Source organism: Bombina bombina, chromosome 5 (assembly GCF_027579735.1).
Source record: "Bombina bombina isolate aBomBom1 chromosome 5, aBomBom1.pri, whole genome shotgun sequence".
NCBI classification, from domain to species: Eukaryota; Metazoa; Chordata; class Amphibia; order Anura; family Bombinatoridae; genus Bombina; species Bombina bombina.
Window position 1 is genome coordinate 58,941,441 of NC_069503.1, and position 144,179 is coordinate 59,085,619.

Here is a 144,179-nt window from a genome sequence, read left to right on the forward strand (position 1 = left end):
TCTGGTATGGGCTTAATTTCAAACAATGCATCAAGGCCCTAGCTACCAAACTACAGAGTTGGAGTAACCTCCCACTCTCACTTACAGCACGAATTATGCTTATTAAAGTAGTATTATTTCCCAAACTCCTATATTTTTTGCAGAATCTCCCACTGCTTTTATACAAGAAAGACTTGATCTTTCTCAACCAGTCTTTCAATCAATTTATTTGGCAACGTAAGAAACCTCGGATGTCCTTACTTAAGTTAACCCTACCAAAAGTTTTTGGAGGAATGGCCTGTCCCAATCTGAAGTTTTATAACTATGCAGCAGTAGCTAAGTTCGCTCTAGACTGGATCACTGAAAAGAATCTCGTCTCATTTTATGAGATGGAATCCTGCCTAATAAAACCCTTCACACTAAAGGCTATCATACATCATACAGCTAGCAAATTACCTGACAAAATTAAACAGTTAATTACCTTTAAATTTATTATACAAGCTTGGCAGAATATTTGTAAGGAGTTGGCAATAGAATATCGGAAATCAGAAGTTCTACCAATTTTAGGCAATCCAAGTTTTCCAGCGGCCTTGATTCCTTCGACATTTGGAGCATGGGCGGAAAGAGGAGTGATTTATGTATCACAGCTATGCGAAAATGATAATTTCAGGCTCCGTTCGTTTGAAAGTATCTCTCAACAGTTTGGACTCCCAAGGTCAAGCTTTTACGCATATTTGCAACTCAGGCATTGGCTTGAGGAATTGAGACAAGAAACAGGTCCTGAGATAAACAACAGCGAGGTTAAGCAAGCCATAACACATTATTGTGAGGGGGTGAACACTATCTCCCAATTCTATGATATGATCATGAAGTCTTTGGGTATTAAGAATATCGAGGCTCTGACGAATAAGTGGCTCAAAGCAAATCTGAGGGTAGAGAGTGAGACCTTAAAGCAAAGTATTAAACTTGTTACTGGAGCCACATGTATGACTGCATGGAAAGAATCGCATTTGAAAATATTAAATAGGGTTTATCTCACGCCAGCTAGGCTGGCAAAATGGAGTCAGGCTAAAAGTAAGTGCCCTAAGTGTTCCAAGGAAAAGGCAGATTTAACACATTGTTTCTGGGATTGCCCGAAAATAACCCAATTCTGGCAGAAGATTAATTTTTGGGCTAACAAGACAATGGGGGTAAAGTTTAAGCTGACTCTAAATCAGATATTCTTCCTATGTAACTATACTGTGGCTGTTCCCAACAATAGATTCATTAATTTGCTCATATTGACAGGTCGGAATTTAATATTGAAAAATTGGAGAAACCATAATCCCCCTAAATTTACAGACTTCCTGAAAGAAACACAACATCAAATGGTGATGGAACAATGTAACCTAAGAGCTACCAATCCGAAACAGATTATCAGATTCTATAACAAATGGAAGAACTATATTCTTGCTCTCCCCGTTGAGATGCAGAGACAGAGGTCCTCCAACATCAATCATCTAGTTGGGTACAACAGCAAATAGACCGTGGTATATTTCCTAGATTGTGGTTTAGGAACGAATAGGGGGAGTTGTCCTCCCCAACTCCTTCTATTCGTCTTATCTTTTTTTTTTTTTTTTTTTTCTTCCGCTCCGGCCCCCCCTCGCTTCCCACAAGTCGCCACCCAGATCGGATTTTTATTCCAAGTTTTCTATCCTCTAAGTTAGCGAACTCACCACACAATTTCTGGAGAAGAAAGAGACAAGGGGGTATATTAAGATAAGCAGAATCAAGGAAGGTGAGAAGAAGGGGAAAGGAAAAATTTCATGTATGCCAGAGTACCAATGGAGATTAGGTTTCTTATCTATTTTATTTTTACCTACTCTTTGGTGGCTGTTTCCTGTTCATCCTTTTTCTTTTTCTTTTTGTTTCGTCTTTTCTTTTTTTTTAAATACATATTCACCTTTTGTTGGTAGCATATGTTATGTATACTTGAGTTTGTATAGAAGACTTTAAGTAACCAATTAATATAACAAATTGCTAAGTAATTGCTGGTATTGTGCATTCTTGGTAGCTGTATGTTTTTCGATGAAAGAAGAACAAAAAGGAAGGGAAAAGAAGATAGAGAAAAAAGGGACAATATCTTACGAACACTAGACATATTGTTTAGCTAAAGCTATGTGTACATACTTAGTTTTTGACCAAAAAAACATGGAAACCATATTTGTTCATTTTTTATTGTTATTAGTTTTGTTTATTGTAAAAGAAAAAAAAATTTCTTTTCTGGAAATGGATGGTCCAGACTGTAAGGGACTTTACAATCTTACTGGAGGGTGAAGCCCTAAAACCAGTATTCTCTTGAATTTTCATATGGACTCAGACTTATATGCTGCAAATGGACTTTATATCCCCTATGTGAACAATAACCATGTTTCCAGATATGTTACTGTTTATTCCATTTCTGATTTATGTATGTTATAAACTGAAATAAAAAATTTAAAAAAATAAAAAATAATATGAAGTATATATGAGGGTAAGAAGGAAAAGAGAAGGAAAAGAGTTTATGAGAGGAGAGAAGAGGAGGAAAGAGAGTATAGGGGTTTGCTCCAATGCCTAATTCATTTCATGACGCATCCAGCCGTCGGGATCAAAGCTATATCTAAATACCCTAGTAATGGATTAGCTAGGTTATGGGTTGTCTCGCTTAATATAAGATTCCCAAGTGGCCATCATTTCCGCATACACATCCGTCTTATTATTTTTAATATAATAATATTCTTCCAGTTCCAAAAATTCTGAAACTTTGCGTGACCACATGTCAAGAGTTGGGGCCATTTTACTTTTCCAGTTCTTTACAATTAAGAACTTAACACTATTTGACAGTATATTGAATACATTTTTGTGAGGTTTATGTCTTATTTTGGAGGCTTTACACAAGAGCCAAATCAAGGGGTCTAAAGGAAATTGAATTTCTAGGATTGATTCTATTTCTGCTATGATTTCTCTCCAGAGAGTTTGGATAGAATTACACCACCATAACATGTGAGCTAGACCACTACCCCTATGTCCTCATCTCCAACAATGTTCAGATCGATGCTGAAATAACCTATGTATTTTCTTAGGTGTAAGATACCATCTGTGTAGAATTTTTAAATTAATTTCGACCATTGATAATGAGATTGATGTTCTAAGAATGTTCTGACAAATATCTATGCATGTTTGGGGGAGAATAATAACTCCCAAGTCATTTTCCCACCTTTCAAAGTATTCTGGAACATATCCAGGCGGTTTTGTAGTTAAGATTTTATAAATCATTGATAGAGTATGTGTGATTGACGGAGTGCGTGTGCATAGAGACTCAAAGTTTGTTAGGGGTCTGATCATGTTTCTACGTTGTGGATGTTGTGAGATAAATCTATAGACTCTGTGGTAATTGAACCAGTTGTGGAAGTGAGAATAGCCTCTGTCCAAAAGATCTGCTTGAGATAAGAGTTGTTCCCCAGAAGTCAGCATATGAATTGTTAGGTCTCGAATATTTGTGTCTATTGTGTTTATTAAGGGAATGCCTCCAATTGTAAATTGACCATTCTCTATAAGGGACATAAGGGGGGATGGTTTAGATGAGACCATCATGAATTTAGAGAGTATATGATCCCATACAGCAAACGTCTCAGTTGTCAGTGGAGAACTATTTGTTAATCTATACGTTAGTCTTTCTGAGCTCCAACACAGTCTGCCTAAGTGTGTGATATTTGCAATTGCATGTTCCAATTGCACCCATCTTTTATGGTTGTAGCGTATATGCCAATCAACAATTCTCTGTAAGAAAATTGCTTGTCGATATAAGGATATATTGGGGATACCCAGTCCTCCTTGTAGTTTAGGTGTTTGCATAATGTTGGCATTAATTCTTGGTGGTTTTCTACTCCACACAAAATCACTGAATGCTTTTTGTATATTTAGGATATAGGCTTTAGGTAGTGGGATTGGCAGTGCTTGCAAAATATATAGTAATTTGGGGAATATATTCATTTTAAGAACATTTATTTTACCCGACCATGATTTTTAGATAACCATGATGAGAGATCTCTTATGATAATTTTTCTAATTGTTTCATAATTACTATCAAATGTATCTTCTACCTTTAAAGCTAGATCAATTCCTAGGTACCGAAGTGTGTTTTTACGCCATGTAAAGGGGGTGATTCTTTTGACTTTGCGTAGGGCAGTATAATCCAGATTAATGTTAAGAACCTCAGATTTATCAGAGTTAATCTTAAAGTTAGATAGGGATTGGAATAACTGAAATTCTTGTAATAGTGGTGGGATTGAGGAGTCTGGACTTGTGAGTGAGAACAATATGTCATCTGCAAAAAGCGAGAGGATATAAGACTGAGAGCCAACTTGCAAGCCTTTAATAAGGGGATTTTGTCGGATTTTTGTTGCTATGGTTTCGATAAAGCATGCAAAGAGGAGGGGGGAAACTGGGCATCCCTGACGTGTGCCATTGGAAATTATAAAAGGGGCTGAGAGAGTTCCGTTTATCAATAGTTTAGCTGTAGGTTGGGAATAGAGGGCGGAAATTCGGGTTAGTAACTTAGAGCCGAAGCCCATATATTCAAGGGTAGAACGTAAAAATGTCCAGTCAACTCGGTCAAAGGCCTTTTCTGCGTCACTAGATAGACGAATGCATGGCACTCTTCTATCTTGTGAAAAGTGAATGAGGTTCAAGGCCCTCTCGTGTTGTCTTTAGCTTCTCTCTTAGGGATGAAACCCACCTGGTCTTGATGAATTATGTCTGGCAATATACTGCTCATACGGTTCACCAACACCTTCGCGTAGATTTTCATATCAGTATTTAAAAGAGATATTGGCCTATAGTGTGATGGATAGTCTAATGATTTACTGGGTTTTGGCAACAAGGTGATATGGGCATCTAATTATTCAGATGGAAGGGAGTTGGATTCTTCAATAAGGTTAAAAAATTTAGTTAGTTGGGGTATTAATACTTCTTGAAATTGTTTATAGTATCTGGTACCAAACCCGTCCGGGTCTGGAGCCTTACCAGATGGGAGATCTTTAATGACTAGTTTAATCTCCTCTGATATTATGGGTTTGTCAAGTCTTTCTTTTTGGTCTGAAGAAATTTGGGGGAGGCGGAGAGACTTAAGATATGAAGTTATTGCAATAGACTTAGCTTCTGGGTCTGATGTTATTTTGTTAGTTGAATTGTTAATGTTATATAGTTTTTGATAGCTATCTCTAAAGGCTTTTGTTATAGTGGTGGTGGAGAAATGGTTCTTGTTGTGTTCGTCTTTTAAGTGTAAGATGTATGATTTATATGTTTTTTGTTTTAGATATTGTGCTAGTGCTCTACCTGATTTATTATGCCCTTCATAGTGTGATTGTTGTAGGCGTAAGGTTTGTCTTTTATGTTCTGCATTGAAATAGGAAGCTAACTTACATCTTACATCTTTCTAATTGTAAGGGATAATCAGTTGGGGATGCTTTATGGTGTCCTAGTGCTGCAATAGATGCTACTAAAGAGGTTAAATATGTATGTTTTTTCTTTAGCATTGAGGCTTTTATACCCATCAATTCCCCCCTTATCACACATTTGTGCGCTGACCATATACTAGTGTAGTCTTGTGTGTCGTTTAGGATGAAGTATTCGGTTATAGAATTTGAGATTTGTTGGGATACTGACATATCTGAGAGCAACTGTTCATCCAACGTCCATATATAGTCTTGAATCGGTTTAGTTGGCCAGGTCATTGTGCCCAAAATTGATGCATGGTCAGACCAAGTTAGTGGGGTTATTTGTGTAGAGTGGAATAAGGATAGCCCTATAACATCTGTAAAAATATAGTCTATTCTGGTATAGAGTTTATGAGGATACGAGTAAAATGTATAATCTCTTTTCTCTGGATACGAAATTCTCCAGAGATCATGGACAACTAACTTTTGGAGATAGTTATTGGTATGGAGGAACAATCGAGTTGGGGGTTTAACAGCAAGTTCAAATCACCACAAAGAATCAAAATACCCTTTTGGTGTTCTAGTATTAGGTTAGTTACTTTTTTTAAACAAAAATGGCCTGGAATTCGGAGAATATATGGATACAAGAGTTATCGGTCGGCGGCCATAAAGAAGACCTACTAAAATAATATATCTGCCTTCCCTATCTCTAATGGTATTGAGCAGTGTAAATGGGGTATTTTTCCGAATTAAAATTCCTACCCCTTGTTTTTTAGTTTTTGAGTGAGAAGCGTAATAACTAGTCCCGAATTTAACTGCAAAGGTCATTGGTTCTCTACCTTTAATAAAATGGGTCTCCTATAGGAAGACTATGTCTGATTTATGTCTATTAAAGTCCCTTAGTGCTTGAGTTCTTTTGGCGGGGATATTAAGCACTTTAGCATTTATTGTTTGAATTCTGATGGTGTCTAATGATTTAGTGTGTTGTTGAAATTTAGCCATGGGTGAACAAGTATGTTAACTATAGCGAGAAAATTAGATACCCTAGGTGGACATATCAAGATAACTATTAATGTTGCAGTGATATTGAGCAAAAGAAAGTAAAGAGAGAAAGAAAGATAATATAAAGGAGAGTAAATAGTAAATAATAAAAAAATGAAAGTTGTCAAGATTGACATTTGTGAGGCTGCGTTTTTTACTCCATGGCCCATATTAAACAGTAGAAGGGTGTTTACCAAAGAAATAAACAGAATACACAACAATATCAAAAGTCATGTTCTAAGACTCTCAAGAATAACCTTTGATTGAATGAAGCAAACAAAACATTTTCAACAATTAATACATTTTCACATAACTAAAACAGTATTAAGCATAATTCACTTTTATAGGGGATTTTCTAAAATATATGTCCTCTAAAGCTCTATTCTGAACAAAACAAAGTCCCCACAAACAATCCTAAATGGGAGCATTAAGCTTAATGTAACAATAGAAACTCACAGTCCTTGAACCACCTATAACTCTGTCTAACATTTAACTATGATATAACAATCTTTTGCTCAGGAATTGGATATATCAACTTATCCTAGTAGTTATGACCAGTGAACATTTATCCTGAGTCTCTATAAACATTGAATACTAACTTTTCTGCATTAGGTCAAAACAACCTTAGCTAATGGAATTGTAGGTCAATTTTATAAACATACATTTGTAATATGTTAACATGGAATATACGACCTGTTCTTCACGTATGCCAATGTTAGTATAACATATTAAGCAAAGTAAGAGTCCCATCATTTATTTGGTGGATCTTTATTTCTTCGTCTAGAGACAAGAGACCAACTTGAATCTCGCTGTTGCCGAGGAGCTTTCACAGACTTGTCTTGCGTGCCTTGTGTTGGGTGCTGCGGTTGTGAAAAGTCTAAGTTGAGACTTTTGGACAAGGTTTCCAAATCATCTGCATTTTTGTATACCAGAGTCTTACCGTCCTTTAGAATTAGGAGACTAAATGGATATCCCCATCTATATCTTATTTTGTTCTCTTGCAGAGTGGTAGTTATAAATCTAAGAGAGCGTCTCTTCTCAATAGTAGTAGGGCATACATCTTGGAATATCTGGAGTGAATGTCCTTGAAAGTTTGCAGATCCCTGAGATCTTGCTTGTTTCCAAATGGATTCTTTGTGCTGGTACATCACAAATTTCAACATTTACATCCCTTCGTGGACTCTCTGGTTTAGGCCGTGGGCGTAAAGCTCTGTGAGCTCTCTCTAAGGAATTCTCTTTGAGATCCAGGGAGGGTTCCAAGTGCTTGAAGAGTTGCAAAAGATATGTGGTCAGTTGTTCTTGCGTAACATCTTCGGGGATTCCTCTGATTCGTAAATTACTCTACTTTCAGTTGTAAATCCTGAATCATAGAATCTTGGCAGTTGAGATATTGGGTGTTGTTGCTGACCATAGATTCCAGCTGTTCTTGACCTTCCTCCAGGAACTCAATCTTTGAGCCCAATTAATTAATGTCTTTTCTGATTGAGGATAACTCTGATTTGATAAAGGACTTTAAGTCAGCAATATCAGATTTGGATGGAAGCGTAGCAATTGTATTCTGGATTTGCGTTAATTGATCTAAGGAAGTTTGGGTTATAGTGGGTTAAGTCTGCCATGCTTTCAAATTGTGACTTATCAGGCTGTGTTGTACTCGAGTTTAGCTCATTTGGAGTAAAAAAAGTGCTTACTGATGGTCTTTGACGGTATTATCCTTGTAGATTTCCTATTAACCCTCCTAGCTGCCATATGCAGTGAGCAGAGTAAAGTATTACTTTAGTGTGTAAAGGTTTAGAGCCCACGTGGTTGAACAAGAAAAAGTGCAAACAATAAAAACAGACTGAGTGTAAAAGCTCTCCAATCACTCCCTTAAGGTATGCACAGCAATATATATGATTCCCATCAGTGAAGGCAAACAGAAAAAAACAGCTGTTTAACAATACATTTATCTTCTTTTGATGTCTCCACTACAGCTCTGATTATATGTTTGCTTGCTGAGAATGCAACATCCACCCTGTATATGCAGTCCTTGGTGTTATGTTAGCATGGTACTATATTGAAACATAAAAACAGAATTTATGTTTACCTGATAAATTTCTTTCTCCTACGGTGTGTCCGGTCCACGGCTTCATCCTTACTTGTGGGATATTCTCATTCCCTACAGGAAATGGCAAAGAGAGCACACAGCAAAGCTGTCCATATAGCCCCCCCTCTGGCTCCGCCCCCCAGTCATTCGACCGACGGTTAGGAGAAAAAGGAGAAACCATAAGGTGCCGTGGTGACTGTAGTGTACAGAAAAATAAAAATTTTAAACCTGACTAAAAGCCAGGGCGGGCCGTGGACCGGACACACCGTAGGAGAAAGAAATTTATCAGGTAAACATAAATTCTGTTTTCTCCTACATTGGTGTGTCCGGTCCACGGATTCATCCTTACTTGTGGGAACCAATACCAAAGCTTTAGGACACGGATGAAGGGAGGGAACAAGTCAGGTAACCTAAACGGAAGGCACCACAGCTTGCAAAACCTTTCTCCCAAAAATAGCCTCTGAAGAAGCATAAGTATCGAATTTGTAAAATTTGGCAAAAAGTATGCAGAGAAGACCAAGTCGCTGCCTTACAGATCTGTTCAACAGAAGCCTCATTCTTGAAGGCCCATGTGGAAGCCACAACTCTAGTAGAGTGAGCTGTAATTCGTTCAGGAGGCTGCTGGCCGGCAGTCCCATAAGCTAATCGGATGATGCTTTTTAGCCAAAAGGAAAGAGAGGTAGCAGTAGCTTTCTGCCCTCTCCTCTTACCAGAATAGACGACAAACAAAGAAGATGTCTGTCTGAAATCCTTTGTTGCTTCTAAATAGAATTTTAAAGCACGAACTACATCTAGGTTATGTAACAAACGTTCCTTCTTCGAAACTGGATTCGGACACAGAGAAGGAACAACTATTTCCTGGTTAATATTCCTGTTGGAAACCACCTTTGGAAGAAAACCAGGCTTGGTACGTAAAACTACCTTATCTGTATGGAATATCAGATATGGTGAAGAACACTGCAAAGCAGACAATTTAGAAACTCTTCTAGCAGAAGAAAAAGCAACCAAAAACAGAACTTTCCAAGATAGTAACTTAATATCTATGGAATGCAAAGGTTCAAACGGAACCCCTTGAAGAACTGAAAGAACTAAATTTAGACTCCATGGAGGAGTCATAGGCCTGTAGACAGGCTTGATTCTAACTAACGCCTATACAAACGCTTGTACATCTGGCACGGCTGCCAGACGTTTGTGCAACAAGACAGACAGAGCCGATATCTGTCCTTTTAGAGAACTAGCTGACAAACCTTTATCCAAACCCTCTTGGAGAAAAGAAAGTATCCTAGGAATCCTAACTTTACTCCATGAGTAACCCTTGGATCCGCACCAACAGATATATTTTTGCCATATCTTATGGTAAATTTTCTTAGTCACAGGTTTTCTGGCCTAAACCAGAGTATCTATAACAGATTCTGAAAACCCCCGATAGAATCAAGCGTTCAATTTCCAAGCAGTCAGTTGCAGAGAAACTAGATTTGGATGTTCGAATGGACCTTGTACTAGAAGGTCCTGCCTCAAAGGTAGCTTCCATGGTGGAGCCGATGACATATTCACCAGGTCTGCATACCAAGTCCTGCGTGGCCATGCAGGAGCTATTAGAATCACCAAAGCCTTCTCCTGTTTGATCCTGGCTACTAGCCTGGGAAGGAGAGGGAACGGTGGAAACACATAAGCTAGATTGAACGACCAAGGCGCCACTAATGCATCCACTAGTGTCGCCTTGGGATCCCTGGATCTGGACCCGTAGCGTAGAACCTTGGAGTTCTGACGAGACGCCATCAGATCCATATCTGGAATACCCCATAGTTGAGTTAACTGGGCAAAGACCTCCGGGTGAAGTTCCCACTTCCCCGGATGGAAAGTCTGGTGACTCAAATAATCCGCCTCCCAGTTGTCCACTCCTGGGATGTGAATTGCAGATAGATGGCAGGAGTGATCCTCCGCCCATTTGATGATCTTGGTTACCTCTCTCATTGCCAGGGAACTCTTTGCTCCTCCCTGATGATTGATGTACGCTACAGTCATCATGTTGTCCGACTGAAATCTTATGAATCTGGCCTTCGCTAGTTGAGGCCAAGCCAGGAGCGCATTGAATATCGCTCTCAGTTCCAAAATGTTTATCGGAAGGAGAGACTCTTCCCGAGACCATAGACCCTGAGCTTTCAGGGAGTCCCAGACCGCGCCCCAGCCTAAGAGACTGGCGTCGGTCGTGACAATGATCCACTCTGGTCTGCAGAAACTCATTCCCTGAGACAGGTGATCCTGAGCCAACCACCAGAGGAGTGAGTCTCTGGTTTTCTGGTCCATTTGAATCTGGGGAGACAAGTCTGCATAATCCCCATTCCACTGTTTGAGCATGCAATGGTCTTAAATGAATTCGAGCAAAAGGAACCACGTCCATTGCCGCAACCATTAGTCCTATTACCTCCATGCACTGAGCTATGGAGGGTTGAGGAATAGATTGAAGAACTCGACAAGCGTTTAGAAGCTTTAACTTCCTGACCTCTGTCAGAAAGATCTTCATTTCTACAGAGTCTATTATTGTTCCCAGAAAGGGAACCCTTGTGGACGGGGACAGGGAACCTTTTTCTACGTTCACCTTCCACCCGTGAGATCTGAGAAATGCTAAAACAATGTCTGTATGAGCCCTTGCTTTGGGAAGGGACGACGCTTGTATTAGAATGTCATCTAGGTAAGGTGCTACCGCAATGACCCTCGGCCTTAGCACCGCTAGAAGGGACCCTAGCACCTTTGTGAAAATTCTGGGAGCAGTGGCTAAACCGAATGGAAGAGCCACAAACTGGTAATGTTTGTCCAGGAAGGCGAAACTCAGGAACTGATGATGATCTTTGTGGATAGGAATATGCAGGTACGCCTCCTTTAGGTCCACGGTAGTCATGTATTGACCCTCCTGGATCTTTGGTAAAATCGTCCGAATGGTTTCCATCTTGAATGATGGAACTCTGAGGAATTTGTTTAGAATTTTTAAGTCCAGAATTGGCCTGAAAGTTCCTTCTTTTTTGGGAACTACAAACAGATTTGAGTAAAAACCCAGACCTTGTTCCGCTGTTGGAACTGGGTGTATCACTCCCATCTTTAATAGGTCTTCTACGCAACGTAAGAATGCCTGTCTCTTTATCTGGTCTAAAGATAAGCGAGACAAGTGGAACCTTCCCCTTGGAGGAAGTTCCTTGAACTCTAGAAGATACCCCTGAGAAACAATTTCTAGTGCCCAGGGGTCCGGAACATCTCTTGCCCAAGCCTGAGCAAAGAGAGAAAGTCTGCCCCCTACTAGATCCGGTCCCGGATCGGGGGCTACCCCTTCATGCTGTCTTGGTAGCAGCAGCAGGCTTTTTGGCCTGTTTTCCCTTGTTCCAGCCTTGCAAAGGTTTCCATGCTGGTTTAGGCTGGGAAGTGTTACCCTCTTGTCTAGAGGCTGCAGAGTTAGAAGCCGGTCCGTTCCTGAAATTGCGAAAGGAACGAAAATTAGACTTATTCTTTGCTTTGAAAGGCCTATCCTGTGGAAGGGCATGGCCCTTTCCCCCAGTGATGTCTGAAATAATCTCCTTCAATTCTGGCCCGAAAAGGGTCTTACCTTTGAAAGGAATATTAAGCAATTTTGTTTTGGACGACACATCCGCCGACCAAGATTTTAGCCAAAGCGCCCTGCGCGCCACTATTGCAAAACCTGAATTTTTCGCCGCTAATTTAGCCAATTGAAAAGCGGCATCCAAAATAAAGGAATTGCCAACTTTAGTGCGTGAATTCTGTCCACGACCTCATCATATGGAGTCTCCTTTTGGAGCGAAGTTTCTAGTTCATCGAACCAGAAAGACGCCGCCGTGGTGACAGGAATAATGCACGAAATTGGTTGAAGAAGGAAACCTTGCTGAACAAAAATCTTCTTAAGCAATCCTTCCAATTTTTTATCCATTGGATCTTTGAAAGCGCAACTGTCCTCTATAGGAATAGATGTGCGCTTAGCTAACGTTGAAACTGCCCCCTCTACCTTAGGGACCGTTTGCCATGCATCCCTTCTGGGGTCGACAATGGGGAACATTTTCTTAAATATAGGAGGGGGAACAAAAGGTACACCTGGCTTCTCCCACTCCTTAGTCACTATGTCTGCCACCCTCTTGGGTATCGGAAACGCATCAGCGTGCACTGGGACCTCTAAGAATTTGTCCATTTTGCATAACTTCTCTGGAATCACCAAAGTATCACAATCATCAAGTGTAGCTAGCACCTCCTTAAGCAGAGTGTGGAGATGTTCTAGCTTAAATTTAAACGCCACAATATCGGGTTCTGCCTGCTGAGAAATTTTTCCTGAGTCAGAAATTTCTCCCTCAGACAGACCCTCCCTCACTGCCAACTCAGATTGATGTGAGGGCATAACAGATAAATTATCTTCTGCGCCTACTTGCTCATCCTCTGTTTTTAAAACTGAGCAATCACGCTTTCTAGGAAATGCTGGCAGTTTGGATAAAAGAGCTGCTAGAGAATTATCCATTACTGCAGTTAATTGCTGCATAGTAACAAGCATTGGCGCGCTAGATGTACTAGGTATCGCCTGCGCGGGCAAAGCTGGTGTTGACACAGAAGGAGAGGATGATGAACTATCCCCACTACCTTCATTTAAAGAATCATCTTGGGCAACATTATTAAATGTGACAGTACTGTCCTTAATCTGTTTGGATGCCATGGCACAATTCGCACATACATGTAATGGGGGAACCACCTTGGCCTCTATACACACAGAACATAGGCTATCTGAAGGTACAGACATGTTAAACAGACTTAGGCAGACTTTTAATGCAATAAAAACAATTTTAAACAAAACCGTTACTGTCTCTTTAAATAATAAAAAAGGGCACACTTTATTTCTGAATGATCGAAAAAACATCAAAGAAATATCCGATCTTTACAAAATTTATACCCCAGTGTCTTAATGCTTTAAAAATATTGCACACCAAATTTCAAGCCCCATAACCCCTAAATGACCAAACCGGAGCTAAATTCACAATTGACCGGTTAAAACACACTACAGTCCCTGCCACAGACTTTGCTGCGGCTTTTACCTTCCTTAGGGGTTATTCACAACAGTAATAAGCCTCTCTGAAGTCCTTTTCTAAGCCTCTGGACCTTCTCACGTGAAGCTGCATGCACTGCCTAGTGAAAGTAACTGCGCAACTGAGGTGCGAAAAAGAGGCCTCCTCCCTCTGCATTCCAGAGTGAAGGGGCCTTTCTGACAAGATTAGGTGTCTAAATGGCTGCCAGGTGCAAATAAAGATCCCCAAAAGTGTTTCAAAGTTTGCAAAACACTCCAAATGTCACATAAACATGATAAAAACCAAACAACTTAGCCCACAATAGTGTCAACCAGCATAGAGTCCAAGTTATAAGCCGTAATTCTGTTACTGAGTCTAAGACAATGGCTTACCTATCCCAGAAGGGAAAACTGACAGTCTTCTAGCATTACTAGGTGTTGTTAGAAAAGTGACTGATCATACCTGAAGCAGATAAGCCTGCAAACTGTTCCCCCCAACTGAAGTTCTCTGGTTTCAACAGTCCTGCGTGGGAACAGCAATGGATTTTAGTTACTGGTGCTAAAATCATACTCCTCTTTTAACAGAAATCTTCATCACTTTCTGTTGTAGAGTAAATAGTACAAACCGGCACTATTTTAAAATAACAAACTCTTAATGGAAGAAATAAAACTACAACTAACACCACATACTCTTTACCATCCCCGTGGAGATGCTACTTGTTCAGAGCGGCAAAGAGAATGACTGGGGGGCGGAGCCAGAGGGGGGGCTATATGGACAGCTTTGCTGTGTGCTCTCTTTGCCATTTCCTGTAGGGAATGAGAATATCCCACAAGTAAGGATGAAGCCGTGGACCGGACACACCAATGTAGGAGAAAAGAACACTGAGTTTCACTGATAGTAAAGATCCCCAACTTCCTTATTATTTAATGCAGCAGGTTTAATGACCTTAAGTAAAGTATGCAGTATATTCACAGCAGCATATAGTTATTGAAAGCAATCATCCAGACTAATAGTTTTCTCAGCCTTTATGAGTCTCTATGATTATCTGTGAGAGGTGTTTCAGATAGCCATGTGGTTAGTGCTATGATATAACTGTCTATCATCATATTTGCTTCTCACTCCTAATACTGATGTGCAGTGTGTGTGTGTAACAATACCTCTTCATTTACTGTTGCTGGGCAATGCGGTGTGTAGATAAACCTTTTATGAGCCGGTTCATGTCTTTTGCAGCTGCATGTTTAAATCCAAGATGGTCACTGGAGTTATGTAAAACTCTGAATTTTCCTTGATCAAAGACAAAATCTTCAAGTTCAAGCCATTAAAGTTGTCCTGTTAGCGTTCTCCTGAGGTCATCCACAAGTATAATGTGGTTAAACACCCTGAGTAAACAATTTAGAGCCAAATGAGCAAAAAAGGCTACAGAGCTTCACAGCAGTGCATCCATCTCTCTGCACAGCTACGCCCGGCCCCCGCACAATGTATATTATTAATACATTGGGGCTAGAATCCTGTAAGCCACTGGAGTAACAGTGGCTGCTTGCAGCTTGGGATCGTGTGGTCCCGGGCGTGAAACATAACTCAGTGGATTTGAGAACGGCACGTGGAAACTCCGGTCGGGAGCAGGGTGCTGGAACTGCGCCCTAATAGTTTGGCTTTCATCGTTCCTTGGAGGGAAAGAAGCAAGCCACTTCCAAGCTCAGTAATCATAAGCCCCTGTCGGTCTGCTGCAGGGTGAAAGTAAGAGGGAAACAGGAACAGCTTTGTTTAAGCTATATTGGTTACCCTAATCTGGAAGTCTCACAAAACTCTGAGGCCATTTCTTATCTGTTTTGCCCCTCCACTTGGAACTGTGTTACTATATGCTCTTTTTGTACATAAGCCGGTGCTGGGATGTGTTTATTCGTTAAAATAAAAAGGAAAAAAAAGAGGAGGAGATTTGCAAGAGGGAACGAGGGGAGTGTGACACTTCAGTAAGATTTTCTCATAGAGTTTAAACCTACTCCCCTACCAAGCTTTGTCCTATCTGCCTGAAGGTTTTTTATGTGTGCAGGGCACTCTGATGTGCACTCCTAGAGGACTCTGTTCATGGACCTTTTTAGAAGAATCATTGGCCATCCGGTAAATTGGTTGTCCTGAACTTGGAAGTTTCACAAACTCTGAGGCCATGTCTTATCTTCTTGCCTTTGCATTTGAATTTGTGGGGAGGGAAGGGAAAGAGAAAAAAAGGGGGAGATTTGCAAGAGGACACAAGGGGACTCTGACACTTTAGCAAGAGTCTCTCATATAGTCCAAGCCTTCATCCCTATCAAGCTTTGCCTCACCCACTTGAGGTTTTTCCTTTTTGTGTGTGCAGGGTAGTTTGTTGTGCACTATTAGAGGGCTCTGCTGCTGTGCTTTTTTATAGGTACCATGAGCCTTCTGGTATATAACCCATGAACTCTCAGGTAACCTACAGTTGTTTCTTAACAAGTTGCCGTTAGGCATTTCATTTTATACTGCTCTACAGGTTGCTTATAGGGGCTGCCCTCTAAGGCTGTTACTTTGGGTTGGAATTAGCAAGACCTCTACACAATTGCCTTCAGTAACCTAGAGCCTTCCAATATTTGAAATCAGCTAATTGACATATACTGTTTATATATATTTGTGTATACTATACTGAGTTGAAAATTATGTGATAACTTGTTTTCCTCTCTTTCTTTTCTTTTTTTCCCTTTTTTTTTTGTTGGGGGGACCTGTTAACTTGCCGAGTAAGTTCTTTGTTGGATTTCTTAAAATATTCTGAGCTCTCTAACAAATAATAGACTAAGTATGTAGCACTATACTTACCTTTTTACTAAACTGAGGTCTGAGATATAGGGTGGAGCAGTGCAGTTGAGGGCTCTGTATGTCAGAGTGAGAATTTTGTGTTTGATCCTAGAGGCAAGAGGAAGCCAGTGAAGGGATTGGCAGAGAGGTGCAGCAGATGAAGAGCGACATGTAAGGAAGATGAGTCTGGCAGAGGCATTCATTATGGATTGTAAAGGAGCTTGGCGGCAGGTGGGGAGACCAGAGAGGACAGATTTGCAGTAATCAAGGTGGGAAAGAATGAGAGAGTAGATTAAAATCTTAGTTGTGTCTTGTGTAAGGAAGTGTCTAATTTTAGAGATGTTTTTAAGGTGGAAGCGGCAGGGTTTAGCCAAGGACTGAATGTGAGGAGTAAAAGAAAGATCTAAATCAAATGTGACCCTGAGACATCGGGCACGCGGATTATGGGCAATTATAGAGTTGTCGACAATTATAGAGAGATTGGGGGTGGAGATTTTGGAAGAAGGGGGAAAATGAGGAGCTCAGTTTTGGAGAGATTTAACTTGAGCTAGTGAGAGGACATCCAGGAAGAGATGTGAGAAAGACAGTTAGTGACATGGGTTAGCAAGGAAGGAGATAGGTCTGGCACAGAGAAGTAGATTTGGGTGTCGTCAGCATACAAATGATATTGGAAACTGTGGGACTTTATTAGGGAACCTAGTGATGATGTGTAGATTGAGAAGAGAAGGGGACCGAGGACAGAGCCTTGCAGTAATCCGACAGAAAGTAGTGATGGGGCAGAGGAGACCCCAGAGAAGGCTACACTAAAGGTACGGTTTGACAGGTAGGAAGAGAGCCACAAAAGGGCTGTGTCACAGATCATGAAGGATTGGAGGGTTTGGAGAAAAAGAGGGTGGTCAACAGTGTCAAAGGCTGCAGACAGATCAAGGAGGATAAGCAGAGAGAAGTGGCCTTTTGATTTTGCTGTATGTAGGTTGTTGATAACCTTAACTATTGCTGTCTATGTGGAATGATGGGGACGAAATCCAGATTGCAGTGGGTCAAGAAGGGAGTTTAATGTAAGGAAATGGGATAGGCATGCATATACAAGTTTTTCTAGAAGCTTTGAGGCAAGAGGGATGAGGGAAATAGGGAAGTAGTTGAATGGGGAGGTAGGATCAAGGGAAGGTTTTTTTGAGGATAGGTGTGCCAGTGCATGTTTCAGCGATGAGGGAAATATACTGGTGCTGAGGGAGAGGTTGAAAAATGTGTGTTAGTGTAGGGGTAAGGGTAGCAGATTGGGAGGGGAGTAGCTGTGAGGGGATAGGGTCAATGGGACAGGTAGTGACATGAGAACAGTACCCAAAAAAGACCTATTATGATCAAATACTTAAAGTTTCATGATAAAGTGAATATTTTGAGAGCATATAGTAAAATGTAAAAAGTAGAAGTTGACCATTATAAATTGCTGCTGTTTCAAGATTTTTCAGAATAGACAGCGGCAAAGCGTAAAAAAATGGCCCCATACTGTACCACAATGATTAACTTAGGACTCTCGGCAAGACTTATTTATCCAGTTAAAATTAATGTTTTTCTTGATAATTAAATAATCACTTTAGGAAATCCCCAGGAGGCTATAAAATTTATTGATAATCACAATTCTGACAGGGAATTGAATATGCCTCTTTCCCCCTACCAGTAATTTAAAATTTCTTGAGTATTTTATGTATATATAGATATGGCGAATACTATGTATGTTATTGGTTGTTTTTTTCTATTCCTTCTTTGCTCTTATTTTTTCTTGCAGTTTGTAGTCTGGGGGGTTTGCCCCCACCACTTTTTTTTCTCCCCTTCCCTCCTCCCCTCTCTCTCCGCTGTATCTTGGCGGATATTTTGGGTCAATTATGCATTATGACTAAATTTAAGAAGATCTAAAGAACAAAAGATAGAGGGCGCCACATGGTGCAGATCAGACTGATAAAACAGGCAATGAGAATATAGGTGATGCTAATCCTACTCACGTGATGTAGAGCACAATTGTGCTATATAAACAGGCCAAAACCAAAAAGTAGTCCGGCAGACTCTTGAACGCACCCGGAGTGGGAAATATCCTCGTACAACCAAAGGGAGTCCAGAGATAGTCCAGGGATGTGCAGGGGAAATCAGGCCACAGTCAGAGGTGGTGACCAAAACTCCAGTGTGACCAATACCAGTCAAAGTGATGGGATCCAAATGAAAGAAGTGCAGCAAAAAGAATATATAGGTTAAAAGTTTAATAAAAACATTAAAACAACAGCCACACATTTCTCAGTGACACAGCACTGTTTCCTCAGGCTATACAAACAAATTCACAGCTGCTACACTTACAGGTATACCTCACTTTACAGCGCTTCACTTTACAGCGTTTCGCTAATACAGCGCTTTGTGGAGCTGAAGTTCAACCTCCAAAAATTTGAAACAGTGCTGTAATCTTCGTGAGACTGCGAGAAAAGTGACTGGCACCATTTTGTTATGTGCAGTTCACTTTGTTTACAGCATTACACTGCAATCTGTGTCTCAGTATTATAGTCTGGCAAATTGTACTACAGTAATTGTCACTATTTTACAGGTACAGTATTTATTGAATACTGTGCTGAGCTAGTGTTAAACTAAACATAGCAATATTGCACCTCTAATATAAGTTAGTTTAAACATGTTTTTAAGCTTTTAAAACACACTGGCAAGTGAAAAGAAAGCTAAAACTGCCTTGTTTCACTTTAAGGCGGTTTTCACTTTACAGCGGGGCTCCGGTCCCTAACCCGCTGTATGAGCGGGGTATACCTGTATACCTAATGGCATCCAATAAAAAAAATCAGAATGAGTACACACCCACTAGATACAAATAAGAACGAACAAATATTATAATAGATCATAATAAATAATTTAATATAAAAAAAGATGAGACCCCAGCAGATATGATGTGTCACTGAGAAACGCGTTGCTGTTGTTTTAATGGACTATCTCTGGACTCCCTTTGGTGGGACGAGGATATCCCTCACTCCGGGTACGTTCAAACTTTTTGGTTTTGGCCTGTTTATATAGCACAATTGTGCTCTACATCACGTGAGTAGGACTAACATCACTTATATTCTTATCGCCTGTTTTATTTATTTATTTATAAAATATTTTACCAGGAAGGATACATTGAGATTTCTCTCGTTTTCAAGTATGTCCTGGGTCCACAATACATTGCATTGATAACATAGGGTACAATAAAATACAAAAAACAATAATACTACACAATATATGCAAAAAATTTAACATAGAACAGGTAATTAATCAACCATGACAGGTGCATTCTGTTTTGAGATATGTAGAGAGGGATCTCTTAAAGGATATTAGGCTTGGGGAAGGTTTGAAAGTGTGCGGGAGGTCGTTCCATAATTGTGGTGCTCTGTAGGAAAAGGAGGATCGAGCTGCTTTCTTTTTGTATTGAGGCAAGCTAAATAATGTGCTAGTACTGGATCGGAGGTTATAGGAGGTGGGAATAGCCGGGTAGAGCATTCTCCTCAGGTAGGGTGGGAGCTTCTCAGAAAGGCAGGAAAGATGGAGGGAGAGTCTGAATTCCAGCGACAGCCAGTTTAGTTCTTTTAGCATGTCACAATGGTGGGTCCTGTAGTTACATTGTAGCACAAAGCGGCAGAACGAGTTATACAATGTATTAAGTTTATTAAGGTGAGTTTGCAGTGCAGGTGCGTATACTACGTCCCCGTAATCCATGATAGGCATCAGCATTTGCTGTACAATCTTTTCCTTTACTGTAGGGCTGAGGCAGGATTTGTTTCTGTACAGGGCACCTAGTTTTGGGTAAAGTTTAGATGCAAGGTTTTCTATGTGGAGGCCCAAAGATAGATTGGGGTCTAACAACATACCCAAGTATTTGAAAGAGTGGACTGCGGTCAGCGTGCAATTGGATTTTTTTTTTGATGCGTAGATGGGAATTTTGTAATTTGTGTAATTTAGGTCCCGTTCCAAAGATCATTGTGACCGTTTTGTCAGTGTTTAGGAAGAGTTTTTTTTTTTGAGATCCATTTTTCTACCTCTGTGAATTGGTCTTGGAGCACTGCTTCAAGCTGCGGCAGATTGGAATTGTTTGCATAGATTACCGTGTCATCTGCGTACATGTGTACAGTTGAGGATTTGCAGACATTAGGCAGATCATTTATAAATAATGTGAATAGTAGGGGGCCGAGAATGGATCCTTGGGGAACACCACACGTGACCGGGAGAGGGAGGGAGTCACTGTCAGAAATGGAGACATATTGTGATCGATCCGATACATATGATCGAAACCAGGTTAGCGGACGATCACCAATACCTGAGTTTTTTAGTTTGAGCAGTAGTATGTCGTGGTCTACTGTGTCAAAGGCCTTTGCAAAGTCAAGGAAAATAGCTCCAGTTAGGTCTCCTTGTTCCATGCCAGTTTGGATGTCATTGCAAACTTTTAGGAGGGCAGTTGTAGTGGAGTGATTCGGGCGAAAACCTGATTGATCAGGGGTCAGATAGTTAGATTGTTGGTAATACTCATATAGTTGCGTATGGACGCATTTTTCTAAGATTTTTGACAATACTGGGAGCAAAGATATGGGACGATAATTAGAAACCAAGGTTAACTCCCCACTTTTATGGATAGGCACTACTCTTGCAGTTTTCCAAAGTTTGGGTATGTATCCAGACACCAAGGATTTGTTAATTAGGGTTGTGATGGGTTTAGCAATTGCCAGCGCACTGAGCTTCAACAGCATTGCTGGGATTTGATCAGGTCCAGACTGGTTTTTCATTTTTAGATTATCAAGGTGTTTCTTAACGACATTGATGGGTACAGGTCTAAAATTGAACTTTTGTATATTGGGTCTTTGCTGATTTAGTGGGGCCTGATCCACATTTGTAGTTTTAGGATGCGTGTCATTTATTAGTTTGTCAATCAGGGTGGTGGAGCATCCGACAAAATAACTATTAAAGGCATTTGCTACTTCTAAGGGGAGTTGCAGGGTTTGGTTGTTTATCAGTCTGATCTGCACCATGTGGCGCCCTCTATCTTTTGTTCTTTAGATCTTCTTATCCTGTGTTGTGGTGTGACACATTAGAGGAGCTGCCTGAAGTTGTGGAAGTCCTCCGTTATTGGATAAAACTCTACATTTGGGATTCTATTCCTTATCCTTTTACTCTATGACTTTTAGTATCTAAGGTTTGATATAAACTTAGATATATTATATATCTCTGTATCCATTTTTTATATTTTATCATTTTGTTTTATGCCATATTATTGCCATTATTTTTGCATCCCATACTAATTGTATTTGAACTTACCTTTGTACACTAGAATATACCATCTTATCGTTTACATTTTCTATTTTATGATTGGCGCCTCTTATAGATATTAGCTTGGCACTTAGTTGCTTTTGCGTATCTTATTTATGACTAAATTTAAGATTATTTCTTGGAATATAGGTGGTATCTCGAACCCTATGAAAAGGAAACAGGTTTTGTGCCAGCTTAACAAGAGTAGGGCTGATATAGCTTTCCTACATGAGCGCCACCTTTCTGAAGCTGAGCACAATAAACTTAGGATGCATTGGGTAGGGGAAGTCATTGCCATCCCGTGTACCTCACGTAAGCATGTTGTGGCCATTCTGTTTAGGCGGGGAATAGAATATCACATTACATATCAGGAATTAGATCATAAGGAGCAATTTATTATTTTAAATATAAGCATTGAAAATAGGTTACTTACCTTTTGTAATGTATATGGGCCCAATAATATGGATGAGCCCTTTTGGGGACATCTTAAAAATAAATTAGTACAACATGCTAATTCCAACTTAATTGTCCCTGGTGATTTTAATATGGTGTTTAATAGTATTGATAGATCTCGCAATGTGGGTGGTTGTTGGTCAAGGCTAAGTAAAAAAACTCTGAGACCTCTAAAAACTTTGGTGGGGAAAAACAAAGAGTACAGCTGTATACTCACAAGTGAAGATGCACATCCAGTGCAAAAATCAACAAACAAGACGTCGGATGAAGAGGATGCTCTGGGCCGGATGTCTTGAAGATGGAGCCGCTCCGCGTCAGATGAATGAAGATAGAAGATGCCGACTGGATGAAGACTTCTGCCCGTCTGGAGGACCACTTCGCCCGGTAAGATGATCTTCAGGGGGTTAGTGTTAGTTTTTTTTTAAGGGTTTATTGGGTGGGTTTTAGAGTAGGGTTGGTTGTGTGGGTGGTGGGTTTTAATGTTGTGGGGGTATTTGTAATTTTTTTTACAGGTAAAAGAGCTGATTTCTTTGGGGCAATGCCCCGCAAAAGGCCCTTTTAAGGGCTATTTGTACTTTAGTGTAGGCTAGGGGCTTTTTTTTATTTTGGGGGGGATTTTTTATTTTGATAGGAATTAGGTTAAGTGTAATTAGTTTAAAATTCTTGTAATTTGTTTATTATTGTTTGTAATTTAGTGGGTTTTTTTGTGCTTTAGCTTATTGAATTTAATTTAGGTAATTTATTTAATTGTAGTGTAAGGTTAGGTGATAGTGTAGAACAGGTTAGGTTTTATTTTACAGGTAAATTTGTATTTATTTTAGCTAGGTAGTTATTAAATAGTTAATAACTATTCTATATAGTTAAAATAAATACAAACTTGCCTGTAAAATAAACCCTAAGATAGATACAATGTAATTATTAGTTATATTGTAGCTATCTTAGGGTTTATTTTACAGGCATTTAGTTTCAAATAGGAATTATTTAGGTAATGATAGTAATATTTATTTAGATTAATTTAAATTATATTTAAGTTAGGGGGTGTTAGGGTTCGATTTAGGGTTAGGGGTTAATAAATTTATTCTAGTGGCAGCGATGTTGGGGGCGGCAGATTAGGGGTTAATAATTTTAATGTAGGTGTCAGCGATGTTAGGGATGGCAGATTAGGGGTTAATAAGTGTAAGATTAAGATTATGGGTGTTTAGACTCGGGGTTCATGTTAAGGTGTTGGGTGTAACATAACTTTTGTTTCCCAATAGGAATCAATAGGGCTGCGTTATTAACTTTAACGCTGCTTTTTTGCAGGTTTTAGTTTTTTTTCAGCCGGCTCTCCCCATTGATTCCTATGGGGAAATCGTGCACGAGCACACAAAACCATCTTACCGCTGATTTAAGCAGCGCTAATATTAAGTGTGGTAAGTTATGCAATGGAGCTTAACACTGCCATTGTTTCAGCTAACGCAAGCTATTTACAAACTTGTAATAGCGGCGTTAAAAAAAATGGTGCGGTGCAATAACTGGCAAGTTATTATTGCACCGCATTACCGCAAAAACTTGTAATCTAGCCGTAATTTACTTATATTATCAATTGTGCTTAGTTCTCTTGGAATCCTTTGTTAAAGAGTACTCCTAGGCTTACTCAGGAGTGTGCACATGTCTTTAGGCAGCAGAGATTGCAACAACATTTATAGCAATGTTATATATAGTTACAAGCACTGCTGCATAGAGTGCTAAATACACATCCTTAATGGAATATCTATCAGCCTCTGAGGTTTACTCTTTGACAAAGGATACCAAAAGAGCAAAGCAAATTAGAAAGTTAGGTAAAATTGCTGCTCTATATAAATTATTAGCGTTTAACTTTCTATGTCAGATTTGACTTCTGTTTTTGATGATGTTTTCCTAATTATTCTGTGATATTGTGTTTTTAATTAAACATAAAACACAAAATACTGTTCTGGATTCCAATCATTTTTATTTGCATGAAAAAACCATTACATATAATTATATAGTCAAAAGCAGCATTACATGATATATGCACACAATGGTATAAATATACCCTACACTTGTTCTTGATACAAAGGGATTTATCAGACATATAATGTTCCCTTTATATATATATATATATATATATATATATATATATATATATATATATATATATATATATATATATATATATATATATATACATACATACACAGTATGTGCAGGGCCGGACTGGGAAATCAGACCGGCCGTGGAAATTTATATAGAACGGCCCAGCCATGCCCCTTACAGCACAGCCACGCCCCCCTACTGCAGAACCACGCCCCTACTACACAGCCACGCCCCCTACTGCACAGCCAACTATGATCATTAAAAAAAAGAGAAATAGGTTTTTTTTCCTATAGACCAATCATTGCAATGAAATGGAGTAATAGAGAAAGTCATACTTGAAACTGTTTATAAGCAAACAACAAGGCAGTCTTTGAAATAAGTATTTTGTTTTAAAAATATTTAAATCACACCCTTTAGTTGCAAATCACAATTGACTACACAGCAATGCACCCAGCCTCAGTTATACATATCAGTAGTTTGCAATTGCTAAGGATTTATATGTTTACAAGACAGCTTTGCCCCCAGTTGTGTCACCCACCTACATTAGCCTAAAAAAAACCTTGTGCCCCTTCAGGCAAGACACTACCCCATGGTTCCTGCACTGGGCACACTTGGGAGTCCTGCAGAGCTTCCTCTGCTCCGCCTCCGTGCTGACTTTCTCTGCTGGCTTCTCTGCTCTCCACGTCTATCTCTGAGTCCCCGGCTAGAGAGGAGGAGTTAGGAGTAGGATGAAGTGGGGGAAGAGGATGGAAGGGCTGATGGGGCCCATGTGATCATGCCATGCACGCTTCTCTAGCCTGCAGCTACCAACACTGAGCTAGGAGAGAGGGGGCGGTCCCAATCCTACTGTAATCAATATGCAACAGCAGAGAGACACTCTAAGGCCTCTAGTTATCAAGCCGTCAACCTCAAATACGCTGGAATTCCACAGCGTATTTGTGGCGAGGCTGATTCGCTGTAGTTATCAAGCATTACAGACCGGCAAAAGTAGAATCTAGTGACGTAAGCATCGATCCGCCGGACTCAGTCTGACACAGATCGATTCTTACGTCACTCCAGATGTGCTGAACGCAAGTTCGGCACAATCTAACTACTTTTTGCTAGGTATCAAAAAACTAGCAGGTACGCTCGGCACTTTTATGGCCCAGCGTACCTGGTTTTCAATCCGCCGCCCTGGAGGAGGCGGATCCCATAGGAATCAATGGGAGTCTGACCATAGCTAAAGTTCATGTTCGCTGCTGCCCGACATCCCATTGATTCCTATGGGAAGTGTCTGCACCTAACACCCTAACATGTACCCCGAGTATAAACACCTCTACTCTGCCCCCCCTACACCGCCGCCACATATATTAAACATGCTAATCCCTAAACCGCCGCTCCCGGAGCCCACCGCCACTCTAATAAACTTATTAACCCCTAAACCGCCGCTCCCGGACCCCGCCGCAACTATAATAAATATGTTAACCCCTAAACCGCCGCTCCCGGACCCCGCCGCAACTATAATAAAGATGTTAACCCCTAAACCACCGCTCCCGGACCCTGCCGCCACCTACATAATACCTATTAACCCCTATCCTGCCCCCCCTACACCGCCGACCCCTATCCTGCCGATCCCGGACCCCGCCGCAACTAAATAAATAGTTTAACCCCTAAACCGCCGCTCACGGACCCCGCCGCCACCTATATTAAACTTATCAACCCCTATCCTGCCCCCCTACACCGCCGCAACTATAATAAAATTATTAACCCCTAAACCTAAGTCTAACCCTAACCCCCCCTAACTTAAATATTAATTAAATACATCTAAATAAATATTACTCTTATTAACTAAATTATTCCTATTTAAAACTAAATACTTACCTTTAAAATAACCCCTAATATAGCTACAATATAACTAATAATTATATTGTAGCTATTTTAGGATTTATTTTTATTTAAAAACTATTACAACAATTTTAAGCTACTTACACCTAATCTAAGCCCCCTAATAAAATAACAAACCCCCCAAAATAAAAAAATGCCCTACCCTATTCTAAATTACAATAGTTAACAGCTCTATTATCTTACCAGTCCTTAAAAGGGCCTTTTGCGGGGCATGCCCCAAAGTAAACAGCTCTTTTGCATCTACAAAAAAATACAACCCCCCCAACATTAAAACCCACCACCCACATACCCATACTCTAACCCACCCAAACCCCCCTTAAAAAAACCTAACACTAACCCCCTGAAGATCATCCTACCTTGAGTCGTCTTCAGCCAGCCGACCACCGATGGAACAGAAGAGGACATCCGCAGCGGAGAAGTCATCATCCAAGGGGCGCTGAAGAAATCTTCCATCCGATTGAAGTCTTCCATCCAAGGGGCGCTGAAGAGGTCTTCCATCCGATTGAAGTCTTCATCCAGGCGGCGTCTTCAATCTTCATCCATCCGGAGCGGAGCGGAGACATCTTCAGACGAGCCGACGCGGAGCCATCCTCTTCTTCCTGGCTATCTTAGGGTTTTTTTACAGGTAAGTATTTAGTTTTAAATAGGAATAATTTATTTAATGATAGTGTAGTGTTAGGTGTAATTGTAACTTAGGTTAGTTTTTATTTTACAGGTAAATTTCTCTTTATTTTAGCTAGGTAGCTATTAAATAGTTATTAACTATTTAATATCTATTGTACCTAGTTAAAATAAATTGAAATTTGCCTGTAAAATAAAAATAAATCCTAAATAAGCTACAATATAATTATTAGTTATATTGTAACTATATTAGGGTTTATTTTAAAGGTAAGTATTTAGTTTTAAATAGGATTCATTTATTTCATAAGAGTTATATTTATTTCGATGTATTTAATTAATATTTAAGTTAGGGTTAGACTTAGGTTTAGGGGTTAATAAGTTTATTATAGTGGCGGTGGTGTAGGGGGGGCAGGATAGGGGTTAATAAATTTAATAGAGGGGGGGGCAGATTAGGGGTTAATAAGTTTAATATAGGCGGCGGGGTCCGTGAGCGGCGGTTTAGGGGTTAAACAATTTATTTAGTTGCGGCGGGGTCCGGGAGCGGCGGTTTAGGGGTTAATAACTTTATTTAGTTGCGGGGGGCTCCGGGAGCGCCGGTATAGGGGGTAGAACAGTATAGTATAGTGTGAGTGCTTAGTGACAGGTTATCAATAAAGCTATCCAAAAGCCGAAGAGCAGCGAGATCGGATGTGTGATAACTATCACAGTCCGCTGCTCATCGCCCCGTACTTGGTGCGCGGCTTTTGGACAGCTTTGTTAATAACTTTGGCGAGCGTATTCAGGTCCACGGCGGCGATGTGAGGCAAGCTTAGGCTGGCGTATTGGGGCCGGCGAAGGCAGGTACGTCCGGAGCTTCATAACTAGAGGCCGAAATCTAAAGTGATAAAACTTTGCTGCAATCTGCTCTGACCGGCTATAACTTCACATTCACCCAATGAATGCCTTGTTCAACCCACATACAAACTCTACTGCATTTATTTTACCCAGCAAACAAACAAAACAAAATTACACTTTAAATGCCCTATACATTTAGTGTCTAAATCCACTGATATATACAACATACAAATGAAACTGTTTAAACAAAGTAAATAAAACTCACATCTCATAGTGTACTGCTAAATTGCACTAAATTTGTTTCCATTTAAATTGCAGAGAATTGTAGAGAATACCCCTTATCACAGTACAGGGATTGCAATGTTTTGGTTATTTTTGCATCCTCACAGACCTGTCTGCTAAATGGCCAAAACACCCACTGCCCTGAATTTCTGTGTTATTTTAACCTCCAAAGAGAAGTCAGCCTGTAAAAAAGATGTGACATTTTGTTAAAGGTCACAAATATTTAGTAAACCTGTGAACATTTTACAGTTCTTTGGTCTTATGAGAAGACTTCCTTTGATCCTTTCTAGTGTTCTATTCATCTGCCGCTCTGCTCCCGCCTCAGTTCTCCCGCCTCCCAGTCCCTCACCTGCAGTGCTCAAACTCGGTAGCTCGGCCACTGCGCTGCGCTCCCTGACTCATGTGTTGCGGCGCTTTTGCTGGCGCTGACTGTGCTCGTTGATCTCCTCATGTCACTCTGTGCAGCTTTCGGCAGCCAGCCCAGCCCAGGCCCGGCCCACCGAGATTTTTACCGGTATCCCGGCTGCCCAATCCGGCCCTGAGTATGTGCTATTATCAGTTCTTGTGGTTTCTAATTAACATGAAAACATCTAACAGACATAATATCAAGTTACAGAACATGGCACACATATTACATACCCAGTATACATGTAGGTTATAGTAGCCATTTAAATTAAACTGATTATGATCACATGACACACATATTACATACGCAGTATACATGTAGGTTATAGTAGCCATTTAAATTAAACTGATTATGATCACGTATGTACCGGTTACTGATATTGGGTCTGATTATAAATCGAACGCAAAATATCACTTTAGTTTAAGCAATATTTGAGCTCCTATTTGTAATAACAATGCACTCAAATGTGCGCTGGTATTACAGGGGAGGTGCAATGCTAACACGACCTCACATTCGTATTGCACTGAAGCATTGCACTCATGAAAGCATGCTCCAATAGGCTCCAATGAGCCTCGTTCTCATGAGGACTAGCGCAGCGCAGGGGGTTGGTCGCGCAGCGATGGCAGCAAATATAAATATATAAGCATATTTATTAGTTAATATGTGTATTTACACTGTGTATATATATATATATATATATATATATATAAGCATATTTATTAGTTAATATGTGTATTTACACTGTATATATAGATATATAAGCATATTTATTAGTTAATATGTGTATTTACACTGTATATATATATATATATATATATATATATATATATATATATATATATATATATATATATATATAAGCATATTTATTAGTTAATATGTGTATTTACACTGTGTATATATATATATATAAGCATATTTATTAGTTAATATGTGTATTTACACTGTGTATATATATATATATAAGCATATTTATTAGTTAATATGTGTATTTACACTGTGTATATATATATAAGCATATTTATTAGTTAATATGTGTATTTACACTGTGTGTATATATATATATATATATATATATATATATATATATATATATATATATAAAAGCATATTTATTAGTTAATATGTGTATTTACACTGTGTATATATATATATAAGCATATTTATTAGTTAATATGTGTATTTACACTGTGTATATATATATATATATATATATAAGCATATTTATTAGTTAATATGTGTATTTACACTGTGTATATATATATATAAGCATATTTATTAGTTAATATGTGTATTTACACTGTGTATATATATAAAAGCATATACAGTATATTTACAGGGAACACACAGTTCCCATTGACCGCAATATAAAGGCACTTTTCAGTGCTGTCTTTTTTAACACTGCACAGCCGGCAACTTTAACCCCCAAAAACTGCAGTTATTTTTGTTTTGTTTTTAAAAAATGCTATTTTTTTATTAAAGAAAAGTAACTCTTATATTTAGGGGCATTTGGTGGACATTTAGAAAATTAACCAGAGATCTTTTCTCTTGTTAATTTTATAAGCGTTAATTGTTACCATGAACTCGTGGTAGAACAAATCAGCCGCTTGTAATGGCTGATAACTTATGGGACCATTTGCACATTTTTGTGTGTGCAATAAATTAGCGCTCCACTTGTAGTCTAGCCCATTGTGTCTCATGAAATAAAATCAGTTTCCCCTCGGTAATTCCTCTGGTATATAACATGTACAATGCTAAGCATCTATTGCTATAAGAAAAGGTTTATCCACATGATGTGCACAATAAATATATCTCCCAGATGTCAATCATTTGAGACTGATGTTCTTGTTTATATAATTCTCTAACACTCTATTCATATAAAGACTCCTTTATTCTGTAAATGTAATTATTTCCTCTATTCATATAAAGACTCTTTATTCTGTAAATATAATTATTTCCTCTATTCATATAAAGACTCCTTTATTCTGTAAATATAATTATTTCCTCTATTCATATAAAGACCCCTTTATTCTGTAAATATAATTATTTCCTCTATTCATATAAAGACTCTTTATTCTGTAAATATAATTATTTCCTCCCCTATGTAAAACAAACGTACAACTCCTAACACTGGCATATTAATAAACACTGGGGGTGCTTTGGTGGTAAGTGGTTGTGTAAACTGGTCAGTATGAGGACAGATCTGTATATTCCTGTGTGGTGTTTGTATTCTATCACATTGATATGAGAGAAACTGAGGTGCACATATATAGAGGCACAAAGGACAGCAGGAGAGCACTTCCAATCTGGGGCTTTTATAACTGGGATTAGAAAGTATTATTTACAATAGGATCCTTTATGATGCTTCTATTTAGAAAGTAATCAGAAATACATCAAAGCGCCACCCAAAGGGAGGCTAGGCCTAAGTGGAACTAAATTTGGAGTGCCACATGCAACGGAAGTGAATTAGAATGACAATTTATTAACAAAATAAAAACAGTACATATACACATACATCATGGATCCATGAGATTAACAATACTAATAAAATGACTTGATTACACAAGTTGGTAAAACATAAAAAAAAATGGTATAAGTTGGAACAACCCTGATGAGTAAGGTTATACTCAACAGGTGAGCAAACAAGTACAACCAGATAAGTAGCACAGTTTAAACTCCTATAATCAACTCAGAAGAGATGTTCATGAACAAAGGTGAAAAAGAAAAACAAAGTGGAATCTTATGTGTCAAATTGATAATGTATATAATTGGTTGGGTTGGTGTACAAATGGTATAGATGACTCCAAAAGATGGTAAAAAATGAAGCTCACAGCGTGGCTTTAACTATGTGCTTAATTTTGCTCACAATGAAATTTCAACTATGTGCTTGATTAATACAAATAGTGCTTTTAAATAGCTAACTTGTAAGCAGAGGCCAGTGGACTGTGTGCTATGACAGAGTAGATAAACAATTCAGTGTTCAAAGTGCATGTGTCAAAGAAAAAAACAGAATTTATGCTTACCTGATAAATTCCTTTCTCTTGCGGTGTATCCAGTCCACGGATTCATCCTTACTTGTGGGATATTCTCCTTCCCTACAGGAAGTGGCAAAGAGGGCACACAGCAGAGCTGTCCATATAGCTACCCCTCTAGCTCCACCCCCCAGTCATTTGACCAAAGGTTAAGAAGCCAAAGGAGAAACCATAGTGTGCAGTGGTGACTGTAGTTTAAACAAAAAAATGTTTTACCTGACTTAATTGCCAGGGCGGGCCATGGACTGGATACACCGCAAGAGAAAGTAATTTATCAGGTAAGCATAAATTCTGTTTTCTCTTGCAAGGTGTATCCAGTCCACGGATTCATCCTTACTTGTTGGATACCAATACCAAAGCTTTAGGACACGGATGAAGGGAGGGAACAAGACAGGTACCTTAAACGGAAGGCACCACTGCTTGCAAAACCTTTCTCCCAAAAATAGCCTCTGAAGAAGCAAAAATATCGAATTTATAAAATTTGGCAAAAGTATGCAGTGAAGACCAAGTCGCTGCCTTACAAATCTGTTCAACAGAAGCCTCATTTTTGAAAGCCCATGTGGAAGCCACTGCTCTGGTAGAATGAGCAGTAATTCTTTCAGGAGGCTGCTGGCCAGCAGTCTCATAGGCCAAACGGATGATGCTTTCAGCCAAAAGGAAAGAGAGGTAGCAATTTGCTTTCTGACCTCTCCTCTTACCAAAATAGATAACAAACAAAGAAGATGTTTGTCTGAAATCCTTAGTTGCTTGTAAATAGAACTTTAAAGCACGAACTACATCAAGATTATGCAAAAGACGTTCCTTCTTCGAAGATGGGTTAGGACACAGAGAAGGAACAATTATTTCCTGGTTAATATTCTTGTTAGAAACAACTTTAGGAAGAAAACCAGGTTTGGTACGCAAAACTACCTTATCTGCGTGGAACACCAGATAAGGTGAATCACACTGTAAGGCAGATAATTCTGAAACTCTTCGAGCAGAAGAGATAGCTACCAAAAACTAAACTTTCCAAGATAACAACTTAATATCTATGGAATGTAAAGGTTCAAACGGAACCCCTTGAAGAACTGAAAGAACTAGATTTAGAATGCATGGCGGAGCCACAGGTTTATAGACAGGCTTGATTCTGACTAAAGCCTGTGCAAACGCTTGAACGTCCGGTACCTCTGCCAGACGCTTGTGTAAAAGGATAGACAGAGCAGATATCTGTCCCTTTAAAGAACTAGCCAACAATCCTGTCTCCAAACCGTCTTGGAGAAAAGACAATATCCTGGGAATCCTAATCTTACTCCATGAGTAACCCTTGGATTCACACCAACAAAGATATTTCCACCATATCTTATGGTAGATTTTCCTGGTGACAGGCTTTCTAGCCTGGATCAGAGTATCTATAACTGACTCAGAAAAACCACGCTTTGAAAGAATTAAGCGGTCAATCTCCAAGTAGTCAGACGTAGAGAAACTAGACTTGGATGTTTGAACGGACCCTGTATTAGAAGGTCCTGCCTCATTGGCAGTGTCCATGGTGGGACAGATGACATGTCCACTAGGTCTGCATACCAAGTCCTGCGTGGCCACGCAGGCGCTATCAAAATCACCGATGCCTTCTACTGCTTGATTCTGGCGATCAGACGAGGGAGAAGAGGAAACGGTGGGAAAACATAAGCCAGATTGAAGGACCAAGGCGCTACTAGAGCATCTATCAATGCCGCCTTGGGGTCCCGGGACCTGGATCCGTAGAGAGGAAGCTTGGTGTTCTGACGGGATGCCATCAGGTCCAACTCTGGAATGCCCCATAGCTGAGTCAGCTGGGCAAATACCTCCGGGTGGAGTTCCCACTCCCCCAGGTGAAAAGTCTGACGACCTAGAAAATCCGCCTCCCAGTTGTCTACACCTGGGATGTGAATTGCTGAGAGATGGCAGGAGTGGGCCTCCACCCACCTGATTATTTTGGTTACTTCCCTCATCGCTAGAGAACTCTTTGTTCCCCCCTGATGATTGATGTAAGCTACAGTCGTAATGTTGTCCGACTGGAATCATATGAATTTGGCCGCAGCTAGTTGAGGCCATGCCTGAAGCGCGTTGAATATCGCCCTCAGTTCCAGAATGTTTATCGGAAGAAGAGATTCTTCCCAAGACCATAAGCCTTCAGCTTTTAGGGAGTTCCAGACTGCACCCCAGCCAAACAGACTGGTGTCGGTCGTTGATCCTGAGACAACCACCAGAGAAGAGAAACTCTGGTTTCCTGGTCCAACTGTATTTGAGGAGACAAATCTGCATAATCCCCATTCCACTGATTGAGCATGCATAGTTGCAGTGGTCTGAGATGTATCCTAGCGAAAGGGACAATGTCCATTGCCGCTACCATTAATCCGATTGCCTCCATGCACTGAGCTACAAATGGCCGAGGAATGGAATTAAGAACTTGGCAAGTAGTTAAAAGTTTTAACTTTCTGACCTCCGTCAGAAATATTTTCATTTCTACCGAATCTATTGGTTTTCCTAGGAAGGGAACCCTTGTGAGTGGGGACAGGGAACTCTTTTTGATGTTCACCTTCTACCCGTGAGACCTTAGAAAGGCCAATACAATCTCCGTGTGAGCCTTGGCTCTGTGAAAAGACGGCGCCTGAATTAAAATGTCATCCAAATAAGGCGCCACTGCTATGCCCCGCAGTCTTAGAACCGCCAGAAGGGACCCTAGCACCTTTGTGAAAATTCTGGGAGCAGTGGCTAAACCGAATGGAAGAGCCACAAACTGGTAATGCTTGTCTAGGAAAGCGAACCGGAGGGATTGGGATATGCAGGTACGCATCCTTTAGATCCACGGTAGTCATATATTGACCTTCCTGGATCATAGGTAAGATTGTCCGAATGGTCTCCATCTTGAATGATGAGACTCTGAGGAATTTGTTTAGAATTTTGAGATCCAGGATTGGTCTGAAAGTTCCTTCTTTTTTGGGTACCACAAACAGGTTTGAGTAAAACCCCAGCCCTTTTTCCGCAATTGGAACTGGGTGGATCACTCCCATTGTATATAGGTCTTCTACACAGCGTAAGAACGCCTCTTTCTTTGTCGTGTCTGTAGACAGACGAGAAATATGGAACCTTCCCCTGGGAGGGGAGTCCTTGAATTCTAGAAGATATCCCTGGGTAACAATCTCTAAAGCCCAGGGATCGTGAACCTCTCTTGCCGAGGCCTGAGCGAAGAGAGAAAGTCTGCCCCCTACTAGATCCGGTCCCGGATCGGGGCTACCCCTTCATGCTGTCTTGGTAGCAGCTGCAGGCTTTTTGACCTGTTTACCCTTGTTCCAGCCCTGATAAGGCTTCCAGGTTGCCTTGGGCTGTGAAGCGTTACCCTCTTGCTTTGCAGCTGTAGAGGCTGAAGCGGGACCGCTTCTGAAATTACGAAAGGAACAAAAATTAGCTTTGTTTTTAGTCTTAAAAGGCTTGTCCTGGGGGAGAGCATGGCCCTTTCCCCCCGGTGATTTCTGAAATAATCTCTTTCATTTCTGGCCCGAAAAGGGTCTTTCCCTTGAAAGGGATATTTAACAATTTGGATTTTGACGACACATCGGCCGACCATGACTTAAGCCAAAGCGCTCTGCGCGCCATAATGGCGAAGCCTGAATTTTTTTGCCGCTAACTTAGCTAATTACAAAGCGGCATCTGTGATAAATGAATTAGCCAGCTTTAGAGCCTTAATTCTATCCATAATTTCGTCATATGAGGTCTCCGTCTGGAGCGACTCCTCCAGCGCCTCAAACCAGAAATCCGCTGCAGTAGTTACAGGAATAATGCAGGCAATAGGTTGGAGAAGAAAGCCTTGTTGAACAAAGATTTTCTTAAGTAAACCTAACTTTTTATCCTTAGGATCTTTAAAAACACAACTGTCTTCAATTGGTATGCTTGTGCATTTAGCAAGTGTCGAAACAGCCCCCTCTACCTTAGGGACCGTCTTGCCACGAGTCCCGCCTAGGGTCAGTTATGGGGAATATTTTCTTAAAAATAGGTGGGGGGACAAAAAGGGACACCTAATCTATCCCACTCCCTAGCAACACTATCCGCAACCCTCTTAGGGATCGGAAATGCACCAGTGTATACAGGAACCTCTAAGTACTTGTCCATTTTACACAACTTCTCTGGGACCACCATAGGGTCACAATCATCCAGAGTAGCTAATACCTCCCTGAGCAAAACGCGGAGGTGTTCCAATTTAAATTTAAATGCTAATGAATCTGACTCTGCCCGATGAGAAACCTTTCCTGAATCGGAAATTTCTCCCTCAGACATCAAATCCCTCACCTCCATTTCGTAGCGTTGTGAGGGTACATCAGATAAGGCTACCAAAGCTTCAGACTGCTCATAATCTGTTCTTAAAACAGAGCTATCACGCTTTGTAGGAAAAACTGGCAGTTTGGATAGAAAGGCCGCAAGGGAATTATCCATGACTGTCGCTAGTTGTTGCAATGTAATAAGCTCAGACGTACTAGGCATCGCTTGCGCGGGCGTAACTGGTTGTGACACATGGGGAGAGGTAGACGGACTATCCTTGTTACCTTCAGTCTGAGAATCATCTTGGGCCACATTTTTAAGTGCAACAATATGATCTTTAAAGTGTATAGACATATTAGTGCAATTGGGACACATTCTGAGAGGGGGTTCCATCATGGCTTCTAAACACAGTGAACAAGGATTTTCCTTAGTGTCAGACATGTTTAACAGACTAGTAGTATACACAAGCAGGCTTGGAAAACACTTTAATCAAATAAAAAACACAATTTGAAAAAAACGTTACTGTGCCTTTAAGAAATAAAAAGAGCACACAATTTTACAAAATGGTGAAAAATGCAGCAATCCTTTTGAAATTTTCACAGTATGTACCTAAGGCTCTAATATGATTGCACCACAATTTGCAGAACGATTAACCCCTTAATGCCCAAACCGGAGCAGTCTAAAGCCAGCAACCGGTTAACTAACTACAGCACCTTGCCACTGCTTACTGCTGTGGCCCTACCTGCCCTTAGGGATCAGATTTGGAGGAAAAAAAGCTTCTTTGAGGCCCTCAATCAGCAGCTGGACCTTCCATGTGAAGCAGCCTGAACTGTCTTTTCAATTCTAACTGCGCATCTGAGGCGCTAATTTAGGCCTCTCCCACTCCACTCCGGAGTTGTGAGGCCCACAAAAATCACTTCCAAGTGACTACATTTTTGCCATATGGATAATAACCCCAGAAAAACACTCCAAAGTGCATAAAAAAGTGTCTCTAACGAGTATTTCTTAAACAAATAATTGATTGCCCTGTAATAGTGTCAACCAGCCTAATTAGCCCTGTTATGTAAGCATTCAATTCTTTACTAAGTCTCAGAACATAGCTTACCCTCCCCACATGGGGATCTTGTCAGTCTTCTAGCATTATCTCAGTCTTGTCTAGAAATAAATGACTGAACATACCTCATTGCAGTCAAGCCTGCAAACTGTTCCCCTCAACTGAAGTTTTCTGGTACTCCTCAGTCCTGTGTGGGAACAGCAGTGGATTTTAGTTACAACATGCTAAAATCATTTTCCTCTCAGCAGAAATCTTCATCACTTTTCTGCTAGAGAGTAAATAGTACAAACCGGTACCATTTAAAAATAACAAACTTTTTATTGAAGATATAAAACTACAATTCTAACACCACATTCACTTTACCCTTCCGAGAGAGAAGCTAGTGCGTTAACGCGGCAAAGAGAATGACTGGGGGGTGGAGCTAGAGGGGGAGCTATATGGACAGCTCTGCTGTGTGCTCTCTTTGCCACTTCCAGTAGGAAAGGAGAATATCCCACAAGTAAGGATGAATCCGTGGACTGGATACACCTTGTAAGAGAAATCCAAATAAATAAACAAACAAAAGCAAAAGCAATAACAAATAGCGGTGGGTTAAATTAGTGAAGCAATTATCATATTCAATGCTATAAAATCACTACTAAAAAGTAAAATCAAAATTCAAATAGACAATTGGTTGTGACAAAATAAAAAATGTTGGTATTAAAAATCTTGAATTACAGCAAACAGATTTGTGTCTTTAAAAAGCTTGAATTTCAGCAAACAAGATTGTGCCTTTAAAAAGGGGGAAGTGTATAAACTTGAAGTGTCCCAAACGTAAATATAGTAAGCAATAATCCAAGGGTGGACATGAGATGTTATGTGAAGCTAGGTCTTAAAGATCCCAGCATCGAAGCTGTGTATCTGTGACAGCTCCTGGTTTCAGTGTAGAAGTGTTAGGACGAAAAAACGGATTTCAATCTTTGTCCTGAGTGTTCCTTCTGCCAAAGGAAAAATATACAATAGTGTAGACTGTATACAAATTATAAAGTGTATCAGAGTTATCCTTACCTAGTCAACGCGTTTCGGTCTCAATGACCTTTATCAAGAAAGCTTTGATATATTTCTGATTACTTGCTATCTTACCATTGACAACTAGGTGTCAAATATCAGAGCTAGAGGTCATTATTGAGTAGGCACTTAGTGTATTTTCCTTTGCTTCAATTTAGAAAGTTTGTCCTCATTAGGATAATTGTAAAAAGGTTTGTACACTGTGTAAATAAAGTTTGTGTGTAAATATTTGGTGTTTTGTGATACCCGATTTCAATAAAAACCTTTTCCCCACTTTCTAAACATGTGAAAGGTTTCTTGCCTTGTGAATCCTTTCATGACTTTTCAGATGACTCTTTCGTGTAAAACATTTTCCACACTCTGTACATGTGAACAGCTTTTCTCCTGTGTGAATCCTTTCATGAGTTTTCAGACTATTTATTTGTGTAAAACTTTTCCCACACTCTGTACATGTGAAACGTTTTTCTCCTGTGTGAATCCTTTCATGAGATTTCAGATGACTCATTTGTGTAAAACTTTTTCCACACTCTGTACATGTGATCAGCTTTTCTCCTGTGTGAATCATTTCATGAGTTTTCAGACTATTTATTTGTGTAAAACTTTTCCAACATTCTGTACATTTGAAAGGTTTTTCTCCTGTGTGAATCCTTTCATGAGTTTTCAGCTTACTAATGTACGTAAAACTTTTCCCACACTCTGTACATGTGAAAGGCTTTTCTCCGGTGTGAATCATTTCATGAGTTTTCAGATGATTTATTCGTGTAAAACTTTTCCCACACTCTGTACATTTGAAAGGTTTTTCTCCTGTGTGAATCCTTTCATGAGTTTTCAGCACACTAATGTACGTAAAACTTTTCCCACACTCTGTACATGTGAAAGGCTTTTCTCCTGTGTGAATCCTTTCATGAGTTTTCAGCTCACTAATGTACGTAAAACTTTCCCCACACTCTGTGCATGTGAAAGGCTTCTCTCCTGTGTGAATCCTTTCATGAGTTTTCAGATTATTTATTTGTGTAAAACTTTTTCCACACGCTGTACATGTGAAAGGCTTTTCTCCTGTGTGAATCATTTCATGAGTTTTCAGATGACACTTTACTGTAAAACTTTTCCCACACTCTGTACATGTGAAAGGCTTTTCTCCTGTGTGAATCCTTTCATGCTCTTTCAGATTACTCTTTTGTGTAAAACATTTTCCACACGCTGTACATGTGAAAGGCTTTTCTCCTGTGTGACTCCTTTTGTGAATATTCAGATTACTCTTTAATGTAAAACATTTTCCACACGCTGTACATGTGAAAGGCTTTTCTCCTGTGTGACTCCATGTATGATGTTTCAGAGTACTTTTTTCTGTAAAACATTTTCCGCACTCTGTACATGTGAAAGGCTTTTCTCCTGTGTGAATCCTTTCATGAGTTTTCAGACTACTCTTTATTGTAAAACATTTTCCACACTCTGTACATGTGAAAGGCTTTTCTCCTGTGTGAATCCATTCATGAGTTTTCAGCTCACTTTTTTTTGTAAAACATTTTCCACACTCTGTACATGTGAAAGGCTTTTCTCCTGTGTGACTCCATGTATGATGTTTCAGACTACTTTTTTCTGTAAAACATTTTCCACACTCTGTACATGTGAAAGGCTTTTCTCCTGTGTGAATCCTTTCATGGGTTTTCAGATCCCTCTTTTGTTTAAAACATTTTCCACACTCTGTACATGTGAAAGGCTTTTCTCCTGTGTGAATCATTTCATGAGTTTTCAGATTAATCTTATGTGTAAAACTTTTCCCACACTCTGTACATTTGAAATGCTTTTCTCCTATGTGACTCATTTCATGAGTTTTCAGTTTACTCTTTTGTGTAAAACTTTTCCCACACTCTGTACATGTGAAAGGCTTTTCTCCTGTGTGACTCCTTTCATGAATTTTCAGATTACTCTTTTGTGTAAAACATTTTCCACACTCTGTACATGTGAAAAGTTTCTCCCCTGTGTGGGTCTTTTTGTGACACTTAAGGCTTGCTTTAGATGTGAAACATCTCCCGCATTCTGTACATGTGTGAGGTTTCACAACTGTGTGGTGTTCAAGGAGATGCAAATTACATGTGAAGCTTTTCTCACATTCTGTACATTTGAATGGTTTCCTATTTGTATGAATAATTTGGCAAGACTTAAGACTTTCCCCTTCTTTCAAATGTTTTGAAAACTCAGTAAATGTGTGTGGTTTATCCTCTGGGATAATCATTTCACTAGAAAAGGCATAAATGTTGTCCTCTTGTTTGATGACTATATTACTCTCTGTACATAATGATTGCTGCCCAGTTCCTGCCAATTCTCCGTCTCCTTTAAATATCTGCTGTGAGTTCCCCAATGTTTGTGAATAGTCATTAGTGTCTAAGACTATTGGAGTTTGTGGTATCATTCTGATGCTTCCTGTAGTGAAGGATGGGTATGAACTATTCAAGTGATTATCTACATAAAAAGAAAAGGAATGAAGAAAATAAAGAAAGTTTATTCTTTAAAATGGATTCCAACGTCTTACACAAATTATATTATTTATTTACATTCCATAAAATGGCTTCTGTTTTGTATTTATTTTTATATTGATTAACCTGTAAATCACAAATTTAAACAAAGAAAGACAAATAATGTAAATATTTCTATATCATAATAAACTAAACCACTGATTACTGATTAAAACAATTTATAGCGCCCGATTAAATAACGTGCAGGTGGATAATGTTCTCAGCCAGGGAACAAGTACATATGTATTCTGGGCAAGATAGGTGGCATCTACCATCCTTATTTAACATTGCACAAGCAACTGCACATACAGCACTGCCCGGCTCATGCTCAACCAGTAGGGTGAGAATATGATGTCTTAATCATCACAGACTAATAATTAGTGTGAGATGTTTTGAAAGGCTAAAGGAGCAGTGATCTTATGATACTTCTTAGCTTGCAGTTGCAGTTGTTTAATTTATATAATCAGCCAAAAATGTATTAGTTTAATAAGACTCACTGTGGAATTAAGCACACAAATCAGTGGCGGTTCTGGGGTGGGGAACACTTACTGGTGGAGTTGTGGGTGTTCCACATATGGGAACAAGTACAGTTATGGGAGTTCTATGAGTTGGGTTAGGGCAGGGGAAGGTAGAGTTGCAGGTGATCTGAGAGCCGGTGTTGACAGAAATGTAATTAAAAGATGCAGATATAAATATAATAGTTTATACTTGTTTAATGAGGGATCTATTCTATTTTCCCAAAAATTAAAGCCAGCATAATATCTATGTTACTCACATAACACATATGAGTTCATGATGATAACAGGCTCCAATGTCTGTGCTCAGGAAGAAGGTTCCCTTATTTACTCCAGTTACATCAATACCTGATATCTCTCAGTGCTCTGGCCGTGTCTGTAAAGAGTATATTAAATGGTTTAGACAGATAATGATAAATAATGGTTCTGATTAAATGTACTTATGGTATAATTAAAGGCACACATAACAATTCATGTGATACAAATCAGCTGTTTAGGTTATTACATAAGTACTATTGATTCAGCACAAGCATTTAGCACAGTTAGCTCTGTGGATGTTACAGTTGCACATTAAATATTTAGCTTTCCAGAAATTTACAAGTACAGTATAAGCCCAGGAGTAGACAATCTATTTATGAGTGGGACAAACCACAACCTTACACATATATTATAATCATTTTTAATATCATTTATATCAAAGAGCAGCAGTTACACAAATGTTAAATAAGAGTTGTTTATATGTAATTTAAATCTAATACTACAGTATTGATATTGTACTTTCTACAGATCCTCACTGTCAGACATTTTGTATTTACTAAAAATAAAATGTGTAACAAAAACCACACACAAATAGTGATAATAATACAGACCAATATGTAGTACCGACCAATATGTAGTAATATATCCAACGTGAAAAGAGTCTTTAATGGAGACAGTACCACAAATACAAATAGTCCATATGATGTTCCTCAGAAGGAAGAGAAAGAAACACATCATAGCATAATACTGTGTAATCTTCACTCCCCAGATGTAAGGCAGACCCAGAATACTCACATTAGTTAGAGCTTCAACAGCTCAAGATAATCAGGTTTATTGTGCAGACCCCAGGCAGACTGGATACGGACACAGACAAATGCTTAAAGGGACACTGAACCCAACATTTTTCTTTCGTGATTCAGATAGAGCATGCAATTTTAAACACATTTCTAATTTACTCCTATTATGAAATTTTCTTCATTCTCTTGGTATCTTTAGTTGAAATGCAAGAATGTAAGTTTAGATGCCGGCCCATTTTTGGTGAACAACCAGGGTTGTTCTTGCTGATTGGTGGATAAATTCATCCACCAATAAAAAGGAAATTTATAATTACCTGATAAATGTATTTCTTTTTTGATACAATGAGTCCACGGAATTCATCCTTACTTGTGGGATTACGCCTCCTGGTCAGCAGGAGGAGGCAAAGAGCACAACAGCAGAGCTGTATAAATAGCTCCTCCATTCCCTCCCAACCCAGTCATTCGACCGAAGTTAGGAAGAGAAAGGAAAAGCCAAGGTGCAGAGGTGTCTGAAGTTTAACAAAAAAATGAATAACCTGTCTCATAGAACAGGGCGGGCCGTGGACTCATCGTATCGAAAAAGAAATACATTTATCAGGTAAGCATAAATTTCCTTTTCTTTTTCAAGATACAATGAGTTCACGGATTTCATCCTTACTTGTGGGATACAATACCAAAGCTATAGTACACAAATGAAACGTGAAGGACAAGACAGGATGGAAGGCACCACTGCTTGAAGAACATTTCTACCAAAAACAGGCTCAGCCGAAGCAAAGATATCACATTTGTAAAATTTAGAAAAAAATTGAAGAGAATACCAAGTCACAGCCTAGCAATCAGCTCAACTGAAATAATATGTTAGAATGTCCACAGGAAAGCAACAGCTCAACTGGAAGGAGCTGAAACTCTTTTAGGAGGCTGCTGTCCAGCAATCACATATGCAAAAACGGATAATACTCTTCAACCAAAAGGAAAGAAGAAGTCATAGCTTTCTGACCCTCACTTCTCTAGAAAAAATGTCAAACAGAAAGGACGATCGACGAAAGTCCGTAGTCGCTGAGAAAGAGAATCTATCTTTTTAAAAGACAGACTACGCCAAAACGTGTAGAAGACTTTCCTTCTGAGAGAAAAATTAGGACCCAAAGAAGGAACAACAAATTCCTAAATAAAAATGCTCATCTGAAACAAAGTTTAAGAAGAAAACCAAGATAAGCACATAACACAACCTTATCCAAATTAAAAATCAGGCAAGGCGAAGTAATGCTGAAATCTCAAACATTCTTCGAGCAGAAGAAATGGCAACAAGAAGTAAAACTTCCAAGATAACAACTTAATATCTATGGAATGCATAGGTTCAACAGAACCCCATGAAGAACTTTTAAAATCTAAATTCAAATTCCATGGAGGAGCAATTGGTTAAAACACAGGCCTGACTTGAATCAGAGCATTACAAAAGGATGGAACCTCTGGAACGTCTGCCAGACACTGGAGGAACAGATTAGAAAAAAGCAGAGATCTGACAATTAGGGAACTCACTGAAAAACCCTTTCCTAAAGAAAATACTAAATCCTGAGAATCCTAACTCTACTCCATGAGTAACCCTTGGATTCACACCAAGAAAGACATATATGCCCTATCTCATGGGCAATTTTCCTAGTCACAGGCTTACATGCCTGAAAAAAGGAACCTATGACCAAAACTAAGACACCTCACTGGCATAGGATCAAATGTCCAATCTCCAAGCAATCAGCCTCAAAGAAACTGGACTTGGATTGAAGAAGGGACCCTGATAAAAAGGCCTTCCTCAACAGAAACGTCCAAGATTGCCGAGATGACATGTTCACCAGATCGGCATACCAAATCCTGCAAGACCATGCGGAAGCGAGAAGAATCACTGACGCCTTCTTCCTATTTGATTCGAACAATCACCCGGCAAAAAAAATGCAAACGGGGGAAACAGACATTCTAGGCTGAAGGACCAAGAACTGCCAAGGCAGTTATCAGCTCAGACCGGAGGCCCTGGACCTGGGCCCATAGTTCAAAAAACTAGGCAGGCTGATAAGATGCCATGAGATCCAACTCCAGCCGACCCCATTTTAAAAACAGGTTGGAAAATACTCCCGGACAGAGTTCCCACTCTCCCGATGAAAAATATGACTACTCAGAAAATCCATTTTCCAGGTGTCCACCCCTGGGATATGGAACGCTGACAGATAGCAAGAAAGAACTGGGCCGAAGCCAACTGAGGCCAGACCAGAAGAGCCTTGAAGCTCGCTCTAAGTTGCATGAAGTCTATAAAAACAACAGACTCCGCTAGAGTCCACACTCTGGGAAGTCAAGTTCAAAATCATTGTCCCTGAGATAGGTGATCCAGAGACAATCATTATATAAAAAAGTCCCTTGTCTCCTGATCTAGAGTTATTGGAGAAGACAAGTTTGCATAACCTCCGTTCCATTGCCTGAATATGCTTAACTGCATAGGTCTGAGGTGGAACGAACAAACGGAAATTTAAGCGACACAAGGCGCTGCTCAATTAATCAACTTCAGAAGGATGAAAGGTTGAGTGGACCTCACCGGGGATTGACCCTGCAACCCTCAAATCGCTACAGAGCTCAGCCATAGTGCCTTATCATGCTGAGCCATCTGCCCGGCTAAGGTCCATTACCGTCACCATTAGCCCGAATACCTCAATGTACTGAGCCACTGAAGGCAAGAAATGGACTGAAGGGCTGGACCAGAAATGCCTAGATATCCTGATCTCAATCAGAAAAATCTTCATTGATATGGAATACATCATGATTCCCAAGAAAGCTAGCCTTCGGCTTGGGACTAAGGAACACTTCCAAAATCACCTTTCACCCGTGAGCTCATGGGAAGTATAACAACATTCGTGTAAATCTTGATTGCTGTAAGAATGACGCCTGGACTAGTGATATTAGCCAGATAGGGCGCCATTGCAATGCCCCGTAACTGAAGCACCGCCAACAGCGATCCCAGAGTCTCCAAAGAACTTGGAACTATGGCAAGACCAAATATGAGAACTGGAACAACCACTCCCAGGTCTAAGAGATTTCCTACGCAGAATAAAGACGACTCTCCGTTTGTTTGATTCTCAGACAATCTTGAAATCAGAAACTGCCTCTGAGAGGAAAACATTTGAGCTCGAAACCAGACTTGTACGAAAACAGAAAGTCAGTCCCCTACAAGATCCAATCCAGGACCGGGGCAGGTTCCCCATGCTGTCTTTGATTCAACAGCAGGTAATGTGTTTACCAAAATCTTGGTCTTAAAACATATTCCACAAAACAAGACTCTAACCATAAGAATAGAAAAAAAGCCGGAACAGAGTCACCTATGTTCCCAGTTTGATAACTGGAAGAGAAGAAACTGAGAAAAAAAGGAATTAGTCAATTGAAAGATTTATCTCGTCCTGGATTTTATCCAGGGAAAGTACTGACTAATAACATCATACAACACATCAAACCAATATGCTGTCACATCAGTGACGGTAAAAAAGTACACAGATGGTTGTCATAGAAAAAAAAAACCTGGATTGTGTCCCATTACTAAATGTTATCCCTAGGAGTATCGTCTAAGGGTATAGAAGTTTTCGTAGTAATAATTGAAACTACTCCTTCCCCCCTAAGGAATGTCGTCCAGCCTCCTAGCTGATACGTCTATAGGAAACAGTCTTTGAAGTAAACGCAGGGCACTGCATGTGGGCCAAAACATTTCTGTGAAAAATTTGTGGCCATCGTTAACAGACTCTCAGACAGCAATGGTCGTAGAGGGAGTTGGTTCAAGAATAAAAAATAAAATGGAGAAATCATTCCATAGGAAACGATACAGATCCTTAACCTGAAAAGTAACTTTATCCTTGTGTGTGTTTGTTTCATCTTCAGTCACAAGAGATGAACTAACAAAGGAACAGCTGAAAGTCATTTATTATAATGTACCCCGAACAAAACGTTACTGTCACTTTATAAATATGATAGTATGTATGTATATACTGGGCACCTGTAAAGCGCAGCCAAGCACCCGTAAGGGTCTCAAGGCGCTGCTAATATTATCGACCACTGAAATCGATCCTGCAACCCTTGGGTTGCTACAGAGTTAAGCCCCAGTGTCTTAGCATTTGTTGAGCTATCTGACCGGCTATACTCATTTATGTGTGTTTTTATACCATCCTAAGTCACAAAGGATGACATAACAAGAAACAGTTACAATTCTTTTAATAAAATTTTCACACAAAAAATTGTACTGTCTCTTTAAATTATAAAAGAGCATCTTATTTCTGTCATGCAGAAACAGACCAATATGAATAACAATATTGCTGTAACTAGACATTGCTAAGGACATCAAAGCAATGTCTATGCAAGAAACCGCAGAGCACTGCCTGTGGGTGAGCAATAATTGCGGACACTATAAGTAGAAAAATGCGGAAAGCATTGACCAGTGTCACCAGACTTCTAACAGTCACTTTAGAAGGAGTATATAAAATAAAAATCAACACAAGCAAATATGTTACTATCACTTTAAATTTTAAAAGTGTAACATTTTTCCTTTTTTTTTTTTAAATCAAAGTTTTTTATTGAGGCAATATCAAAGATACAAAACATCAAACAGTATACAATCAGCAGCTTGTTATAGAACATAACATATGTTATTAATAAGACATTGGCTGTAAATGCGAAGTACAACTTTTACATTCTGAATTTACCTCTTTTCTATTTCGTTTCCTATGTCATAACATAAAGATAATAATGAAAGAATGAAAGAATTTAAACAACCCTGGTAAGTTATACTTCCTATAGGATGATACGTTTATTATAATAGAGGTGTATTTATTTTTGAAGGATTGACAAATTATAGGGAATCAAAACAAGTTGCTCCTATTAAATACAAGACTAAGAGCAACTTATGACAAAATAATGTTTGTAGCGGATTAATACCGCTTATTTATCCACCTAATATAAGAGTGGATTATAGCTATGAGAGCGGGGGGGACGGAGTTATAGATTCAATTAGAGTTTACAAACTTTCCAGGCTGTCATCATTAAAGCTGAACTCTATATATACTCTTACGTAGAGACCTGTTCAAATATCCTGGGTTTTTGTGTATAATACGGGTCAGATTACACTCTGGAACAATTATTCTCATAGCAAAGTATCAGGATGTATGTAACATGAAATATGAGGTAGATAATATGAAACATAGTATAAAACGAGATATAAAGGGCTTCTAGAGGGACTCCTCTCCTGGGGAGGTGCCATCTACCGGCGACAAGGGAAAAGGGAGTAGGGGTATGACCCGTAGGCAACAAGTACCGACGGGAAAGGGAGGAGAGGAGTCACTTCTGTATTAGTTACGTATAATGCCAATTCCACTGGCCCGGCCGCAACCAGCAGAACAAGCCTAGATTGGTTTACCGAACCCTTCTAAGTAAACATACATTATCCATGTATACTGCTACATCCTGACTCACAATTAGGGTGTCTAAAGCAAACTTACCAACCTAGAATGTTTAGAAAGTATAACCCTGACAAATGTCAATGATATACTAAGAAAAGGTTACCTATCTGGAGCAAGCTTATGTTATGGAATAGTAGCCCTATTGAAGTGCATTTAAATGTAATCTTTAAATTAGGCTTATTGGGCATATTATGCTGACTCCCTGCGTAGGTTCTACATGACTTTAGTAAGCTGCAACTCTGCTAGTTAAAGTATGCAAGGTGTGCATCAGAGTCTAGTACATAACCCTTATTCCACTGTTAGAAGAGAGACTCATATAGGGGTGAAGTAAGAGTGTAAAGCAATTGTTTACTATATGGATTTGTGCATAAATACAAAGTATCAATTCTGCCATTAAGATAAGCATGTGAGACACATATAACATGCATATGGCTCAAATGCATGAAAATTGCACCTATCTTTCAACTCTGACTATACAATGCAGATAAATTTACCTCAGCTTATCTATGTGCTAATGTAATATCTGTAAACGTTAAACCTGATCTATAAGGGATAGAAACTCCTGATATTACAATAGTAAAATAAATGAATCTCAACCTTAGTTCATGAGACTGAAACATATCAAAAGAACAAACTATTTTCAATAAATCTTTAAATGGGGCTTATTAGGCATACTATATTGACTCCCTGCATAAGTGCTACATGACTTTAGTGAGCTGCAACTCTGCTAGTTAAAGTATGCAAGGTGTGCATCAGAGTCTAGTACATAACCCTTACTCAAGAGAGAATACTGTGCTGTATATATATATACCAATATATATATATATACATACCAATAAAACATTGCAAACATAAAGATAGAAATAGCATGGTATATGATACAGTAGACAGTATAAAAAAGCATTCCCCACTTAGCTAACAAACCAGTGTGTTTAGAGCAAGGGGTATATCTGTCATGAATCTCAACCAGCATAAACATACTTGTCAGTAAGACACTCTTAAAATAGATGAAAACATTAGGTTAGAAACATATTAAAAGTTCAATCAGAAGCAAAGGGATTACTAATCCAGAGGTGACACAACCTTACCAGTAATTCAAATATGGGTAACATGGGTAACAGAATATATGTATAAAAACATATGTACCAACCCGCTCATGTAGCTAGTTTGTAGGGAAAATTATAATTATTTACATCCCACATCACAATAAACAGTATATATGTTTGAATATGTCCCCTCCCATACTTTACCACCTTAGCTTGGAAACTATGTTATGTCTGTATTTTATGAAAAGGGACATATATAGTATCAACAATAAGATCAATGCAAATTTATGTATCACAAACCTTCTGACAGTAGTTAAAAAAATTGCAAATATATAGTTAAACTTCCTAAGCGAATAAACCCTAGAATAGTACCACTAGTTTCTTCCTTGTAATATCTGATATTCTAAACTGTGAGGTACTGCTTGTAAGGTATGTAATAGGGGGAGATACTAAACAGGGACTAGAAATGCAGAGGGAAAACCATTAAAAAAAAAAAAAAATTATAGAAGAAGGGATAAGTTATTATACAAATAAATGCTTCTAATTTGAAAAAAAAAACAATACCTGGTCAAAGGCATTAATATCTGATGGCACAGTAATATTATTAAAGCTAGTAGTTTCACATATATAATAGATCTTATATCCACATATACAGACCAGTTAACGCATTGCAGAACTAAAACCCCATTTTGAAAGGATCCCAACGATCCTATCTAAACCTGTGGACATTTTAGTGCCTTCATTTAGTCTAACTGACACGTTTGGGTATGAACAGCACCCTGAGTAATGCCAAACAAGCTAATAAAGTACAGTATTTGTAGATGTCCTGTGAACAATTTGCTAGAGAGTTTCACATCATCCCCACAAATCTAACCGGAGTGTAATATGCATCCATGCTCTACCAAGGTTCCTCAGCCACACCATGTAGATCAGCTAGCTGACGCTAAGAGCAGCCTCCCGGATCGAAAGGGCCCCAGAGCATGTAAATGCGACATGTGGGATTCGACCTGCAGGACCTAGAAGATGACGCTCCCTGTATAATCCACATTGATATGAAGGCACACATCCCCCATCCACCACTCCGCTGAGACAAGTGGCCAGACAGACCCCGGTTTCTCAGGGTAGGTAGTTCAGCGCTGAAGTCGTCAGGACATAGTGATCCATGCATACACGGCTCTCTCACGCTTCCTCCCGGCCTCTGCAGTGCTTCAAATGAAGGTTTGTGATACAAGAAAAGCGTAGTGTTCTCGGTAAGGGCAAGAAGAGATAAGGAATTGTGTAGTTGCGGCCCGGATCTCACCGGGTGCTGGGTATCACATCTAGGCAGATCTCCAATTAGCCCGGGTGTCGGCTGCTGTGTAATAGTAAATTGAGCTGACATAAGTGACCGCATAGTGCCCATCGGAGATATCAGCTTAGTCTGTGCCGCAGTAGGGACAATATTGCATTCTAGCTGAGTGGGATCTTGAGAGTTCAGGATACCGCTCTGGGTATACGGCTTAGTCTCCAGTTTCTCAGGGCTGATGTCAGCGCTTGTGTGCTCCGGGTGGAGTGAGAGTAGTAGGTCCCCAAAACATCTATCTATTTGCCGCTCGAAAGCTGCCAACAGATCAGCTACCGCTGTATGGAATGTGTGGCTGTTCATGTTGAAGGAGCCACTAAGTCCTCAGTGTTGCTGCGAGTTACTCACGGGAGAGATAATCCAGCATGGTCTGGTGCGCAAGATGGCGGCTTCAGCAAATTCACTGTGATTCTCTCAGTGGAGAAGTATCGTATCATGTACCATTGCTCAAGTCTCCTAAGCCGTCATAATTGATCCCAGTATTTTGCCTCTTAATCAGCCTCTATTCAGTATGAAGTTGCCTGTTCTGAGCGGTCAGAGAAATAAAAAGTCTGAAAAATACAGCCGGAGCTAATGTGAAGTGCGACCGCTCAGATACAGGGCTGACTCCGCCCCCACATTTTTCCTTTTTAAGAATTTGCAGTAAATAGGGCCAAAAACAGCGTAAAAAATGTTATACAGGAAAAAATAGACTATGTAAAAGAAGCATTACGTCTATTAGGAGATCAGACCACCTACACGAGAATCAAGGGAGACCCAACAAAAAGCTTTCTAAACGAATACCTAGAATTAATAGGTATGGCAAAAAATAATAATTGTATAAATGAGAATGAATTTTATTTTTAAAAAAATGAAAATCCAACTATAGCCATTTTTTATCACTTACCAAAAGTGCATAAAGACAGGGAGAACCCGCCTGGGCGACCCATTGTAATCAGGGATAAACTGTTTAACATCAAAATTGTCGGAATTTGTGGATACTTTTCTACAACCATTAGTCCCACACCTCAGGTCCTATTTGAAAGACTCAACAGACACTATAAACAAAATAACAAATATAAATTGGGAATCAAATTATCTATGGGCCACTTTAGATGTAAGTGCTTTGTATACAAGCATACCTCACCTTAAAGGTATGGAGGCTGTTAAATTTTGCTTTGGCAAACTAACAGACATTGATCTAGAAAAACAGATATTTTTAACCAATTCAATCAAATTCATTTTAGAAAAAAATTACTTTATGTTTAATGACCAATTTTTCTTACAAATAAGCGGTACCGCCATGGGCACCCGCTTTGCCCCCAGCTTCGTGAACTTGTATATGGAGGCATGGGAGGAAACCCAAATCTTGGAGAACAATCCTTTCCTTCCATATATCATCTATTGGGGTAGATTCATAGACAACATCATTTTAATTTGGTCTGGTACAAATGAAATCTTAGAAGATTTTATTGCTTTTATTAATGAAAATACTTTTAATTTAAATTTTACCAAAAAAATTGACAAAAATGAAATTGAGTTTTTAGATTTAGTATTTTATCATGAAGACCGTAAGATTTTATCAAAATTATACAAAAAGGACACTGATAGCAATCCCTATTTACATGCCAGCAGTGGTCACAATCCAAAATGGATTGAGAATATCCCTTTTGGACAGTTCCAGAGAATTCGTTGTAATTGCTCCAAAATGGAGGATTAGGAAAAAGAATCGAACTGTCTAAAGAAAAAGCTTCTAAAAAAGGGATACAATTATAACACATTAAAAAATGCAGATAATAAAACTAGAGAAATTCCAAGAAAGAATTTGTTAAAAGAATCAAACCATAAGAAAAAAGGTAATTATTCCACATGTAGTCTAGTTACAACATATAATGAGGGTGCCCAAGAAATAAATAAAATTTTAAATAAACACTGGCACATTTTGAAAAATGATGTTTTCTTGAAGGATATAACGAAAGAGAATCCTAAAGTAATTTACAAGAAAAATAAAAATTTAAAATCAGTTCTGGCACCGAGCCAGCTAAAAAATAGTAAGCTGACCCATTCAAATTGGCTGGGGAAACAAACAGTAGGTTTCTTCAAGTGCAACCGAAAAAGCTGTGAGGCATGCATTCATCATATGAATGGACATAAACCAACAAAAAAATTCAAATCCACAAACACTGGTAAAGAGTTTGATATTAGGTCTCTATGTAATTGTAAAACCGACTTTGTCGTATACATGCTGCAATGCAGCTGTAATCTACAATACATTGGTAGAACGACCAGACCCTATAAGAAGAGACTATTAGAACATCTGACAAATATCACCACAGGAGAGACATCACACAATCTATCTCTCCATTATAAAAATGTTCACAATAAAGATCCATCATGTCTAAAGGGCACCATTATTGAACACGTTAAAATTCATACACGTGGAGGTAATAGAACCATCGCCCTACGTAAGAAAGAAACATTTTGGATACACACTATGAACACACTAACACCAAACGGTCTGAATAAGGACATAGATCTTGCTGCCTTCTTAGAAACTTAAAAATGGTCAGGCCTCTATAGGCAGTATAAAGTTTTTCTTGAACTATACTAGAGTGACTATTTCAGTGGCAGTATTAGTATAATCTAGAGTCAGGTAGGCAATGTAGAAATCGAAATATCTAACAGAGTATATCAAATGAAATAATGGGTATGTTGAAATATTACAGAACAAAAATTTAAATATAAATGAATATATCTGATCTTAATTATACACCATTTTAATATTTTTAAAGAGTGTTTTAACTAGATTATATCTAAATACAAAATGATCTTAATCTCATTTTAAATAAATTAATTTATGATTATAATATAGCATTTTATCTAAGATATTTTAATTTATTAATCTTTGGTCACCTTCTCAATATACATATTGATTTTTTGCCCCTTAAAAATAGATCAGAGGTACCTGTGTGTACTGTCTCCTGGGATTGTATTCATTCTCCAATCCTCACAAGTACATATACTTAGACATGGTTTTCCCTCAAGATAAGAGAAACCGTCAGACTTTTTAGGGTATATATGTGTATATATATTTTTATATATACTTTTCAATAACTCAAAATCCAAGGGAGAATATATACGTTACTACTATATGTATCCCCAGTGGAGTGTTTATATATCCCTTATGTGAACATAATTTATTGAATAATGACATACTAAGATATCAATGTTTGTATTTATAATGTATCTACTTTCTCCTGTTGGGTGGAAAAGTTTCGCCCTGAGCTTTCTTTGAATTCTTATGAACTCTTTCTGGGTATAGATCCCAAATGCTTAACTTTTTGTAAAAATATGTGCATTAGGACTGTTTCTTTTTAAAAAACAATTTTAACATGTTTTAATATGCTGGTTTTAGCCAAGTGATTTATGGCATTTTAAACAAGCGGAATGTTCCGTTTTATGAATAATGTAAATATTACTAGTAGACCTCATTTAGGTATTTGCTAGGAAAACAAATTCTAAACATTAATTACCGGGACATACTAATACCGCTGATACAGTGGGTGTCAGGACTTTGCCAATATCGGCTTTTGTTTTCCATCTAATACACACACCTCTGTTTTAGACCAATGAGTACTGGTTTCACAAACGTCAGGAGAGGTGTGTGCACCTAGCCCAATGAGAAGTCAATTTAGAATCTTAACGGAAAACCCGCGAGTTTACTCAGAAATAAATGGATCATCCGTGCATATACAAATCAGTCTCTGAAGAAGAAAGAAGTATTTTATAGCCTTTGAAACGCGTTAGACCTAGAAACCTGAAACGGACTGATTCTACACCAGATACCCTGGTGTATCTTTACTTACCAAAGACTTTTACTAACCAAAGATTTTACTTGATTGTTGTTATTTACAACCAACTCATTGAACTATTGCAGAATAGGATTGCACCTTTTATGTGTGTTTAACCGCTGTGCTTATACCTCATATCTGTGAGGACATTTGATGTAAGCAGGCATTTTTAGGAGTGTATGTGTGTGAATAAAGTATTAAGATTTTTTAAACAATATCACACTATTGTGAGCCTCTTTTCTCCCCTCACATATGCGGCCGGAATGTCCACCCTATCCTGAGAGGAACCATACTTAAAGAGGCCGAGGGGAATCAGTGTGCTAATCTCCTGAAGTTTCACACATACCCAAGAAAGCAGAGGGAAACCGGTGAGCTAATCATCTGAAATTTCACCCATACCCAAGAAAGCAGAGGGAAACCGGTGAGCTAATCATCTGAAGTTTCACCAACATCCAAGGAAGCCAGTTGAAACCATTGAGAGGAATTTCCTGATGTGCTGATCACTTACCTCATATGATTGAGGTTCTTTCTTTTAAGTCTGTACTCCACATATATCCACAGTCTGCTTGTGGAACACTCAAACAGCTCATGTGTTCTATATAAGTGTAAATTATTATTGATGGTCATTTTCTTATATAGATAATCATAGTGCATAATCTCACATTTTTTTATGCTGTTGTCTTATGCTGTTTTTTATACATTATCACGTTGTCTATTACATCTCTATACAACCAGCGCTATTTAGTCCCTTTATACGTCCTCTTGTTCAATGTAATTAGATTATATCATAAGGCTCCCATATCTAATTACACTGATTTTTTTATATATATATATATATATATATATATATATATATATATAATAACAAAGGGAGAGAGCGCACAAGAAGACTCTAAGTGCAGAGTGTTTATTACAAAATGAAACAAATTATATATATATATATATATATATAATCAGTGTAATAAGATATGGAAGATATTACCAGTGTAATAAAAAAACTTTGTATATTTCATAATGATTTTATAGGTAGTTCATCCATATATATTGGAATAGGTCTGACCCATCTCTAATAATTGTCCTTACAGTGAGATAGAGTTGTGCATGGTGACTGATGATTAATTATGACTGCATTATTAACTACTTTAGTTCAAACAAAGTGTTCTTTTATTGTATCTAGCCTATATAGGTATTTGTAGTTTTGTTGGGTTTCAGGACTTAGTATTATGTTTGGGGAATTATTGTTTCAAGAAATCTGTTTTTTTTTATATATATATATGTACATACAATATATTGCAGCAATAGATACTAATATGTGTGTGTGAGAGTGTGTGCATGTGCGTTACCATGTGTATGTGCATAACTCTGTGTGTATATGTGTCTGTGTGTTTGTGTGTGCCAGTGTATTTGTGTGTGCAAGTTTTTTGCAAGCCCTGGTAAACATTTACTTTAGACATGCCATGCAAATAAGAAAAAAGTTCATCCCTGAGCAAAAAATATTATGGCCAAAAATTAACTAAATCGGGGGGGGGGGGGGGGGGGGGGGCAGCAGAATTCTGAGTGTCTAGGGCAGCACAAAACCTAAATACACCACTACCGAAAAAAATTTCAAATGTGTTGTTGTTGCATAATTAGACTATTTAATGAAAAGCCCATAATTTTATTGAAAGTAACGCACTAAAATTGGACAAAAATATCTTAAAACAATAAGGACTTCCGGTGGGCGTTCCAGCAAAGCAGACGTACTCAGACAGAGCTCCGCTGGTCGGAACGCATATACCAAAAAATATACTTTATTTCTGCTGGGCCCCGCATGACAGACTTATTGGGCTAACGCTGCATAGTGCCAGTTGTCTACCTAAGTGCGCGGAGCATCTGCCATCAGCTCCGGCAACCGGAGGACGCTATCTGTTGGAGCGGTTCCATACCGCCAGCGCCATCTTGGATCCTGCCTGTCCCTGAGGAGGAAAAAGAGAGGTGGGGGACCTCGACCTGCAAGGGCTGAAAAGGTGAAGGGAACATTGACTGCATGTCGCTGCATATCGCTAACCTGGGGGTATATAACCAGCACTCCATGGGCAGCTGTAAGTAATCTTTTTTGGAAAGGCTGGGAACGGTATCTGCAAGGGGACAGATCGCAGAGAAAAGCATAACTCAGGGAAAGAGGGGGGAAACACAGCAGGGGGAACCGCAACACAGAAAGGTCAATCAAGTACAACATAACTGTGCAGGCAGCCTGTCACTCCCTCTCTGGGAAAAGGTTTACAGAGACTATTATTGGGGAAGAGTGATGTGCAGCAACACATGTCTTTCTTTTCTTTTTCTGTGTGGCTTTCACTTTCAATAACAGTTCATTCTGACTGCACCACGCTGCCCTAGAGCGGGAAAAGTGTTACTTACATCCTAGCAAAAACCTGCAAATTCCATGTCCACATTCAAGGCCCCCTAAATCCCCCACAACTAACGACCTCAGGCGTCTCCCACACCGCACAAAATGCGCAACATAAAGACACAGCTGCGAGTATACCTGTGCCTGTACTGATTCTGGCTGTGTCTCCTCCATCTATGGCAGATTATAACGAGACAAGACATACCACTTAAATTGTCAGATAGAAACTGCATAACAACAGGGAGACTCTGATCGCACACCTTTGCCCATTACCACACATCCAGGGCACCCGCTTGTGCTGTTTACAGGTGACACCTGCCAAAATATCTGAGTATTCCACCATCTAACTTGATTGCTCTGCACTCAGAAGATTTTATACCCCACTCTAATGAAAGTGGATAAATACTTTCACAAACTGTCTCCCTCCACCAAACCAGATATGTCTCACAGATCAAAGACCAGTGAAAAGAGACTGAAACACCTGTCAGACGCTCATGCAGAGGGCTCAACTGTGCCTGACCCAGCAGGGGTCTCGGACCCAGTTTCACACTCTGCTCTTCTACAAGAACTAAAATCATTCTTTCTCCCAAGGATGGACTCCCTGCAAACAGGGGTGGACATGCTAACAAGCGAGGTGCGACAGTTCTCCACACGATTAAACGCAGCCGAAACCCGCATCTCAGAAGTAGGACAGGCAATTTGCCTCGGATACTACAGTCAAACAATTAGTGAAGAAAACTCAATTACTCCAAGACCGCATAGATGACCTGGAGAACAGGAGTCGCCGCAATAATTTGCGGATCGTAGGAGTGCCAGAGTCAATTAAGGGCAAAGATCTGCTCGAGTTTACAGCACTGAAACTCCCCAGGCTGCTGGGTATACATGCCGACATCCTACCCATCGACGTAGAGCGAGCACACCGGATAGGTCCGGAGAGGGCCTTGGACCAGATGGGAACTAAACCTAGACAGGTGATATTCAAATGCCTGAACTTCCAGGAAAAATTGAAAATTCTGAGAGCCTATAGATCGCATAAAGAGCTGATATATGAGGGCTCGAAGCTGCTCCTGTTTCAGGACTTCTCGCTGGAGGTCTCTAGACAAAGGAAGGAGTTTGCACCGCTCTGCTCCCAACTCCACGAACAAGGACGTCAAGTAGCACTCCTCTTTCCTGCGAAACTTTGTCTACAAACACCATATGGTGTTAAATTCTTCCACTCACCACAAGCGGTGAAAAGTTATCTGGCAACAGAAAACCAGCACCCCCCAACCTGAAGATCGTATGCTCAAATCGGGAGGTCCTCTCCCTTTGACTCCCTCTTTTGCTCTTTTAGGCCATAGTAGATAAAAGATGGCTGAATTTTTTTGTTACTTAACTTTTTTCAAGAATGGAACTAACCTGGTTCCCAAAGGTTTGATGGACTCCAAAGAGAGGCGGGACGTTGCCTCTAGGGTAATATTGAAATGTGATCTGTTTTTTATGTTTTACATGTTCTACTTGTTTTTCTTACTGTTCTGTTTGTTTTTAATTTGTTTACAGTTCTCAGTAGGTTTTAACATTGGGTCACTAATGCATTCACTCCCTCACGGGAGTGCTGGGTTGCTTAAGGGTCATGAAAATGTTGATTCACTTAACATAGGCCATAGTGTTTACACATATCTAAATGCTTGGATAACGTATGTTGACAGTTATACTGAGGCAAACACAGGGATAGACACAGACACCCCACGTAGGAAGGAAACCAAACAGGAAGATTCAAATCCCGAAAGGGAATCTGAGAGGCAATAGAGAAAATCTAGATTGTAATATATGACACCACAAACGTATTGCCTACAGAGACCTATACCGCCCTAACCTAATTTTGACCTCACCCTCCCCTGAAGGGAATGCTCCTTCCACCTACACCCCTATAACTGCCAATCCCGCAGAAGCCCCCACTGCTTATATGTATCTAACGAGCAAAAAGCACATCATTGAGGTACCCTGTTCGCCTATTGTCCAAAGGGCACCCTCTATATTCCAATCAGGGAATCAGGCAGGCTCAAACCCACCAGCAATAGTATCTATCTCTCCTAGGGGTAAGGGTGTGGAACAATTGTGCTTGGTTAAAGTTAGAACTGATAATGCCTATGTTGGGAATATACCGTATATATGGTTCAGCTGTGTACACGCTAAAGTTAATGAGTACTCATTGAATGTAAAGGACTCTGCTGAAGGCCCGGAATGTCTAGCATTTAATGTTAGTTGTATTAAAATAAATCAAGGAACTGTCTTAACCTTTCAGTGTCCCTTCCCGCTCCCTCTTCCCTTTCTTCCCCTCTCTCCCCCCCCCCCCTTTTTTCTCTCTCTTCCTTCTATATATCCTATGTAACTGGGAATGTCGCATAAGATAGTAACTTGGAACATGGGTCGAATACACTCGCCCATAAAACGTAAACTGATACTCACTCATCTTAGGAAACTGGGCACAGACATAGCTTTATTACAGGAAATGCATCTGACAGACCCAGAACACCAGAAACTGCAGAGGGATTGGGTGGGACAAGTGGTCTTTCTATCATATACAAGTGCCAGCCGGGGTTTAGCTATTATGTTCGGGAAAAGGTTAACAGCTAGGGTAGACACCACCTATCTAGACAAAGACGGACGGTTCATGATAGTCCAAGCTACGGTAAATTCTGTGAAATATGTGTTCTGCAACCTGTATGCCCCCAACCATAGAACAGCAGGTTTTTGGTCAGACTTGACCCGACATTTAGCTCCCCATATAGGCTCAAATTTAATAATTGGTGGAGATTTCAATATCTCACCCACACACATTCTGGATAGGCTCTGGTTGGCACCTCACTCTATATCAGGGACCCAAAGGGAAATTATAAAGCCAGATTTGAAACTAAAATCTTTAATATGCTGGAAGCAGATCTAGGGGTCTGTGATGTCTGGAGGTTGCTGAATCCGGAGGGGAAGGATTATACTTGCCTGTCCAAAGCCAAGCATACCCTCTCCAGAATTGATTTATTTATGATTGCTGGGGAATTAACCACGCAGGTACACCATTGTAGGATACACAATATTCTGATATCAGACCATGCACCAGTGGAACTGTCACTTGGGACTCAGAGAAGGTACACCAACAGAAATACCCTTAGATTTCCGACTTACCTGACCACCTCAGAGGCATTTACTAAATATCTACAGCACACTTGGATGGACTTTTTCACTGACAACGCAGTACATACTGAAAACACCCAACTCCTATGGGAGACGGCCAAGACAGTGTTTGCTGGCTCCATAATCTCATACATCTCTAAATTAAGACACAAGACACAATATAAATTAAAGAACTTACAAAAACAGCTGGGACTAACATACCAAAACTATCTACAGGCTAGGACGAAAACAAACTATGAGACATACTTAGCGGCAAAAGCGGAGCTTGAGGTTTTCATGAAGCAACAGGCGACTGCTGGGCTGTTAAAGACAGCAGGAAAATGTTATAGATTCGGTGGGAAGGCAGGCAGGATGTTGGCTGCCCTGTTGAAGCCCCAGACAGCAAGAGCCAACATAACAGCAATTAGAGCGCATGGCCTAACGTACACTAAACCAGAGGACATAGCACAGTGCTTTGCACAGTACTATGCGAAACTCTATACCCAACAGGACGTGGCTCCGGAAGGAACCCAGACGCAATTCTGGCACTCACTGCAGCCACCCCAACTAACACAGACTCAAATTGACAGCTTAAACGCCCCGGTGACACTCGAGGAGCTCACCTTCACCCTGGGGTCCTTGCCAGTAGGTAAGGCACCAGGGCCAGACGGTCTACCGGCTGAATTTTATAAATCCCTACAGGCCCAGATCACACCTACTTTGACCAAACTGTACAATACCTTCTTCAGACGGAGACCCCCCCCCCTCTAACAACTTTACTTCAGCGCACATTATGCTGATCCCCAAGCCGGGTAAAGACAGCTCAAAGTCTGAATCTTACAGACCGATATCTCTGTTAAATACAGATTACAAGTTGTTCATGAAGATTCTTGCTAACAGATTGAAGGTGATTCTCCCTGACCTAGTCCACCTGGACCAAACGGGCTTTGTCTTCAAACGTTCATCGGTGGTGAATCTTCGCAGGGTCATGCAGGTGATAGAGCATTACTGGGCGCGGGGGCAGGATAGGGATAGGAAAGACACACCGGAGGCCTTCTTGCTATCCTTGGATGCAGAGAAGGCCTTCGACCGGGTGGAATGGCCACATCTTTTAGATACTATGCGGAGGTTCGGTTTTACGGGTCCGTTCTTGGAGGTTATAGGCAAAATGTACCATCAGCCGGTGGCGCGGGTTATTGCAAATGGCCTCTTCTCCTCTGATTTCCAGCTACGTCGGGGCACCAGGCAGGGCTGCCCCCTCTCGCCGCTGCTGTTCAACCTAGCACTGGAACCCCTTGCGATGAAACTGCGACAGCTCTTTCCAGGGATCACGATAAGAGGGGTCCCTCTACATCTGGCGTTGTACGCCGATGACATGCTACTGTTTGTCGACACACCAGCCGTCCATATACTACACATATTACACATGATTGCGAACTTCGGTAACTTTTCGGGATATCAAATAAACACCTGTGGCTGCATAGACATACGACCTCTGCGCAAAGCTATCCCTTCATGGAAGTCTCGGAGGGGCTAACCTACCTTTGCAATAAACTCCACAGAGATCCCTCTAAGATGTATGATCTCAACATATCACATAAATGTTCAGAGTTGGCCTCTCAGCTAACGAACTGGGCTAACCTCCCTCTGGGCTTGTCGGGTCGTATTGGCTTGATCAAGATGACAATACTGCCCAAAATTTTATATCCACTGCTTATGCTACCGTTTCTGATGTCCAGAAGGGACCTGAAGATGCTCTTGCGTGCCATGTCGCAATTTATCTGGAAGGGAGGTAAATCCAGAATAGCAGCGGACAAATTACATCTCCCATACTTGGGAGGAGGTTTGGGTTTGCCAAATCTCAAGTTATACAACTGGGCGGCCTTAGTCAGATTGGTCACCGACTGGCAGATGAATACGAAACATTTCACTGACATGGCACTTGAAGAGGCGATCGTTGCGCCTCTGGCGCCAGCTTATCTCCCCTATGCAAGAATAGCATCCCTACCACCTATAATTACCAACAGTGTACTATACCGTGACCCACTGAAGGCGTGGCAGCTGATTCACAAATTCCTAAAAATAGATAGCCCCCCCCAAGGTATATACCTATCCGTGGGAACGCAGACTTCCCAGCAGGTGATGAGCATGCACCATTCCGCATATGGGAAACCCTTGGTATCAGGACAGTGGGGGACATCCTGGACCCATTGCTCCACACAATACGCTCTTTCCAGGAGCTAAAGACGAAATACCAGCTCCCGAATCAACATTTTTATGCTTACCTTCAGTTGAGGCATTATGTGATGTCTCTGCAAGCATCTCATGACAGCTTCTGGGACAAATCACCCTTCGCTATCGCCCAGACATTGTTTCTAGTGGGGCGGTTCTCTCTCACACATCTACACACGACTAATAAAACACACTGAGGCTACCATACCCAGAGGCAGAACTTCTTTTCACTTTCTGCAATGAGATTTTTTTCAGTGAAAATTTTTCTGCAGGTCATTTTTAAATCAAATTCAATTTTAAATTAGGCAGTTACACTAAAGCACCAGTTCAATTGCAACATGTTAGTTAAATGGAGAATAAAGCAATATTTAAAGTTGTATAATATAGTGCAGTAGTTGAAGATTGCATTGCAAATTAGCTGCAGACAGTCTAACATAGAAGTAGTAATAAAAAAGTTGCATTGCTCATACAAACGTCTTACATTAAGATATAAAAACAGCTTTGCAGACAGTTAAAGGCTAGGGGATGGGCTTGAAACAATCTGAGAGACAGGGAATCAATTCACTACTGCTTTGCAGCGCTCCTGCATATTTCACTGTTCACTTAAAACAGCACTTTGCTCTGGATGAACTGTGATAAGGAAAACTTACACAGACGGTGCAGTCAGAGAACAGCTCTGTTTGAAGAGAACAGCCTGATGTGGAGCAGCGCTGCAAGGTTAAAGCAGTAACAGTTCCTGCATGTATCCTGTTCTTTCTGCAGACATGCTGCATTTTCTGCGATGACATCTCAGATCACTGCATGTTCTGCCTTGGGGCTACCATACAAACTAACATGCTGACAAGACTAGCTACAGACATCCCTATTGAGGTGTCGGTACAAGATTTGAAAGACAGCCTAGACAGCACAAAACAAGCAACTCTCGCAATAACTTACAGGGAGGCCCAGACTAGACTATTGCACAAGGACTATATTACTCCCAATAGATTAGCAAAATGGAACAACTCACACCCCAACCAAAGTATTAAGTGCAGCAGTGCAGCCCCCTCTTTTCTGCACTACTTCTATGCCTGTCCAGCTGTCAGACGTTTTTGGGGACATTTCCAATACTGGGTAAAAATCACCCTTAAGGTTGAAATAGAGCTCACTACGGCCGAAATATATCTCTTCAAGTGGGGAGATACACACCAACGGCATCACAGGATACTTACGATGTGCACCATACTAGCAAGGCACTGTATCCTGACAAGATGGATATCTAAACATCCCCCAACAATAGCACAATTTAAACACTTACTGATTAAACAACTTTACATAGAACAATACGACGTGAGGTTGGATGTGACCCGACGATTGAGGCCCTTCTGGAAAAAATAGTGCCCTCTTATTAATACGTTCCACATAGATCTGAAACAGCAGATCATGAGACCATTTCTCCAGTCGGAGGTAATGCCCCAGCTTAATCTTAACTTTAATCTCAGTGAGACTGACCATTCTTTGGAAGACCAAAGGGATGCCCTTAATACTACCAAATACCCGACTGAGGAAATGCTTTTCTAGGCAACGGGATCCAACCTCCCCTTCCCCCTTTTTTTTTTTTTTTTCTTTTTTCTTTCTCTGTCTTTTCCCCCTTCCCTCCCCCCGCTTCCCTTCCCCGCCTCGAACCCCACCCTATTATTATAATGTTAGTATGTTACAGTTACTGTTATTGTTATATGTAATGTTAAAAAGTTATTTATAAAATGGAGACAGATGTGGCATACAAAGTTTGCTGGACGGACTCTACTGCACCACTGTATCACAGGTCACAACTTATAAGGACACTATTTAGCCCTCACTTTTCATGGACTAATCTGGGCACTTGGCACTGACAAGCCATCTGCAGAGTTGTAATCAATATGGGTGCATACTACTATTGCAATTTCTATGTTATCTATTGTAATGCCTGATTTTCTGTTGTGTCATATTTGTTTCCAGTAATAAAAAGGAATTAAAAAAAATTCTGTATTTTTTTTTTCAGGTAAAAGAGCTGATTACTTTGGGGCAATGCCCCGCAAAAAGCCCTTTTAAGGGCTGGTAAAAGAGCCGATTACTTTGTAATTTAGAATAAGGTAGGGATTTTTTTTTATTTTGGGGAGCTTTATTAAGGGGCTTAGATTAGGTGTAATTAGTTTAAACTTCTTGTAATATTTTTTTATTTTTTGTAATTTAGTGGGGGGGGGTTTGTACTATAGTTTAGTTTATTTAATTGTATTTTAGTTTAGATAATTGTAGTTTATTTAATTTATTTATTGATAGTGTAGTGTTAGGTGTATTTGTAACTTAGGTTAGGATTTATTTTACAGGTAAATTTGTAATTATTTTAAATAGGTAGCTATGAAATAGTTATTAACTATTTAATAGCTATTGTACCTAGTTAAAATAAATACAAAGTTACCTGTAAAATAAATATAAACCCTAAAATAGATACAATGTAATTATTAATTATATTGTAGCTATCTTAGGGTTTATTTTATAGGTAAGTATTTAGTTTTAAATAGGAATAATTTAGTAAATAATATTAATATTATTTAAATAATAATTAAGTTAGGGGATGTTAGGGTTAGACTTAGGTTTAGGGGGTAATATATTTAATGTAGGTGGCGGCTTTGTAGGGGGTTCAGATTAGGGGGTAATATATTTAATGTAGGTGGCGGCGGGGTACGGGAGTGGCGGTTTAGGGGTTAATACAATTTATTAGGTGCGGCGGGGGGGATTGCGGTTGACAGGTAGATAGACATTGCGCATGCATTAGGTGTTAGTTTTTATTTTGCAGGCATTTTAGAGAGTTACGGTGCTCCAATACTCAGCGCAAGGCCTGCTACGGCTGCATTTTGTGGCGAGGTGAAAATGGAGTAAGATTTCTCCATTTTTGCCACGTAAGGCCTTGCACTGGATATTGGATACCAAACTGCGCGGGTTTTCTATGTCAGCTTATGGGAGTAAATATTGCGGGCGACGGGTGATATATACAAGCGTAACTTCTATGTTATGTCGTATATAGGATACCAAACCTGCGCAAAAACCGGCGTTGCCGGCTTTTGCGGGCGATGCTGCATATCGGATGGGGCCCCTGATCTCTGTGCAGCTGGACAATGTATTAGCAATGAAAAATAATTCCTTGTGCTGCTCTCATATTTACTTAGGCTGGGTAACATAAAAGCTATTTTACAACCGATGATCTAGCAGTGTGTAGTGAAATCAGATGGATCCCTTACCCTGGTCACTGCTTGTGTGCTTCTGTCAGCGCTGTATGCTGCCTCATAAGTGTTTAAACTTTACAGCTGATTTCAGGTTGTGTGCTGGGGGAGGGGCTTACACGGAGGTGCTGGGCGCTCACATTGAATTATAGTAAGACCGTCAGTCAGAGAAATGTCAGAATCGTTCATGCTAAACACATGTAAGCAGATGCTCTGTAATATATAACACAACAGAGCTTAGCACCCACTCTGTTTCCTACACAAACAAACCCAAGCACTGTGCAATGTAAATAAATAATGTTGTCTTTGTCCCTCCCAAGTCCCAACGCTTTCTCCCCTAAACCCTCAGGAAGGAAATGATTTTTTTTACAACAGATAGAAAAGCAGCCAAATCCCCCGGAACTGATCTTCCCCCAGCAGTGCCAACACCGTTGCTAAAATAAAAAAGGAACAAAGTTCCGCTTGTACACGGTCTGCATCCTGTAATAACAGAGCAGCCTGTCACCCTGTATACACACAGCCTGAGCACTGTTAGGTTCCCGCTTATGCACCCAGCATGATCACCTAGGCTATAAACGATCTTATGATCTCATCTCACTATAACGGGACTCCTTTCTCTTGTTCCAGTCCACTGATCAACCTCCTCTCCACGCCTCCTTTTTTACTCAGTCTTCTACAGTACCACTGACTGATGTCACGTGACCGCTCAGCGGTAAGCCAGTGCAGTGGCCGAGACAAGTGCCGCCCCCCAAAACCTGCCTTAATACGCCCCTGTATGCTTCACAATAATTTTACAAAAAAAAAACAGACAAAAAAATGATAATGCCATTTTCTGCCAAAATGTTTCTGCAACCAAAATGTTGGTGCATCCCTACCTAAAGCAATATTAAATATCAATATACTGTATTATTCTTCATTTAGTTCTAAGTAACAGAATCAGATTTAACAGGTTGTGTTTTTTTACCAATTATCTAAAATAAATAGTCCTAGAAAACTCATTATATTGAAAACAGTAAGTCAAGTAATGAACTTAAGCAGCAGCTCTAGACTAGCATCAAATTTTAAACATTATACACAAAAAATTTACCAAAAATAACAGGCAAAAAACTCCGAAAACCGAAATAGCCAATCGTCATTTTCGGCCAAAACGTTTCTGCGGCCAAAATTTCAGTGCATCCCTAAATACAATGTAATAAAACGTACTATAAATTTCTAAAGAGCAGTAGATTTATTTCTGACATTTTGTTCTGCACCTGTATCATGTGACAGTGATCAGCCAATAACAGACATATCTGTATATAATATAAACTCGTGCACATGCTAAGTAGCAGCTGGTGCCTAATAACCTGTATTTTATAAACATTGTGTACAATTTGTTCTGCACCTGTGTCATGTGACAGTGATCAGCCAATAACAGACTCATATCTGTATATAATATAAACTCGTGCACATGCTAAGTAGCAGCTGGTGCCACATAACCTGTATCATGTGACAGCGATCAGCCAATAACAGACTCATATCTGTATATAATATAAACTCTTGCACATGCTAAGTAGCAGCTGGTGCCTAATAACCTGTATTTTATAAACATTGTGTACAATTTGCTCTGCACCTGTATCATGTGACAGTGATCAGCCAATAACAGACTCATATCTGTATATAATATAAACTCTTGCACACGCTAAGTAGCAGCTGGTGCCACATAACCTGTATCATGTGACAGTGATCAGCCAATAACAGACTCATATCTGTATATAATATAAACTCTTGCACATGCTAAGTAGCAGCTGGTGCCTAATAACCTGTATTTTATAAACATTGTGTACAATTTGTTCTGCACCTGTATCATGTGACAGCGATCAGCCAATAACAGACTCATATCTGTATATAATATAAACTTGTGCACATGCTAAGTAGCAGCTGGTGCCTAATAACCTGTATTTTATAAGCATTGTGTGCAATTTGTTCTGCACCTGTATCATGTGACAGCGATCAGCCAATAACAGACTCATATCTGTATATAATATAAACTCTTGCACATGCTAAATAGCAGCTGGCGCCTAATAATCTGTATTTTATAAACATTGTGTACAATTTGTTCTGCACCTGTGTCATGCGACCGTGATCAGCCAATAACAGACTCATATCTGTATATAATATAAACTCTTGCACATGCTAAGTAGCAGCTGGTGCCACATAACCTGTATCATGTGACAGCGATCAGCCAATAACAGACTCATATCTGTATATAATATAAACTCGTGCACATGCTAAGTAGCAGCTGGTGCCACATAACCTGTATTTTATAAACATTGTGTACAATTTGTTCTGCACCTGTATCATGTGACAGTGATCAGCCAATAACAGACTCATATCTGTATATAATATAAACTTGTGCACATGCTAAGTAGCAGCTGGTGCCACATAACCTGTATTTTATAAACATTGTGTACAATTTGTTCTGCACCTGTATCATGTGACAGTGATCAGCCAATAACAGACATATCTGTATATAATATAAACTCGTGCACATGCTAAGTAGCAGCTGGCGCCACATAACCTGTATTTTATAAACATTTTGTAAAATTTGTTCTGCACCTGTATCATGTGACAGTGATCAGCCAATAACAGACTCATATCTGTATATAATATAAACTCTTGCACATGCTAAGTAGCAGCTGGTGCCACATAACCTGTATTTTATAAACATTGTGTACAATTTGTTCTGCACCTGTATCATGTGACAGTGATCAGCCAATAACAGACATATCTGTATATAATATAAACTCGTGCACATGCTAAGTAGCAGCTGGCGCCACATAACCTGTATTTTATAAACATTGTGTACAATTTGTTCTGCACCTGTATCATGTGACAGTGATCAGCCAATAACAGACTCATATCTGTATATAATATAAACTCTTGCACATGCTAAGTAGCAGCTGGTGCCACATAACCTGTATCATGTGACAGTGATCAGCCAATAACAGACTCATATCTGTATATAATATAAACTCGTGCACATGCTAAGTAGCAGCTGGTGCCACATAACCTGTATCATGTGACAGCGATCAGCCAATAACAGACTCATGTCTGTATATAATATAAACTCGTGCACACGCTAAGTAGCAGCTGGCGCCACATAACCTGTATTTTATAAACATTGTGTACAATTTGTTCTGCACCTGTGTCATGTGACAGTGATCAGCCAATAACAGACTCATATCTGTATATAATATAAACTCGTGCACATGCTAAGTAGCAGCTGGTGCCTAATAACCTGTATTTTATAAACATTGTGTGCAATTTGTTCTGCACCTGTATCATGTGACAGCGATCAGCCAATAACAGACTCATATCTGTATATAATATAAACTCTTGCACATGCTAAGTAGCAGCTGGTGTCACATAACCTGTATCATGTGACAGCGATCAGCCAATAACAGACTCATATCTGTATATAATATAAACTCGTGCACATGCTAAGTAGCAGCTGGTGCCACATAACCTGTATTTTATAAACATTGTGTACAATTTGTTCTGCACCTGTATCATGTGACAGTGATCAGCCAATAACAGACTCATATCTGTATATAATATAAACTTGTGCACATGCTAAGTAGCAGCTGGTGCCACATAACCTGTATTTTATAAACATTGTGTACAATTTGTTCTGCACCTGTATCATGTGACAGTGATCAGCCAATAACAGACATATCTGTATATAATATAAACTCGTGCACATGCTAAGTAGCAGCTGGCGCCACATAACCTGTATTTTATAAACATTTTGTAAAATTTGTTCTGCACCTGTATCATGTGACAGTGATCAGCCAATAACAGACTCATATCTGTATATAATATAAACTCTTGCACATGCTAAGTAGCAGCTGGTGTCACATAACCTGTATCATGTGACAGTGATCAGCCAATAACAGACTCATATCTGTATATAATATAAACTCTTGCACATGCTAAGTAGCAGCTGGTGCCACATAACCTGTATTTTATAAACATTGTGTACAATTTGTTCTGCACCTGTATCATGTGACAGTGATCAGCCAATAACAGACATATCTGTATATAATATAAACTCGTGCACATGCTAAGTAGCAGCTGGCGCCACATAACCTGTATTTTATAAACATTGTGTACAATTTGTTCTGCACCTGTATCATGTGACAGTGATCAGCCAATAACAGACTCATATCTGTATATAATATAAACTCGTGCACATGCTAAGTAGTAGCTGGTGCCTAATAACCTGTATCATGTGACAGTGATCAGCCAATAACAGACTCATATCTGTATATAATATAAACTCTTGCACATGCTAAGTAGCAGCTGGTGCCACATAACCTGTATCATGTGACAGTGATCAGCCAATAACAGACTCATATCTGTATATAATATAAACTCGTGCACATGCTAAGTAGCAGCTGGTGCCACATAACCTGTATCATGTGACAGCGATCAGCCAATAACAGACTCATGTCTGTATATAATATAAACTCGTGCACACGCTAAGTAGCAGCTGGCGCCACATAACCTGTATTTTATAAACATTGTGTACAATTTGTTCTGCACCTGTGTCATGTGACAGTGATCAGCCAATAACAGACTCATATCTGTATATAATATAAACTCTTGCACATGCTAAGTAGCAGCTGGTGCCTAATAACCTGTATTTTATAAACATTGTGTGCAATTTGTTCTGCACCTGTATCATGTGACAGTGATCAGCCAATAACAGACTCATATCTGTATATAATATAAACTCTTGCACATGCTAAGTAGCAGCTGGTGTCACATAACCTGTATCATGTGACAGTGATCAGCCAATAACAGACTCATATCTGTATATAATATAAACTCTTGCACATGCTAAGTAGCAGCTGGTGCCACATAACCTGTATCATGTGACAGTGATCAGCCAATAACAGACTCATATCTGTATATAATATAAACTCTTGCACATGCTAAGTAGCAGCTGGTGCCACATAGCCTGTATCATGTGACAGTGATCAGCCAATAACAGACTCATATCTGTATATAATATAAACTCTTGCACATGCTAAGTAGCAGCTGGTGCCACATAACCTGTATCATGTGACAGTGATCAGCCAATAACAGACTCATATCTGTATATAATATAAACTCTTGCACGTGCTAAGTAGCAGCTGGTGCCACATAGCCTGTATTTTATAAACATTGTGTACAATTTGTTCTGCACTTGTATCATGTGACAGTGATCAGCCAATAACAGACTCATATCTGTATATAATATAAAATGTAAAAGTGTATAATTAGTGCGCCAACGGTCTGAAAATCAACTATCAATATAACAGTGAAACAAAATCAACTATCAATATCACAGTGAAACAAAAATCTATATGCAAATAACCATCATAAAGAGATCATTATAAAAAATTAGGACCAAAATAGGAAACAGATAGGTTATTCCTAGGTCTAAACTAAAATAGCAAATGGTGATAGTGAATAAGTGCTGTCTTGACAGTATACTCCTTAGATAAAAAAGGGGAGGTACTGGTGTTTAAAATACAAGGCAATATTTGTAATAGACACAGCAATGTAGTGGAATCATTAATAGATACAACGATATAGTGAAATCGTCCCAATATTCAGAGTTCAAGATTATACATGTGTGGTGGGCGTAATGTCCAAATCACAGGAGGCAAGCACTTCTTCAAACGATCCCTGTTGGTGACCCAGGGGTGGATACTACATAGAAAAGAAGATAAAAGAAGGCGCCAACATAGTGCGGTTACCAATGAGATGGGACACGCAATGCAAATAAAACCAAATACTCACAGGATAAAGGACACTTGAAAAGTGTCACAAGTGCCTCCTGGACCCTCAGAGTTGTCCAGCTAACTCCCACTCCACTGTGGTGGTAAGGTTCCGCTCGTCTCTGCCAATTGGGGTAGCTACGCTGGTGGTCTTGGCTCCTAGCCAATGTTCAAAAGGACTGACTTGCGGTCTACTCAGATCAAGATATCTAATTCAGATCCGTGCTCTCCAAAGAGGAGTGAAACAGCAAGGCAAATGGTAGTTTGTATTGTGATGGCAAAATACAATGTTACCAATATTGATGTCAGAAAAAGAAAGTTCGTGGCTGCAATCTTAAAATAAATAAGACTTTATTTACACAACGTTTCTCGGTCTGTACGTGACCGTTTCCTCAGGTGCATAAGTGTATAATAAAACACATAAAAACCACGAACTTATAACAATTAGTACGGCGTCTTCAAATGCATACCGCGCATGTACGTAGGTGTGTCCCCATGCTGGGAGTTCCATTGGCGTAAACTGTCCAATGGGGTGCTTGTAGATACACACCTCTATGGTTACGTGAGTGAAGGGATATTAACCAATGCGGTATTAGCAACAAAACCGCACAAATTAAAAAGCCGCACTGGGCTCAAATATACTAAAAATCTAATGATTAATAAAATATATATGTGTATAAAACATTATATAAAATATTAACTACCAGATCGGGCACACCTACTGGCACTGCACACATAAATTCTATTTCTAACAATTGTGCAGTCATTAACTCTTCACATATTGTGTTCATATACAGATGAATGATTTCATACATGAAAAATATTACAAGTAAAATATAAAATATAAACAAAATATAAAATATATATTAAAAATATATATTCCCCAATGATACGGCTAAATCCACAGTTGTACATGTAAATCTAAATATTCAAACACATTGCTGGAAATAGCCAAATTAGTTACCGTTATAAGAGGGAATGATTTCCTAAAAGTAGATAGAGTTATTAATGAGTCGGCTTTTCTAAGATAAATGCAAAGGAAATCAAAACACGTCCAAATTGAATATCATATTGCCGGAAATTATAAGTGCATTCCCCCACTTTTAGACACTATTATAAATGAATAGATGGCTATCCCAGAGATAAATGCATTACCTGCTTACGGCTGCTGTATAACCAGTGCAATGTGTTTTTGAATACGTTTTATATATAAATATAAACTTGTGCACATGCTCAGTAGCAGCTGGTGCCACATAACCTGTATTTTATAAACATTGTGTACAATTTGTTCTGCACCTGTATCATGTGACAGCGATCAGCCAATAACAGACTCATATCTGTATATAATATAAACTTGTGCACATGCTCAGTAGCAGCTGGTGCCACATAACCTGTATTTTATAAACATTGTGTACAATTTGTTCTGCACCTGTATCATGTGACAGTGATCAGCCAATAACAGACTCATATCTGTATATAATATAAACTCTTGCACATGCTAAGTAGCAGCTGGTGCCACATAACCTGTATTTTATAAACATTGTGTACAATTTGTTCTGCACCTGTATCATGTGACAGTGATCAGCCAATAACAGACTCATATCTGTATATAATATAAACTTGTGCACATGCTAAGTAGCAGCTGGTGCCTAATAACCTGTATTTTATAAACATTGTGTGCAATTTGTTCTGCACCTGTATCATGTGACAGTGATCAGCCAATAACAGATTCATATCTGTATATAATATAAACTCGTGCACATGCTAAGTAGCAGCTGGTGCCTAATAACCTGTATTTTATAAGCATTGTGTACAATTTGCTCTGCACCTGTATCATGTGACAGTGATCAGCCAATAACAGACTCATATCTGTATATAATATAAACTCGTGCACATGCTAAGTAGCAGCTGGTGCCACATAACCAGTGGCTCCTGGAGGCTGCAGGGCATAGACAGAGGGAGCTTTGACCTCAGGAGGAAGAGGCCCTGTATGGGGTAGGAGGTGCTATAGGAGGAGCTGGAGGCAAAGTGTTAAAGAGGTGGGCTGAGCGGGAAAACCAGCAGATTGTTATTGTAGGAGTAGAGAAAACATCTGATGGTTTTTCCTGTCCTGCAGCTGGAGCCCCTAAGGTAATTGCTTGTTCCTTCTAGTTGGAGGTCCAAGCACATTAGGGGTTTATCCCCCTCCTTAAGATATTGGAGTCAGGGGAATCTTTCATATACTATTAATTTTGTGATTTAGTGTGGGCTGTGTATGCTGGGCAGGATTGTGTGATGCGTATATGATTTTCACTCTGCTGCATAGGAGAGTAGTATGGCTGGCTGCTTTCCCCCTCCCAGGCATAGGGGTTAATAGACTTTCAGCCCTGTAAGATTTTGCTTGTGCTACCCCCTTTTGATTTGAAATCACCTTTTCATTTCAATTACAAGTGGGGTTACTGTTGGTAATAGTGGATGAGGAGAGCGCCTTTCCTCATGTAGGTTTTTAAATCTGATTTGGTTCTATCAGAGGCTCTGCGCGGCAAGGAAGCATGGCCGAGCAGTCTGTATCCGAAAGGCAGCAGGGGGGTTTTTTAATTGCAGTCTCACCGGGTCCCCACGTGGTAGCAGCGGTCCAGGGAAAAAGACCACGGGTGGTGATTTGCCACAGGAAGTTTTTTCTTCAGGCTGGGACCTATGACCGATGGAGCCAGGTAGCTGAGCAAACAATTGTGGGGTGTTTTAAGTATGCGCTGACTATATGGAGCGACAGGATCTTTGCAATATGTGAGGTCAGTAACAGCTCCTGTATTTACTGCGTTCCGTTTGACATTTGGGGAGTATTGTAAAATTATTTGTTCCTTTAGATGTGACAATTCGAAGCAATAATTTGGGATAAGCTGCTTTATAGTTATAAACGTACGTATTTTATTTACACCCAGGTGCAAAATGTGCAGCTGCACTGGTTGAGAATCTGTTTTAGATGTTGCTTATTGAACCTGTCTGTTTATCAATAGTGTTTGTTACCAGCGCTTACATGTTCCTTACATTTGCATGTGCTATAGAGACTTTTCTCTGTCATTGCAGTTTTATATGGCACCTTTTATGTTTGTTGCTGCTACTATATGTAGGAATAAGGGTACGCATAGTGAAGGGAATTTATTTCCTCTGGGCATAGTGCTGTATTTTCCGGAATATAAAGTGAATTTTCAAATGCACTCTAATAGAGTTCTATGCTTATGTTTTATGATTAGCTAAGGGGAGGCCCTACGTGTATACGGCGATGGTAGGGTTAACTTTCCCGCCGCTGGATTTTGGCGCAATCTTGCTGATCTAGACCTGTGGCAAGTTTAGGGCCTAATATTGTTTTATTTTACAGAAGGGGTTTTGTGTTTTTTCTCTCCTCAGGGACAAGTTTGGTTTCTTTAGGGGATATACATATTATATATATATTTATAATTTGCACGTTTATTAATACTAATCGCTTATTAATGCTGATTCTCTTGCTGTGTTGTCTTTCACTTTTGCTCTGCCTTAAGAGCTTAGAGCAATTTTGCTTTATTTCGTGGGATCCATTGTTTTGTCTGACATTTTGTGGCAGTTCCATGTATTTTGCCTAAACATTTTGTGGTCAGTCAGGTAGTGGTTAAAAATTGTTATACATTTGGGGGAACAAGGAATGTTGATGATACTCCATGTTGGGGATCTCTTGGCTAGTAGGGGGTTATCTCATTTCAGAGGAGGTTTGGTTTTGTGTTTTATCTTCTGCTGAAGAAGTTTGCTCCCATAGGGGTTATACAGACTATATATATATATGTGTGTGTGTATATATAGATGTGTATGTGTATATATATGTATATTGTAATTTTGCATGTTTACTACTAACTCTTATGGTGTGCTGGTTTACACTCCCTGCTCTGCCTCAAGAGTTTAGAATGGTTTTTGTCTTTATTTCCAGGGATCCCTTTGTTTTGTCTGCCATCTAGTGGCAGCTAATGGTAATTTGGTATAATTTTCTGTTTTGTTGCCTATGTAGAATGTATGTATATATATGTATATATGTATGTTATAAGGGAATTTGAGGTCATACAAATATTTCTATAATTTATATTGTTTAATATATACATTGTATGTGTGGTTATATAAAAAATTATTTTGTTGAGCAATTAATTTTCAATGTTTTGAATTTTAATCCTAGGAAGAATTTAGTTTAGGACATGGGGGATTTTCTTTTCTCTATGTGGTAGTACGGGTGTGCAAATATTATACTCTGTCATAATGAAGAGAAAACTGCGCTACCGGTGGCTTCCTCCATTCTGTTATGTTGAATCTAGCGACATTGCTAGGGTACTTTTTATATCCTATGAGCCCAGCGGTTTGTAGATCACTTTTATAAGTGCGGCCTGCAACGTTAACACTTTGGGTTGGGCCTCTACACATTTGAGGCCTATAAATGTTTCCTTGTGTACGACCTAGATTTATAGCGCTGCGGAATCTGTTGGCGCTTTATAAATGAAATCAAAGAGGGGAGCCACTGATGATGAATAAAGTTTTTTATTGTTCAACAGTTATGAAGAGGAAGCATCCCACAATGGCAGATGGAGAAGCACCAAAGTTTTCAGGTTTCAGCCCTCTGTCCGTAATCATAGCATGGTGCTTTCTAATTACCGAATAATAATAATAATGCGGTATTCTCTATATATATGATGGCTGTTGCAACTTCAATGATTTTACGTTATATCTTGATGGGACAGTTTACTTAAAGGGTTTCCCACCCTTTAAGGACCAGTCAATGCTGTAGATTTGCATAATCAACAAATGCATAATCAGAAGACAATGCAATAGCACTTAGTCTGACCTTCAAATGAGTAGTAGATTTTGTTAAATAAATTTCAAGGTTGTGTCTGTTTCCACTCCCCCTGTATCATGTGACAGTCATCAGCCAATCACAAATGCATATACGTATATGCTGTGAATTCTTGCACATGCTCAGTAGGAGCTGGTGACTCAAAAAGTGTAAATATAAAAAGACTGTGCATATTTAGTTAGTGGAAGTAAATTGGAGAGTTGTTTGGAATTGCATGTTGTATCTGAATCATGAAGTTTGGTTTTGACTTGAGTGTCCCTTTAATTAGACTGCAATGATCAATTTTGCTTGCTGGAGTTTATGACATGGCTTGCAGGCATTTTCATTTCCTGGATACGGGCGTATGTCATATTGTATTTCGCCTGTAGTGTTCCCACCCATCCTTTATCTCAAGGTTAAGATATATTAACACAGCTAGGAGAAGACAATTGCACTCCTAGTGGGGTATTGAAGGGGGGGGATTACATTTTATTTTCCATGTTCTCTCTATTAGGCTTGCTCAGCCGTAATAATTGGTCTCACTGGGAATGGGTTCTGAAGATGTGATTGCCATGGGCTTGCAGGTGTTCTTTTACCTCAGGTTATCTACATCTGTCCGAATGGAAGAAAGGGGCGGTCTGACATTGTTCCCTACTAGGGCGGATGCCAATATTTATACGCAAAGATGGTGGGGTGCTGTTACAGTTTCAATTTTGGTCAGTTTTTTTGCAAGGGATCTAGGGGAGTTGGGTTTTGATCACAGTAAAATTGTACGTTGCCCTCCTTTAGGATCGGGGCACCCACTGAAGCTGTTGTTGTGGGTTTAGTGGAACAGGTTATCCAAGGTGTGGTTGGGTGGAGGTTCTTTTAATCTTCTCCCTCATGGGTGTTTTTAAGAATTTGAACGTTTAATTTGTTTATGGCTGTTCCGGCCATGTCCTGGTAGCTCCGGTTCACGTGTGGGTGGAGTGATCCTTCAGCCAAGGTTTTTTTGATAAGCATAAAATAATTTTGAATGGTTTGGAGTACGGGGCCTTAGATGTGATTGCATATTGCTGCTGAGGGTGGGTTACGCTGATCTGTTCCCGTCTCCGGGGGTTGTGGTGTCACAGGCCGGAGGTGTGGATTTAGGTTCTTGTCTCAGAGAAGCCTCGTGTGGTAGTTTAAGTGGTAGTTGGAGAGGCTGTGTGAGCCTTTCCAGGCTTTATACATCCGGTGGTCGGCCATGGTTACGATATTGGTTGGTGCTAGTTCCCTCACGTCTGCAATTGGCTATGGCCATAAGTGAATGGGTTAGCCTCCCCACGGGGTGGGAGAGCAGGTTATGTAGCTCCTTGGACACGGGGTTCCTTGGAGCTTGGGGAGTTTTAAAGAAATAACGGACATATGTACGTCCAGGTAAATTTATATACGGTCTGGTCAACAAGTAATTGGAGATTAGTGAATTAAGTTTGGGAGCTAGCATATTTATAGTTAACCGAGTTTATATGGTTACAGAGTTAGGTATTTGGTGTTTTTGAAACTTGTTATTTAATAAACAGGCTGTGGCCAGTAATTTTACCGAACATCAGATGTCTGTGTATTCTTTAAGTAAATGCTTTTGCGAAATTAAAGTTCATGGGGACGTTATGGGGAGTAGAATGGGTATCTGTGAAAGGCTATGTAAGGCAAGTGTATGGGTGGCTATTTTCAGAAAATTACTTCTTAGGTAGCAAACAAGTTTCCCTCCTTCCCTCCCTCCCATTATTTGCAGTTTTATGTTTTTCAGTCTTTGGTGGGTGCTAGTTCCCTCGTGTCTGCAATTGGACTATGGCCTTAAGTGAATGGGTTAGCCTCCCCACGGGGTGGGAGAGCAGGTTAAGTAGCTTCTTGGACACAGGGTTCCTTGGAGCTTGGGGTTTTTATTAAAGAAATAACGGACTTATTTAAGTCCAGGTGAATTTATATACGGCCTGGTCAACAAGTATATGGAGATTGGTAAATTAAGTTTGGGAGCTAGCATCTTCATAGTTGACTGAGTTTCAATGGTTAAAGAGTTATGTATTTGGTGTTTTTAAACTTGTTATTTACTAAACAGGCTGTGGCCAGTATTTTACCAAACATAAGGTGTCTGTGTATTCTTTAAGTGTTGAATGCTTAAAAAAAAAAAAAAAAAAAAAAAAAATGAAAGTTCATGGGGACGTTAAACGACGATCATGGGGGCATTTGTGCGGAGACTTGGTGTGGTGGTGCACTGCTCAGACTTAGCTGAGGTTGGAGTGGATGAGTTCTATCTGCCAGATGGGGAGCAGTTGAATGACTTTGGTCCACAGCTGTTTATCTTTAATTTTCAGAAGGCACTGTGTGCGGTTGGCGGGACTGGGCTGAGGTGTCAGGCCAGTCGGTGGCGGGGGTGCTAGCCCTTAAATTACAGGAAAGCTATGGCCAATGGTTAAGTGTGGTGGTATTTTGCATTCCCATGGGGGAATTCAAGATGGGGGTTTCTAAGGGCACGGGGTTCCTTAGAAACTTATATGGATGATCGCTGACGGGCCCAACCACTTTCACGGTTGGGTCCAGTAAAAGGAGTTACGGTCATAGTTAAAAGATATGGAAATCAGGAAGGACTAGCACCGCTGTTGTTTGATGTGTAAAATGTTTACAGTTATTTGCACCTTTATTTATCAAGTTATTAAAGTTTTATTGAATAAAGGGCTGCGGCCAATTTGTACCAAAGCTAAGTCTGTTGTCTGTTATTTATGAGGGTGGTTGTTGGAAGGATGGTATGAGGGTGTTTTGTTGATTTAAGGGGCCGGAGCTTGACGACATAAAAGGTCAAGTGGCTCCTGGAGGCTGCAGGGCATAGACAGAGGGAGCTTTGACCTCAGGAGGAAGAGGCCCTGTATGGGGTAGGAGGTGCTATAGGAGGAGCTGGAGGCAAAGTGTTAAAGAGGTGGGCTGAGCGGGAAAACCAGCAGATTGTTATTGTAGGAGTAGAGAAAACATCTCCCTCCCACCCGTCCCTTATATTTGTGTGAGAGGTGTGTTTTTATTTGTCATTTTAGGTTTCTGTCGCAGTTGGAAGGCGGGGGTGCTAGCCCTTAAATTACAGGAAAGCTATGGCCAATGGTTAAGTGTGGTGGTATTTTGCATTCCCATGGGGGAATTCAAGATGGGGGTTTCTAAGGGCACGGGGTTCCTTAGAAACTTATATGGATGATCGCTGACGGGCCCAACCACTTTCACGGTTGGGTCCAGTAAAAGGAGTTACGGTCATAGTTAAAAGATATGGAAATCAGGAAGGACTAGCACCGCTGTTGTTTGATGTGTAAAATGTTTACAGTTATTTGCACCTTTATTTATCAAGTTATTAAAGTTTTATTGAATAAAGGGCTGCGGCCAATTTGTACCAAAGCTAAGTCTGTTGTCTGTTATTTATGAGGGTGGTTGTTGGAAGGATGGTATGAGGGTGTTTTGTTGATTTAAGGGGCCGGAGCTTGACGACATAAAAGGTCATGTATTTTATAAACATTGTGTAAAATTTGTTCTGCACCTGTGTCATGTGACAGCGATCAGCCAATAACAGACTCATATCTGTATATAATATAAACTCTTGCACATGCTAAGTAGCAGCTGGTGCCACATAACCTGTATCATGTGACAGCGACCAGCCAATAACAGACTCATATCTGTATATAATATAAACTCTTGCACATGCTAAGTAGCAGCTGGTGCCTAATAACCTGTATCATGTGACAGTGATCAGCCAATAACAGACTCATATCTGTATATAATATAAACTCGTGCACATGCTAAGTAGCAGCTGGTGCCACATAACCTGTATTTCATAAACATTGTGTAAAATTTGACAATGGAAATAAATCTGAAACAGCTATTTTATATAAAAACAAACCTAAAGGTGAAATCTCCCATACATTTTATACTCTTTTATACACTGTTATAAAAAGTCATTAGAAACACATTACACGGAACAGCTAAGTCACAATTAAACTTTCAAGATTTAAATTTAATAAACTTTCTATTTACTTCTATTATTAAATCTGATTTGTTCCATTGGAGACCTTTGTGACAAAGCTTACAATGCACTATAGTGCGCTCGCTGCTGATTAGTGGCTGCACATACAAACCTCTTGTCATTGGCTCACCTGATATGTTCAGCTAGCTCCCAGTAGTGCATTGCTGCTGCTTCAATAAAGGATACCAGAAGAATGAAGCAAATTTCATAATAAAAGTAAATTGGAAACCACATTTACAGGACACTGTCCCTTTAACTCTGTGATCATGTGACATAAACAGCAGCAGCTGAAGGTGCAGAATACACTTACTAAGGTCTTTACTAACAACAAGAATCAGTCACATATCAGTGGGATAAACGTTCTGATGATAAACAGGTGCAGCTAATAGAAATAAGAAATGTATTATAAAATAACCTCATTAGAAATAAAATAATATGCAGATCACAAGATATTTATCATTAGATCAGTATATGTGATGAGACTGATACAACAGGGCCATAAGCTGAGTGATATTTATTACTGGAGCAAATAGCAGCTTCAAAATCATTTTAAACCCTTAACAACTGTGACGTGCCCTGTTACGTGATTGTCTGTCTGTAATAGAGCGAGTCTTGCTGCACTATTAGACCCTCTTACACTCTTGCTAAAATAGCAAAGTTTCACAGCTGGCAGCGAGACCGCACTATTAAAAAACACCCCCATAGAAAGACCAGCGACGTCATCAAGAGATTAAATGACAAATTGTTAATCTCGGCTCTACAGGTAATTATAAACCTTTAGGGAAAACAGAATTTATGTTTACCTGATAAATTTCTTTCTCCAACGGTGTGTCCGGTCCACGGCGTCATCCTTACTTGTGGGATATTCTCTTCCCCAACAGGAAATGGCAAAGAGCCCAGCAAAGCTGGTCACATGATCCCTCCTAGGCTCCGCCTACCCCAGTCATTCGACCGACGTTAAGGAGGAATATTAGCATAGGAGAAACCATATGGTACCGTGGTGACTGTAGTTAAAGAAAATAAATTATCAGACCTGATTAAAAAAACCAGGGCGGGCCGTGGACCGGACACACCGTTGGAGAAAGAAATTTATCAGGTAAACATAAATTCTGTTTTCTCCAACATAGGTGTGTCCGGTCCACGGCGTCATCCTTACTTGTGGGAACCAATACCAAAGCTTTAGGACACGGATGAAGGGAGGGAGCAAATCAGGTCACCTAAATGGAAGGCACCACGGCTTGCAAAACCTTTCTCCCAAAAATAGCCTCAGAAGAAGCAAAAGTATCAAACTTGTAAAATTTGGTAAAAGTGTGCAGTGAAGACCAAGTCGCTGCCCTACATATCTGATCAACAGAAGCCTCGTTCTTGAAGGCCCATGTGGAAGCCACAGCCCTAGTGGAATGAGCTGTGATTCTTTCGGGAGGCTGCCGTCCGGCAGTCTCGTAAGCCAATCTGATGATGCTTTTAATCCAAAAAGAGAGAGAGGTAGAAGTTGCTTTTTGACCTCTCCTTTTACCTGAATAAACAACAAACAAGGAAGATGTTTGTCTAAAATCCTTTGTAGCATCTAAATAGAATTTTAGAGCGCGAACAACATCCAAATTGTGCAACAAACGTTCCTTCTTTGAAACTGGTTTCGGACACAGAGAAGGCACGATAATCTCCTGGTTAATGTTTTTGTTAGAAACAACTTTCGGAAGAAAACCAGGTTTAGTACGTAAAACCACCTTATCTGCATGGAACACCAGATAAGGAGGGGAACACTGCAGAGCAGATAATTCTGAACCTCTTCTAGCAGAAGAAATTGCAACTAAAAACAAAACTTTCCAAGATAATAACTTAATATCAACGGAATGTAAGGGTTCAAACGGAACCCCCTGAAGAACTGAAAGAACTAAATTGAGACTCCAAGGAGGAGTCAAAGGTTTGTAAACAGGCTTAATTCTAACCAAAGCCTGAACAAAGGCTTGAACATCTGGCACAGCTGCCAGCTTTTTGTGAAGTAACACCGACAAGGCAGAAATCTGTCCCTTCAGGGAACTTGCCGATAATCCTTTTTCCAATCCTTCTTGAAGGAAGGATAGAATCCTAGGAATCTTAACCTTGTCCCAAGGGAATCCTTTAGATTCACACCAACAGATATATTTTTTCCAAATTTTGTGGTAAATCTTTCTAGTTACAGGCTTTCTGGCCTGAACAAGAGTATCGATAACAGAATCTGAGAAACCTCGCTTCGATAAAATCAAGCGTTCAATCTCCAGGCAGTCAGCTGGAGTGAAACCAGATTCGGATGTTCGAACGGACCCTGAACAAGAAGGTCTCGTCTCAAAGGTAGCTTCCAAGGTGGAGCCGATGACATATTCACCAGATCTGCATACCAAGTCCTGCGTGGCCACGCAGGAGCTATCAAGATCACCGACGCCCTCTCCTGATTGATCCTGGCTACCAGCCTGGGAATGAGAGGAAACGGCGGAAACACATAAGCTAGTTTGAAGGTCCAAGGTGCTACTAGTGCATCCACTAGAGCCGCCTTGGGATCCCTGGATCTGGACCCGTAACAGGGAACTTTGAAGTTCTGACGAGAGGCCATTAGATCCATGTCTGGAATGCCCCACAGCTGAGTGACTAGGGCAAAGATTTCCGGATGGAGTTCCCACTCCCCCGGATGCAATGTCTGACGACTCAGAAAATCCGCTTCCCAATTTTCCACTCCCGGGATGTGGATAGCAGACAGGTGGCAGGAGTGAGACTCCGCCCATAGAATGATCTTGGTCACTTCCTCCATCGCTAGGGAACTCCTTGTTCCCCCCTGATGGTTGATGTACGCAACAGTCGTCATGTTGTCTGATTGAAACCGTATGAACTTGGTCCTCGCTAGCTGAGGCCAAGCCTTGAGAGCATTGAATATCGCTCTCAGTTCCAGAATATTTATCGGTAGAAGAGATTCTTCCCGAGACCAAAGACCCTGAGCTTTCAGGGATCCCCAGACCGCGCCCCAGCCCGTCAGACTGGCGTCGGTCGTGACAATGACCCACTCTGGTCTGCGGAATGTCATCCCTTGTGACAGGTTGTCCAGGGACAGCCACCAACGGAGTGAGTCTCTGGTCCTCTGATTTACTTGTATCTTTGGAGACAAGTCTGTATAGTCCCCATTCCACTGACTGAGCATGCACAGTTGTAATGGTCTTAGATGAATGCGCGCAAAAGGAACTATGTCCATTGCCGCTACCATCAACCCGATCACTTCCATGCACTGAGCTACGGAAGGAAGAGGAACGGAATGAAGTATCCGACAAGAGTCCAGAAGCTTTGTTATTCTGGCCTCTGTTAGAAAAATCCTCATTTCTGAGGAATCTATAATTGTTCCCAAGAAGGGAACCCTTGTTGACGGGGATAGAGAACTCTTTTCCACGTTCACTTTCCAGCCGTGAGATCTGAGAAAGGCCAGGACGATGTCCGTGTGAGCCTTTGCTCAAGGGAGGGACGACGCTTGAATCAGAATGTCGTCCAGGTAGGGTACTACTGCAATGCCCCTTGGTCTTAGCACCGCTAGAAGGGACCCTAGTACCTTTGTGAAAATCCTTGGAGCAGTGGCTAATCCGAAAGGAAGCGCCACGAACTGGTAATGTTTGTCCAGGAATGCAAACCTTAGGAACCGATGATGTTCCTTGTGGATAGGAATATGTAGATACGCATCCTTTAAATCCACCGTGGTCATGAATTGACCTTCCTGGATGGAAGGAAGGATAGTTCGAATGGTTTCCATCTTGAACGATGGGACTTTGAGAAATTTGTTTAAGATCTTGAGATCTAGGATTGGTCTGAACGTTCCATCTTTTTTGGGAACTATGAACAGATTGGAGTAGAACCCCATCCCTTGTTCTCTTAATGGAACAGGATGAATCACTCCCATTTTTAACAGGTCTTCTACACAATGTAAGAACGCCTGTCTTTTTATGTGGTCTGAAGACAACTGAGACCTGTGGAACCTCCCCCTTGGGGGAAGTCCCTTGAATTCCAGAAGATAACCCTGGGAGACTATTTCTAGCGCCCAAGGATCCAGAACATCTCTTGCCCAAGCCTGAGCGAAGAGAGAGAGTCTGCCCCCCACCAGATCCGGTCCCGGATCGGGGGCCAATATTTCATGCTGTCTTGGTAGCAGTGGCAGGTTTCTTGGCCTGCTTTCCCTTGTTCCAGCCTTGCATTGGTCTCCAAGCTGGCTTGGCCTGAGAAGTATTACCCTCTTGCTTAGAGGACGTAGCACCTTGGGCTGGTCCGTTTTTACGAAAGGGACGAAAATTAGGTCTATTTTTTGCCTTGAAAGGCCGATCCTGAGGAAGGGCGTGGCCCTTACCCCCAGTGATATCAGAGATAATCTCTTTCAAGTCAGGACCAAACAGCGTTTTCCCCTTGAAAGGAATGTTTAGTAGCTTGTTCTTGGAAGACGCATCAGCCGACCAAGATTTCAACCAAAGCGCTCTGCGCGCCACAATAGCAAACCCAGAATTCTTAGCCGCTAACTTAGCCAATTGCAAAGAGGCGTCTAGAGTGAAAGAATTAGCCAATTTGAGAGCATTGATTCTGTCCATAATCTCCTCATAAGGAGGAGAGTCACTATCGAGCACCTTAATCAGTTCATCAAACCAGAAATATGCGGCTGTAGTGACAGGGACAATGCATGAAATGGGTTGTAGAAGGTAACCCTGCTGAACAAACATCTTTTTAAGCAAACCTTCTAATTTTTTATCCATAGGATCTTTGAAAGCACAACTATCCTCTATGGGAATAGTGGTGCGTTTGTTTAAAGTAGAAACCGCTCCCTCGACCTTGGGGACTGACTGCCATAAGTCCTTTCTGGGGTCGACCATAGGAAACAATTTTTTAAATATGGGGGGAGGGACGAAAGGAATACCGGGCCTTTCCCATTCTTTATTAACAATGTCCGCCACCCGCTTGGGTATAGGAAAAGCTTCTGGGAGCCCCGGCACCTCTAGGAACTTGTCCATTTTACATAGTTTCTCTGGGATGACCAAATTTTCACAATCATCCAGAGTGGATAATACCTCCTTAAGCAAAATGCGGAGATGTTCCAATTTAAATTTAAATGTAATCACATCAGATTCAGCCTGCTGAGAAATGTTCCCTAAATCAGTAATTTCTCCCTCAGACAAAACCTCCCTGGCCCCCTCAGATTGGGTTAGGGGCCCTTCAGAGATATTAATATCAGCGTCGTCATGCTCTTCAGTAACTAAAACAGAGCATCCACGCTTACGCTGACAAGGGTTCATTTTGGCTAAAATGTTTTTGACAGAATTATCCATTACAGCCGTTAATTGTTGCATAGTAAGGAGTATTGGCGCGCTAGATGTACTAGGGGCCTCCTGAGTGGGCAAGACTCGTGTAGACGAAGGAGGGAATGATGCAGTACCATGCTTACTCCCCTCACTTGAGGAATCATCTTGGGCATCATTGTCATTATCACATAAATCACATTTATTTAAATGAATAGGAATTCTGGCTTCCCCACATTCAGAACACAGTCTATCTGGTAGTTCAGACATGTTAAACAGGCATAAACTTGATAAGAAAGTACAAAAAACGTTTTAAAATAAAACCGTTACTGTCACTTTAAATTTTAAACTGAACACACTTTATTACTGCAATTGCGAAAAAACATGAAGGAATTGTTCAAAATTCACCAAACTTTCACCACAGTGTCTTAAAGCCTTGAAAATATCGCACACCAATTTTGGAAGCTTTAACCCTTAAAATAACGGAACCGGAGCCGTTTTAAGCTTTAACCCCTTTACAGTCCCTGGTATCTGCTTTGCTGAGACCCAACCAAACCCAAAGGGGAATACGATACCAAATGACGCCTTCAGAAGTCTTTTATAAGTATCAGAGCTCCTCTCACATGCGACTGCATGCCATGCCTCTCAAAAACAAGTGCGCAACACCGGCGCGAAAATGAGACTCTGCCTATGCTTTGGGAAAGCCCCTAAAGAATAAGGTGTCTAAAACAGTGCCTGCCGATATTATTAAATCAAAATACCCAGAATAAATGATTCCTCAAGGCTAAATAAGTGTTAAAATCAATCGATTTAGCCCAAAAAAAGTCTACAGTCTAAATAAGCCCTTGTGAAGCCCTTATTTACAATCGTAATAAACATGGCTTACCGGATCCCATAGGGAAAATGACAGCTTCCAGCATTACATCGTCTTGTTAGAATGTGTCATACCTCAAGCAGCAAAGGACTGCAAACTGTTCCCCCAACTGAAGTTAATTGCTCTCAACAGTCCTGTGTGGAACAGCCATGGATTTTAGTTACGGTTGCTAAAATCATTTTCCTCATACAAACAGAATTCTTCATCTCTTTTCTGTTTCTGAGTAAATAGTACGTACCAGCACTATTTGAAAATAACAAACTCTTGATTGAATAATGAAAAACTACAGTTAAACACTAAAAAACTCTAAGCCATCTCCGTGGAGATGTTGCCTGTACAACGGCAAAGAGAATGACTGGGGTAGGCGGAGCCTAGGAGGGATCATGTGACCAGCTTTGCTGGGCTCTTTGCCATTTCCTGTTGGGGAAGAGAATATCCCACAAGTAAGGATGACGCCGTGGACCGGACACACCTATGTTGGAGAAATACAGGATTCTGGTTGGCTGATTCTTAAGAATTTGTTGCTCATTGGATAAAAGGAACAACCTCCACAAATGTATTATTGGACAGACCTCATCAAGCTTGAAAATATGGGCCTCCATTACATATGCAGCGTCGCCCGCAAAAGCCGGCGACGCCGGTTTTTGCGCGATTTTCGTATCACATATACGGCGTAGCATACAAGTTACGTGCGTATATTTTACCTGTCGGACGTAGTTTTTTGACCCATAGACTAACATAGAAAAAAAGCGCAATTTGGTATCCAATATACAGCGTAAGGACTTACGCGCACAGAATTCAGAAAATCTACTCCATTTTCATCTCGCCACAAATTGCAGGTGCAGCAACCCTTGCACTGACTAACAAACCAACGTAAGTCTCTGAAGGCCTAACAAACGCATGGGAAATCACATACATATCAGCAGCAAATCTCAAACAGTTAAACCTCTTCTAAGCATTCATAATTCCTGCCCCTGCAAGTGTGTCAAACCAATCACAAACAGCACAACCTCTCACCCGGAAGCATAAAAAAACCCCGCCAATGCACATCCTCATTAGCCACCATGTTTCCCCTGCTTTCCATAGATAGGCAACATCATGTGGCACAAGGGGTGCTGGAAGCCCTACAAGCCCCTGTTGTTCAGGATATACATGCTGATCCTATAGTTGCTGCTGAGGTCCCTGGTCATTGTGCTGTATCCGTCCCTGCTCCTGCTGCTGCTGTCCCTGCTCCTCACGCTGCTGTCCCTGTTCCTGGTGCTGCCCCTGCTCCTCACGCTGCTGTCCCTGTTCCTGGTGCTGCCTCTGCTGCAGCTGGTTATAGAATTACATACTGCGGATTTCCACTGCATGTAAGGGAAACTACTACATCCCACTCCCCTTCCCTTAACCACCCTAATCACTGAAAATGTCTCATTTGTTTAATTCATGTTTAGATCACTATGATTTATTGACTATCATTAATAAGAATGAAAATGGATGTTTATACCTTATGTTCACACCTTCTGTAAATACATTATTATTTATATATATATACCCATGTGCAGGGATAAACAAGGTGTCCGTACACGGACACTGGTGTCTGTGACTGGGCTTTGCAGTGTCCACCGCCCATTTTGCTGTGGGGAGGGAGGAGTAAGACAGATGAATACTGGTCCTGACTGCTCCTTAACACATGCGGCGCCACGTTTTGCATGATTGTGGCCACTCACACATGATGCTGCTTAGTACCAGAAAATGACTCTGAGTGAGACAGAGAGAGAGGGAAGAATCAAGAAGCAAACTGCCACTGTGTCCCTGGAGCTTTATATGCAAAGGGAAAGCACTTTAACCAGCACCTGAGGTTTATTATAAGTAGTATTTAAAGAGAAAGAAAAGATATAGTAAGGTTATCATTCATAACCTTAGTAAATCTTTTCTTTCTGATTAAATAATAGGAAAGGGAGAATATATAGTGTGAATAAAGTTAGTGGCTTGTCAAGAGACTGCTAGCGATATTGGGTGATAAGTTATGGAATAAATAAAGCCTGAGTGAAATACTGGATGTTTATCTGCATCTGTATAATAACACCCAGCTCTATACAAAGACACAGAAGTGACACTGGCACATGCGTATAGCCAGACAAGGGCTGGTTATAGGATCAGTGGTATCTGCATCTGTATAATAACACCCAGCTCTATACAAAGACACAGAAGTGACACTGGCACATGCGTATAGCCAGACAAGGGCTGGTTATAGGATCAGTGGTATCTGCATCAGTATAATAACACCCAGCTCTATACAAAGACACAGAAGTGACACTGGCAGATGCGTATAGCCAGACAAGGGCTGGTTATAGGATCAGTGGTATCTGCATCAGTATAATAACACCCAGCTCTATATAATGACACAGTAGTGACACTGGCACATGCGTATAGCCAGAGGAGGGCTGGTTATAGGATCAGTGGTATCTGCATCAGTATAATAACACCCAGCTCTATATAATGACACAGTAGTGACACTGGCACATGCGTATAGCCAGACAAGGGCTGGTTATAGGATCAGTGGTATCTGCATCAGTATAATAACACCCAGCTCTATACAAAGACACAGAAGTGACACTGGCACATGCGTATAGCCAGACAAGGGCAGGTTATAGGATCAGTGGTATCTGCATCTGTATAATAACACCCAGCTCTATACAAAGACACAGAAGTGACACTGGCACATGCGTATAGCCAGACAAGGGCTGGTTATAGGATCAGTGGTATCTGCATCAGTATAATAACACCCAGCTCTATACAAAGACACAAAAGTGACACTGGCACATGCGTATAGCCAGACAAGGGCTGGTTATAGGATCAGTGGTATCTGCATCTGTATAATAACACCCAGCTCTATACAAAGACACAAAAGTGACACTGGCACATGGGTATAGCCAGACAAGGGCTGGTTATAGGATCAGTGGTATCTGCATCCGTATAATAACACCCAGCTCTATACAAAGACACAAAAGTGACACTGGCACATGCGTATAGCCAGACAAGGGCTGGTTATAGGATCAGTGGTATCTGCATCAGTATAATAACACCCAGCTCTATACAAAGACACAAAAGTGACACTGGCACATGCGTATAGCCAGACAAGGGCTGGTTATAGGATCAGTGGTATCTGCATCAGTATAATAACACCCAGCTCTATACAAAGACACAGAAGTGACACTGGCCCATGCGTATAGCCAGACAAGGGCTGGTTATAGGATCAGTGGTATCTGTATCAGTATAATAACACCCAGCTCTATACAAAGACACAGAAGTGACACTGGCACATGCGTATAGCCAGACAAGGGCTGGTTATAGGATCAGTGGTATCTGCATCTGTATAATAACACCCAGCTCTATACAAAGACACAGAAGTGACACTGGCACATGCGTATAGCCAGACAAGGGCTGGTTATAGGATCAGTGGTATCTGCATCAGAATAATAAAATTCAGCACCGTAAAATAAAAGTTTTAATTTCAAATGTACATTTGTGTCCTTCACTAAAGGTCTTAGAAAATGTCCGCCACAGCCTTGGCTCATGCCTATCCCTGCTCATGTGTCAATTTCGATTGGATGTGAGAAACCTTGATTTACATCTTATAAGTGAATATTACTATATGTACCCTTCATACACAACTATGTGATGTGGTTTTTAGAACATGAATATGTCATAAACATGATAATATTACCTTTTTTTGGCCATTTCCACACAGGTCTTATTATATGTTTTAAAAATATTACTGTACTAAAACACACCTCACATGGATGTGGATGACAATTATATGGTAAATAACAGAGGACAAGATTTATGCTGAACTATAACAATATACATTTTTTTAGGCTTCTTGGTTGAGGGAGCTGAGGTGACTGGAGTGAATTTCCTTGTTCTCCTGGTTTGAGAAGATTCTGGGGTTTCTGCTGGTGTGCTGGCCACAGATAAAAGGCTGGAGGCAGTGTCCTGCTGTTGTGTAAAATTCTCAACCAACACACCCAAGAGTTGATTTTGTTCTCGCCATCTATTGTCCATCTGCATATCAGACATAATTCGCATCATATGTGACTGGTTTTGCACACTTCTACTTAATGATGCTGCCATGTCCCTCTGCAGCTCTATGCTACGTTTGTGTAGCCTCTCTTGGCTCCTGAAGAACCTCTCTTGGCCTCTTTGTCTGCTCTCAGAGCTTGTTATGAGCCTCCTCTGGAGTGCAATGTATTCCTTGCCCAGGGGAGAATACAATACTTCCACAGGCTCTTGAGCAGCAGGGCTTCTAGGTGCAGGTTCAGCTGCATCTGCTGGTGCTTGTTGGACATTTTCAGCTGCATCTGTTGGATCTTGGGGTACAGGTTCAACTGCGTCTGCTGGATCTTGGGGGACAGTTTCAGCTGCATCTGCTGGATCTTGGGGGACAGTTTCAGCTGCATCTGCTGGATCTTGGGGTACAGTTTCAGCTGCATCTGCTGGATCTTGGGGGACAGTTTCAGCTGCATCTCCTGGATCTTGGGGGACAGTTTCAGCTGCATCTCCTGGATCTTGGGGGACAGTTTCAGCTGCATCTGCTGGATCTTGGGGGACAGTTTCAGCTATATTTACATCTGCAGATGGTGGAGCTTTCCCAAGAGATGAGGATGGTGAAGCTCTCCCAAGAGCTGAGGATAGTGGAGCTCTCCCAAGAGATGAGGATGGTGGAGCTCTCCCAAGAGATGAGGATGGTGGAGCTCTCAGGGTGGATTGAAAGTCCCACTGATGACCAGTGTGTGACAACTCAGTCTGTCCAGTTGGCACTTCTTGTGACATACTCTCGGTGTAAAAGCCATGACTGTTTGTGTTGGGGGTGGAGGGTAAATTCATGGACCCTTTGTGGCTGTCTTGGCTCCCCCTCAAAGCCAAAAGAAGAATATTCCTCTTGCCAGAAATCTTGCCAGGGGTCAAATGTCAATGGTGGTGGCATCACTTCCGGGTCCTCAACTGAAGCCATCCAACCCTGCTCATACCTGGGAGTATAATGTCCATGTGGTTGCCTGAAGACTGGTGGTGGTGGCTGCATGCCTGTGACTGGTTGTGGAGGTGGCAGCATGCCTGTGACTGGTGGTGGTGGTGGAGATGGCGGCATGCCTGTTTGCATCCTTGTGACAGGAGGTTCTGTGGAGTCAAATGATGAGAGGGATTAGTACAGTCATATATATGTCCATGTGGGCATACAATGAACATTGATACATGCTAGGGCCTATACTGATTGCCATGTCAAACTCTATAACATGCATGTGCACATTGTGATTTGTGATATGAGGGATTTTAATATGCAAAGTATACAGGTATGTGTTTCATACAATAGTTATGTGTACATGTCAATAATGGAGAAAATGTGTTCTTTAAGTGACACTGGTCACACAATTTCCTTTAGCCTGATGTAGGCACAGAACGTGCTTTCTTGAGCTAAAAGTATTGTGATGGCTATAGTGTCCATTTACTGAAAACTCTACATGTGGCTTGTGGCCTGTGTTACTCTGAGACATGTTAGTATTGCACTATTCCACCTCATACCATGAATTGCAATGTGTTAAGTAGCATTAATGTCAAATATAATTGTAGACATTTTTGTTAGTAGGCCAAATACCATGCTCCTCATTGTGTACATGAATGTGTGACATTAAAGGATGTCATATCTCAAATACATATAATACTGTTGTGTGGGATGTTACTCACCAGCATGATGTGCTGTGGTTGCAGCCCCTGAGTCACGAGCCCCTGGAAGTCCACGGACTGCTGTGATACTCAGGGACCTGCGTATCATCTCCTGCCAGGTGTTGTATTCTGTTTCCAGGAGTGGACCACCGCCTGTTCCCCTCTGGTGGATAGCTTCCTGCCCCATCTTTTCCTTCACCTGCCTCTTACAGTCGTTCCAACGCTTTTTAAGGCACTCAACAGTCCTCCTCTGCAGGGCCACACTGTTGACGGCATCCTCTACTGCCAACCATGCTGTTTTATGCCTTTTGGCACAGCCATTGCCCTTCTCCTGCCAAAGAGGGCACTGTAATTTTCCATAACAGCCTCGACTATGGCAACACTTTCAGAGAATGAGAAATTTGGGCATCTTATCCTCTCATCCTCCATGGACACCTGGCTTGAACCCTGTGATGTCCCTGGTGAGGTCCTCTACAATACTCCTCTCCCTGCCATTCCTCTCCCCTCCTCCTCTCCGCCCTACCTCTCCCTGCCATCCTCACAGTACACACACTCACACTCACTCCCAGTTCAATCACACACAATCACAACCAAACACTCAGCCTATCACACTGTAAAATTGAAATAAAATGTGTGAGGTGTTAGAAAAAAAAAGTGTTGTGTATTTTGTATATGTATGTATGCAAAATGTGTGCAATATGTAAAAATAAGTTTAAGTAAGTGTACAAGCTTACCCAAACGACAATGCGACCTAACTACCTCCTCTGTTAACGCCTCTCTCACTACTCTAACTAATTCTCAACTTCACTGTAGTGTGCTGTAGCTCAACGAACCATCCAAACACACTGAAGAAAATGGCGGCTGTGCATGGGTTTATATATGAATTTTAAATAGCATAATTACATGTCGCATTATTTAGAACTGGCGGTTATTTTTTACGATTGTTAGTCTAATTTGCATAAAACTACTTTTTATTGAGACTTTATGTGGACAAAATACTGGCGTAAGTATTTGCCACGACTAAAATGTGTATTTGCACACATTTGAGATGTTCGCTGGTTTTTCATACTTACGCCAGTTTAGCATCTAACGGCGCAGTATATGTAATCGCCCGACGTGTGAGGTGAAATTACGGGCGGCGCGGGGTTCTGCTACAAATTAATTTTACAGAATGTTATAAATCATTATGTATTAAATTAGCCTATTTAAATGAAAGAACTAACCATTAAATTAATTAACACAGCATGAAAAAATTAGAAGACAAATTAAATAAATGCAGTGGTATTTTATATAAATTCATTTTCTTATATGAAGTGAAATATTTTATCTTTATCATAACAAAATACTGAACAATATTTTCTCATCATTATATAGAACACAACAGTGTGAGGCTGTTAATAAAGATTTATGTCAGGGTTTGCATATTACCGTTTAGCAGAAGCTCTGTAAGTATGAAGTCTCTCTGGTTCCTCCTGTGATATCACTGAGTGTTACACAGATATTTATACTAATGTGGGAGTGTCACCTTTCTCTGTGTGACTCACATGAGTACAACTTGTCAGTTGGGAGACAATGAGAGGGTCACACCTGGCCTTTTGTTCTCATATAGATGTCTATTGTCCCCTCTGGTGTCACATGAATACAGAGTTGCTGCCTCCCCCTCAGGGTGTGATTATCATATGGATAAGTAAGGAGGAAACAAACTGTTTATTTAAATGTTAGAGATGTTTCTGTTCTGTCCTAAAATATCATAGGGTATAGCATTATATTATATTTTTATTGATGGACATTGTTATTTTAACAGAACTTTTTTTTTTTAAATATTTATTTGTAATCCAACAAGATCAATACAGCATTTTATGAAAAACTTAAAGCAATATTACAATCACATTATTATCTCACCGCACAGGGTGATCAAATTATATCAACAAATATAACATCTAATAGTGTGCAGTATGTTTGTATATAAGCAATAAAGGAAGACAAAGGAGAGATAGACTGAATCATTTATCTGAGGAGGTGTTTATTGTATCCAATGTCAAGGGGAGGGCTATCAATCCGTTATACTAGAGAGAGAACTAAGGAGAACCTTTTACGCCATTATTATAGATAGAGCATCCTCTTTTCCCCTCTCCCCCCCTTTTTCTTCTCTTTCCCTTTCTTCTCTCTTTTTTCCCCCTTTTCCTTCCTCTTCCCCCTTTCTTTCCTTATTTTAACCTCCTATTTTTGGGTGCTGTATTATTAACCCTTGTTGGCAGATTTTAACTTTTTAGTATGTCACATTCATACACAACAACAACAACAACAACCACAACACTCACAACACAAGAAAAAAAAAAGGAAAAAAAAAAAAAAAGGGAAAGAAAAAAAAAAAATCACATCCCTCCCTCGCAACCCTACCATCAGAGTACTATATGCCCTAAGGTTGTCAGGTATAGCACAATTATACCCATTCCGGGGGTAGATTACCTGTCTGCATCAGTTTATCAAAACAAGTTGTTTTCTTAATAATGAGTATAAATAGTTGTTGGATTAATGAAGAATAGGTTTTCATTATACCTAACCACTTTTCCAGATATTTCTCCAGTTTCCCTTCTATGTAAAGATCATTGGAGTATTGTTCCATAATAACTATATTAGCGATCGATAGTTTATAATTTTTAAAAGACAGGGGTTTAGTAGATTTCCAATTTAGTAGAATTAGATTATGGGCGGCTAAAATCATTGTATCATCTTGTATTGTTTGTTTTTCGTATGGTTACACATAAAAAAATCCTCCTGTTGACTTAATATGAATGATTCGTCTAAACTTCGGGAGATCCAGAACTTTACCTTGTTCCAGAATTGATTAATTAGCGGGCAACTCCAGAAGCAGTGCATAATATCCACGTTCAAATTACTACATTTCGGGCAAGCGCTATTACCAGAGGGGTACCATTTTTTAAGGTGGGCAGGCGTCACATATGTCATATTAAGGAGTTTGCAGTGTGATTCCCTCCATGATATAATGTTAGTTGATTTTCGTACTCTATTGAAACTGCCTTCCATTTCTTCAGAGGTAACTAGAGGAAGGTTTATTTTCCATTTCTCAACTAATACCTCTAAATGAGTCTGGCCGGCCCTATTAATTAATAATTTGTACATAAAAGAAGTAGACATGTTACTATGTTTATAGATATTTATTATTGGATTAATATCTCCCAACTTCCAGTCTGTTTTATTTTCCTGCCAGAGTGATTCATACAGATGTCTCAATTGTAAGCATGCAAAGAAACAGTGTTTATATAGCCCAAATTCTTTCTGGAGGTCCACAAATGATTTCGCCATGTCTAACGTAGTGTCCCTAATTTGTATCACTTCTAGTAGTCCTTTGCTGGACCAGTCCTGAAAATTTTTAGAAGAAATTCCAGGTAGGAATTTGGGATTACCACATATTGGAAGATATTTTGAGGACCTCCAGTTGACTTCTAGCTCATAGCTCATCACATATTTTATGCCACGCCAAGATGGGGTTCAACATTGTCCCCATTCGACCCAGCCGCTTGGGTAACTCTTTCTTATCAAGATGTATCAGCGCTCTTAGGGAATATGGGGTCACCATTTCCATTTCTAGAGATAGGTTTATTGAATAATCTTTTTCAGTAATCCAATTCAGCACATACTTGCTTTGTGTAACTAGATTATAATATCTGAGATTAGGGAGTGCCAATCCTCCAGAATTTGCAGGTAGAGATAGATTATATATAGATATTCGTCTACGCTTTGGTTTCCATAAGAAACTTGCTGTAATACTATTAAATAGAGCTATATCTTTATTTTTCATTAGAGACGGAAGGTTTTGTAATAGATATAACAGTTGTGGGAAAAAAATGGTCTTAACTATAGCTACTCAATCTGATAGAGATATAGGGAGAGAAACCCATTTATTTACCTCACTTTTATATTTGCTTAGATAAGGTGTAAAATATAATCTGTACCACATATTCCGATCTTTGTGGATTTTAATCCCTAAATAGTTTATAATTTCTACTGACTTAAAAGGATATCTAGTTTTTGCGGGATCATTGAGTAATCCACAGAATTTCGGATTTTTCTAGGTTAATTTTATAGCCAGCAAAAGATCCTAATTGTTCAGCCAGAGTCAGAAAGTGATGGATCGAGGAGTCAGATTCATTCAAAAATAAAAGTAAATTGTCAGCGTATAACGTGAGGACATTTTTAATTTTACCTACCATTATCCCTGAGAGTTCTTGCCTTAATTTGACCGCAAAAAGTTCAAGTGCTAAATTAAACAATAGGGGTGACAAGGGGCAACCCTGGCGAGTACCTTTTCCTAGAATAATGTCTTGCGAAAGTTCAGCATTAATTAGTAAATTCGAGATTGGATTCTGATAGATTGCGTGTATTGTGTTTAAGATATTGCCCTCAAATCTGAAACTTTTTAATGAGTAGAATAAATGGTCCCAATTAATGAGGTCAAAAGCCTTTTCGGCATCAATCGCTAGTAGCGCCAAACTAGGTCGTTCTCGCGTCCTAAAATATCATAGGGTATAGCATTATATTATGTTTTTATTGATGGACATTGTTATTTTAACAGAACTTAGTTGCAAACAGATGTATAATATTAACCTGTTATTAGATACATATGAGATACAATGCTGAGTATGTCAATACTAATATTTTAATTCTTATTATTTGTTCACTAACTGTTTATCTAATCTTCCTTTTTTAATCTTTCTAGCATGAATTATATTTTTTCTGACTATATATTATTCTACACATATAAATTGCTGTACCCTGGAACTAACTGTGAGATTTTGTATGTTTTCATTGTGCTATATTTTATATGTAACATTTATTTCCATACATATGCATATAAAATATACCTGTACACAAACCATATTGCTCTAAAAAAAAAAAAATCTAAATCCATACTTTGTATTAGCCTAAAAGCTAAAACTAAAGTTTCATATAAAATGTTAAGGGTTAGAGCTATTTAGCATTTTAGCTATAGTAAAAACACTGCTAGAATTGTTATTTCTGCGCTAGTCAGATTGCACTGGTGTTACAAGATCAAAGTAAACTGTTTTTTCTCTAGCAGTAACCCGACTAGAGTGGAAAATCTGAAGTTAGAATATCACGTGAGCGTTAATGTATTCCCCTATAGAAGTCAATGGAGAAAACAATGAAAAAATTATGAAAAACAAACCTAACACCCCCGTATCACGCAGACACAATCACATATTCGCATTCCCTACAGAAGTCAATGGAGAAAAAAAAACAACACCTGACTATATTGAAAAGAACATAGCATATTCTCATTAGCGACAACCCGACAAGACTATAGGCATATTTTATATTCCAATGCACTTTACATAAAGGAAAGGAATATGTTCTATTTATACATACATATTATACATATATCTGATGGTTTATTAAACACATGTATATTTATACCAATATATATAGATGAGTAAGATAAAGATGCATATAGGAATATCTATTTACAAATACATAGAATATATTCTGATATGTACAGAACTTTGGAATGTGACATATTTACAGAAAAAAACATATTTAAAACCTTTATTTGTGTGTACATATATATGTGTTAATATGTGTATATATATTTGTAAATACACATACACAAATAAACACATCCTGCCAAATGACCTGTTTTTTGTGGTAACTGTACTCTTTCTAATTCTCTCTTTTGGTATGTGCCTGTAGTCTGTGAAATGTTATGTATTTTCTTTTCTGATATCTTGTCTTTAGCTATGTTATGCTCAAACCTTGTAAATACTTGAGCTCATTTCTAATTGTATAAGTTCACTAATGATATAACTCCAGCCTCCTCCAAATTCTATTGTCTGTTTTTTAACTTCTCTCACCCTGCTTCAAATTTTCCCAATTGGCCTTTTGACTGTCTTTGATCATGTCATTAATTTATTGCAATCAGCTGAATGTTCTGGCCTTTAAATGTGTTACTGCTATGGGGTAGCATTGCAGATAGCATTATTGTAACATCATCTGTTCAAATCCCTGTTCAATTCTTAGCATTATTGTAACATCATCTGTTCAAACCCCCTAAGTGAACATCTATAAGTGAGGCACAAAGAATTATACAAGAATTAAATGAACATCTATAAGTGAGGCACAAAGAATTATACAAGAATTAAGTGAACGTCTATAAGTGAGGCACAAAGAATTATACAAGAATTAAGTGAACGTCTATAAGTGAGGCACAAAGAATTATACAAGAATTAAGTGAACATCTATAAGTGAGGCACAAAGAATTATACAAGAATTAAGTGAACATCTATAAGTGAGGCACTGAGAATTATACAAGAATTAAGTGAACATCTATAAGTGAGGCACTAAGAATTATACAAGAATTAAGTGAACGTCTATAAGTGAGGCACAAAGAATTATACAAGAATTAAGTGAACGTCTATAAGTAAGGCACTAAGAATTATACAAGAATTAAGTGAACATCTATAAGTGAGGCACAAAGAATTATACAAGAATTAAGTGAACATCTGTAAGTGAGGCACAAAGAATTATACAAGAATTAAGTGAACATCTGTAAGTGAGGCACAAAGAATTATACAAGAATTAAGTGAACATCTGTAAGTGAGGCACTAAGAATTGGACAAAATAATTATACAATATTTTAACAAGGATTAGGCAAGTCCTGTTTAATACTGAGTTTTATCCACTATTTGCCTATTTTGTAAAAATGCTCAATATCTTCATATTTCTTTTTGCTACCTTTTGTCTCTATAACAAACTACTTTATTCAGTTAGTCCTCCTCCTCACCACCTGCTCTGTTCATTAGCCCATCTCTCTTAAAGGGACATTCCAGTCAAAATCTTAATGCACATAGATTAATTACATTTTTGCATAGAAACATATTTGCAATATAAATGTATTAGCAAAAATGCTTCAAGTAAAAGTTATCACTTTTAGTGTTAACATTTTTCTCTGCACATGCACGTGAAGCATAGCTAGATATTGTCACTGCACCCACATTTTAAATAAGGCAGCTGCTCAGATCATCAGTGGGGCTTGTATCATGTCAACAGTTAACAAATTGAGTCATTACCAGATGGCACAAGCACCTTAGGCTCTCTGAGCAAGTGTTGTGATTAAAATGCTGGTGCACGGTGCATACCTAAATACACTTTTGAAACAGTGATAGCTTTTATTAGAAGCATTTTTGCTAATGCATGTATATTACAAAACTGCTTCTGTTCAATATCGAAATGCACCCATGTGGTTTACAATTTTGTCTGGAATATCCCTTTACCCTCACCTTACTTTTGTATTCACAAACTTTACACATTCCTAAATACTCTCCCCCTTGCACCTCATCCCAAAAACATTACTGCAAATCACATCTCATCTCATGTCACTCTCCCTTTTGCTTATTCTAGCTGCTGGTGACATCTCCCCCAATCCTGGCCCCACAACTTCCTAGCCTTGCACCCCCATGTGTGCCTTTCAATAGACTTCAAAAACAACATTCTGGTAACCTTAAAGGGACAGTATACACTCATTTTCATATAACTGCATGTAATAGACACAATTATAAAGAATAAGATGCACAGATACTGATATAAAAATCCAGTATAAAACTGTTTAAAAACTTACTTAGAAGCTCTCAGTTTAGCTCTGTTAAAAAGGTAACTGGAAAGCCCACTGGAAAATAGGAATTAAGACACCCCCTCCCCCTTCTTTTGCAAATGAAAAGACCCTTTACACAAACAGGAGCAAGTTGGATTAGGTAGCTGACGGTATTCTCGTAAAACTTTGGGGCTTGGTTAGGAGTCTGAAAATCAGAGCAATGTTATTTAAAAATAAGCAAAACTATACATAAAAAAAAACTGTATGGGCTATATAAATAGATCATCTACAAAACATTTATGCAAAGAAAAAGTGAGTGTATAATGTCCCTTAAATCTCATTCCTCTTGCATCTAAAGCCACTACCCCTTCACTTGTGCACTCTGGAACTCTCACTCTGTTTGCAACAAGCTCACTTCTATCCATGACTTCTTTATCTCTCTCAATCTTCTGTCTCTCACAGAAACCTGGCTCTCTCCTTCAGACACAGCTTCCTCAGCTGCACTGTACCATGGGGGTCTCCACTTCAGCCACACGCCTAGGTCTGATATACACATACACATATATACTGTATACCCTTTGGCGGGTTTATATTTCTAACACTCGAGAACGCATGCTGTTATAACTTTTGTGTAAAATATATTTTTTTAAATGTTTTTTTGACAGTGTTAATATGAGTGTATGTGAACTTTATAATATATTTTTGAAGAGCTATCTGGAGATACCAAATTAGAATCAAAATGTGTCAGGAAGGTTATAGCTACACCATGCCCAAGTACAAAGAGAGGTGTAGTGTGTATTAACCCTTCACTAGCACAGAGAGCTGCACTGTGTGTATTAACTCGTCACTAGCACAGAGAGTAGCACAGTGTGTATTAACCCTTCACTAGCACAGAGAGCTGCACAGTGTGTATTAACCATTCACTAGCACAGAGATCAGCACAGTGTGTATTAACCATTCACTAGCACAGAGATCAGCACAGTGTGTATTAACCATTCACTAGCACAGAGATCAGCACAGTGTGTATTAACCATTCACTAGCACAGAGAGCTGCACAGTGTGTATTAACCATTCACTAGCACAGAGAGCTGCACAGTGTGTATTAACCCTCCACTAGCACAGAGAGTAGCACAGTGTGTATTAACCCTTCACTAGCACAGAGAGCAGCACAGTGTGCATTAACCCTTCACTAGCACGGAGAGCTGCACAGTGTGTATTAACCATTTACTAGCACAGAAAGCAGCACGGTGCATATTAACCCTTCACTAGCAAATAGAGCAACACAGTGCATATTAACCCTCAGCTAGCACATAAAGCTGCAAATCTCAATCAATGGCATGGTCTTCAATCTATGTAATCTTTATGCCCCTAATAAAATAGACCGAGCATTCTGGGATAAATTGCAGACTCTTCTCTTTAACCTAAACGCGAAGAATCTTGTTATCGCCTGTGATTTTAATATAACTATATTCCCGACCTTAGATAGACTTAAACCAGCTTTAAATAGAAATAGCAAACAAGAATCAAAATTATTTAAAAACTTTATAAATTTCCTACATATGAAAGATATATGGAGGATACAGAACCCAGATATAAGACACTTTACATGCGAGTCACATTCATATCAAACAATGTCAAGGATAGACTATTTTCTGGTGGCTGAAAATATGCTGGGGTTAGATATGCTAGCAGACATAAAAGAGGTGGTTATTTCAGATCATGCGATTCTCACACTAAAGATCACTTTAAGGAATACATTAGATGGCACTAACAATAGGCTGTTCTTCCCAAGATACTTGTCGGAGAATGTTAATTTTAAAGCATGGCTGAGAACAAAATGGAACAAATTTTTTTTAAATAAATTTTTCTCCATCTATCCAGACAGAAATCTTGTGGGAATCTTTCAAAGCCGTAATTAGGGGGGAAATTAAGGCCTACTTATTAATCCAAAAGATGATAATGACAAAGAAGGATATACATTTAGCGAATCAACTGCGAAACGCCTATAATTCATATGTTAGTGACCCTTCACAAAAATTCTGGCTGATCTATCAACAATGTAAAAACGAAAGAGAAACCTTATCACAAAGGGTTGCACAAGACACCCTCAGAACTAGGTCATTTTATTATAGACATGGGGGGAAAGCTGGGAAGTTCCTGGCAGGCCTTACTAAAGCTAAAAATAAGAAAGTCATGATTGAGGCCCTTAATACCCCTTCAGGCAGAATTACTAAACCTAATGAAATTACTAATTGTGTTTCAGAATATTTTCAAGAGCTGTATGCGAAAGATAAAATAGATCTGGCTTCCAAACATAAATTTTGGCAAAATATCCAAATCCCAAAATGAAATATAGACCAACAAGAGGCACTAAACGCCCCTATTACCCACAACGAGGTAATTAAGGAAATAAAAAAAACAGCAATAAATATGAAGCTGCAGGCCCCGACCAGATCCCTATAGAACTTTATAAAATCCTATTAGAGGATATAGTACAGACATTAGTACTACTGTTTAATAGTTATTATTCTGATGCAAAACCCCCCTCTAGATATTTTTCAGCCTCTCAAATTGTTTTAATATTAAAAAAAAATAAAGACCTGGAACTGATCAGCTCATATAGGCCAATATCTCTTTTAAATAGTGATTACAAAATACTAACGAGTATCCTTGCTGAAAGGCTTAAGCTAATAATAGGTCCCTTCATTCATAAAGACCAGCCTGGCTTTATGCCAGGTCGGAATGCAACACGTAATTTGAGGAGACTCCAACTGATTTTAAATAAATTTTTCTTAGAGAAGAACGGTCCATTAAAATCATCTGACTCTGCAATAATATCAATTGATGCCGAGAAGGCCTTCGACTCCATTTCCTGGGATCATCTGTTTTCCACCCTTCCCAGGTATGGAGTTGAGGGTACCTTCTTAAGCTTCATCAAATTAATCTATAAATCCTCTAACACCTCTATCTTGATTAATAATTCCCACACTATCAACTTCCCACTTCTTAAAGGCTCGAGACGGGTTGTCCACTCTGCCCCTATCTTTTTAATTTAGCGCTTGAACCTTTAGTAATATACATAAGAAAAGAAATAGAGGGGATTAAAATGGGGAAGAGGAGAATCACTACATTACTGTACGCCGATGACCTTTTAGTCTTGACAGCCAATACAGCTAGTAACATACCAATATTAACACAGATTCTTCAAGAATTTAGCAGCTTCTCAGGGTATAAAGTCAACATGTTAAAATCAGAGATCTTTTGGCTTAAAAAACATAAAGACTCGGTGCAGTCGTATTATTTTAAGGAAGCAAATTCCACTTTTGTATACCTGGGGATAACAATGTCTCTGGATAGTAAGGAATGGTACGACCTAAATTATAAGCCAATTCTCATTAAAATTAAACGTGAGCGGGGCGTGTCCGAACCATGATCTTGAACGGTCGCACTTTCCTGTGCTCCTGTGGATCACTTAATAATCTGCTGATTATATGAGAGAATCTACAGTGAAATAGCAACAATCAACTTATACTCATCCACTCTGTCTAGCAGAACCTTGTTTCGCTGTTTTACTGTATTATTGAAGCAGGAGCTCAGCATCGGACGTTAGAGGCCTAGAGCGGCGGCTCCCATATAGGCAACGCCACCCCCCTCAGATATGAGGGTATTCGTCTACACTGGACACTATAATACCTTTGTGCTGCCATCACTATAATTGCTGCACACGCGAAGAGTGTCATTAAGTTCCAGGCAGACAGTGTTCACGGAACACGCAGAACTACTAAGAAACTACACAGTAAAATGGCCGCCACAGAAAATGGAGTAACGACAACATACTTTAATTCGCACTATTTAAAACTCGAACAACTCTTGGAGTCAATGATTGAAAGAGCCCCTTATGACTTCTTGATACATAAGATCGGCACAATAGATAACCTGCAGGCGCCCGATGAGAAAACCCCTACTGCCGGCACCCGAGAGGAAGTCAGAGCAACAGGAAAGATGGCGCTAACAGATATTGCATCACAGGGAGCCGTATTGCCTGCTTCTGCTGTCCAGCAGAGACGGGCGCCACACGCACCTAAGGGCTTCTCCTCAAGACCTCCATCAGCACCACGCCATCAAGCCCGACCCCAAACAATCCGGTTAACGGGAGGCAATAAATTGAAGAAGCCAGCACTGAAAAAGCCTACCGGAACACAGCCACGAGCTGCTCAGAGAGATCGTTCCTCAGCGACGGGCCTGGCCCCGAAGAGGCCCAGGAGGGATCCCTGGAAAGAGCTAAGCGATTACCCGACAAGCACATCTGACAGTAGCCCTCTGACAAACATTTACCACGAGGCAGGCGGTATGTGGCCCACAAAGTATACAAGCCTGCCCTAAACATTTATAAATATGGACCTTGGGGGATTGACGTTTGATCCTGGCAGGCTCCCTGGGGACATTATACTGATCCCACATGTACGAAGCTCCCTGGCACCAACGGACATGGGAGGTTGAGTAATTTCAATCTCAGTTACTTTTACTATACACCCTGAATGAACGCTGCTGGGGAATGACATTTGTCAGTTTATTATAAAATATAGTTTGTTTGAAGTTTAAGTTTTAACTAAGGCAGTTGCGTTTATAGGTCTTTATGCGTTTGAATGTGTTAATGTGTTCTGCAGTAAAGTACAGTGCAGCATGTATGTGCCTTCTGCTCCCATTTTTAATAATTGATTACCCTCGGGTGGCTTACGGCCGGAGCTGCTGAGGAAAATAACAAGACAGGTACTTTAAGAGACTGGGACTGGTCGGAAAAGACAGACTGTATAAATTGGTGCACAAAGCCTCATAATATATGATGTTATAACTAAAATGTTACTTAGCTGAGATAGCCATATCACTGAAGAAAACCCACTGTAATATGCTTGCTTTCAGTGCACAGGCAGCAAAGTTACTACACGATAGTATGAGGTGGTACATGGGTAGAATCATCATATCACTAATTGATGTTCCAGTGTAGATCTTTGTGTTACTTGTTATATGAAAGGCCAATATTCAGAGTCATCACAGCTTATGATAACCAACGATCATTACATAGATTGTTTCTTATATCAAGTGTTTATATCCCAATGAGGTTGGATGTTGCTTAATCTATTATTATGTTGTGTGTTATATGAAAAGCCAATACTCAGAGTCATAACAGCTTATGATAACCAATGATTATTACATAGACTGTTCTTATATCAAGTGTTTATATCCCAATGATGTTGGATGTTGTACAATCTTTAATTATGTTGTGACACATTAATATACTACAATAAAACTCTTTAAAAACTCAAAAAAAAAAAAAAATTTAAACGTGACCTAGGAAATTAGGCTAAATTTCATCTTACGCTATCTGGCAAAATTAACTTGTTTAAAATGGTGACTTTTCCCAAAATTTTACACTTGATGCAAAATCTTCAAATTATAATAAAACAAGCAGACATAAAAATAATCAAGCAGCTAATTACACAATTCATATGGGGGGGGGGGGAAGAAAAGCTATTGCATATAATAAATTAGTTTTATCCAGACGTGACGGGAGACTAGCATTGCCAGATATAGAATTCTATAATTTAGCGTGTATTTCTAAAATAGCGTTGGACTGGCTAACAGAACCAGATTACTATACAGATTTAGTAACAGAAGAATCGTTTGTTCAGTCATACTCTCTGAAGGCCCTGCTTCACTGTAACCCTGATAAATGCCCAGCAAAAATTAAGAAGATGCCTGTTATCTATAATGTAATTCAGGCCTGGTATAAATTATCAAATAAATTAAATAGTTCTCACCGCTACTCTAAATTTCTGACTATAGCAGGCAATCCAAATTTTGCACCAGCCTTAAATTAAAAAAATTTCAACGAATGGGCTAAAAAGGGTTTAAGATATATAGACCAGTTAAGAGACCCGGTTACTGGAGATTGCCGATCAATGCAAGATGTAATTCAAGAATATGAAATTTTTTAATAAAGATTTTTTTCCTTATTTTCAGATACAGCATTTCCTACAGGTCCTTTTACAGGACATACGGGAGGTCACAATTTTTTAAATATTAGAGCCTGCATATATACTCTTTAAGGCAGGGAAATATAATATAACCACACTATACAAATTAGTCATGAATCAGAAAGGCTTGGATAATGTTAAAAAATGTGCAGATTGGTGGAAAGTCTCGGTTGATACTATATATAAAAGCTATAGGCGAGCAGATGCATCAACACTAGCTACTGCCTGGAGAGAATCACACACACGAAAATTATCAATCACACTTATATCACACTGTGGATGAAAGCATCATGGGATAACCTAGGCTCTTCCTGTCCTAAATGTAGACAATTTAAAGCAGACATAAAACACTATTTTTGGGGATGCCCAAAGGTTAGGAAATTCTGGAATAAGATTAATCTTTGGACGAATAAAGTTAATAATACCCAGTTTCAATTAAAAGAAGACCATATCTTTTTCTTTATAGACTTACATAAAGAAGGATTAAATAAAAACACACTACATTTAAATACGGTAATAATGGCAGCTAGGCTATTGATTCTTAAATATTGGAAATTGTTTAAAGCCCCTAACCTGTCAGAATTTATTCAAAAACTTAAAAAACCAACTTATAATGGAACAAATGGATACTTCGATAAACTCTGAGGCACAAATCAAACAATTAAATGGAAGAATGTAATTAACAGCCTTCCTAAAGAAATTCAATTGTTACTAATCTCGCCTTTTCGAGGGATAGAAACTTTAGAATTGGCCCTAATGAATAATGAATTTCCGGAACTACACCTGGATTAACACTATTTATGTCTGCTTGTAGTTTGAGTGGTGGGTGGAAGCAACTTGAGGGAAATTTATTCACTTTTTTTTTCCCTTTCTCTTTCCTTTTTCTTTTCCCCCCATGTTCTTGGGAAGTTAATATGGTAAAATCACCAACACATTGTTTGGGTATAAGTAACTATGAGAATTATAGAAATTCAGGAATCAAGTGTGAATTTACATATTATTATTTAAATGACTAAAAGCAACTTTGTAATCTTGTAAAAGAGCGGCTTTAATTTATGTATTGACGTCTCTTGCTTGGTTAGGTTTCTGTTTCTTTTTTTTTTTCTCATTTCATAAATGTGTTGGTTACAAATAAATATTAAAAAAAAAAAAAAAAAAAAAAAAAAAGCAGCCCAGTGTGTATTAACCCTCCACTAGCACAGTGATCAGCACAGTGTGTATTAACCCTTCACTAGCACAGAGGGCAGCACAGTGTGTATTAACCCTTCACTAGCACAGAGGGCAGCACAGTGTGTATTAACCCTTCACTAGCACAGAGGGCAGCACAGTGTGTATTAACCGTTCACTAGCACAGATATCAGCACAGTGTGTATTAACCGTTCACTAGCACAGAGAGCAGCACAGTGTGTATTAACCCTTCACTAGCACAGAGAGCTGCACAGTGTGTATTAACCCTCCACTAGCACAGTGATCAGCACAGTGTGTATTAACTCCTTCACTAGCACACAGAGCAGCACAGTGTGTATTAACCCTTCACCAGCACAGAGAGCAGCACTGTGAGTATTAACCCTCCACTAGCACAGAGATCAGCACAGTGTGTATTAACCCTCCACTAGCACAGAGATCAGCACAGTGTGTATTAACCCTTCACTAGCACAGAGGGCAGCACAGTGTGTATTAACCCTTCATTAGCACAGAGGGCAGCACAGTGTGTATTAACCCTTCACTAGCACAGAGGGCAGCACAGTGTGTATTAACCCTTCACTAGCACAGAGATCAGCACAGTGTGTATTAACCGTTCACTAGCACAGATATCAGCACAGTGTGTATTAACCGTTCACTAGCACAGAGGGCAGCACAGTGTGTATTAACCCTTCACTAGCACAGAGGGCAGCACAGTGTGTATTAACCCTTCACTAGCACAGAGGGCAGCACAGTGTGTATTAACCCTTCACTAGCACAGAGGGCAGCACAGTGTGTATTAACCCTTCACTAGCACAGAGGGCAGCACAGTGTGCATTAACCCTCCAATAGCACAGATATCAGCACAGTGTGTATTAACCCTTTACTAGCACAGAGAGCAGCACAGACTGTATTAACCCTTCACTAGCACTGAGAACAGAACAGGTTGTATTAACCCTTCACTAGCAGAAATAGCAGGAGAGTGTGTGTTAACTCTTCACTGGCACAGAGAGCAGTACAGTGTGTATTAACCCTTCACTAGGACAGAGAGCTGCATAGTGTGTATTAACTCTTCACTAGCACAGAGGGCATCATAGTGTGTAGTAACCCTTCACTAGCACAGAGAGCATCACAGGGTGTATTAACCCTTCACTAGCACAGAGAGCAGCACAGTACGTATTAACCCTTCACTAGCACAGAGAGCATCATAGGGTGTATTAACCCTTCACTAGCACAGAGAGCAGCACAGTGTGTATTAACCCTTCACTAGCACATACAGCTGCACAGTGTGTATTAACCCTCCACTAGCACAGAGATCAACACAGTGTATATTAACCCTTCACTAGCACAGAGGGCAGCACAGTGTGTATTAACCCTTCACTGGCACAGAGGGAAGCACAGTGTGTATTAACCCTTCACTAGCACAGAGGGCAGCACAGTGTGTATTAACCCTTCACTAGCACACAGAGCAGCACAGTGTGTATTAACCCTTCACTAGCAGAGAGAGCAGCACAGTGTGTATTAACCCTTCATCTGCAAAGAGAGCAGCACAGTGTGTATTAACCCTTCATCTGCAAAGAGAACAACACAGTGCATATTAACCCTTCACTAGCACATACAGCTGCACAGTGTGTATTAACCCTCCACTAGCACAGAGATCAGCACAGTGTGTATTAACCCTCCACTAGCACAGAGGGCAGCATAGTGTGTATTAACCCTCCACTAGCACAGAGGGCAGCACAGTGTGTATTAACCCTTCACTGGCACAGAGATCAGCACAGTGTGTATTAACCTCTTCACTAGCACAGAGAGCACAGTGTGTATTAACCCTTCATTAGCACAGAGAGCAGCACAGTGTGTATTAACTCTTCACTGGCACAGAGATCAGCACAGTGTGTATTAACTCTTCACTGGCACAGAGAGCTGCACATTGTGTATTAACCCTTCACTAGGACAGAGAGCAGCACAGTGTGTATTAACCCTTCACTAGCACAGAGATCAGCACAGTGTGTATTAACCCTTCACTAGCACAGATATCAGCACAGTGTGTATTAACCCTTCACTAGCACTGAGAACAGAACAGGTTGTATTAACCCTTCACTAGCACTGAGAACAGAACAGGGTATATTAACCCTTCACTAGTACAAAGAGCAGCACGGTGTCAATTAACCCTTCTCTCGCACAAAGAGCAACACAGTGTGTATTAACCCTTCACTAGCACTGAGAGAAGCAGAGTGTGTATTAACTCTTCACTAGCACAGAGAGCAGCACAGTGTGTATTAACCCTTCACTGGCACCGAGAGCAGCACAGTGTGTATTAACCCTTCACTAGCACAGTGTGTATTAACCCTTCACTAGCACAGAGAGCAGCACAGTGTGTATTAACCATTCACAAGCACAGAGAGAAGCAGAGTGTGTATTAACCCTTCCCTGGCACAGAGAGCAGCACAGTGTGTTTTAACCATTCACAAGCACAGAGAGCAGCACAGTGTGTATTAACCCCTTCACTAGCACAGAGAGCAGCACAGTGTGTATTAACCCTTCACTAGCACAGAGAGCAGCACAGTGTGTATTAACGCTTCACTAGCACAGAGAGCTGCACTGTGTGTATTAACCCTTCACTAGCACAGAGAGCAGCACAGTGTGTATTAACCCTTCACTAGCACAGAGAGCAGCACAGTGTGTATTAACGCTTCACTAGCACAGAGAGCTGCACTGTGTGTATTAACCCTTCACTAGCACAGAGAGCAGCACTGTGTGTATTAACCCTTCACTAGCACAGAGAGCAGCACAGAATGTATTAACCCCTTTACAAAGACAGAGAGCCGCAGAGAGAGTGTATTAACCCTTTCACTAGCACTAACATTTAAACAGCAGTTACTATTTTGTTGCCTGGCACAAGCAGGTAAATAACAGGCACTAAAAGGACAACATTTATAAAAACTGATAATTTTTAAGCAGTGCAGAAATAAACACAAACTTATAATCACACAATACACAGAGCCTGACTCACTCACCCGGCTGCAGCTGTACAGAGAAGGGTCTAGCTGCAGACTGGAGCTCCACTCTAGACAGGAAACATGTGACCTCCACTCAAAGCTTTTTTTTAATCAACTTTAATGTAACAAACAACCTATAGACAATCATTCTGAAAACGAAACATTTTGCAGCTTTCTTGTTCTTCTGAATGTGCACTCACAGTGGTTACCTTATAAATGACAATCAGCATAAACCACTGTGAGTGCACATTCAGAAGAACAAGAAAGCTGCAAAATGTTTCGTTTTCAGAATGATTGTCTATAGGTTGTTTGTTACATTAAAGTTGATAAAAAAAAAAAAAGCTTTGAATGGAGGTCACATGTTTCCTGTCTAGAGTCAGCGGAGGTCACATGTTTCCTGTCTAGAGTCAGTGGAGGTCACATGTTTCCTGTCTAGAGTGGAGCTCCAGTTTGCAGCTAGACTCAAAGTAGTCTATCTGCAGAGTGGAGCTCCACTCTAGACAGGAAACATGTGACCTCCACTGCAATTTTTTTTTCTATTTCAATAAAACTTTAATGTATCAAACAACCAATATGCACAATCATTCAGAAAACGTTTTTTTTTTATATAAACTTTATGCACAATCATTCAGAAAACGTTTTGTTTTTTTTAAATAAACTTTAATGTATCAAACAACCAATAGGCACAATTCTGAAAACGAAATTGCTTTCTTTTGGTTTATGGCGAGTGACATTTATAAGGTTAAGGCAAAGTATAAGCAAATGTAATGATTATTCTAAGTTATAAATAGATCATCTCAGGAAATCACAGGAGTAATTCTTTAGTTTTCATGTATTATCTACTGTTTTAAATTAACAATATTGAACTATTTAAAGCTCCACTCTACACAACAAAAATAATGTGACATTCACAACCTCCAGGGAAAGTTCTCTTTAAACAAGAAGAAGGTTTGCTGCTTTCTTTTTTTTTTTTTACCATATTTAACCCCTTAGTGACCTGACTGTTGTACCAATTTTTTAGCGTTAGCGACCAGGGCTATTTTTACATTTCTGCGGTGTTTGTGTTTAGCTGCAATTTTCCTCTTACGTCTTTACTGTACCCACACATATTATATACTCATTACTGTACTCACACATATTATATACTCATTACTGTACCCACACATATTATATACTCATTACTGTACCCACACATATTATATACTCATTTACTGTACTCACACATATTATATACTCATTACTGTACTCACACATATTATATACTCATTACTGTACCCACACATATTATATACTCATTACTGTACTCACACATATTATATACTCATTTACTGTACTCACACATATTATATACTCATTACTGTACTCACACATATTATATACTCATTTACTGTACTCACACATATTATATACTCATTACTGTACCCACACATATTATATACTCATTACTGTACTCACACATATTATATACTCATTACTGTACCCACACATATTATATACCGTTTTTCTCGCCATAAGATTGACTTTCTACAGATACCATTATTTTCATCATATCATATAATTTTTACTAAATATTTTTATAAATTATGATTAAAAATATTAAAAACCACACTTTTTTTTTTACTTTTACCCCTAAAATCTGTTACGCATCTACAACCCCCGAGAAAACAACATGGCTAAACAGTTTCTTCATTTTGTCCTGAGTTTTGAAATACCCAATTTTCAATTTTTACGATTAACCTTTTTCTCCTTCAGTGACCTTTTAACCCCAACCCTTCCCCTAGATCTACCACTAAGCCTAGATCTAACCCTAACCCTAGATCTAACCCTCCCCCTAGATCTAACCCTTCCCCTAGATCTACCACTAAGCCTAGATCTAACCCTTCCCCTAGATCTAACCCTCCCCCTAGATCTAACCCTCCCCCTAGATCTAACCCTCCCCCTAGATCTAACCCTCCCCTAGATCTAACCCTCCCCCTAGATCTAACCCTCCCCTAGATCTAACCCTCCCCCTAGATCTACCACTAAGCCTAAATCTAACCCTCCCCCTAGATCTAACCCTCCCCCTAGATCTACCACTAAGCCTAGATCTAACCCTCCCCCTAGATCTAGCCCTCCCCCTAGATCTACCACTAAGCCTTGATCTAACCCTAACCCTACATAACTATTTATTTTTTATTATTTTTACTATTTATTTATTTTTCATCTGTTACAGCTGCGGTCCTTAAGGAGATAAAGGGATAGTAAATTCAAAATTTAACTTGCGTGATTCAGATAGAACATGTCATTTTAAGACACTTATAAATTCACATCTATTTTTAAATGTGCTTTGTTCTCTTGTTACGCACATATTCAACACTAGTGGGAACTAGCTGCTGATTTTTGCCCGCACACATTTGTCTTTTGCGATTGGATGACTATGGCTCCGTTCGGGCAGCGCTCCAAGCAAACTGGGACTCGCTTGTAGCGTTTTCCTCACATTTGCAAGTGAGATGCCTGGCGTTTTTTAAGTGCTCTGATGACGTAAGTCCCAGCGCTTCCATCGTACTGGAAAAGCTGTCACTTTTCAGAGCAAGCTCAGACGCTTGGCAACATGGCAGCCTCCACACATGTTTTGCTGTGGAGGCTGCCATGTTTTTATAAGCAGCAGAGGAGGGACAGGTGAGGCGGATAAGTCTGACAGCAGCATTTAGTACAGGGCAAATTGGAGATAGGTTAAGTAACCTATCTCCAAATTGCCCTGTACTAAATGCTGCTGTCATGCTTATCCGGTGTTATGCTGAGAATTGTTTCCCCAGTGTCTCTGGTTTCCCCTGCCTCTCGGCAAACATCGGAACTCTGACCCACCTCCATTCAGCTGCTCTCAGCTCAGCACCTGTAGTATTATTAGCTGAATGGGGCAGGATAAGCTACAGGGGCTGAGCTGAGAACAGCTTAATGAAGGTGGGTCAGAGTTCCAATGTTTGCCGAGAGGCAGGGGAAACCATTCTCAAACAACGGTGTTGTGTAAACAGCTTAAATAAAAATAATCCTCCACTAATAAAGAGAGACACAATTTAAACATTTTTACAAGTGACAGTGGATGGTACACTAAGCGCCTGCTTCAAGGACCCTGGCTCTGGATATTGGCTCCTAGTAGCCAATAGAATAAATGAGTAGAAAAGGATTGGAACCAAAGCGCCTAAAAGGCCGGGTCTGGACAAAGTTAATTAGACAGATTCACTTTAAAATAGAAGTTACACTTTAATTCGTTTACAAGCATGGATCCATGTTACATAATAAAAACTTAAAATTCTTTCAACAATAAAATTCTTTAAAATAATAAAAGAATCACTGATGATTCTCTTAAAGGTAACTGGTACAGACCTATCTATACTGGTATCCCAGTATCTCTAGGTATTCTTTGAACAATAAGATAATCACTGATGATCCTCTTGTAGGTAACTGGTACAGACTTATCCAGACTGTTATCCCAGTATCTCTAGGTACGGCGGTCACCTTTCTAGGTGTTAAGTGCCTTAATATCTAATATTCCCTAAATATGTGAGTGGTGTTTTGAGTGCAAAATTGTGCTAGAGGATACCAAATCCTTCTATGTTGATGAAAAAATGATGATGAAAAAAATATATATAATGAGGTGGTGGTGTAAAAGTAACAGTGATAGGTACTAAAACTTGAATAAAATATTGATGCAAGTAATAAACATTTCAATGTGAATATTCAAACAAAGAATGAGCAAAACGTAGCAAATGACATATACAAAAAGCAAATCACGATAAACAAAAAATAGTCCTCCAAATGATAGTGTTAAATCCAAATTGCAGTGTTCACTCCAAAAAAGTGCTGGTAATAAAACACAAAATGAAAAACCAAAGCTAAAAAATCAGTGGCCACTGTAAAATATGAACAAAGCAAGTCAATCCTATGAGGAGATAAATATAATTCTGCAACCTTGGCAGTACTGGATAGTGGTGATATATCAAAGTCTCATCCGGGGCCCGGCTGACCCAAATCACACCTAAAAATAAAAACAAACACACAATAGTGCAGAGCGTAATTTCTCAAGTAGATTTAAAAGGAGGAAGACTCACCAGTCGACGCGTTTCGGTCTGTGCTAGACCTTTATCAAGACTGGATTGTGTAGATTTTGGTGATCTTTTATACCTGTGTTCTAAATGCATACCGGAAGTGCTTGCTTAGTACTTCCTGTTTCATCGAGAGTGATTAAGATGATTAAAATGTTCGTTTTTAAATATCATTCACCTATATTTTAATACTCTGATGTGCCTTTATGGCAATCAATTCTGATTCTTTAAATTGTGTATTTATAATCTACTCCGGTGTTCGTCCGGATTTTTCGTATCTAACAACTTCCGGTTTGCATAAGAGTTGTTGTATCTAACAACTTCCGGTTTGCATTTAGAGTTTGTTTACATATTATCGGCATATAGGTACTACTGAAAACAAATTAAATACATTTAAATCAGACCAATTGTTCAGACTCATGTTTTTGTTTATTCTATTGCACATGATCGTTTATCCGTTCTCTGTACGGTTAATCTCTATATGGTTCCATCTCTAGAAGAAGTGACAGTCCTTAGTAGTGGCCAGGTATTTGCTTATCTATTAGAATTGTATAGTGCTTGTCATTCATTTAAGCAATATCTGCCTATATTTCCACCATCTCGTAGTATCACTTTGTCTATTGTATACAAAATGTGTGACAAGGGGTGTGTGCAAATATCCTATTCCTATTGGTTGGATTCAGAGGGTCTGTTACAGAGCTCTATTCCTATTGGTCAGAATTGTTCCACCCTGGGGGCGTGTTTCTGGATACTGTGTTTGAGATAGGTAGCATGCGATGTGTTACGAAGAATTATTCTTATTGGTCCCCTCTGGGGGTATGTACCTGAACTCTGTATACATAATAGGTGGCACGCAATGTTATTGTTACTAATCGGCTCGATTCGTTTACAGTAAACATTCAACATTATTCCCCCCATTTTAAAGGGATTTAGGATAAATCTTAATCCAATATTATCTATCCAATTTGATCGGTATATAGTGTCTTTGATTCTTATTTGACTCGTAATACAGGATTTAATTGTAATATTCCCTTTTAGTTATAAAGGGTTCATGTTTCATACATGTATCGATAATCAAAATACAAGAGGATCTACAAGAGGATCATCAGTGATTATCTTATTGTTCAAAGAATACCTAGAGATACTGGGATACCAGTATAGATAGGTCTGTACCAGTTACCTTTAAGAGAATCATCAGTGATTCTTTTATTATTTTAAAGAATTTTATTGTTGAAAGAATTTTAAGTTTTTATTATGTAACATGGATCCATGCTTGTAAACGAATTAAAGTGTAACTTCTATTTTAAAGTGAATCTGTCTAATTAACTTTGTCCAGACCCGGCCTTTTAGGCGCTTTGGTTCCAATCCTTTTTAAACATTTTTACAGTCAGCTACAAGGGAGCTTATTTAAAAACGTTCATTATTGTGCAGCAGATCCCTTTGCGCATGCAATCGTTTTCTCTAAGCTCCCTTGCTTGTGACGTCACCTAGCGCCACGTCATCGCTGGAAGTGAAGCGCCTCCACTAGCTCCTGAGCGCTGCACGAACGCGGCCTATATGTGTTCATCTTGCTGCCAGTAGTGCAATGTTGTTCCTTCAGCAAAGGATAACAAGAGAACGAAGAAAATTTTATAATGGAAGTAAATTGGAAACTGCATGTTCTTTCTGATTTATAAAAGTCTGTTTTTGACTTGAGTGTCCCTTAAATTATTTTTTATTTATTATGAAAATAACAGTTTTGATTCTGACTATGACTAAGTTTCCTCCCATGTGCTTGACACAGGAGCCAGCAATCATCAAAGATCTACACATTGCTATACAATGGGTTGTCAAGAATGAGGCACTGTTCTGTGGGCGCATAACCATGCCAAGTTATGTGTCAATGAATGAAGATGACCGCCAGAAGGCCATAGATAACGTGATGCAAAGAGAAGAACCAGAAGCAAGGGAGCCATTCCTCTTTGTATTTCAGCACAGAGAAGATATGGAGTTGTTTTTGCAGGCATGTCTTGACCAACAGGGCCTCCAAGTTAATGCCATGTTCAACAAATGACTGATGGACAAGGGGTGGTGGTGTGTTTCTGTTTAAATTATTGATAATAATAAAAAAATAAGATATTTAACACCATTTCTGAGTCAGTGCTTTAATAACACACTACCACAAGTATGAAGGTACAAGATAATTATAGTTAACATTATATATATATAGCAGTAGCCTATTGTTGTTTCTGCTTTCATAGTATAAGGTTAGGGTTATAAGTTCAAATGGTTTCTGACCTTGATTGAACACGATTCTCCAGAGCTCCGGGGAACAGCAAGAAAGCACACAAGCACAGAGAGTGTTTCTCAATAGTTCCGTTTACTGTAAGTATACACAGCAGTTATATAGCAGTCTCGCATCATGAGGCTACAGGAAATGCAGTTAGAGGAGTAACATAAAATGTCCATATATGTCTATCTAAGAAACATGTTAAAGGAAGTTGTGGGTGTTGTTTGCTGTATTACAGACAATCATATGAGTTTCAAAATGCCCTCATGTGTCGGTTACAAGTCACCCACTAACATAATATACCCATCAACACACAGACACATAAAACACACAAAGACATAGAGACACACACACACCCTCACTGAGACATCCAGAGAAAACAGAGTGCATACACTCTCAGAGAGACACCCACAGAAACTGCACATACATACACACACCCTCACAGAGACAACCAAAGAAAACACACAGACATACTCACACACCCTCAGAGAGACATCCACAGAAAACGCAGACATACATACATACATACACACACCCACCCTCAAAGAGACATCCACATTAAAAAAAAAAGTCACACATCCACCCTCACAGAGGCATCAAGAGGAAATACACAAAGACATACATACACACACCCTCACAGGGACACAAATAGAAAAAGCACAAAGACATACTCACACACCCTCACAGACATACACAGATAATGCACAAATACATATACACCCACTCTCACAGAGAGACCAACAACAACAACAAAACAGTGTGTGACATGCATGATAAAAAAATTGCAGAAATTAAGAGATCACTTTTTAAACAATCAGATTTGCAAATGTGCAAACAAAAATTAAACTCTATGAATTCAAAATTGTAGATTAATGTTATCGGTAGATGGTTAGATGAAGAAAAGTACTTTTAAAAGGTTGACATATGTTTGTGTTTTTTCCCCCAAACAAGAGCAACACTTCAATTATGGTGTAAATATGTTCCCATCTGTCAGCTGTACTTATGGATTTTGAAAATGCTGTACTCTATATGGTCTTGGTGGAACCATAAGCCGTGGCACTAGGTCTCATACCATTAGATATGGTTAAATGCATGATTTAGGCTCGTTTGTATGTATTTCAAAATTAAGTCAGCTGTAGTGTAAACTGAACAGTGTTAAGTTAACCTGTATCATTTGAAACACTGAGAAATCTTAGTTTGAAAGTATAACTTTTTATGCATATGTAAAAATCATAGATAAAATGCCTCCTTGCATCTGTAAAGTCCTTGCATAAAGGGGCAGTAAACTGAAATGTAGTTAAAATGTATATATTACAAAAAAAAATATCTTTCAAAAGGGCAACTACCATTTGTGTATTAAGGAGGAAACCTTTATGCATGGCTTTAAATATAGAATTTCTACAGCATTGTCAAATAATCATAAATACACTGCTGCAGATTGCTAAAAAAAATAAATGTTTTTTATGGGCCCCTGGCCCCACCATACTACTACCACACTGAAGCTACAATCCAAAATTGCACAAAGAAATAAAAAAAATTACTATGTAAGTCCTACCTCCTCTGCAAATGAAAGTGCTCTGCCATCTGACTCAGACACACACTGTACAAACTTAAAGGGCTACTGGACCCACATTTTTTCTTTCATGATTCAGATAGAGCATGCAATTTTAAGCAGCTTTATAATTTATTCCTATTATAATTTTTTATTCGTTCTCTTGCTATCTTTATTTGAAAAGTTAGGAATGAAAGCTTTGGCGCATGACTATTTTTTGTTCAGTACCCTGGATAGAGCTTGCTAATAGGTGCCTGCATTTAGCCATCCAATAAGCAAGCGTAACCCAGGTTCTCAAACTAACATGGGCCGGCTCAAACGCTTTTATTTCTTTTTCAGATAGATATAGGAAGAGAACGAAGAAAATTTGATAATAGAAGTAAATTAAAAAGCTGCTTAAAATTGCATGCTCTATCTGAATCTAGAATGAAAAAAATAGTGTTTAGTATCCTTTTAAGTGCCAAGTCTGTCTCACTATGCATAGTGGTTTAGTGCACACTCAAAAATCCTCTCAAATGCTAATGCTTTACTCATTTTAATAAAATTGACCACACTCAGTAGCACTCTGCTGTAGTACCCTCTGGTGGCTGCCAAAATTGTTTAAAGAAAATAATAGTTGTTCTTGCCTCATGGAGCACCCTAGCCCATTTGGCCCCTGACAGGAGTCACCCCTGTAACCCCCTGATGGCACCCAGGTGTGATTTACGGAGATGATGTATTTATAACTTACAATTATCATTACTTTTGCTTATACTTTTGCCCTAACAGAACATAAGTTAATGTAAAGAATGTGCTTATTTAACCTTATTAATAACAATCAGCATAAACCACTGTCAATGAACATTAAGAACAGGAAAGCAAAATATTTAGTTTTCTGAATTATTGTGTCTATTGATTGTTACGTTAAAGTCCATTTAAAAAAAAAAAAAAAAAAATATTGAGTGGAGGTCAAATGTTTCCTATCTTGAGTGGAGCTCCAGTTTGGCACAAGTTTGTTTGCCATATAAAGCGTTGGTTCAGGCTTAGAACATATATCCACACAGAAATGAGTGTCGCAAATAATTTTAAACCTTTTTAAATACAAGTTACTTTTAAAAAAGGCTAAAATATATTCAGTGGCAAGGTTGGCACAAGTTTGTTTGCCATATAAAGCATTGGGTCAGGCTTAGAACTTAAAAATATGAAGTGGTTCATGCCCTGTATATATGCACACAGAAATGAGTGACTAATCGGATTTTAACCCTTTTTAAATACCAGTTTAAATACCAGTTACTTATTCAGAAAAGGTAAAATATATGAAGTGGCCAGGTTGGCACAAAAAAATTGCTATAATAAGCATTGGGCACGGCTGAAAATATGTATATTCTATGAAGATGTTCATGCCGAGTATATATCATCACAGAAATAAGTGACCAAAAGGATTTAAACACTTAAAATACCAGTTACTTATTCAGAAAAGGTAAAATATATGAAGTGGCAAGGTTGGCACCAGATTGTTTGATATAAAAAGCATTGTGACAGGCTGAAAACATGTATATCCTATAGAGAGGCTTATGCCATGTATATAAGCACACATTAATGAGCGTCCCAAAGGATTTTAAAAGTTTTTAAATACCAATTACTTATTTAGAAAAGGTAAAATATATGAAATGGCAAGGTTGCCTGCAATTTTTTGGCTATAAAAAGCGTTGGGCCAGGTTGATAACATGTCTATTCTATAATGGGGTTCATGCCCTCTATATATCCACACATAAATTAGTGGCCCAAATGCTTTTAACCCTTTTTAATACCTTTAATTTATAAGATAAGATAAAATGTATGAAGTGGCAAAGTTGGCACCAGATTGTTTGCCTTAAAAAGCATTGGGCCATGCTGAAAATATTTGTCTATTCTATGATGAAGTTCATGCCGTGTATTTATCATCACAGAAATGAGTGACCCAAAAGGATTTTAACCCTTTTAAAATAACAGTTTATTATTCATAAAAGGTAAAATATATGAAGTAGCAAGGTTGTCACCAATTTGTTTTCCATAAAGAGCGTTGGGCAAGTCTGATAACAAGTCTGTCCTATGATGGGGTTCATGCCGTGTATATATCCACAAATAAATAAGTGGCTCAAAGGATTTTATCTCTTTTTAAAATAACAGTTACTTTTTGAAAACATAACCAAATTTGTTCCAAATTTGCTATCTGTTTATTGCAATACTAGTGTTAAAGTCCGTGATGTGTCCAACTTACTAACCACTCCATTATTTACCCACATCTCCCTCCAAGAACCTTTGCCTACCATCTGACCCCCCCATCCACTCAGATCTCCTCTCTCTTATCCCCCCTCCCTCCTTCACCCTCCCTGCCACTTTCAACATCTAATTTTCTGCAGCGCAGAGGTAACACGCGCTCCCGTCTATATCTATCAACAATCCCTCTATCTCTATCACTATCCATATATCCCTCTATTGCTGTGTCCATCTATCCCTATCCATCTATCTCTATTCCTCTATCTCTATCCCTATCTCCCTATACCTATATCCATTTATCTCTATCCATCTATCACTATCCCTCTATCCCTATCTTAACATATTTTTTTTATGCAGCGCAGTGGTCCCAGCCTCTCCAGCCCCTCCAGCGATGGGGCTCCCACCTGCCTCCCTCCTTACCTTCCCATGCCACCAATTGGCACCACCGCTGCACAATACAGAAAGGGACACAGATTGCAGCAATGCCTCAATATTGAGGCATAGTGCATTAAGATTTTCTAAGCAACCGTTGCAGAGAGGGCCAGTGATGGTGCCGATCATTGGTGGCATGTGAAGGATAGGAGGGAGGCAGGTGGGTGGCCCATCACTGAAGGGAACAGGAAGAAGGCGGTAGGGTGTGTGAGAGGGGCAGGAGCGGGTGGGAACGCTTATACAACGGAAAAAGTTGGAAGGAGGGAGAGGGGGATAATAGATTAGTAAAATAAACTGTGAGAGGGTAGAGTGGTAGGGGAATGAGGGTGGGCAAATACACTACAGATTTTATTTTATATATCTACTGTATATAAAAAAAATAAAAGCAAATAAATATAGTAAAATGGCTACTGGTAGACAGCTGAAAGTACATAACATGTACGCTAAAAGGTAGAAGGGGGGGTTAGAGAGCTGTTTGGGGGGGGTCTGAACAAAGGAGATCCTAGAGAAGCATTTACAACCATTTGTGCTATAATTGCACAAGCTGTTTGTAAATAATTTCAGTGATAAACCCATAGTTTGTGAAAAAGTAAAAAAAAAAAAAAGTATTTGATCGCATTTGGCGGTGAAATGGTAGCATGAAATATAGCACAATGGGCCTAGATCAATACTTTGGGTTGTCTACTACACTAAAGCGAAAATTAAACGTACAAGCTCCCTACAAGCTAATGAATTAACACCTTCACTGCTGGTCATAATACAAGTGTGGTGCGCAGCAGCATTTAGCGGACTTCTAATTACCAAAAAGCAATCCCAAATCCATAAATGTCTGCTATTTCTGAACAAAGGGGATCCCAGAGAAGCATTTACAACCATTTGTGCCATAATTGCATAAGTTGTTTGTAAATAATTTCTGTGAGAAACCTAAAGTTTGTGAAAAAGTGAACAATCTTTTTGTATTTTATTGCATTTGGCGGTGAAATGAAATATACCAAGATGGGCCTAGATCAATACTTTGGGTTGTCTACTACACTAAAGCTAAAATTAACCCTTCAAACTCACTATAAGCTACTGAATTAATTCCGTCAATACTGGGCATAATACAAGTGTGGTGCACAGCAGCATTTACCGGATTTCTAATTACAAAAGAGCAACGCCAAAACAATATATGTCTGCTATTTCTAAAAAAAAGGGGATCCCAGAGAAGCATTTACAACCATGTGTGCCATAATTGCACAAGCTGTTTGTAAATAATTTCAGTGAGAAACCTAAAGTTTGTGAAAAGTGAACGATTTTTTTATTATTTGATCGCGTTTGGCGGTGAAATGGTGGCATGAAATATACCTAAATGGGCCTAGATCAATACTTTGGGTTGTCTTATAAAATAAAATATATACATGTAAAGGGTTATTTAGGGATTCCTGACAGATATCAGTGTTACAATGTAACTAGCGCTCATTTTGAAAACAAAAGGTTTGGAAATAGCAAAGTGCTACTTGTATTTATGGCCCTATAACTTGCACAAAAAGCAAAGAACATGTAAACATTGGGTATTTCTAAACTCAGGACAAAATTTATAAACTATTTAGCATGGGTGTTTATTGGTGGTTGTAGATGTGTAACAGATTTTGGGGGTCAAAGTTAGAAATACTGTGTGTTTTTTTACATTTTTTCATCATATTTTATAAAATAAATTATAGTAAATTATAAGATATGATGAAAATAATGATATATTTAGAAAGTCCATTTAATGGCGAGAAAAACGGTATATAATATGTGTGGGTACAGTAATGAGTATATAATATGTGTGAGTACAGTAATGAGTATATAATATGTGTGGGTACAGTAATGAGTATATAATATGTGTGAGTACAGTAAATGAGTATATAATATGTGTGGGTACAGTAATGAGTATATAATATGTGTGAGTACAGTAATGAGTATATAATATGTGTGGGTACAGTAATGAGTATATAATATGTGTGAGTACAGTAATGAGTATATAATATGTATGGGTACAGTAATGAGTATATAATATGTGTGAGTACAGTAATGAGTATATAATATGTGTGGGTACAGTAAATGAGTATATAATATGTGTGAGTACAGTAATGAGTATATAATATGTGTGGGTACAGTAAATGAGTATATAATATGTGTGGGTACAGTAATGAGTATATAATATGTGTGAGTACAGTAAATGAGTATATAATATGTGTGGGTACAGTAATGAGTATATAATATGTGTGGGTACAGTAAATGAGTATATAATATGTGTGAGTACAGTAATGAGTATATAAACGGTATATAATATGTGTGGGTACAGTAAATGAGTATATAAACGGTATATAATATGTGTGGGTACAGTAATGAGTATATAAACGGTATATAATATGTGTGGGTACAGTAATGAGTATATAAACAGTATATAATATGTGTGGGTACAGTAATGAGTATATAAACTGTATATAATATGTGTGGGTACAGTAATGAGTATATAAACGGTATATAATATGTGTGGGTACAGTAATGAGTATATAAACGGTATATAATATGTGTGGGTACAGTAATGAGTATATAAACGGTATATAATATGTGTGGGTACAATAATGAGTATATAAACGGTATATAATATGTGTGGGTACAGTAATGAGTATATAAACGGTATACAATATGTGTGGGTACAATAATGAGTATATAAACGGTATATAATATGTGTGGGTACAGTAATGAGTATATAAACGGTATATAATATGTGTGGGTACAGTAATGAGTATATAAACGGTATATAATATGTGTGAGTACAGTAATGAGTATATAAACGGTATATAATATGTGTGGGTACATTAATGAGTATATAAACGGTATATAATATGTGTGGGTACAGTAATGAGTATATAAATGGTATATAATATGTGTGGGTACAGTAATGAGTATATAAACGGTATATAATATGTGTGGGTACAGTAAATGAGTATATAAACGGTATATAATATGTGTGGGTACAGTAAATGAGTATATAAACGGTATATAATATGTGTGGGTACAGTAAATGAGTATATAAACGGTATATAATATGTGTGGGTACAGTAAATGAGTATATAAACGGTACATAATATGTGTGGGTACAGTAAATGAGTATATAAACGGTATATAATATGTGTGGGTACAGTAATGAGTATATAAACGGTATATAATATGTGTGGGTACAGTAATGAGTATATAAACGGTATATAATATGTGTGGGTACAGTAATGAGTATATAAACGGTATATAATATGTGTGGGTACAGTAATGAGTATATAAACGGTACATAATATGTGTGGGTACAGTAATGAGTATATAAACGGTATATAATATGTGTGGGTACAGTAATGAGTATATAAACGGTATATAATATGTGTGGGTACAGTAAATGAGTATATAAACGGTATATAATATGTGTGGGTACAGTAATGAGTATATAAACAGTATATAATATGTGTGGGTACAATAATGAGTATATAAACGGTATATAATATGTGTGGGTACAGTAATGAGTATATAAACGGTATATAATATGTGTGGGTACAGTAATGAGTATATAAACGGTATATAATATGTGTGTGTACAGTAATGAGTATATAAACGGTATATAATATGTGTGAGTACAGTAATGAGTATATAAACGGTATATAATATGTGTGTGTACAGTAATGAGTATATAAACGGTATATAATATGTGTGGGTACAGTAATGAGTATATAAACGGTATATAATATGTGTGTGTACAGTAATGAGTATATAAACGGTATATAATATGTGTGGGTACAATAATGAGTATATAAACGGTATATAATATGTGTGGGTACAATAATGAGTATATAAACGGTATATAATATGTGTGGGTACAATAATGAGTATATAAACGGTATATAATATGTGTGGGTACAGTAATGAGTATATAAACGGTTGTCATATTTCTGTGAATGGCCTTGTTCTTTGAGTATCCTTTGTTTCCTTTTGCTCTTGCACCTATATCGACACAACCACTTCCTATAAATAATGAACTCACCCTTATCTAATTGCTTGGTATTTGTGCCGTTTACTCTGAGCAACTGCACTCAAGCTCCAAGACAGTCTCTGATTTAGAATCTTTCTGAACTACGGCTCCCAGCATCTATCGTGTGACGTCACACGCCACCGGAAGTGCACTCGACATCGTCTCTCTGCTTAACTGTTAGCTGCATCTAGCTGCAGACAACTTAGCTACTTTGAACTGGACTTTACTCCACTAAGCAAACTTCATCCTTACCGGTAAGCGACCATACAAACTGATACTTAGGAGTCATACCGGACCTCATCTGAAATAATAATTGTAATTATGAGAATCATCCAAACATATGTTTTTCAATCTGTTGTTACTGGATACTAGATGAGACAAATTACCTACTGTTGTTATTTATTAGTTAAACACTTATACACAAAGCAATCTCTCCTAGCTTAGTAAGGAATTCTACAAAGCTGGCATATTAACTATTTTTCTTGCAAGAACTAGGGCTTTATGTTATCCTCAACATTCACTCAATTATTGGTTACGCTGCTTTTACCCTGTGCAAAGAAGTAATATTCTCCCATCTCAGAAGTAAAACAGCATTACCGCATATTATCTGAAAGGGGATTGTAGAGACACCACAATTACCACATTCCTATTCACCTATGTGGAAGTGCTCTCCATCACCCATCCAACACATAAAAATATAACCTGCAGCTGTGGTCCTTATCTACCTTTATCTTCTTTTTTTTCTCAAATTAGGGAATTAATCATTACACTAATACCAAGCCCTGAATATGGACCCAGCAGGATTAATCAGCCATGTGGAGGCACTCACACTGACTGTAGAAAATTTAACAAAAGGAATGACTGCCTTACAAACTGAGAACACCTCTCTTAAACAGTACATTAATGACAAAATTGACACATTAAAGGTTACATTAAGTACCCATGAACCACAGCCCAATCCTCCTCAACCTTTTTCAGGTAACTGCAATGAATTTAGAGAATTTAAAAATTCCTGTTACCTATACTTCCAGTTAAAACCGAAAACTTACCCCAATGACCACTTAAAAGTCTTGACCACTATTTCTTATTTATGGGGAGAACCACGCATATGGGCTAATTTTTTCTTTGAGACTGATGACCCAATTCTCTTTTCACTTGAACAATTCTTTAAAGCTATGGCACAACTCTATGACGACCCATTTAAACAGCTCTCAGCTGAAACTGCTATGCGTTCTCTACGCCAAAACAAAAGACAAGTCGAGGATTATATAACAGATTTTAAAAAATACGCAGCTGATACTCTCTGGAATGACTTGTCCTTGAGAAATCAATTTCGCCTGGGCTTGTCTGACAGCCTTAAAGACGAACTTGCCAGACAACCATTACCTGACACCCTTGACAAACTTATAGACCTATCCATAACCTTAGATAGACGTATTAGAGAACGACGATCTGAAAGACGTTACCCAGACACAGTACAGAAACACCCACAAGTCTACCACACTCCCATTCTGCCATCCAAATCTATCACCAAGTCATCATCTGTGCCAATGGAACTTGGTTTTATAAGAGGACCTTTAACCCCACAGGAAAAACTCAGACGTAAGGCTAACGACTTATGCATGTACTGTGGGGGATTAGACCATACCATCAGAGATTGTACCCAATTGCAACGCAAGAATGGTAAGCATAGGATGGTACAAATATGTTTTTCCCTAAAACACTCACCAACTAACCATTGCTCTCTACCTATTCTGTTGCAGTGGGAACATCAGCGACTGCAGACCCAGGCAATACTTGATTCTGGTGCCAGCCACAATTACATTGACTTTGACTATGTACACTTAAATAAAATACCGTTACTTAAAAAGTTAAATCCAAGTCTCCTTCGTTTTGTAGATGGTAAAGAAATTTCCACTGGTCCAATAACACATCATACCATTCCACTACGCATAACCACTGATACACATCATACAGAATTTGCCTCTTTTGATGTAATACCTTCACCCCTTTTTCCTGTGATTTTAGGGATTCAATGGTTCAAAAAACATGATCCCACTATTGTTTGGTCTAAATCTACCGTCTCATTTGATTCCTCCTATTGTAAAGACAATTGCCTATACCATGAACAGTTGCTTCTCACTGAACCTGTCACTGTACCCCAAGAATATATCCAATTCACTGACGTTTTTAGTAAAAAGGACTCAGAGGTTCTACCACCCCATAGGACATATGACTGTCCCATAGACCTACTACCAGGTGTAGATATACCCTATGGCCATATATTTCCTCTGTCTGATTCTGAACTACAACATCTCAAGACTTACTTAAAAGAAAACTTAGAAAAGGGTTTCATACGTCCCTCTACCTCTCCTGCTGGTGCGGGCATATTCTTTGTTAGAAACAAAGACCAATCTCTCAGACCCATCATCGACTACAGAGAATTAAATAAACGTACCATAAAAAACAGATACCCTCTACCCTTAATTCCTCAACTAATAGATAGATTGAAAGATGCTTCTTTCTACACGAAATTAGACCTCAGAGGAGCCTATAATTTAGTTAGAATCAAATCAGGACATGAATGGTTAACAGCTTTTCGTACTCGCTACGGTTTATATGAATACACAGTAATGCCTTTTGGTCTGTGTAATGCCCCTGCCACATTTCAATATTTTATCAATGATATATTCAGAGACTTACTAGATCTTTTCGTAGTAATTTACCTTGATGACATTTTGATATATTCTCCCACTCTCGAGGAGCATATAAAACACGTCAAAATTGTCTTAACACGTCTTAGAGAAAATTCCCTCTATGTGAAGTTAGAAAAGTGTATTTTTCACTCAAAAAGGATCAATTTCCTAGGTTATGAAATCACCCCAGATGGAATACAAATGGAAGGTAATAAGGTATCAGCCATTCTCAAATGGCCAGCTCCGACAACTAAGAGGGATGTCCAGAGGTTTATGGGCTTTGCTAATTTCTATCGCAAATTTATAAAAGATTTTGCTGCCCTAACCAGACCACTAACCAACCTCACCAAAAAGGAGGGAAGGTTCATATGGAATGAACGATTACAACAAATCTTTGACTTCTTAAAAGCTGCATTTACTTCAGCTCCAATTTTACGATTTCCCAATCCCAAACTCCAGTTTATCCTTGAGGTAGACGCCTCAAATTATGCACTTGGAGCTATATTGTCCCAAAGACAAACTAGTTCCGAACCCTTACATCCAGTTGCCTTCTATTCCAGGGTTATGACCTCTCCTGAATTAAATTATCCGATAGGAGATAAGGAACTACTGGCAATTAAGGCTTCATTGGAACATTGGAGACACTTACTCGAAGGTACTGAAATACCAATCTTGATATATACTGATCACAAAAATTTGGAGTACCTCAAAAGCAATAGGACTCTCTCTGCACGACAGGTACGTTGGAATTTATTCCTTGCCCGTTTTAATTATCTCATCACCTATAGACCTGCTTCTAAGAATAAAAAGGCTGATGCTCTTTCTCGCCAATTTCCTCAACCTCCTATCCATCATGAAGAATCTCCTCTAATCCCTCCTGAACATTTTTTAGGACTCTCTGTAACCCATACTAAGCTCTTCAGAGATGAACAAATGAAAGATGCCACCCTACCTAAATCTGTCCTGAACCAATATCCCGATGGATTATATCATCATCATGACAAGGTTTACGTACCCCCTGTCCTTAGGGAACAAGTCTTGAACACGCTTCATGATTCACTACTTGGTGGGCATCCAGGCATCAACAAGACTCAAGAACTTCTCTCTCGTTTTTTCTGGTGGCCTAAACTTTCATCAGATACAGCAAATTATGTAAAGACTTGTAAGGTTTGTGCTGTCTCAAAATCCTCTAGGACCTCAGCTACAGGGAAATTGATACCTCTACCCACTCCGGAACGTCCTTGGTCAGATATTGCCATTGATTTCATCGTCGATCTACCAATTTCTAGTAAACAGAACACTATTCTAGTAGTTGTGGATCTATTTAGTAAAATGGCTCATTTTATACCCTACCATAAACTACCTACTACACTTGAGACCGTCACTCTGCTCCTCTCTCATATCTTCAAACTACATGGACTTCCAACTACCATTACTTCTGATAGAGGGACTCAATTCACCAGCAGACTATGGAAAGAATTATGCCGCACTCTCCGTATCACCAGCCGCCTCAGTACTTCATTTCACCCACAGACCAATGGTCAAACAGAAAGGACTAATCAATGGATTGAGCAATACCTGCGCTGTTTCATTTCAGCTCGACAGGATAATTGGGTAGACCTCCTACCTCCTGCTGAATTTGCTTTCAACAACACCTACCACAGTTCCACCAAAGCTTCACCATTTTTTATCAACTATGGATTCCATCCCACTTTTCATTGGCAGAATTCTAACCAAAACACCTGTCCAGTGGTGAATGAACTGGTAAACACGATTTCGGATGCTTTCTCATTAACAACTGAAAATATAAAGCTTGCCAAAGAAACATACAAACGCCACTATGATAAAAGACATACACCATCCCCAGAATATCGGATCGGTGATTACGTTTGGCTTTCTACTCGTAACCTTCGTCTACCTTTCCCCTCCAGGAAGCTTTCTTCTACTTATATAGGTCCATTTCCCATTGCTAGAATAGTGAATGAGAACGCTGTCACCTTGACCTTACCAGCCCAGATGAAAACTCATCCTACCTTCCATGTTTCTCTCCTCAAACCCTATCGTACTCTCCGTCACCATTCTGTGCAGGATCCTCATCTACCTTCGTTACCTCTGCCTCCGGACGAATATGAGGTCCACAGTATCCTTGACTCTCGCCTCCTCAGAGGCTCTCTACAGTATTTGATACATTGGAAGGGTTACCCCGACTCAGAGGATTCTTGGGAACCAGCTGCTAACCTCTCAGCTCCTCGACTCCTTGCCCAATTTCATAGCCGTCATCCTGACCGTCCTGCTCCTGATCCCCGGAGTTGATCATTTGGGGGGGGATCCTGTCATATTTCTGTGAATGGCCTTGTTCTTTGAGTATCCTTTGTTTCCTTTTGCTCTTGCACCTATATCGACACAACCACTTCCTATAAATAATGAACTCACCCTTATCTAATTGCTTGGTATTTGTGCCGTTTACTCTGAGCAACTGCACTCAAGCTCCAAGACAGTCTCTGATTTAGAATCTTTCTGAACTACGGCTCCCAGCATCTATCGTGTGACGTCACACGCCACCGGAAGTGCACTCGACATCGTCTCTCTGCTTAACTGTTAGCCGCATCTAGCTGCAGACAACTTAGCTACTTTGAACTGGACTTTACTCCACTAAGCAAACTTCATCCTTACCGGTAAGCGACCATACAAACTGATACTTAGGAGTCATACCGGACCTCATCTGAAATAATAATTGTAATTATGAGAATCATCCAAACATATGTTTTTCAATCTGTTGTTACTGGATACTAGATGAGACAAATTACCTACTGTTGTTATTTATTAGTTAAACACTTATACACAAAGCAATCTCTCCTAGCTTAGTAAGGAATTCTACAAAGCTGGCATATTAACTATTTTTCTTGCAAGAACTAGGGCTTTATGTTATCCTCAACATTCACTCAATTATTGGTTACGCTGCTTTTACCCTGTGCAAAGAAGTAATATTCTCCCATCTCAGAAGTAAAACAGCATTACCGCATATTATCTGAAAGGGGATTGTAGAGACACCACAATTACCACATTCCTATTCACCTATGTGGAAGTGCTCTCCATCACCCATCCAACACATAAAAATTTAACCTGCAGCTGTGGTCCTTATCTACCTTTATCTTCTTTTTTTTTCTCAAATTAGGGAATTAATCATTACAACGGTATATAATATGTGTGGGTACAATAATGAGTATATAAACGGTATATAATATGTGTGGGTACAGTAATGAGTATATAAACGGTATATAATATGTGTGGGTACAGTAATGAGTATATAAACGGTATATAATATGTGTGGGTACAGTAATGAGTATATAATATGTGTGGGTACAGTAATGAGTATATAAACGGTATATAATATGTGTGGGTACAGTAAATGAGTATATAAACGGTATATAATATGTGTGGGTACAATAATGAGTATATAAACGGTATATAATATGTGTGGGTACAGTAATGAGTATATAAACGGTATATAATATGTGTGGGTACAGTAATGAGTATATAAACGGTATATAATATGTGTGGGTACAGTAATGAGTATATAATATGTGTGGGTACAGTAATGAGTATATAAACGGTATATAATATGTGTGGGTACAGTAAATGAGTATATAAACGGTATATAATATGTGTGAGTACAGTAATGAGTATATAATATGTGTGGGTACAGTAATGAGTATATAATATGTGTGGGTACAATAATGAGTATATAAACGGTATATAATATGTGTGGGTACAGTAAATGAGTATATAAACGGTATATAATATGTGTGGGTACAGTAATGAGTATATAAACGGTATATAATATGTGTGGGTACAGTAATGAGTATATAAACGGTATATAATATGTGTGGGTACAGTAATGAGTATATAAACGGTACATAATATGTGTGGGTACAATAATGAGTATATAAACGTTATATAATATGTGTGGGTACAGTAATGAGTATATAAACGGTATATAATATGTGTGGGTACAGTAATGAGTATATAAACGGTACATAATATGTGTGGGTACAATAATGAGTATATAAACGGTATATAATATGTGTGGGTACAGTAATGAGTATATAAACTGTATATAATATGTGTGGGTACAGTAATGAGTATATAAACGGTATATAATATGTGTGGGTACAGTAATGAGTATATAAACGGTATATAATATGTGTGGGTACAGTAATGAGTATATCAACGGTATATAATATGTGTGGGTACAATAATGAGTATATAAACGGTATATAATATGTGTGGGTACAGTAATGAGTATATAAACAGTATATAATATGTGTGGGTACAGTAAATGAGTATATAAACGGTATATAATATGTGTGGGTACAGTAATGAGTATATAAACGGTATATAATATGTGTGGGTACAGTAAATAAGTATATAAACAGTATATAATATGTGTGGGTACAGTAAATGAGTATATAAACAGTATATAATATGTGTGGGTACAGTAATGAGTATATAAACGGTATATAATATGTGTGGGTACAGTAATGAGTATATAAACGGTATATAATATGTGTGGGTACAGTAATGAGTATATAAACGGTATATAATATGTGTGGGTACAGTAATGAGTATATAAACGGTATATAATATGTGTGGGTACAGTAATGAGTATATAAACGGTATATAATATGTGTGGGTACAGTAATGAGTATATAAACGGTATATAATATGTGTGGGTACAGTAATGAGTATATAAACGGTATATAATATGTGTGGGTACAGTAATGAGTATATAAACGGTATATAATATGTGTGGGTACAGTAATGAGTATATAAACGGTATATAATATGTGTGGGTACAGTAAATGAGTATATAAACGGTATATAATATGTGTGGGTACAGTAATGAGTATATAAACGGTATATAATATGTGTGGGTACAGTAATGAGTATATAAACGGTATATAATATGTGTGGGTACAGTAATGAGTATATAAACAGTATATAATATGTGTGGGTACAGTAATGAGTATATAAACAGTATATATTATGTGTGGGTACAGTAATGAGTATATAAACAGTATATAATATGTGTGGGTACAGTAATGAGTATATAAACGGTACATAATATGTGTGGGTACAGTAAATGAGTATATAAAGGGTATATAATATGTGTGGGTACAGTAATGAGTATATAAACAGTATATAATATGTGTGGGTACAGTAATGAGTATATAAACAGTATATAATATGTGTGGGTACAGTAATGAGTATATAAACGGTATATAATATGTGTGGGTACAGTAATGAGTATATAAACGGTATATAATATGTGTGGGTACAGTAATGAGTATATAAACGGTATATAATATGTGTGGGTACAGTAATGAGTATATAAACAGTATATAATATGTGTGGGTACAGTAATGAGTTTATAAACAGTATATAATATGTGTGGGTACAGTAATGAGTATATAAACAGTATATAATATGTGTGGGTACAGTAATGAGTATATAAACGGTACATAATATGTGTGGGTACAGTAAATGAGTATATAAAGGGTATATAATATGTGTGGGTACAGTAATGAGTATATAAACAGTATATAATATGTGTGGGTACAGTAATGAGTATATAAACAGTATATAATATGTGTGGGTACAGTAATGAGTATATAAACGGTATATAATATGTGTGGGTACAGTAATGAGTATATAAACGGTATATAATATGTGTGGGTACAGTAATGAGTATATAAACGGTACATAATATGTGTGGGTACAGTAATGAGTATATAAACGGTATATAATATGTGTGGGTACAGTAATGAGTATATAATATGTGTGGGTACAGTAAATGAGTATATAATATGTGTGGGTACAGTAATGAGTATATAATATGTGTGGGTACAGTAATGAGTATATAAACTGTATATAATATGTGTGGGTACAGTAAATGAGTATATAATATGTGTGGGTACAATAATGAGTATATAAACGGTATATAATATGTGTGGGTACAGTAATGAGTATATAATATGTGTGGGTACAGTAATGAGTATATAATATGTGTGGGTACAGTAAATGAGTATATAATATGTGTGGGTACAGTAATGAGTATATAAACGGTATATAATATGTGTGGGTACAGTAATGAGTATAATATGTGTGGGTACAGTAATGAGTATATAATATGTGTGGGTACAGTAAATGAGTATATAATATGTGTGGGTACAGTAATGAGTATATAAACGGTATATAATATGTGTGGGTACAGTAATGAGTATATAAACGGTATATAATATGTGTGGGTACAGTAATGAGTATATAAACGGTATATAATATGTGTGGGTACAGTAATGAGTATATAAACGGTATATAATATGTGTGGGTACAGTAAATGAGTGTATAAACGGTATATAATATGTGTGGGTACAGTAATGAGTATATAAACGGTATATAATATGTGTGGGTACAATAATGAGTATATAAACTGTATATAATATGTGTGGGTACAATAATGAGTATATAAACGGTATATAATATGTGTTGGTACAGTAATGAGTATATAAACAGTATATAATATGTGTGGGTACAGTAAATGAGTATATAAACGGTATATAATATGTGTGGGTACAGTAATGAGTATATAAACGGTATATAATATGTGTGGGTACAATAATGAGTATATAAACGGTATATAATATGTGTGGGTACAGTAATGAGTATATAAACGGTATATAATATGTGTGGGTACAATAATGAGTATATAAACGGTATATAATATGTGTGGGTACAGTAATGAGTATATAAACAGTATATAATATGTGTGGGTACAGTAAATGAGTATATAAACGGTATATAATATGTGTGGGTACAGTAATGAGTATATAAACGGTATATAATATGTGTGGGTACAGTAAATGAGTATATAAACTGTATATAATATGTGTGGGTACAGTAATGAGTATATAAACAGTATATAATATGTGTGGGTATAGTAATGAGTATATAAACGGTATATAATATGTGTGGGTACAGTAAATGAGTATATAAACTGTATATAATATGTGTGGGTACAGTAATGAGTATATAAACGGTATATAATATGTGTGGGTACAGTAAATGAGTATATAAACTGTATATAATATGTGTGGGTACAGTAATGAGTATATAAACGGTATATAATATGTGTGGGTACAGTAAATGAGTATATAAACTGTATATAATATGTGTGGGTACAGTAAATGAGTATATAAACTGTATATAATATGTGTGGGTACAGTAATGAGTATATAAACGGTATATAATATGTGTGGGTACAGTAAATGAGTATATAAACTGTATATAATATGTGTGGGTACAGTAAATGAGTATATAAACTGTATATAATATGTGTGGGTACAGTAATGAGTATATAAACGGTATATAATATGTGTGGGTACAGTAAATGAGTATATAAATGGTATATAATATGTGTGGGTACAGTAAATGAGTATATAAACAGTATATAATATGTGTGGGTACAGTAATGAGTATATAAACGGTATATAATATGTGTGGGTACAGTAATGAGTATATAAACGGTATATAATATGTGTGGGTACAGTAAATGAGTATATAAACTGTATATAATATGTGTGGGTACAGTAAATGAGTATATAAACTGTATATAATATGTGTGGGTACAGTAATGAGTATATAAACGGTATATAATATGTGTGGGTACAGTAAATGAGTATATAAACTGTATATAATATGTGTGGGTACAGTAAATGAGTATATAAACTGTATATAATATGTGTGGGTACAGTAATGAGTATATAAACGGTATATAATATGTGTGGGTACAGTAAATGAGTATATAAACGGTATATAATATGTGTGGGTACAGTAAATGAGTATATAAACAGTATATAATATGTGTGGGTACAGTAATGAGTATATAAACGGTATATAATATGTGTGGGTACAGTAATGAGTATATAAACGGTATATAATATGTGTGGGTACAGTAATGAGTATATAAACGGTATATAATATGTGTGGGTACAGTAAATGAGTATATAAACGGTATATAATATGTGTGGGTACAGTAAATGAGTATATAAACTGTATATAATATGTGTGGGTACAGTAAATGAGTATATAAACTGTATATAATATGTGTGGGTACAGTAATGAGTATATAAACGGTATATAATATGTGTGGGTACAGTAATGAGTATATAAACGGTATATAATATGTGTGGGTACAGTAAATGAGTATATAAACGGTATATAATATGTGTGGGTACAGTAATGAGTATATAATATGTGTGGGTACAGTAATGAGTATATAAACGGTATATAATATGTGTGGGTACAGTAAATGAGTATATAAACTGTATATAATATGTGTGGGTACAGTAATGAGTATATAAACGGTATATAATATGTGTGGGTACAGTAATGAGTATATAAACGGTATATAATATGTGTGGGTACAGTAAATGAGTATATAAACGGTATATAATATGTGTGGGTACAGTAATGAGTATATAATATGTGTGGGTACAGTAATGAGTATATAAACGGTATATAATATGTGTGGGTACAGTAATGAGTATATAAACGGTATATAATATGTGTGGGTACAATAATGAGTATATAAACGGTATATAATATGTGTGGGTACAGTAATGAGTATATAAACTGTATATAATATGTGTGGGTACAGTAATGAGTATATAAACGGTATATAATATGTGTGGGTACAGTAATGAGTATATAAACGGTATATAATATGTGTGGGTACAGTAAATGAGTATATAAACGGTATATAATATGTGTGGGTACAATAATGAGTATATAAACTGTATATAATATGTGTGGGTACAGTAAATGAGTATATAAACTGTATATAATATGTGTGGGTACAATAATGAGTATATAAACGGTATATAATATGTGTGTGTACAGTAATGAGTATATAAACTGTATATAATATGTGTGGGTACAGTAATGAGTATATACACGGTATATAATATGTGTGGGTACAATAATGAGTATATAAACTGTATATAATATGTGTGGGTACAGTAATGAGTATATAAACGGTATATAATATGTGTGGGTACAGTAATGAGTATATAAATGGTATATAATATGTGTGGGTACAGTAATGAGTATATAAACGGTATATAATATGTGTGGGTACAGTAATGAGTATATAAACGGTATATAATATGTGTGGGTACAGTAATGAGTATATAAACGGTATATAATATGTGTGAGTACAGTAATGAGTATATAAATGGTATATAATATGTGTGGGTACAGTAATGAGTATATAAACTGTATATAATATGTGTGGGTACAGTAATGAGTATATAAACGGTATATAATATGTGTGGGTACAGTAATGAGTATATAAATGGTATATAATATGTGTGTGTACAGTAATGAGTATATAAACGGTATATAATATGTGTAGATACAGTAATGAGTATATAAACGGTATATAATATGTGTGGGTACAGTAATGAGTATATAAACGGTATATAATATGTGTGAGTACAGTAATGAGTATATAAACGGTATATAATATGTGTGGGTACAATAATGAGTATATAAACTGTATATAATATGTGTGGGTACAGTAATGAGTATATAAACGGTATATAATATGTGTGGGTACAGTAATGAGTATATAAACGGTACATAATATGTGTGGGTACAATAATGAGTATATAAACGGTATATAATATGTGTGGGTATAGTAATGAGTATATAAATGGTATATAATATGTGTGGGTACAATAATGAGTATATAAACGGTATATAATATGTGTGGGTACAATAATGAGTATATAAACGGTATATAATATGTGTGGGTACAGTAATGAGTATATAAACGGTATATAATATGTGTGGGTACAGTAATGAGTATATAAACGGTATATAATATGTGTGGGTACAGTAATGAGTATATAAACGGTATATAATATGTGTGGGTACAGTAATGAGTATATAAACTGTATATAATATGTGTGGGTACAGTAATGAGTATATAAACGGTATATAATATGTGTGGGTACAGTAAATGAGTATATAAACGGTATATAATATGTGTGGGTACAGTAATGAGTATATAAACGGTATATAATATGTGTGGGTACAGTAATGAGTATATAAACGGTATATAATATGTGTGGGTACAGTAATGAGTATATAAACTGTATATAATATGTGTGGGTACAGTAATGAGTATATAAATGGTATATAATATGTGTGGGTACAGTAATGAGTATATAAACGGTACATAATATGTGTGGGTACAATAATGAGTATATAAACGTTATATAATATGTGTGGGTACAGTAATGAGTATATAAACGGTATATAATATGTGTGGGTACAGTAATGAGTATATAAACGGTACATAATATGTGTGGGTACAATAATGAGTATATAAACGGTATATAATATGTGTGGGTACAGTAATGAGTATATAAACTGTATATAATATGTGTGGGTACAGTAATAAGTATATAAACGGTATATAATATGTGTGGGTACAGTAATGAGTATATAAACGGTACATAATATGTGTGGGTACAATAATGAGTATATAAACGGTATATAATATGTGTGGGTACAGTAATGAGTATATAAACGGTATATAATATGTGTGGGTACAGTAATGAGTATATAAACGGTACATAATATGTGTGGGTACAATAATGAGTATATAAACGTTATATAATATGTGTGGGTACAGTAATGAGTATATAAACGGTATATAATATGTGTGGGTACAGTAATGAGTATATAAACGGTACATAATATGTGTGGGTACAATAATGAGTATATAAACGGTATATAATATGTGTGGGTACAGTAATGAGTATATAAACTGTATATAATATGTGTGGGTACAGTAATGAGTATATAAACGGTATATAATATGTGTGGGTACAGTAATGAGTATATAAACGGTACATAATATGTGTGGGTACAATAATGAGTATATAAACGGTATATAATATGTGTGGGTACAGTAATGAGTATATAAACGGTATATAATATGTGTGGGTACAGTAATGAGTATATAAACGGTATATAATATGTGTGGGTACAATAATGAGTATATAAACGTTATATAATATGTGTGGGTACAATAATGAGTATATAAACGTTATATAATATGTGTGGGTACAGTAATGAGTATATAAACGGTATATAATATGTGTGGGTACAGTAATGAGTATATAAACGGTATATAATATGTGTGTGTACAGTAATGAGTATATAAACGGTATATAATATGTGTGGGTACAGTAATGAGTATATAAACGGTATATAATATGTGTGGGTACAATAATGAGTATATAAACGGTATATAATATGTGTGGGTACAGTAATGAGTATATAAACGGTATATAATATGTGTGGGTACAGTAATGAGTATATAAACGGTATATAATATGTGTGGGTACAATAATGAGTATATAAACGTTATATAATATGTGTGGGTACAGTAATGAGTATATAAACAGTATATAATATGTGTGGGTACAGTAATGAGTATATAAACGGTATATAATATGTGTGGGTACAGTAATGAGTATATAAACGGTATATAATATGTGTGGGTACAATAATGAGTATATAAACGTTATATAATATGTGTGGGTACAGTAATGAGTATATAAACAGTATATAATATGTGTGGGTACAGTAATGAGTATATAAACGGTATATAATATGTGTGGGTACAGTAAATGAGTATATAAACGGTATATAATATGTGTGGGTACAATAATGAGTATATAAACGGTATATAATATGTGTGGGTACAGTAATGAGTATATAAACGGTATATAATATGTGTGGGTACAGTAATGAGTATATAAACGGTATATAATATGTGTGGGTACAGTAATGAGTATATAAACAGTATATAATATGTGTGGGTACAGTAATGAGTATATAAACGGTATATAATATGTGTGGGTACAGTAATGAGTATATAAACGGTATATAATATGTGTGGGTACAGTAATGAGTATATAAACGGTATATAATATGTGTGAGTACAGTAATGAGTATATAAACGGTATATAATATGTGTGGGTACAGTAATGAGTATATAAACAGTATATAATATGTGTGGGTACAGTAATGAGTATATAAACGGTATATAATATGTGTGGGTACAGTAATGAGTATATAAACGGTATATAATATGTGTGGGTACAGTAATGAGTATATAAACGGTATATAATATGTGTGGGTACAGTAATGAGTATATAAACAGTATATAATATGTGTGGGTACAGTAATGAGTATATAAACAGTATATAATATGTGTGGGTACAGTAAATGAGTATATAAACGGTACATAATATGTGTGGGTACAGTAATGAGTATATAAACGGTATATAATATGTGTGGGTACAGTAAATGAGTATATAAACGGTATATAATATGTGTGGGTACAGTAAATGAGTATATAAACGGTATATAATATGTGTGGGTACAGTAATGAGTATATAAACGGTATATAATATGTGTGGGTACAGTAATGAGTATATAAACGGTATATAATATGTGTGGGTACAGTAATGAGTATATAAACGGTATATAATATGTGTGGGTACAGTAATGAGTATATAAACGGTATATAATATGTGTGTGTACAGTAATGAGTATATAAACGGTATATAATATGTGTGGGTACAGTAATGAGTATATAAACGGTATATAATATGTGTGGGTACAGTAATGAGTATATAAACGGTATATAATATGTGTGTGTACAGTAATGAGTATATAAACGGTATATAATATGTGTGGGTACAGTAATGAGTATATAAACGGTATATAATATGTGTGGGTACAATAATGAGTATATAAACAGTATATAATATGTGTGGGTACAGTAATGAGTATATAAACGGTATATAATATGTGTGGGTACAATAATGAGTATATAAACTGTATATAATATGTGTGGGTACAGTAATGAGTATATAAACGGTATACAATATGTGTGGGTACAATAATGAGTATATAAACGGTATATAATATGTGTGGGTACAATAATGAGTATATAAACGGTATATAATATGTGTGGGTACCGTAATGAGTATATAAACGGTATATAATATGTGTGGGTACAGTAATGAGTATATAAACGGTATATAATATGTGTGAGTACAGTAATGAGTATATAAACGGTATATAATATGTGTGAGTACAGTAAATGAGTTTATAAACGGTATATAATATGTGTGTGTACAGTAAATGAGTTTATAAACTGTATATAATATGTGTGGGTACAGTAATGAGTATATAAACGGTATATAATATGTGTGGGTACAGTAAATGAGTAAGAGGAAAATTACAGCTAAACACAAACACAGCAGAAATTCAAAAATAGCCCTGGTCCCAAAGTGTCAGAAAATGAAAAAGTGCTGTGGTCCTTAAGGGGTTAATGAAGAACTGGGTTTAAAAATGTCACTAAGCTTTTTAACAGCAAAACAAACTTTCTAGGGACATTTAAATAGAGCTCTGCAGATTTGGGAGCACACAAACAATAAATGTTGTTTATCAGCGCTGGTGCACATATAAGATACATGTCCCATGTTGATGTATGACAATAATATCAAGCTAATGACAAAGACATTTCACTCTCTCCCTAGCAAGGTAGTTATCACAGAAAAATGCAAAAGATATTCCTAATGCTGCTCCTTGCATTGTTGTCACCAAACACTCATTGTCACAGTGTAATCTCAGTTTCTGTCCTCTATAGCGTCACCAAACACTCATTGTCACAGTGTAATCTCAGTTTCTGTCCTCTATAGCGTCACCAAACACTCATTGTCACAGTGTAATCTCAGTTTCTGTACTCTATAGCGTCACCAAACACTCATTGTCACAGTGTAATCTCAGTTTCTGTCCTCTATAGCGTCACCAAACACTCATTGTCACAGTGTAATCTCAGTTTCTGTCCTCTATAGCGTCACCAAACACTCATTGTCACAGTGTAATCTCAGTTTCTGTCCTCTATAGCGTCACCAAACACTCATTGTCACAGTGTAATCTCAGTTTCTGTCCTCTATAGCGTCACCAAACACTCATTGTCACAGTGTAATCTCAGTTTCTGTCCTCTATAGAGTCACCACTCATTGTCACAGTGTAATCTCAGTTTCTGTCCTCTATATCGTCACCACTCATTGTCACAGTGTAATCTCAGTTTCTGTCCTCTATAGCGTCACCAAACACTCATTGTCACAGTGTAATCTCAGTTTCTGTCCTCTATAGCGTCACCAAGCACTCATTGTCACAGTGTAATCTCAGTTTCTGTCCTCTATAGCGTCACCAAACACTCATTGTCACAGTGTAATCTCAGTTTCTGTCCTCTATAGCGTCACCAAACACTCATTGTCACAGTGTAATCTCAGTTTCTGTCCTCTATATCGTCACCAAACACTCATTGTCACAGTGTAATCTCAGTTTCTGTCCTCTATAGCGTCACCAAACACTCATTGTCACAGTGTAATCTCAGTTTCTGTCCTCTATAGCGTCACCAAACACTCATTGTCACAGTGTAATCTCAGTTTCTGTCCTCTATAGCGTCACCAAACACTCATTGTCACAGTGTAATCTCAGTTTCTGTCCTCTATAGCGTCACCAAACACTCATTGTCACAGTGTAATCTCAGTTTCTGTCCTCTATAGCGTCACCAAACACTCTCAGTTTCTGTCCTCTATAGCGTCACCAACACTCATTGTCACAGTGTAATCTCAGTTTCTGTCCTCTATAGCGTCACCAAACACTCATTGTCACAGTGTAATCTCAGTTTCTGTCCTCTATAGCGTCACCAAACACTCATTGTCACAGTGTAATCTCAGTTTCTGTCCTCTATAGCGTCACCAAACACTCATTGTCACAGTGTAATCTCAGTTTCTGTCCTCTATAGCGTCACCAAACACTCATTGTCACAGTGTAATCTCAGTTTCTGTCCTCTATAGCGTCACCAAACACTCATTGTCACAGTGTAATCTCAGTTTCTGTCCTCTATAGCGTCACCAAACACTCATTGTCACAGTGTAATCTCAGTTTCTGTCCTCTATAGCGTCACCAAACACTCATTGTCACAGTGTAATCTCAGTTTCTGTCCTCTATAGCGTCACCAAACACTCATTGTCACAGTGTAATCTCAGTTTCTGTCCTCTATAGCGTCACCAAACACTCATTGTCACAGTGTAATCTCAGTTTCTGTCCTCTATAGCGTCACCAAACACTCATTGTCACAGTGTAATCTCAGTTTCTGTCCTCTATAGCGTCACCAAACACTCATTGTCACAGTGTAATCTCAGTTTCTGTCCTCTATAGCGTCACCAAACACTCATTGTCACAGTGTAATCTCAGTTTCTGTCCTCTATATCGTCACCAAACACTCATTGTCACAGTGTAATCTCAGTTTCTGTCCTCTATAGCGTCACCAAACACTCATTGTCACAGTGTAATCTCAGTTTCTGTCCTCTATAGCGTCACCAAACACTCATTGTCACAGTGTAATCTCAGTTTCTGTCCTCTATAGCGTCACCAAACACTCATTGTCACAGTGTAATCTCAGTTTCTGTCCTCTATAGCGTCACCAAACACTCATTGTCACAGTGTAATCTCAGTTTCTGTCCTCTATAGCGTCACCAACACTCATTGTCACAGTGTAATCTCAGTTTCTGTCCTCTATAGCGTCACCAAACACTCATTGTCACAGTGTAATCTCAGTTTCTGTCCTCTATAGCGTCACCAAACACTCATTGTCACAGTGTAATCTCAGTTTCTGTCCTCTATAGCGTCACCAAACACTCATTGTCACAGTGTAATCTCAGTTTCTGTCCTCTATAGCGTCACCAAACACTCATTGTCACAGTGTAATCTCAGTTTCTGTCCTCTATAGCGTCACCAAACACTCATTGTCACAGTGTAATCTCAGTTTCTGTCCTCTATAGCGTCACCAAACACTCATTGTCACAGTGTAATCTCAGTTTCTGTCCTCTATAGCGTCACCAAACACTCATTGTCACAGTGTAATCTCAGTTTCTGTCCTCTATAGCGTCACCAACACTCATTGTCACAGTGTAATCTCAGTTTCTGTCCTCTATAGCGTCACCAAACACTCATTGTCACAGTGTAATCTCAGTTTCTGTCCTCTATATCGTCACCAAACACTCATTGTCACAGTGTAATCTCAGTTTCTGTCCTCTATAGCGTCACCAAACACTCATTGTCACAGTGTAATCTCAGTTTCTGTCCTCTATAGCGTCACCAAACACTCATTGTCACAGTGTAATCTCAGTTTCTGTCCTCTATAGCGTCACCAAACACTCATTGTCACAGTGTAATCTCAGTTTCTGTCCTCTATAGCGTCACCAAACACTCATTGTCACAGTGTAATCTCAGTTTCTGTCCTCTATAGCGTCACCAAACACTCATTGTCACAGTGTAATCTCAGTTTCTGTCCTCTATAGCGTCACCAAACACTCATTGTCACAGTGTAATCTCAGTTTCTGTCCTCTATAGCGTCACCAAACACTCATTGTCACAGTGTAATCTCAGTTTCTGTCCTCTATAGCGTCACCAAACACTCATTGTCACAGTGTAATCTCAGTTTCTGTCCTCTATAGCGTCACCAACACTCATTGTCACAGTGTAATCTCAGTTTCTGTCCTCTATAGCGTCACCAAACACTCATTGTCACAGTGTAATCTCAGTTTCTGTCCTCTATAGCGTCACCAAACACTCATTGTCACAGTGTAATCTCAGTTTCTGTCCTCTATAGCGTCACCAAACACTCATTGTCACAGTGTAATCTCAGTTTCTGTCCTCTATAGCGTCACCAAACACTCATTGTCACAGTGTAATCTCAGTTTCTGTCCTCTATAGCGTCACCAAACACTCATTGTCACAGTGTAATCTCAGTTTCTGTCCTCTATAGCGTCACCAAACACTCATTGTCACAGTGTAATCTCAGTTTCTGTCCTCTATAGCGTCACCAAACACTCATTGTCACAGTGTAATCTCAGTTTCTGTCCTCTATAGCGTCACCAAACACTCATTGTCACAGTGTAATCTCAGTTTCTGTCCTCTATAGCGTCACCAAACACTCATTGTCACAGTGTAATCTCAGTTTCTGTCCTCTATATCGTCACCAAACACTCATTGTCACAGTGTAATCTCAGTTTCTGTCCTCTATAGCGTCACCAAACACTCATTGTCACAGTGTAATCTCAGTTTCTGTCCTCTATAGCGTCACCAAACACTCATTGTCACAGTGTAATCTCAGTTTCTGTCCTCTATATCGTCACCAAACACTCATTGTCACAGTGTAATCTCAGTTTCTGTCCTCTATAGCGTCACCAAACACTCATTGTCACAGTGTAATCTCAGTTTCTGTCCTCTATAGCGTCACCAAACACTCATTGTCACAGTGTAATCTCAGTTTCTGTCCTCTATAGCGTCACCAAACACTCATTGTCACAGTGTAATCTCAGTTTCTGTCCTCTATAGCGTCACCAAACACTCATTGTCACAGTGTAATCTCAGTTTCTGTCCTCTATATCGTCACCAAACACTCATTGTCACAGTGTAATCTCAGTTTCTGTCCTCTATAGCGTCACCAAACACTCATTGTCACAGTGTAATCTCAGTTTCTGTCCTCTATAGCGTCACCAAACACTCATTGTCACAGTGTAATCTCAGTTTCTGTCCTCTATAGCGTCACCAAACACTCATTGTCACAGTGTAATCTCAGTTTCTGTCCTCTATAGCGTCACCAAACACTCATTGTCACAGTGTAATCTCAGTTTCTGTCCTCTATAGCGTCACCAAACACTCATTGTCACAGTGTAATCTCAGTTTCTGTCCTCTATAGCGTCACCAAACACTCATTGTCACAGTGTAATCTCAGTTTCTGTCCTCTATAGCGTCACCAAACACTCATTGTCACAGTGT

At 38.7% G+C, this 144,179-nt stretch overlaps 1 protein-coding gene across 1 annotated transcript; it reads right to left on the bottom strand.

Annotated features, from left to right (window-relative positions):
- Nucleotides 1–37,192: 37,192 nt before the first annotated feature.
- LOC128659849 (oocyte zinc finger protein XlCOF6-like) lies at nucleotides 37,193–108,931 on the bottom strand. Its single transcript, XM_053713426.1, has 3 exons — nucleotides 108,881–108,931; nucleotides 41,005–41,120; nucleotides 37,193–40,176 (listed from the first exon to the last, which is right to left on the bottom strand). Exons 2-3 carry the CDS (start codon nucleotides 41,021–41,023, stop codon nucleotides 37,991–37,993), a joined length of 2,205 nt encoding a protein of 734 aa, XP_053569401.1. The 5' UTR covers nucleotides 41,024–41,120; nucleotides 108,881–108,931; the 3' UTR covers nucleotides 37,193–37,990.
- Between the last annotated feature and the right edge of the window lie 35,248 nt (nucleotides 108,932–144,179).